Source organism: Rhinoraja longicauda, chromosome 27 (genome assembly GCF_053455715.1).
Source record: "Rhinoraja longicauda isolate Sanriku21f chromosome 27, sRhiLon1.1, whole genome shotgun sequence".
In the NCBI taxonomy this organism is placed as follows: domain Eukaryota; kingdom Metazoa; phylum Chordata; class Chondrichthyes; order Rajiformes; family Arhynchobatidae; genus Rhinoraja; species Rhinoraja longicauda.
In genome coordinates, this window is record NC_135979.1 from 5,261,857 (window position 1) to 5,406,035 (window position 144,179).

The 144,179-nt window shown below is 40.8% G+C and overlaps 5 protein-coding genes and 1 non-coding gene across 11 annotated transcripts; all 6 read right to left on the minus strand.

Moving 5' to 3' along the window:
- Window positions 1-1,641: 1,641 nt before the first annotated feature.
- stx12 (syntaxin 12) lies at window positions 1,642-20,833 on the minus strand. Of its 3 annotated transcripts, none has more exons than XM_078423089.1 (10): window positions 20,737-20,833; window positions 18,279-18,471; window positions 15,802-15,871; window positions 13,270-13,363; window positions 10,930-11,067; window positions 8,806-8,858; window positions 7,431-7,536; window positions 7,160-7,232; window positions 5,772-5,854; window positions 1,642-5,146 (listed from the first exon to the last, which is right to left on the minus strand). In XM_078423089.1, exons 2-10 carry the CDS (start codon window positions 18,388-18,390, stop codon window positions 5,054-5,056), a joined length of 822 nt encoding a protein of 273 aa, XP_078279215.1. In that variant the 5' UTR covers window positions 18,391-18,471; window positions 20,737-20,833; the 3' UTR covers window positions 1,642-5,053. The 3 variants fall into 3 exon arrangements, with proteins under 3 accessions (XP_078279215.1, XP_078279216.1, XP_078279217.1); XM_078423090.1 differs by lacking the exon at window positions 20,737-20,833 and adding an exon at window positions 20,596-20,730; XM_078423091.1 differs by lacking the exon at window positions 20,737-20,833 and adding an exon at window positions 19,586-19,610.
- A 1,775-nt stretch (window positions 20,834-22,608) lies between these two features.
- Window positions 22,609-42,020, minus strand: LOC144606808 (tRNA selenocysteine 1-associated protein 1-like). Of its 3 annotated transcripts, XM_078423189.1 has the most exons (10): window positions 41,806-42,020; window positions 39,805-39,902; window positions 39,408-39,507; window positions 37,589-37,644; window positions 35,449-35,580; window positions 34,102-34,221; window positions 33,101-33,266; window positions 31,386-31,419; window positions 28,278-28,444; window positions 23,927-24,061 (listed from the first exon to the last, which is right to left on the minus strand). In XM_078423189.1, the coding sequence occupies exons 1-9, from the start codon at window positions 41,830-41,832 to the stop codon at window positions 28,308-28,310; spliced, it is 870 nt and encodes a 289-aa protein (XP_078279315.1). In that variant the 5' UTR covers window positions 41,833-42,020; the 3' UTR covers window positions 23,927-24,061; window positions 28,278-28,307. The 3 variants fall into 3 exon arrangements, with proteins under 3 accessions (XP_078279314.1, XP_078279313.1, XP_078279315.1); XM_078423188.1 differs by lacking the exon at window positions 28,278-28,444 and having other exon boundaries at window positions 22,609-24,061; window positions 37,589-37,641; XM_078423187.1 differs by lacking the exon at window positions 28,278-28,444 and having other exon boundaries at window positions 22,609-24,061.
- Window positions 42,021-46,191: 4,171 nt separating this feature from the next.
- Window positions 46,192-69,037, minus strand: LOC144606826 (nuclear inhibitor of protein phosphatase 1-like). The gene is made up of 7 exons (XM_078423228.1): window positions 68,923-69,037; window positions 57,164-57,224; window positions 54,216-54,369; window positions 53,040-53,257; window positions 52,211-52,355; window positions 51,110-51,174; window positions 46,192-50,068 (listed from the first exon to the last, which is right to left on the minus strand). Exons 1-7 carry the CDS (start codon window positions 68,964-68,966, stop codon window positions 49,709-49,711), a joined length of 1,047 nt encoding a protein of 348 aa, XP_078279354.1. The 5' UTR covers window positions 68,967-69,037; the 3' UTR covers window positions 46,192-49,708.
- Window positions 56,104-56,257, minus strand: LOC144606974 (small Cajal body-specific RNA 1). Its single transcript, XR_013549036.1, has one exon.
- A 3,669-nt stretch (window positions 69,038-72,706) lies between the features above and the next one.
- On the minus strand, window positions 72,707-96,478 carry matn1 (matrilin 1). The gene is made up of 8 exons (XM_078422969.1): window positions 96,376-96,478; window positions 90,408-90,751; window positions 85,797-86,019; window positions 83,904-84,026; window positions 82,234-82,638; window positions 79,938-80,087; window positions 76,008-76,094; window positions 72,707-72,759 (listed from the first exon to the last, which is right to left on the minus strand). Exons 1-8 carry the CDS (start codon window positions 96,476-96,478, stop codon window positions 72,707-72,709), a joined length of 1,488 nt encoding a protein of 495 aa, XP_078279095.1.
- Window positions 96,479-102,913: 6,435 nt separating this feature from the next.
- Window positions 102,914-118,251, minus strand: LOC144606733 (lysosomal-associated transmembrane protein 4A-like). Of its 2 annotated transcripts, XM_078423064.1 has the most exons (8): window positions 118,046-118,251; window positions 113,440-113,548; window positions 112,489-112,565; window positions 110,281-110,412; window positions 108,002-108,097; window positions 104,452-104,550; window positions 103,400-103,464; window positions 102,914-103,039 (listed from the first exon to the last, which is right to left on the minus strand). In XM_078423064.1, coding segments are annotated over exons 1-8 (675 nt in total). In that variant the 5' UTR covers window positions 118,142-118,251; the 3' UTR covers window positions 102,914-103,038. The 2 variants fall into 2 exon arrangements, with proteins under 2 accessions (XP_078279190.1, XP_078279191.1); XM_078423065.1 differs by lacking the exon at window positions 108,002-108,097.
- Between the last annotated feature and the right edge of the window lie 25,928 nt (window positions 118,252-144,179).

Genomic DNA, 144,179 nt, shown 5'->3' on the forward strand with positions numbered 1-144,179 from the left:
AAACAGAAGCAAATTGACTAAACGGCCTGTAATAGATTGCAACAGATGATGATGATGCAAAGCATTGACAACACAGAGGGCAAAGGGAAGAAAAATGGCACATTAAATAAATTGTGACTAAATGTCAGAAAGCTGATCCAGTTATTGCTTGAATAGGGGAAAGAGTTGAGTAGATGATTGCTGGTTGTCAGTTGAGTACTAGCTTGCAGTATTTATTCACAAAATGCTGGAGTAACTCAGCAGGTCAGGCAGCATCTCAGGAGAGAAGGAATGGGTGACGTTTCGGGTCGACCCGAAACGTCATCCATTCCTTCTCTCCTGAGATGCTGCCTGACCTGCTGAGTTATTCCAGCATTTTGTGAATAAATACCTTCGATTTGTACCAGCATCTGCAGTTATTTTCTTACACTAGCTTGCAGTAAATCACACTGGGCTTTACACAATCGCTGTTTCATTTAGCTTCAGATCAACAATGATCAATTCACTGTTTTAATAAAATTATAATAATAGGCAGGTTACTCATCCCAAATCTAGTATCTGGCATACAGCACATTGGAGAATCCTCTTTTCCTGTTTCTCACCTCCCTCCCTGTTTGGGGGAAGTGGGAGCCCTCAGTCTGAGGACCAAGGAACCTTTCAAGACAGTGATATACTTTCAAAGACCTAGGGAAAGAATGGTGTTGCTTGGAGTTTAAGTGTTGTGAAGAGCATTTTCTAATGTCATTGCAACCACCTCTCCTCTTAGTTTAGTTTAGAGATACAGCGAGGAAACAGACCCTTTAGCCCACCGAGTCCACTCCGGCCAGCAATCCCCGCACATTACCACAATCCTACACACCAGGGACCATTTACGTTTATACCAAGCCAATTAACCTACAAACCTGTACATCTTTGGAGTGTTGGAGGAAACCGGAGATCTCAGAGAAAACGCATGCAGGTCACGGGGCGAACGTACAAACTCCGTACAGACAGCACCCATAGTCAGGATCAAACCCGGGTCTCCGGCGCTGTAAGCGCTGCAAGGCAGCAACTCTACTGCTGTGCCACCTTGCCGCCCTGTAAATCTGAATCCTTTCCTTTTAGATTATTTTTGGTTAAAATATTCCCAAAATTAATATTTGCTCCTTCGCCAGACCAATCTCATCAAATATGTTGTAAGCCCTGCTGGGTAGGGAGCAGAAGAGCTCTTTGTATCCGCACAGCTGTCCAGTTGCCTGTGAGGGAACTTCAGGGCAAATTCATTCATTATGGGAATTTACATTTCTCATACACAGCTGCAGGCACTGATGCACTGATTAAGGGGGGGGGGGGGGGGGGGGGGTGGAAAGCTAGCTTCATTGCTTGCCAGGACTTAACATATGATCGTCATCACTTGAAATCAGTCTAGTACAGGACTCAGTGGGCTGTGGCACCAAACCCCAACAAGAGACTACAACTTAGTTTGACATGTGCCAAAGTATCTTCAAGTTTATGCTTCAGACTGGAAAACAACACAGGTATTTGTACACCATTATTGGCACCGTCATCAATCAGATGGACGACGGTCTGTGGCAATAATTCAAACCAGACTTCCATTACAGTTTAGAGGAACACTGTACTTTATCTGACACACAAATCAAACAAAAAAAGGCATTGCTCCAATTGATGCATCGATATAATGCAATTAATGTATTAAGTACAAACCAAACTAATCAGATTCACAATTTAACATTTCAAAATGCAGAATTTGCTTTCTGCCAGCCTTCAAGCAGTTATGGGACTATTGTACTTATTTCCTCTCTTAAGTTAAAGGTGTTGCCCTGAACTCCCAAAATACATCATTGTGGCCCTTGCACTCCTTTCCTTTTTTAATCTTCACTCTCTTTGCAGCTTAATACTATATTCAAAACTCTGGTTATTTCTCTTTATACTCCCTGTTGTATTTATGCATAGTCCGATTGTATTTCTGCATGGTATGATTTGACTGTATACCACAGAAAGTATTTCACTGCATCACAGTACATACGACAATAATAGATCAATGCCAACATTAAGACAGTTGTTAAAGTAGGAGCACATTTTCCCCACTGCAACTATCATGGATTGTTGTTCCTGCAATGTTAATCTGGTAGAAAATGTCTTTCCAGCATCACATTAAAGGGGCAATTGCTCCTGTGTAGTAATGTTGCTTAGGTAGATGACAGTGCCCATTCTCAAAGGAAATGCAAACAAAGCTGATGTCAGAAAATCCTTAAAGCCAAATTTGATCAGCTTTACAGAGCAGAATCATTTATAATCTATACCATTACATTTGTTGATTTCAGCTCAGTTACATCTGAAGTTACATCAAAATGATGACTACCAAATCACAAGTTTGTGGGAAGCAGAGAAATGTACAAACAGCAAACTGTGTTCTTGAAATTTTCATCTGGAGCAAATGCAACTTTTAGATGAACCCAGGTGGCCCAAACATCAGGTTAGCTGAACAACTCTTTATTATATACGTCATCAGTCTGAAGAAAGGTCTCGACCCGAAACGTCACCCATTCCTTCTCTCCTGAGATGCTGCCTGACCTGCTGAGTTACTCCAGCATTTTGTGAATAAATACCTTCGATTTGTACCAGCATCTGCAGTTATTTTCCTACACAACTCTTTATTATTGTGTACAGTTTTGGTCTCCTAATCTGAGGAAAGACATTCTAGCCTTAGAGGGAGTACAGAGAAGGTTCACCAGATTGATCCCTGGGATGGCAGGACTTTCATATGAAGAAAGACTGGATAGACTAGGCTTATACTCGCTGGAATTTAGAAGACTGAGGGGGGATCTTATTGAAACATATAAAATTCTTAAGGGGTTGGAGAGGCTAGATGCGGGAAGATTGTTCCCGATGTTGGGGAAGTCCAGAACCAGGGGTCACAGATTAAGGATAAGGGGGAAGTCTTTTAGGACCGAGATGAGAAAACATTTCTTCACACAGAGAGTGGTGAGTCTGTGGAATTCTCTGCCACAGAAGGTAGTTGAGGCCAGTTCATTGGCTATATTTAAGAGGGAGTTAGATGAGTCCTTATGGCTAAAGGGATCAGGGGGTATGGAGAGAAGGCAGGTACAGGTTACTGAGCTGGATGATCAGCCATGATCATATTGAATGGCGGTGCAGGCTCGAAGGGCCGAATGGCCTACTCCTGCACCTATTTTCTATGTTTTTTCTATGTTTCTATTATAGGGAGGTGAATGACTGGTCTGATCGAAGTCAATCTGCCACGGACTTGTAAATACTCAGCCAGAGTTTCATTATCAGGTTTAGTCAATGGCAAAGCTAAAATCAAAAGTGCCATTCAACAGCACAGTATCTGTGGTATAAATGCACCTTTATTCTCAAACTTATAATTTTCAAATATACAGGAGGCGACAAAAATCAAGTAAGGGTAAATATATTCAGCAAACATTAAAATCAAAATACCTTTTCATAAAGTATAATGTAATATAAAGTACATTTAGGTGGAATTAGTCATACTCAATTCTGTAAAAACAATGGGGTACAAAATACATTTAAGGATATGTTCAATCTGAAAATTTGTTGAGAAAAGCACTATAAATTTGGATAACCTTACTACTATAAACATTTTGTTTTGAATAATGACAAATGTGCATGATTAAATAAAATGAATCTTTCTAAAATCACACCTGGTTTCAAATTGAACTTTAAATTTTTCCTTATTCTTTTCTCAAGGTGCATGGCCCTTCCCACTTATCCTTCTGCTAATGAACAGGATGGTACAATAGCGGCCAATATTCCTTCACTCTCAACAAACCTCAGTGAATTTTCTTGCCTCGTTCTCACAGCAGGTCCAACTTCAGCTAAGAACGATAAAAAAAACCCAAGCAAGAATGCTGGGAGGAGTTTGCGCTCAACATTACTCTACCAATTTTCACAGCACCATTCTAGCCCACATTATATAGTACTATGAAGTATTTCGCCCGCCAAATGACTGCATTCCCAGCTGATCAGAAAGCTGTGATGACCAATGTGCTCCAATATACTGATGGGAAGGAAAAGTACTTGGAAACAAGGAGGTTTTTTTTAAAAGTAGTTACAGTTCTGGCAAGTGATATAAACACTTACTGCTTTTTCAATAAAGGGGAAAGGAACTTGAAGGCAGGGTCAATTCCTCATTCCGATGCAGCAACTATACAATTGCTGCTATCACTGCATCACGATAATTGGAAGCAGGTCATTATATTTTCTAGTGATTCACTTTCAGTGTGAAATTGTAACGATATAGAACGATATAGAACTGTTCAACCATGCACAGGAGGCACAATTAGACCTTCTCTTTGACCTCGGAATGCTATGTCCGTATAAAAACTGGAGCGTAAAAGTGACCAAGAAATTTGGAAATCAAGATGACATTACTAGACAGAAGATTTGCCACGGTTGTATTAAGAAACTAAGAAAAAAAATCACATTATCCACCCGAAAGCAACAAGTTGACTACAATAAAATTTGCCTTGTTTCACATTACTCATCCCGTAAACTATTGCTGTGTGCTATTAACATTGTGTGTCTCCAAACCACCAAGTGGGAGGGTTTCACTGTGGCAGGATCTGAAGTGTGTTATATTCCATTGTTGAAAATCTTTGCTTTCACAAAATTGGGACAACGTTTAAACAAATTACAGTGATAGTTGACTAGTTGGACAGTGGCAGTAGTTTCTTGACTTGCGAGGATCATTGCCACACTAGGCTCCCCAAAGTGTAAAAGCTGGCCAAGCGATAGTGAAAATCTGCATGCTATTACAAAATCTATTTGATAACGCAATGCAATTATTCTGATAAAACTTGAGACAATTTCATATAATTTACAGTGCATATACAGAAAGGTGAAATCTTACTTGCTTTACATAAATTAATAAATAACCAATTTTTTGGTGCTTAGTTACAATCCACAAAATTCTCTGTATTCGCCAAATTAGACCTTTACAGTATAGAGAAAATTGCCCACTGAAATCAGTTGCTGTACAGTTCCAATTTTTCTCATGTAGAGAAGCAAAAGTATTTTGACAGGAAGTTTGTTATTTGTTCGCCCACCAGATGACAAGGCCCAATATCACACCGACAACGGCAAGAATTGCAATCAGAATGCATATTTTCTTGCGGGACTTTTTCTGAAAATACAAAATAAAGATTGAATCAATTTTACATCAACTTCAGTCATTTGGTAACTTTACCGTTGGAAAATGATAATTCTTCTGTGCACAACACGCATTCCTATACTATACTGTGATTTTATACAAAATATATAGTGTTCACATCCAAGTAATTCTGAATTTCGCAAATAAAACATTCATCGTTTTTCTACCATAGGAAGGAGGCAGCCCCCTTGAAAGAAATGGAATCATTAGGATCTTATGGATTTTTGCCCATTTGGAAATGGAACAAATGACTTCATAAACCGCATGCATGAAAAACAGGAATGAATAAAACAAGCAAATATAACTGAAAAGCAAATGAGTATCAATACATCAAAGTAAAAATATGCTATGCAGTAGCTGGTCAGTTAAATTAACATCCGCTATAAATGATATAAAAAGATTGACAATTATTTTGAACAATAAACTAAAAATACTATTTCTGTTGAGGACAGAAATTTAGAGCTCCACTGAGGCCCAATGGGATTTCAGTAAGATTTGATACACATTCTGCTATAATGTTTGGGTTCAAGCTAAGCAATTCCATGCTGGCATATCTCTCTGCTTTATCCCGGTTCAATTGAGGACAGTACAATCATACCTGATAATAAGATGCCCTCTGTAACTGGTGAGTTCCCTGCTCAACATGTACTTCTGCACTTTCCACATTTGCTTCAATGCTATCTGCAGGAAACAAAACACAAAAGCATCAGACCCAAAGATTTAGACGCCTATCACAAAGCAAACCTTTTAAACTGAGGGGAACAAAACAGGATCTCTGATAATAGGCCCAGAATAGAAATAATAGCTATTTCAAAAATATCTATTTATCAAAGTGGATCAAGATTTGCTTTAATACACTTTTTTGGGTGTACGGACACCACTGGCAAGGCCAGAATTTATTGCCCATCTCAATGTCTGCTTGAAGTGGTTGGCATTAGTGGTGACGTCTCGCCTTCTTGAAACCTCAAGATGGTTTACCTCCAATTCACCCGCTGCCTTTGATCATTTTTGGTGGTGGAGATTGAGGACAGGCACAAAATGCTAGAGTAACACAGCGGGACAGGGAGCCATTCCTTCGATCCAGAGATGCCGCCTGTCCCACTGGGTTACTCCAGGATTTTGTGTCTCTCCTTGGTGTAAACCAGCATCTGCAGTTCCTTCCTACACATTTCGGTAGTGATAGTGGGCTTGGGAAGATGCAGTGCACGTTGTGAACGAAACACACACTACAGTCATCACCACTGGTAGATGGAACAAATATTTAGGGCGAGGTGCTAATCAAACTATCTGCATTTTCTTGAAGCAATACTCATTCAGGTAAGTAGAAAATATTCCATCACTCTCCATACTTATGCCTTGTAGATGATAGAAAACTGAATCATCTTCAGCAGGGATATCAAACTTTCAATCTGCTTTTGTAGGCACAGAGATTATGCGGCTGACCTAGTCGAGTTTCTGGTCAGTAGCAACACTGAGGAAGTTGATAGTGAGAGAGTTGAAGGCATTGCCATTAATTGAGGCAATGCATTCTGTGGGTTCAGGTGTGTCTAATTAGGCTAGGTCATTTACCATGAATGGTAGAGGAATCGGGAGATGTGAGAAACAGAAGGGAGTGTGATGTACAAATGCAAAGATCCCTGAAGGTGACAGAAACGTGGGCAGCATATGGGGTGTCTGTTTTCATTGCTGATATATAAAGTACAAGAACAGAGGGGTGTGTGTATGTGTGTGCAATTACATGCATGGGAGCCAAAGGATGGTTTATGCTAAAAATGGCAATTCATTACATTTGTACACAAAATAACGATCTTTTAGGTTTGAGACACAAGACAAACCATTGCAAACCAAAGTCAGTTTTACTCTGCATTTCATAGTGCTGTAGCTGACTGGACTCTTGTGGCACTCAAGAGATTTCTATCTTTCAGCCCAACTTAATTGTATGATCACAAACGTTGAACAAAAGAATTAATGGAAGGTAGCACTTGCCAATCATATCTCCTTGATCATGGATCATTATTGCCAAGTCTTTAAAAATCTGGTTGACATCCAAGATGTTAGCCTAGATAAGAGAAGAGTTTAAAAGTGCTGTTAATGAAAAGTGCAGTAGAAAATCTGCACAATTCACAAAGTAATAGGTTAGCAATATTGTAATTATGGTTTCTGTTCAGCATAATTTAACAACATTTCCATTGGTCAGTATTAAACACAAAATATTTATATTAAAAAAACAAACTTATAAAACAAATGAAAAACTAACCTCAAGTTTCTGGATTGCAGTTTCTCGATCCTTAATCAACTCCAGGTCTTCTTCTGTAATTGCCACATCTTGAGATTGAGCTTGCATCCGATTCCAATCTTCATTACTAAAAAGTCAAATTCCTTCAACATGACTTTCAATATTGGTCCGATCTATACGCCCATTCAAACATTACCAGGTGATTTATTTATTCACTAAATGCTGGAGTAACTCAGCAGGTCAGGCAGCATCTCGGGAGAGAAGGAATGGGTGACGTTTCGGGTCGAGACCCTTCTTCAGACCCGAAACGTCACCCATTCCTTCTCTCCCGAGATGCTGCCTGACCTGCTGAGTTACTCCAGCATTTTGTGAATAAATCAATTTGTACCAGCATCTGCAGTTATTTTCTTATACCAGGTGATTTATATTTGCTGAGTTACATCTAATTTTTTGTAGCTTGAAGACAATTCATGTCCCCAGCATCTAACCCCAACTGGCTGTTTTACACTTTAGAAAAAGTATCCCTACAACAGTTAAGAATTGTTAAAGAATCCCAGCATCAAAAGACTGCTACAAATCACTGCACTCGTTGAATACACCCAAGCAAATACAGCAAGAAGTATTTTTGCAGTATACCCAAATAGGCAGAGAACGCCCTGAGATTCAGCAAGACCAGTTTATTTTTTACCTCAGTGCCACTTTCCTGCACTCATCCCATATCTTTGATTGCCTTAATATTCAGAAATCTATTAATATGAATGTACTCAGCAAAGCCTCCATAATCCAAAGATTAACTACCCTCTGGTGAATAAATTTCTTCTGATCCATCCTGCAAGACTATCCCCTTATAATGAGACCATGGTCCCCTGGTTCTAGGTAAACCAACTCGGGAAGAACATCACCCTGCATCTATCCTGTCAACATTTTATTAAACGCAAGAATAGTGGCCGTCAACCAACACGATGAACCTTTATTGCATTCCCTTAATCGCATGTATACACTTAGGTAGAGAGGCCTGATCTAAACATTATATTCCATCATGTCCCATATAAATGGAGGACAAACAGTTCTTCATTTTTGTGCCTATACCACACGGCTCAACTCTTCCAAAGGGCCAGCATCTTAGAACATTCAATTCCCAACACCTAATCACTATACAACTGTCTTTGTAATGGTTGTTAGATTGTACCCATTTATTTCTGTGCACTATTCATTCATTTTTCTACATATGGACGCTTTGTGCAAAGAAAACATTCAATTGTGCTTTGGACTATTTGTCCTTAATCCACGAGACGGATTTGTAACTGACTCAAAAAGTGAAAGAATAATCTTCCACTTCAGTCTCCCAAATAATTCAAACCAAGGACACTTCCTGATCAAAGGTTTATGTTCTTACCTTTCAAATGATACAAGTTGTTCTTCTTTGTGTTCATCATCACTGAAACCACTCTGGAAACAAAACAATTCTTTCTCAGGTAAATGTGATGATGGAAGAGTCAGGATAAAGAGACAAGGAACCTACACTCAGGACATGACTAAAGATGACCAACGTACAAGTTGGAAGTCTGATACAATACCTCACTGCAGAAAAATACGCAGTAACAGAAAGCGCTATCTGAATAAGTGAAGTATACATTTTGCAAATGAAAAAAGTTATAGATGATGAATATTAAAAAAAAGTCAAGTATCATCCATGGGGAGAGAAAGAGTTAATATTTCAAGTCAAGGATTGTTCAGTTAAAATGAACAAAAACCAAGCATGTTTTAAGTTGCAGCGGAGGGATCAGGTGCAGAGAAGAATGCGAGACAAGCCACACGCCAGAATGGTGACGAGGTTACTATTTTATCCTGACATCTTTGACCTGCACCCTATCTCCAAGTATGTCCACATCTTAAAATGCACTTGTATTTCCTTAGCTTTGGGAATTTTTATTATTTGTAAGAACTTACTTTTATTGACCATATTGTACACTTGTAATTTTGCAATACAAATTACTGCCACATGCACATATTCTGACCTTCTACAAACACCCGCCAAACTAAAAATAAAAATACTCATTTAGAATGTCCAAAAGCGATTGAACACAGAGCTTTAGGTTACTGATATATATTTGACTACCAAATGATAATAGGTACAAATCAATTCACAGATTGGCCTGGGAAAATTATTATTTTTTAAACTTCCACAATCCCCAGAGACTCAGATCAGAAAAAGAATTTCCATCCTGAATTTACAAAAAGTTTAGGCTGGATATAAATGGTTCACCACGGCACAGGATATTAATATTCTACACATGCAAAAGGTAGGAAGGACAGTGAGAGGAGAGGGAGAAGAAAAACAAGCCATTACTGATCGCTCTCCCAAAGCCACCAACAGCTCAAAAATAACCACTTGATCACTAGGAAAATTTTCAGTTAATTGGGCACATAATGAAAGCAAGCAGTTAGAACAGAAAACTCTTTCATGTCAATTCCTGCAAAAGATTCTACACTTCTATTAAAATTATAACTTCATCGTCAACCTATTTACATAGCCTTGTTTGGACACAAACTTTCTAGAAAGGTTTAAATTACAAGATTAGGGAGCAGCAATACCAATACATGTAATTTTAAGGTGCGGCCCATTTGCACTGTGTGTGCCTCTGATTTTGACTGCTCCTCCATTGGTATCCCAGGCCCCAGGTTTGCTGCAATTAACTTCCAATGCAGCTTCACCACTTGTGGCCTTAAAACCTAGTGATTTTACAAGTCTTTTCCCATTTCAAAAAACCTCCTCGTCGCTTTAATGTTTCATGGCAAACTGTTGCAAAATTTATGCAACCTACCTTGGAAAGCACACACAAATGCAAATTATAGAGATTTTCCCTATTTGAACAGAGCTTGCAATTATCCAATAATTTAATTTTATTTACTCATTTCCCAGGATCTGAAAGGCCAGCATTTATCGTGAATCCCTAGTTTCTGGTTCACTAGGCCATTTATAAATGAATTACATTGGTGAGTCTGGAGTCACATAAACATCAGACAAGTACGCCAGGCTTGTTTCCCGAAGGACTTTAGTGAATGGGACTTTATAGCAATCCAGCAGTTTTCTGATCATCATTACTAATGATAAATTTTGAGCCACCCAGTAACTGTTACACTGGAACCATGTCCCACATTTGGGCGGCACAGTGGTAGAGTTGCTACCTTACAGGGCCACAGACACAGATTCGGTGCTTTCTGTACACAGTTTGTACGTTCTCCCTGTGACTGTGTGGGTTTGCTCCGGGGCCTCTGGCTTCCTCCCACATTGCCAAGGACGTACAGGTTTGTAGGTTAATTGGGGTTGGTAACATTCTAAATTGTCCCCAGCATGTAGTGTTAGTGTATGGGGTGATTGCTGGTCAGCGTGGGCTCAGTGGGCAAAGGGCCTGTTTCTGTGCTGAATCTCTAAAGTCTACAGTGATTACAGATGTAGTACTGCAACCATTGCAGCAGTGTATTGAGGTAGACTTTGAGGTGTGTTTTTTCTACTTACTGAGAGGCGTGATGCTGCTCTTGCCCTGGCTACAGATTCTTTCTCTTTTTCTGCGGCTTGCCGCTGTGCTGCTTGGAAGTTGTTCAAAGCCGCAGAAAAGTCATTCATGAGACGCTCCTTCTGTATTCTCTGCTGACGCTGAAATTGTGAAAGAAAAACTGTTTGGAATTTTTAATTTGCAAGACATTTTACATTAAGACCAAGCCTTGAAACAGTAGGAAATTAAAGATACTTATATCTTATTAATTCTACCTATGACTATTTCAAAGACAGGTTACTTCAGATAGAAGACAATGCAATTAACAGAAAAAAACAATCCTTGATATTTCAGATTAGATCATTTTTGGCATAGTTACAATGCCCATTGTAATCACTGTCACAGCTGTTCCAAGGCAGCGCAGTCCACGAACAATGACCAAGCCATAGGCAGATCAGACATACGCCACCATGAATCCACATTTAAATGATCAAATACAAACAGAAAAGCCTACAATCCATTTTTTTAAAATAATGAGTTTTAATTTCAATAATGTACCTAGTTTTGTCATTGAGACAAAATCTGTTTCAAACTTCTGTGTACTAACTTATGAAACATTCAAAGTTAAAAAAAACTATTTACCTTTTCCCATACAAGCTGGCAAAAAAAGGAAAGAGGTAGACACCAAATGCTGGAGTAACTCAGCGGGACAGGCAGCATCTCTGGAAAGAAGGAATGGGTGACGTTTCGGGACGAGACCCTTCTTCTGAAGAAGGGTCTCGACCTGAAACGTCACCCATTCCTTCTCTCTAGAGATGCAGCCTATCCCGCTGAATTACTCCAGCATTTGGTGTCTACCTCTTTCCTTTTTTTGCCAGCTTGTATGGGAAAAGGTAAATAGTTTTTTTTAACTTTGAATGTTTCATAAGTTAGTACACAGAAGTTTGAAACAGATTTTGTCTCAACGTCTACCTTCGATTTAAACCATATCTGCAGTCCTTTCCTACAAAAAAGGAAAAAGGTTGTGGTAGATCTCTCACCTGCGGCTGGCATAACACCAAGGTCCCACATATGAAGTGTATCTGACTCTCAGCAGGATCTAGCTTACTATTAAAGTCTTAAATCATCCTGTACCTCCCATGTGGAATATGGGCTTATTTAATCGACAATCTACATGCAGCAATTGATTTTGTAAATGTTTTTACCCGTACCACCAGTTGCTTTCATGGCAAACCCTGTCCGTAAGCTCAGTTTCGAACTAATCTTGGAATTTGAGTTTTCCCCACCACATACTCTCCCAGTTTGAAAAGACTCGAGTGCTCAAAGGATCCTTAAAATTATGAATCATTTGGAGAGAACGTGGATATTCCATAACCAGGTCCATGAATTCAGGATAGCTATGAATAAATCCACTAGGAAACTGAAAAATGTGCTTACTGTATATCAAAGAATGATTGGGAGTGGAGATTCAGATGCCTTCAAAGTAGATAAGATGTGTGTAGATGAAACATGATAGAAATGAACAGAAAAACAAATTGAAGATTGGGAGAAGATAGATGGAATTGGAAAAGTGTTTTACAAAAAGAGGGGAAAGCTGAGAAACTGAGCCGGTGACATCTGCCGTAAATTCCATTTAATTCTGCGGGGAGTTGGAGTTTTACACGCACAGATTGAGTAAGGCACAAAAACCTGAAGGATTAATCATCTTATACAAAACACTGCTTTGCTCAAATAGGTGGGCGAAAGGATAATAAGATGTCAAAATTCTACGAAGTAGTTCGACAGGACTACCAGTCTAACTACATTGGAACTAACTCTTGAATTGTATACAAGAGACTTCCTAAGGTCATAAATTTTCAGAGCAGAATTAGGCAATTCGGCCCATCAAGTCCAATCCGCCATCCAATCATGGGTAATCGATCATTCCCTCTCAACCCCATTCTCCTGCCATCTCCCCATAACCCCTGACACCCGTACCAATCAAGAATCTGTCGATCTCCGTCTTAAAAGATTTTAAAACACCATTAGGATACAAGGTACTATTTTATGCTATGCGCCTAAACATAAATTAAAAAAATGTACAGAAATAATAAACCTATGCTAAAATCCATTGGGCCAAGAAGTTATATTGAGTGTATAATCAAATGAACATTTAATTACAGATTCAATATGACTTTCCAATTCGTCATTGCCCCTTACACACATTTCCCTGGCCTAGTAATGAACAATTAAGCACAGAAGCTGCATCAATATCGCTCCAGTTATGTTGTGGACCAGAGCTACTAGAGCATAATTTCCTTGTTAAGTCCGGATTCAAATTAAGGTCCTAGGTGAGGTAGCGCATCTTTTGTACAAACACTCACCTGCTCAGTATACGCTAAAGGTAGGGATCCAAGCTCCTTAAGGCGTTTATTGGTTTCCTTCGCTACCTGGTTTGTATAATGCTGCAGCTGCTGCCTGCAAACATGGATTAAACAAAATATCTCATGGAAATCAAATAATTTTCAGGTAGCATAAGAAAATAACTGCAGATGCTGGTACAAATCGATTTATTCACAAAATGCTGGAGTAACTCAGCAGGTCAGGCAGCATCTCGGGAGAGAAGGAATGGGTGACGTTTCGGGTCGAGACCCTTCTTCAGACTGAAGAAGGGTCTCGACCCGAAACGTCACCTATTCCTTCTCTCCCGAGATGCTGCCTGACCTGCTGAGTTACTCCAGCATTTTGTGAATAAATAATTTTCAGGTTTGCCTATATTTTGGAAGCAATTTGTTTCCCTTAAAATGGGACCCACATTTGATAAATATGTACTGCAATAAAACAATAATAGCTCAGACAAGTTTCACAGCATTGATAAAGGTGTTATCCATCTGTTGAATTATTCTTATACAGGAATTGAATCGAATGAACACAGTATAGAGGCTGAAGAAGGGTCTCGACCCGAAACGTCACCCATTCCTTCTCTCCCGAGATGCTGCCTGACCTGCTGAGTTACTCCAGCATTTTGTGAATAAATCAATTTGTACCAGCATCTGCAGTTATTTTCTTATACAGTATAGAACACATCACCTTTACTAACAACGATCTCCTTAAATTGTCTTGTCCCCTTACAATGCAGCAACACAATAAACCTCTGTCCTAGGTTTTCTAACCAAAATTATTAATGTTTTCTCTTCTATATTCAATCAATCTGCCATGCACGTCTAATCCATAACAATGGCTGTCTCACAATTACATCCTGGATACAAATATATTCTAAACAAAAAAAAAACGAATGATATCCTATGCCTGAACACAATGCATTCATTCCTCTTCTGATTTTAGCAATTGATATCATGGCACATCTCCTTTAAAACATTTCCATCATTGACCAGCCTTTACTTAGTTCGACTTTAGTTTATGTTTAGTTTAGAGATGCAGTGCAGAAACAAGCCCTTCGGCCCACCGAGTCCACGCCAACCAGCGATCCCCGCATATTAACACTATCCTACACACACTAGGGACAATTTTTACATTTACCACGCCAATTTACCTACATACTTGTACGTCTTTGGAGTGTGGGAGGGAACCGAAGATCTCGGAGAAAACCCACGCGGTCACGGGGAGAACGTACCAACTCTGTACAAACAGCACCTGTAGACAGGATCGAACCCGGGTTTGCAGCGCTGCAAGGCAGCAACTCTACCGCTGAGCCACCATGCCGTCTCGTCTCGTCTCGTCTCTCCAGTCACGACTTCTCCTGATCTCAAGCTTTCAAGAATCTATATTGGGTGATATCCTCTCTCGGTAATGCAAACGAGTACTCATCTAATGTTATTTCCCACAGACAAATCCAGCATTCACACTATGCCAGTGACTGCTAATTTGACATCCAACTTTGAAGTGAATGTAATTCTCTCCAGCTAAACATGGAAAAGCCAATAATCTTAAGTTACTAAAATGTCTATTGCTCCCTATTCTTTCCAATTGCTTTCAGTTAAATCTAACTGTTTTGTACTGCAGCAGTGTACTCAATCTGGTGTTCAAACTGTATCCACTTTATCAAAGCAACCTCTAATTACAACATTTGTCAGCCACCACCCAGTAAGACTTATAAAGAACCAATGTTAATCAAAGCTATCCAAACATTGAATGTTTGCACAAAACTTGGTTTAACTTGGCAAAGATTTTCAACATTCTAAAGTTCTCATTTGGCAAAAAGACCACCCAATAGACATCAGACGACTAAGATATCCAAAACCCGAGAACACCACCTGTGTGAGATTATAATTCAATTGAAATGGAGTTTTACCCCAAGCAGGGAAGGTCTATGAATAAGAGTTATGTACTAACATTGTTTTATTAACCACCCTCCCCCCCCCCCCACATCAGTTTAGTCTGGATTTTACTTCTTACTAAAAGCAATAGAAAAAGTTCCAAAGCTATTTTTTCATACTTTTGACATAAAACCACAAATGCACCATCCAAAATATTTTTTTAAATTGTAAATTTACCATCTAAAGACCAACAAGTAGAAACATTTTACAGATTAACCAACTGCACCAGACATAGCCAAACATATCACAGCAAACATGGCGACCAAGCAAGCAAATCCTTAATTTTGTCAGTTTAAAACCAAAATCTTATGGCTCAACAAATGGACATTTAAACTATGAATGTTACTCCAGTTAATGGATGTATGGGATAGCAATTTTTCTGAATTAAAGATCCAGAATGCATTATCTTATCTGCAAATGATAGATTACTAACACAAGTTTAGTCAGGAGTACAGCAGGAATGTGAGATTCCAACATCCACTCAGCTGCACAATTTCTATCATGGATCTGTAAAATATTGTACCAGTTAATGGTATCATATGCTACTTCATTATCTCGTACAGATAGAAACATACTTACAGTCTGTCCTGAAGTTCACTTGTATCTTGTTGTGTTCCGAGTTGTTGTACCAACGTATTTATCTGTGCAGCTGTCGGAAACACATAAATAACATTTATCTTGCGTTTCAATGTGATTAGAGCACGTCCGAACAGGCAAGTACATGTTTAAACCATTGCCCGATTGCAGTAACAGGGAAAATGAAACATAACCAGTTACTGCTAATCAAAAAAGCCCTTTATGAAAAGAACTTTGGTATCTTTATCAAAATGCCATGTAGAGGTTATTGGCAGCATTCCGGTCCATTCTAAATTTAATCTCCTGCAGGATTTAACTATGTTCCAAGGTGGAATAAGCTGCATACTAAAACAGTGTACTGATCTCACTATTCCGCATTTACAAACACAATTTTAAAACTCTTACTCATTTATGTATAGACATACAAATTTTCAAGTCAAAACAGAACTTTAGCAACTTATGGACAACTGGATGAACAAAGATGGGAAGCCACTCACTAGGGCTTAATACTGGCAACGATCATTTGAGCTGAAAAGCCCATTTCTGTGCTCTGAATCCTTTCAGGTATAATGCAGTACGAGGACAAGGCTGCAGATTGATCAAGACTGAGAAATATAACAGCATACATAAGTTTTGGAAGAAATTAACAAAATTGGAAGGGTATGGGCAGGCATGACAAAGAATGGCAAAATCAAAAATTGCTGAAGTTTTACACCTCCAAATTGGAGCTACAGTGGAAGGCAGACTTTTACATCTAAAAGTCACAAGTGCAGCTTTAATCTAACGCAATTTGCAATAAAAGCTCATGGAACGCAGTGCAGGTTTTATTAATCAGTGCAACACAAAATCAATTGCAGAGGAAAGGCAATGCAATTTTATTAGACTAGTATTTGAGAACAAAGGTGTAAAAAGCAGTTTAAACTGGACGAATCTGGGTAGACCACCAAAATTCTAGAGTTTAAGCGAGGCAATCACATTAAAACAAGTATTAGAAGGGCACAGATATTCGCCTAGATGGGAAGCTTAGATTTAGAACAATCTCTGAAAAAAGTCATCCCTGTTAGATTGAATACGAAACAATTCTTCATAGGAGGGTATATCAATTCTTAAATACTTTTTCTCCTCCTAAGATAGTGAAATTAGGCAACTGGCCGCCCTGTCTCGACCATCCAAACCCACTATAACAGTGGCCAATTTTTAATACTGTGCTGTATCATCATAATTAACATGCAACTGATTTATCTTTGAAGGTTGGGACAGATGATGAATTTGATCTGTAATCATTTATTTGACCAGCATGTCACAGGTGTGAAAATGTTACTGCGTTCGTGAGTTGGGAGGTCATGTTGCAGTAATACAAGACATTGGTGAAACTGCATTTAGAGTATTGTGTTCGGTTCTGGGCACCATGTTATAGGAGAGATGTTGTCAAGCTGGAAAGGGTGCAGAGACGATTTACGAGGATGTTGCCAGGACTCGAGGGCCTGAGTTGTAGGGAGAGGTTAAGCAGGCTAGGACTCTATTCATTGGAGTGCAAAAGGATGAGGGGCGATATTATAGAGGTGTACAAAATCATGAGCGTAATAGAATAGAGATTGGATAGACGCACAGAGTCTCTTGCTCAGAGTAGGGGAATCAAGAACCAAAGGACATAGGTTTAAGATGAGGGATTAGATTTAATAGGAACCTGAGGGGCAACATTTTCCACAGAGTGGGTTGTGGGTGTATGGAACGAGTTGCCAGAGGAGTTAGTTAGCATTGCAACGTTTAAGAAATATTTGGACATGGATAGGACAGGTTTAGTAGGATATGGGCCGAACGCATGCAGGTGGGATTAGTGTAGAAGAAACATGTTGGTCGGATTGGGGAAGGTGGGCCTAAGGGCCTGTTTCCACACTGTATGACTATGAGGAAACAGCAGAAACCAATGTGAGCAAATCAATCATGATCATCTTGAAGATTCGGGCGACAATGAAGTTTCAAAAGGCAATAAAAAGATTGAAAGTTTTGGAAAGCAAGATTGAAGTCCCTCAGCAGAAGAAAAATAAGAGAAAACTAAATGCCAGAGTTCAGAGTTGTCAGCATCTTTATCTGAATTGAATGTGGTATCCATTTTAATACGTGCAGCCTAACATTTGGCAAAGCCGACTGAACTTGAAAACTGCTGACAGTTCTGATATATGACATCGCAGACCAGTTTTGCTTCACCCTCCAGGGTTTGGATTGTATAATGAACATGCAATCGAGGTTTGCTATCATTCAAAGTCAACAAAAAAAACTAGCAACCTCATCCACTTTAAAACAAGTTCTAACTAAAACTGCTCCTTAATAGGCTTAGTGTTGATGTTGTTTCCTTTCATGGCACACAAACGCATCTAATTGCAAACTTAGACAATTAGTGAAATAAGCCAAGCAATTTTTCCTCAAGTTTAAGGTTTCAGCACAACTTTTTCCAGATTGTAGAAAACGCCAATACTTACTATTCTGTGTAATTTTCTGGATGTTGACACTGCATGTTTGAATGAGGGTATTGAAGTCCTGTGGCTGTGAGTGGTAGCTAAAGCGATTGTCCTCAATTCTTCCGTACGACATGGCTGCACGAGAGATCGACACAGACCCAGCACAGAGTGATCAGGTGTATGTGCCCCCTTCAAAATTTATTCAAGAGGAAAACTGGAGAAAAAGGAAGCAGAACTTGAGATGCAAACATTTCAAGTTAAAGTATTTTGCAAGGCGACAGAATTAACTGCAAAGCGCACCAAATCATATATTTCTGCTCTCTCTCTGAACTTAAAAGTATTTTTTGATCGATAATAGTATTAGTATTAAATTGAGTGTGCCAATAAATGTAATGAGATTGCTTAGGACATGAAGTGGTTATTTGGTCCACTGTTCCATCCCAAATGACCAAAGTGGGACTTCCTTAGCAAAGATAAAGGAATTTTTCAGCGGGGTATCACCAGTCTTGGTCTGCAGGTCAGCTAGTGCAATAGAGAAACTGTGGCCACCATTCCAAACAGTGTTCATAAATAAGTAATGAACTCTTTGGTCGAACCCTTAATGCTGGTTTCTCTGATAACTGTAAATCAAAACAGCAAGCCAACTTGAAATCGTACAGATCCTAATGTGGCAATGACATCACTGTGTTCAGTCAGCAGTTTTGTAAAGGAAAAGAGGTCATCTAACCTTACTGTAAAGACTAAACATTTCATAGGAATGCAAGACTCAATATTGAATTCTCCAACTTTGGATAACATTCATTGTTTTTAATCAGATCTGGCCATTTTTCTACCTGCTATTCCTCGTCCTTTTTCATTTGTATCTTCTGGCCTATTGAGCATGTCCCAGTAGGTCAGACTATGCAAAAACAATATCACCTAGACTACGCAATCTTATCACATCTCAAACATGTACAGAAATGTAACTGCCCATTTAATGACGTCTTTGTTTTAGCTAGACATTTCCTTGCCCCCTCCCACTTATTGCCCCCGACCACTGTCTGCTACCTGGACTAACTTATTTTCTCTCTTTCTCAGTTTGACCCAAAATGTTCATTGTTTTTCTTTCCACAGATGCTGCCTGACCTGCTAGAGACCCCCCCCCCCACCCGGGCATTGTTAGTTACTTCAACACACTCGCACAAGACCTCCAATTCCATATGCTCCAACTTTGTTCACCCGTCTTAAGATCTAAAAGAGCCAATATTTAAATAGGAAAGTCCTCGTCTCATTTATAAATGATTTATGAAAGGTTCCAACCCAAAACATTACCGACCCACATTCTCCACCTTGCATCTTTTATCTGTAAAACCAGCTTCTGCAGTTCTGAAAAGGTCGACTCAAAATATCACCCATTCCTTCTCTTCAGAGATGCTGCCTGTCACGCTGACTTCCTCCAGCATTTTGTGTCTGTCCGCAGTTCCTTGTATCTCTATCGTTATGTAAAAGTACACAAAGTATTGGAGTAACTTAGCAGGTCAGGCCGCATCTCAGGAGAACATAATATAAATATTCTGGAGAACATATATAACTGCTTCCATGGCCACACCCCAAATTATCCCTGCAGCCTACATTTTTGCAGGTCAAACATTTTCATTTTTCAATATCAGTTTACAGCACATCCCCTACCCACCCCCCTTCCCCTCCCTGTTGTCCTTCAGTTTGTTGCTGCGTGATTCAGCACTGTTCCATCTTGTAGATTCACCCTCCAGTTGATGGTGTCACGGTGTTATTTCCTTTCTGTGCAGCACACATTACACAAGGGGTGCTGTGCAAAGACAGCAGCAGGCACTGTGACAGTGTTCCCTCTTTTTCCCTCCCACTCTCTCTCCTTACCTTTTTCCTTTCTCCCTCCCTCTCCCCTCGTCTTTTTCCTCTTTCTCCCTCCCACTTTCTCCCTCTTTTTCACTCCCACTCTCTCTCCCTCCTTTCCCTCCCACTCTCTCTCCCCCCTTTCACCCTCTCCCCCTTTCACTCCCACTCTCCCCTTTCACCTCCCTCTCTCCCCCCTTTTCCCTCCCTCTCTTTCCCCCTCCCCTTTTCCCTCCTCCCTCTTTCCCCTCCCTTCCCTCCTTGCCTTTCCTAGCTGCCAAATGCTGCGCCCTCGGCCACACTGCGCATGCGCCCCTCCACCCAGCCCAACGCGCCATTATTTGGCAGGCGACAACACTTCTGAAGGGTCTCGACCCGAAACGTCGCCCATTCTTTCCCTCCTCCGCAGACGCTGCCTGCCTGTCCCGCTGAGTTCCCCCCCCGGCATTTTGTGTCTGTGTTCGGTGTAAGCCAGCACCTGCAGTACCTGCCTACACACATTCCGCCGCCCCTGAGAGGAGAAGCTGCCCACCGCCGCATGACAACTCCCTCAGTCAACCCCCTCCGACGGTCTACACCCCTCCCGCCCGGGCCGCAGCCTCGCCGGCTTCATTGAACGCCCTCATACCGGGGCTGGGTCTCTCGGAGCCGCCGCCGCCGCCGTCGTTCGGGTCACGTGATGGCGATCGCGTCACCGGCGTGGCCCCGCCCCGCTGCGACGCGATGACGTCGCCTACCCGTCAATCAAACAGTGGCTGCGGACGGTCCAGAGAAATAGAAAGAAGAGGAGAGAAGGAAATAAAGAGAGAGAGAGAAACACATTTTTTTTGCTCTATTATAACCCTCAAGTGCTTTAGTGAAAATATTATTTTGAAATAAATTTGCACCCTCTTCCTAACCATATCCTATCCATATCATTAAAAGAGCTTGCAATTTATTTCTGTTAAAATGAGAATGTAATAAAGCTTACAGCTTAACTGTCTGAGATCCGTGTATAGAGCCATCGTTCTATTTATTTTAGGATTATTCTCTTCACAGTCCAATTTTCTGGATTATTTTTTAGGGTTTGGTTGGTTTGGAGAAGTGTGATTCGGGCACTTTGTCTTTTTTAGCCTATTTTATCTAAAACATTATTTTATTGTTCATAACATTGCTCATCCTTTTCGCTGCTACTTCAGAATAAGCCTTCCACCAAAGGCTAATGCAAGGGAGGTAAATACACTACCTAGAGAGGAAACATATGGCTATTGAACAAGAGAAACGTAAGCAACCTCTCGAGGATACAGCAAACATTACAAAGATATAAGTGCAAGGGTTTAGAAAGGAAAATATTGGTAATGTAGCAATTTAAGTCAAACACAAAATACTTTGTTATCATATGTAATCGTGGTTCAGTCTCTTCCAGAATACGGTTTTCGGCTGCAACGAATCGTTCGATCAGCTGAGAAGGTTGTAGGCTGCAACCTTCCCCCTATTGACGAACTGTACACTGCAAGGGCCAGGAAGTGAGCGGGCAAGATCATTTCTGACCCATCTCACCCTGGCCACAAACTCTTTGAAGCACTTCCCTCTGGAAGATGACTCCTGACTGTCAAAGCCGCCACAGCCAGACTAGAAAACAGCTTTTTTCCCGCGAGTAGTAGCCCTACTGAATAACCAAACGTCTGTGGCCTCTTTTTGCTCTGGTATTTTATTTCATTCACATGTTTAAATTATAATGTTTTATTCTTAATGTTTTAATGTTTCATGCTTTATTCTTAATGTTTACTGTATGTTCGTGTTGTTACTTGCGAGCAGAGTACCAAGGCACATTCCTTATATGTGTACATACTTGGCCAATAAACTTACTCAATTCAATTCAATTCAGTTTTGTATTTTACGAGTCTAAACTGAGAGCATCATTATAAATTGGAAGGAACTTATAAAGGGTAGGAAGGGGAAGACGTGACTAGTGGTGGGATCACATTGAAGGTGGCACAAATGTCGGAGAATGATGTGTTGGGTGCAGAGGCCAATGGGGTGAAAGGCAAGGACCATAGGAACTCTATACTTATTCTGTCTGGAGGGGAAGGGGAGCAAGAGCAGAATTACAGGACACAGAGGAAATGCAGGTGATGGATCCATCAATGACAGTAGGGGGGATACTATGTTTACTAAAGAAAAAGGATATCTGGAAGTCCTAGACTGAAAAGCTTCTTGGGAGCAGCTGCGGTGGAGACAGAGAAATTGGGAGTAGGGGTTAGCATCTTTGCAAGAGGCAGGGTTGGAGGAGGTCTTTGCAAGAGGCAGTTCCAGTTCCAACATTTGTGCTTCGGTTAATGTCCTGTGCGTTATTAATGAAAATAATGAGCTATAATAGATCCAAATGAGCTCCCTGCAGCCATTTTGCCTCATAATCAGGTTCCGTTAATTTGTGACATTCAGTTACGGAAAAGTACAGCACTCAGTCCAAAAAAAGCTCATAACCCACATAACTTTCATTTAAAAAAGATGCCTTTATTTTATTTTACAAAATAAATTTGCTTTCACGGGCTTCTGGATATCATAAAATTAGAAATTTAACAAAGGCATAACTAAGAAAATGTAAACATTAACACTTGCAAGCAGGACTTAATAGCCTTAAATAAATGCCTGTCACCTTTTCTATTAACAAATAAGTCCCCACTATATCATAGCTTTTTATAAATTTACAAACCTAGAGTCCTACTCAGTAGTGAGACTGCAACCAGGTCGTGGAAACAACGCTGGAAAAATACCCGAATGAAAAATGGTGAGATGCACAAGCAGAATTAACAAAATATTTTTCATTAATCTTACTTACACTTTTCTTTAAACTATAAATTGTAACTTTAGCTGGGGTGAACTGCAACTCTTTTCCGACAAAGATAAAGTCTGCCGCTTGCAGTTCTGAAAGCTGGAAGCAAATCTGACCCTGTGCCTTATCAAAGTGTGTAATCTCACAACCGTGCATTGGAGGTAGGTGTTGAGAAGAAATTATACCAGTACCAATGTCCTACAGTCACTTTTTAATCACAACTACCATTACGTCCTGTTTTGATAATCTTAAAATCACAAAAGAATCCTGTACTGTTCAAAGGTTCACAATGATACATCATAATGATACCTTTTTTTCAGATGGCCTAGGGAGATTTTAACACAAAAATCCCCCAGAGGATTAGAAATATCAAAATTCATGACATAAATGCACACACACAAAAATGTAGTGAATAAACCAGTACTGTATCAGGCTCTAAATGCGAATAGTAATAACATTGTAAATTCTGCATTGACAAATGCTGTACTTAAGCGAAAATACAGACATTATGCGAGGAATCTTTGTTACGGTGGGTATTTGAATTGTTTAGACTTTCAACTCATTGTGTAAAAATATAACATATGCAAAAAAAGAATCATAAGGCACTCTTTGGTGTTATGATTCATGTAATACCTATGAACCTCTACTCATGGTTATGAAAATGCCATGTAACATCTAAGGCTCACCTACTCCTATTTAAAATCATATTTTAAAACATTCCAAAACGATGAATTAAATAGTTGGACAGACCTAACGCTAACATTGTGGGAAGCAGATCCACTTTCTTAAATAAAAAATCTTTTGAAATTATCGATTGCTTAAAACCTTGCACAAAATCAGAACAAGAGGATGCAGCATTTGTTAAGTCTGTTTTGTCACAGTATGAACCATATTAAACAAGAATTATGCCATAACCAGAAAATCATGAGAGCGATGGGATAAACACATCCCACTGATTATCTGGAATTATGTTTTTTTGTAGCAATGTTAACCTGCTAGGCCATGGCCGATGCAGGGATTTCAGATGCAACGCTGTCCAATGGCTGCCAATGGCAATTCATTAGTGCGTCGTAGAACTCCTCACTCTGTTCCATGAATTGTGCGTTAGCTTCTTCGACATCCAAGTGAGGAACTGGATCTGGAACATGACAAATGTAACAGTGGCACTTCAATATAGACGTCACACAACGGAGAAGATATTCTACAGCGCAAGTGTGAGAAACGTCATCATTCATAGCAAAGGTTGAGAGACATAAAGCTATAAAAACAGGCCTTACAGCACAACGTTAACCATCCATTTACACTAATCGCATATTAATCCTTTTTTGAATTCTCATCAATTCTCTCCTAATTCTACCACTCACCTACTCAACAGAGGTAATGTACCACAGCCAATTAACGTACCAACTACACATCATTGGAATGCAAAAGGAAACTGGTGCACCCAGAGGAAACTTGCGTGGTCACAGGGAGAGCATGCCAACATAGACAACATAGAATTGAACCTCGGTCTCTGGTGCTGTGAGGCAGCACCTCTATTGTTTTATACACCATATATAGTCAAAACATTACTTAAGTAAAAATAATTCAAATCTCGTCATACTATTTTCTTCCTCCCAGAAAAGCAAATAAATGGCAGTGAATTTACATTAAAAAGTTGGAGATCAAATTGTTAATCGTCCACAGCAGATTTAATTACTTACATCTTAATTTCTTTTAATCATTTTTTCCCTGGTTAGGAATATGGAAACAAAATAAGCCATGTAGGTACAAGGAACTGCAGATGTGGAAATTTTGCACAGAACACAAAGTTCTGGAGTAACTCAGCGGACAGGCAGCAATCTGAAAAAGGGTTCCCAACCCAAAACGTTGGCTATTCATTTTCTCCAGAGATGCTGCCTGACCCGCTGAGTTACCCCCATCATTTTGTGTTCTAAGCCATGCAGGTATTGAACCTATCTACACATTGCTAGCTGCAGTATCTCTGCCTTTTCAATCTAAAAAAAACGGCCATTTCACTTTGCTTTTCTTTTCTTTTTATGTTTTTTTGATCGAATTCCTGAAACTGCTCTTGTGAGATGGGATTAGATTTACAGAAATTAAATTTAGGTGAATCATTCTCATCGAGGAGGGAGTCCATTGGATGTGGCCAAATAAAAGGATTTGACTCCAGAGCATTCAATCACCATAACACAGCCATCAAACATAATATCTTTATATCACAAAATATTCATGAAAATTCTTATTTCTTGCAATGTGCTCTACCTGGATATATGATATTATCATTGCCCTATTAATTATTAAGCAAAGTTATTTGGTGCAATGTTAAAAAGATTTTACATCTAGATTTACAGATCTCACTCTGTCCATGGTCTTTGGTGCTGACTCTAATATGCCTTCTGAGGCTATTTTCAGCATCATATTTTGGTGCGGTGATGCATGACATCTAGAATGATTAGATGAAAGATACAGTGATGCCATTGTTGGAGAACTGGAATATATTGGACAATTTTAAATCAGACATTTTCAACATCTATTATCATCTCAAAGTTGCGGTGAGCAACAATAGTTCAGTGGACATTCTCTTTCTAATCCCTACAATTATCTCCCAATATTCTGCTCCACCCAAAACATCAGCTTTGTGCATACTGAGTATCTTGCTTCTGAATCAAAACCCATGGGTTCCAGACTATACCGGAGACACAAGCACAAATTCCAAACTGATAAGTGCAGCACTGAGGATGTATTATGTTGTCAGGTATAAAATCCTCAAAATCAAAATGAACTAACTTGTTGGGCTATGGGAAAGAGTGGCAGCATTGCCTAGTGCTTTCAAAGAGGCAGCATTGGTGCATTGGGCCAAATGGCCTCATATTTACTGTAGGGTTATGTAAAATGTGAATGTTGGGCCTGAAATAGGCCGCGGGATTTTCTCCGCCCGGCGGGGGCTTCAATGTCGGGAGCCACGACCGCCCCGACGTGGCAACTTCAACAGCCTGACCGCGGGAGAAGACGGCAGGGAAAGAGAAAAGACATTCTGGCCTTCCATCACAGTGAGAAGGTGACTGGAGGAGACTCACTGTGATGGATGTTTCTTGCTTATTTTTATTACTTATTTTTATTGGTCTTATTGTTGGACTGTGGGTAATCTTTCATTTCACTGCACATTTATGTGTATGTGACAAATAAATTGACTATTGACTACAAATTACTATATCAAATGAGGTAAAAATTGTTGTTAACAAACTGAAGTTTAAATAAAAATATGAAGGCAGTGAAGATACTGGCTTGTGTGTGATCTGAAGCAATTTTAGGTCACCTGTCTCTAAGTGCTTTTTCCTCTTGCCGTAACAAGCACATTTCTTAGCCTGAATCTATCTTCAGGCCAGGATTCAGTCTCAGATCTTGGTTCTCCCCAGCGTGCTATACTGGTGTGGAAATACATAACATGTGGGGATTGTTTAGCTAAATTCACCAATCGAGAAAGACAGATGTTTAGCAAAATTAGGCCATGATTTATTTATTTCACCAGTGGTTTGGTTTGAGGATCAGGAAAGTCCTGCATGATTTCTTTTTGGCAAAAGAAACAGGGTAGAGGACCATATTGCTGAATCCTACTGAGTACAAGCTGATGTCTTGTTAACAGAAGGTAGAGTGGTGATTCTAGGCCACACCACCTGGGTCACAGTTAATCAAATCACTGAAGATCTAGAGATTTTCTACTTCAATCCGATATAACATTAGGCTTAATGCGTTGACTAACACTGCCCTATATCTGACATTCAGAACTGTAGTTTGCTTTGACAGTATTTACTTGTAACAGAAAAACCGGAAGGAAATGGACTGGGGAAAAAAGCAAAATAAAAGATGCTTGCATCAGCAGGAATTATCAAAAAGGATCTGGAAATGGGGCTTTTAAAGGGGTAAGGAAGAAAGTCCAAATAGCGAGCTAAAAATGTAAAGAAGTGAGTTGTGCAGAGGGAGGGCTGAAGAGATTTAATAGTAGTAGGCAAAGGGAAAAAAATTGGGAAGTTTGATCCAGCACAATAAAATTAATGTTTGCTGCAAAGCTCCTGTGAGAGTCACTCATGTAGAACATGAACTAAGAATTTAGAAATAAATTGAAGCAAAATACTGTAATGTTCAAAATCTGAAATTAAAATACAAGATCCATGCAGCATGACTCTATGAGATGAAACTTTTTTTTAACCAATGCCCAAACGCCAAAGATCCTTTCTAGGTGAAATAACAATTTACTTTTTTCAATTTAGTACAAAGTATTTGATGCACATTCCACACTGGCGAAACCAAAGACAGGCTAAGGAATAACTTTGTGGAAGACTTCTGTTCAAATGGTAAGCATGGTCTTGTCACTTAAATTCTCCGTCTTGCTCAGATTCTGATTTCTTCTGATTCTGAATCCAGAGAAACTCAAGGTACAGGACCATATCTACGAACTAGGTGCATCACAGCCCCCTATTTGTTCATACAATTCTACCACTCCCGTTTGCACCTCCTCTCTACAATGCTTTGTTTCTTATCCAATTACAATCGCTTAGCCATTCACCATCATCAATTTATCACAGCTGCTTCTCACAGACCTTTCCTTTTATTCTCCCCATTTCTCAACATCATAGAACATGTATTACCTCTTGGTTTTTTCCAGTTCTATCTTGACCCTCTATTTCTGTTTTTCACCTCACAGATGTTGTCTAACACTCTGAGAATTTATCTTGAAAAGTGCAATGGGTTTCATGCTCTGAATATCTATGTTACAATGTTCTTCATTGGAGTCTCCAACAAATATGCTACTTGGAGACACAAAGGGGATGATGCTGGAAACTTGAGCAAACAAACAAACTGCCTGAGGAACTCAATGGGTCAGGCAGCATCTGTGGAGGGAAATGGACGGATGACTTTTTGGTCATGGCCCTAAATGTCGTCTGTCCATTTTACCCCAAATATGCTACATTTTTAAAGAGATGTAAATGCACCCGCTGGATTTTTCATCCTGCTTTGCAAGAGGTCAGCCAAATTATGGGTTAATTGCCAAACAAAGAATCACAGAGTACTGCATTCAAATCACGGATTGAGGAATTGAGATTTGTGCCAAGAAAGGGATCTTTTAAAAAAATGTTCACAAATTTATTTATTTTTTAACTGTTCACTCAAATCCAGGTACTGGAAAGAAAAATTGCCGATTGTGACACTATATTTTTCCAACCACTTAGCTCACTACTAAGTAGTTGCAACTTAAAAATCATAGGGAAATTGGGTCATCTGTGAACCTCCCATGGGGTCTTCAGGTGGGGCACCACTGGAAATACAGTTTTTCATCGGAGACATAGACTTACATTGTCTCGCCGAGGCAAATACAGCCCCTGTCAGCAGAACATGGAACAGCACTGGTGATTGTAGTCATGGAGAAGTCCTTGGCTCTGTCCACCCCATCCTCCTGGCTGAAGGAATATACCCGGAAAGGAGAGGCCTTGAGCAGGTAGAGGCATATTCCCATGATGCACTGAGCCAAATAAGTATAATCAGTGCATTAATGAGGCAGCAGCAGCAGTAACGATCCCTTAAACATACAGGAATTGTATTGGCCAGCATGGCAAAGGCTTTATAATTAAACTTTCAGTTTTTTTATTCTTAAATAAATTCTTAAGTAACTTCCGAGCTAAAATTTCGTACTTTTTTCACGTGTGTGTGTTCTCTTCAAACTTTTTAAACACCAATCTTGTTTTAAAAAAATAAAATAAAACTCTAACACTGTCAATCATACATACAGGACAGAAAATGGTAGTATCTCAGTCAGTCTGAGTCTGTGGTCAATTATCTAGCTTGAGCCAGAGGTATAGACAGGGTGGTAATAAACAGTCTCCCTTGTTGGAGAGATGAAAAATAAGCCAAGGTTTTCCACTTCTAATCATTATCCAGTGCCTCCTGCTGGAATGTGTGTACACAAACACCATGACTATGCTCAGCTATGATGTCTATGACTCAACAGCCTGACTGAGCCTAGGGCATGTTATGAACGGCTGCCAAAGTGAGATACCACTAGGTGGCTTTGCCTAAAGAACTGCAGTGGTGCAAAGAAAAATGTCAAACATGGAAAGAATAAAAACAAAAGCTGAAGGCATTTCTGTATACAAACTTTCAATCCCATGTGGAATAATAATTCCAGTGAAACTGTATTAAAAGGCACAGTGCAGGCTACACAACAACCCTGTAATAAACTGCTCCATTACTGATGTGTAAATGTCAATGTGTCACAAATAGTGGCACGAAATCAAAGTTAACAGGAATATAACCTTCCAACTCAATGTAAAAAAATGTATCTCAGTCAATCTGAGCCAGAGATTGACTCAATATAAAAAAAGATGTTTAATATCTGTGTAAATCAATTTTATAACAGCAGGTGCCTGAACAAATTCCAAAAATCAAACAGTCCCAATTTTCCTGCATGTCTGAATTCAGTGAATTTAAATATAATTTTAATCTCCTAAAGGAACACAAACTTTCATTTGATAATTTTCACCATATTTTCCTTAATTAGAATGAATTGGCAATGCATCCAGCAGCCAACCACCAGAAAAAAGATGACCAAACCATTGCCAAATACTGGGCCATCTATCTATGCATACGGTGTGATGTTTGTTGCAAATATGCGATCCAATTGTAACAGATTGCAATTACTATTGAAGACTATTAAAAAAAATGCTTTTTAGTTAAGTTTTGTTTAGTTTAGAAATACAGCATGGAAACAGGTCCCTTGGCCCACTGAATCTGCGCCGATCAGCGATCCCCGCACACTAACATTACTGTTTTGAACCCCTATAATTAGTGCAATTCCACAGCTTTACCATAATTAAAATTATACTTGTCAATTTTCACATAAGATCTTTCTTTCTTCAATATTGGCAGCGAGATAACCATGACAGCTTGCCTGCTGGCAAGACATCATGCAAGCTGAGAATCATGCAGTATTTGACTGGCAGAACAGTTCACTGAGGTAAGAACCAAATGGCAAGGGACACATAGTGAATTTACTAGAAAATTAAAATAATTTGCTGTTATTAGCCTGTGTTTGTGTGGTAAAATCACCAGATAACAGGAAACAAAGATGTCATGTAACCAGAAGTTGCCATAATGTCTTTTGCCTTTATGTTAATCCATTTGTAATTAAAAGTGAATCTTATTTGATTAGAAACCACCATACAAAAAACATGTTGTCATACATAATAATAAATTGATATTTTGTACGATATCAGATTAAAGTATTGGGAAACATGAGAAACTTGGAGTAAATAAAAATCATTAAATATAATACTTATAAATCAATGTGGGACTGGCAAGAAAATAGCTTCAATCTATGAGAAAGGTGAACGCCATTGACTGTAATTGGGGGGAGGAGTGTAATAATTAACTTCTTGGCACGGGAGGCAGCGAAATGGCATAATGGTGCCAGGAAATTGGGGCGGCATAGTGGTGCAGCGGTAGAGTTGCTGCCTTACAGGGCCAGAGACCTGTGTTCAATCCTGACTATGGTTTGTATGTTCTCCATGTGACCATTTGGGTTTCTTCCGAGTGTTCTCGTTTCCTCCCACACTCCAAAGACCTTCAGATTTACAGGTTAATTGGCTTTTGTAAGTTGAAAAAAAAATTATCCCCAGTATGTAGGATAGTATTAGTGTATGGAGTGATCGCTGGTCGCTGCTGACTTGGTGGGTCGAAGTGCCTTTCTCCGTGCTGTAACTCTAAAGTCTAAAATATCACTGTGTGTCATTACTCCATAACTTTCTCTAAGTTTGGCATCTTTGAAGAATATATCATTAAGGGAAAGAGATCATGCTGTTGTATAATTTTAGTGAAAATCTACTGATATCAATATCTGCATTGGAAACATATTTCGTAAAATTCTGATGGTCTGAACAAAATGATTTAAAATGTCACGTAATGTAATGGGAGTATAGAATACATTCCCAAATTAACCACAAGATGATTTTGAAACAAAATTTAAGAGGGAACTGAATAAATAAAGTTAATAAAACACTAAAAAATACAAATGAATGGCAAGAGTATGAATTGGACTGCTCTAATTGAAAAACACAGAACAGATATAAAGGGTAAAATGGGCTTCTTCTGTGATGAAGTTAGTTATTTTTTTCTAAAATAACATACTAACAGTAATGCAAGTGTAAAGAAGAAAAAAATATATATATAAGAACCAGAGACAAATAAGGTATAAAGCTTGTGAGGTTTTTACTGCTCTATCTGCAGTTCCTTGTTTCAAAATGTGAGGTTTTTCTATTGATTGCTGTTGCCCAACAAGTTTGATTTTTTAAATCTACTAGACTATAATAACTTTACAATTTATGATAAGAAAACATACATCAATTAAAAATATCACAAGGTTTTGATTCCAACTATATTGGACACAGAGGAAAAATTGTTCACCTTACCTTCCAGAGCATCATCTCCAACTTCTTCGTAATTCTGTAAACAACAGGCATTTGATTTCAAATTCACATATCTAACATCTGATGCCCTCTATATCCCAACACATTTCTGCTTATTTTGTCTGTTCGCCAACTTCCCGCACAAACTCTTTTGAAAGGATCCCATCAATGGAATGTTGAACCATATGAATTTGTTAGTATTAATTTTACAACAAAACAACTGGATGACTGTCGACAGGGAGAGGTTGCACATACCAGACATGTGTTGCCACAAAAAATTTCAGTAAGGCTAAAATTTAGAGATCAAACTCTGTTTTACATTTAGAGGCAAAACCAAAAAAAATAAATAAGGCAGTGGGATAATGAATATCGAATAGGGTAGTGAGCACAGAAATAATGATCTAGACTAATAATCTGGAGACGAGTGTCACTCATTCCTGTAGGAAAGGAACATTGTCATCTTTACGTGGCTTTTATGACACTTTAGACCTACAAGATTGTGACTGACACAGACATGGCCAGAAAGTCACCCAAGGATAATTATGCATGAGCAATAAATGCAGGCTATGCCTACACTGAACACTGGCAGGAATTAATTTAAAACAAAAACAAAAATGAGCACATCATTATGAGCAGCAGAAAGATACGGCGGAGTCAGGTACAATTTCACCTAAACTGCAGGAAAACATGTTACCTTTCATTCATTCAACTTTAGCACTTCCTGTATACTTAGCAATACTGGTGAAATTACTTTGTTGGAACTTTATTTCTCCTAACAAAAATGCATTAGAAAATGCATAATGAAAGACAGGCAATAATAAGTAATTCAAGAGAGAGTTGGATGTAGCTCTTTGAGCTAACGGAACCAAGGGATATGGGGTGAAGGCAGGAATGGGGTACTGATTCTGGATGATCAGCCACAATCATATTGAATGGCGGTGCTGGCTCGAGGAGCCGAATGGCACATATTTTTTATGTTTCTAATTAAGAATATTTAAATGTGCCCCCCATTTAACAGACTAAACAACAAAAAAACCTTGGGGGGGGGGGGGGGGGACGAAGGGGGACGATACCTATTTCTCTTGATAATTGATGTTTAATCAAGGTATTCACAAGCATGGTATTCCGTAGCTCACATCTGATATAAGATATAAAACACATGCTAAATTGATGCAGGAATAGACCAAATGTTTCCTTGAATCTACTCTGTCAACAAATAAATTAGCTGATTTGATTGGCCAATATTCCATTTACCTTCCTAATAAAATGTTGCACTGTATGCTAATTTGTTTCTTTACTTGTGCTCCCAGATCTCCGTGAACACTAGCATTCTTTGTAATACCCCCTAAATAATATTCTGCTTTTCTATTCTTCCGAACTATTTGACGTTTTGTCCTTTCGTTTAACTCGTTGCATGGCCTACAAATTGTTCAATAACTTCCAAATTGAACATTCAAATCGAGCAAATATAACTTTAATTTATACTCTATAGCTGCCTTCTTCCACAATGTTTATATTGATAGGAGATTGATAGATAACAAGGATAAAATCAACCTACAGCAATAAAGATAAACAAAAGAAAATTAAGTAGAGGGCTTACATGAATGGCAACAAAATATTCTGTATAAGAGATGTTCAACGATTAAATATTTAGATCAATATAACATATAGTGGGGCTGGAGATGGTGGTCTGGTTCTCAAACTTTCCATTACTTTACCTGCATGGTACTGGGTGTATAACCATATTGTTGGTAGCTGTAGCTATAACTGCCAGTGTACTGATCATATCCCCAGTGAGTATAGTAATTCTGGTATGGCTGGTAATACTGGCTGTAGTTGTAGGTATATGTCTGGCTGTAGTCTGGTGGCTTCACTACACGATTTCTGAAATGTAATTTAAAAGGCATTTTATTTGTCACATTATGGCAAAAAGATACATGGTAGTGTATACTAAGTAACTGAGATCTGTCCAGTTTAAAATTATTGTTAAAATTATTGTATGTTCTAGATAACAAAAATAAGGATATAAATGCAATTAAACATAGACATAACAGCGAAACAGTTAGTTTGAGCTCAATCCTGATTATAATTATTGCCTCTAGAACTTGGATATGATTTTGCTAATTAAATGTAATAATGTTTTTTCATACAAAGGGTGGTGGGTGTATGGAACAAGCTGCCAGAGGAGGTAGTTGAGGCTGGGACTATTCCAACGTTGAAGAAACAGTTGGACAAGTACATGGATAGAACAGGTTTGGAGGGATATCAACCAAACGCAGACAGGTGGGATTAGTGCAGCTGGGACATGTTGGTCGGTGAGGGCAAGTTGGGCCGAAGGGCCTGTTTCCACGTTGTATTACTCTATGACAATGTGCAATTTTTTTGGCGAAATGGACTCTTCTACAGAACCTCAACTCTTATCACAAACCAAACAAATGTTCTGGCTATATGCATGTTAGCATTAAAGCACATATCCTAAAGTATTCTTCTCAGATTGTCACTATTCCACTAAAACTGGTCATTGCAGGCAAGATCTTCTGCGATACTGATATATTTGAGTGGCACAATGGCATTAATTTACCACAGAGCTTTCTACAATGATTTAACTAGATGTAGACACTGCTACATTGCCAAACGTTTCTAAAGGACTATATTAAATTCAATAGTGTGGATCAGAAAGTGCAACGCCCAACCTTTGTGGTTCTCCAATGTTGCTTACGTTTTTGGTATTGCCACACTCAGCCGTAAAGCTTTTCCTCCGATGCCAATGGCACCTTGACACTCGGCAAGCGCTCGCTTCTGTTCCACTTCATCCGAGAACTTCACAAAGCCATAACCTCTATAAAAAAAGGAAGAAAATCTGTTGTTTTATCTCAAACCTGATTACTTTGCAATGGGTGGTCTGGGCATGGTAATTTTGGGATTGGATGACTGTGGGGCCTCTGATATTGTATGATACAAGCCAAAGCATTGTATTTGATAATAAACAGCATCTTGCCCTCATTATAAAGGACTCTGGTTGAAATGAATTGGGGACTTGAGCACATGGGCAAAGGGGCAGGAGCAAATCGGGGAAAAGAGAAAATAGCACAGAGGGGTGGATGACACAGAGGGTATCAGTAGGCCAAATGCGGATCTGAGGTATGGTTGAGCAGATTATTACGTTAGGCGTGTCTTGCAGAGGTAGTTTGGGGTTAAGTGCATTAAGGGAACATTAAAGAAGCCAACTATCTGGAAGAAGATGCACATGTGAATCTAGCAATAGACAAGGTGAAATGAAGCTCTTTAACCAAGGATAAAGCATTCCGCAATCCCCCAGTTAAGGCTTGTTTCAATGTTCTCTCACACCTAATAGACATAGCAAAACTTTGTGTAAGTGATGAACATTTGACATCACTGTGCACACCCAGCAGTTCCATGCAAGAAATGTCACATCTTCAACAATTTCAGCTCATGGTCACAAATTTCCAATTAGCCCACTAAACATAAATACTTGGATGTCCATATGTTAAATCCACGTTGAATTACATACAAACTAATCCTGCTCTTCATTTAAAATTGTTACATTTTATGCAGAACTCTATACAGAATTACTGAAAGTCTGAATTGAACCTGGGTAACTATTTAGTTTAGTCTAATGTCACGTGTACCGAGGTACAGTGAAAAGCTTTTTGTTATGTGCTATCCAGTTAGTGGAAAGACTATACCTAATTACAATCAAGCCGTCCACTGTGTATTGATAGAAGATAAAGGGAATAACGTTTAGTGCAAACTGGAGCTGCAGCAGTACCGTGTTGCCCTTGGTTCCAGTTGATTAATATGGTCATTGGGTAGTGGTTACTGTTATAAACTGTATGCACCAATTTATAACCTGCCAGTGGCACCCAATGCATTGTTCTGCTCCATTCATACATTGCATAGATCATTAAAAATATTTGGCTTTGAGAAATTGCAAGAAAGGTTATTGACCAATATGGCAACTTCTAGAATATGGGTGGTATAAAGAGAAACTCGAATACATAGAACATTGAATTTATTTCTAATAAAATCTGAAACTATTACGTACTTGGAGTTTCCCAGATTATCCAATACCACTTTTCCGCCTCTACATGAGGGATATTTTTCAACAAAAAACTCGTAAAGCATTCCATCATCCACTTCTGCGGTTAAATCTCCAACAAACAATGAGTATTCAGGACTAGAGAAAATACATGAAAAATATTAATCCCCAAGCATTAAAGTTTAAAAAATTGAAAACATGCATTAATGCATCTGTCGTGAATATCACTTCAAATGTATTAAACTAAGGAGAAATACTGCTTAATTTTCAGCAATGGCTATATAAATGTTAAAATGTGCATGGACACTATCAATAAATCCTATACATCTTGTTTCCTTAGCAACTTAAATTGTTTCACAGCATGTTTTAATTTAATGAGTTTTAAAATATTTAGGCACTGGTTTTATTACTTTGGTCAAGGGAAATAGATGTAGAAATTACATTTTACTGAAATTTGTCACTGCTGGATAAAATTATCATCTCTTTACACTGGACCAAGAGTATGAATACTATTCGACCTTTCTGAGACGTTAATAACTACTTACATGTATACAGGTAAAGGTTCTTTACAGGCACTTTACAGGAATCTAATCAAACAAAAATTCACACCAAGCCACAGCAGAATGCTCATGGTGTTAGTTAAACGTGTAGGAAAGAACTACAGATGCTGGTTTAAATCGAAGGAAGCAACAAAATGCTGGAGTAACTCAGCAGGACAGGCAGCATCTCCGGAGAGAAGGAATGGGTGACTTTTCGGGTCGAGACCCTTCTTCAGACTGATGTCCGATGTTTCGGGTCGAGAACCTTCTTCAGACTAATGTCCAACAGGGGTTAGTTAAATTTCTGGTCAAATAAATAAAGAGAACCTTAAAGAAGATGGAGAGGGAAATGTGAATGTTTATGGATGAAATTCACAAAGGCTCAGGCCAAGTAACTGAAGACATGACTACTTAGGGTAAGATAAAGGCAGATCCTGAAGGGTAGGTCAGAATTAGAGGAAAGCAGAGAATACTGGGTCTGGAGGAGCTAACAAAGAAAATCAGATACATCTCCTCAGGTGATGGATGAGTGAAACATGATTCTGATTAGTATATGCATCACAGTGTTATGAAAGAGCAGGTGATGGATACGATATTGACCAGAACATCCAGAAGAACTTGACCAAAAGGACTACTTCTGCAGTCAAGAAAGATGTGAGAGGAAGGTTTCAAAAGCAGCTGGGCTGATGCATGATAGAGATGAAGAGATGAGGCAGTATTTATGCTGGTGAGAATAAGTGGTCAGAAATTCAGTTCAATCAAATCGGCTGCAAAAATATTTTTTGATGTCTGGTTAAGCCCAGGGCAACTACCAGGACAAATGATTTGATAGTGAGAGAACATTTTCCTTGGCTTTGATTCAAACTGTGAAAACTGCCATCCTGAAGTTAAGGAGGAATAGACAACACATTGAGGTGAATGCACAAAACACTGCCGATGCTGGAATCTGGAGCAAAAATCAAGTACAGGAGGAACTAAGCAGATTACGCACCATCTGTGGAGAGATATGGTGTTTCATGTCGGGACCTTCTATCGAGATGGATGTCAGGCAGAGAGTCTATAATGTCCTCTGACTGAAATATGCACAGACTTTAATGAGTAAGGATTTTTGAAGTTATGATGACAGTGTGGGGATCCAGGAGGATCAGCCTTTGCACTTGTCCAAGAGGTACAAGGTTCTTGCACCTTCGTGGCTCAGAGCAGAAACACCAGAAAGGATGAACAAATTGACAATACTGTTGTGCAGGAGGTCATTAAAGTTGTGTAAGTGAAAGAGTACGTAATGGTATTGAGCGGCAGTAATGTTAAGGGAAAGTATGTGTCTCAAAGGCTGTGTTGACTTCCTAGTGCCAAGGTTAAGGACAACTGCTCAGAATGAGCTCTCTGAGTTCGAGAAAGCGGTAGATCCCAAAAGTGTGACCCACACAGTCTAATTAGCCATGATGAAGAGGGAAATGCTGCTGAAGAAATATGGGAAGCTAGAGTTTGAATTAAAATCAGAATCACCAAGGTAATAATCTTTAAATTACTCACAGAGACTCACGAAATGAACAATTAAATGAATGAATTAATATATAAGCAATTATAAATGTTCAGTAATAAATTACCTGTTATCTGGCTGTTTTCCATAAGTGGCATAGTTAAGCTTAAATCTTCTGGGCTGCTAGCAACAATAAACAATGTTATCTGTGGTAATGTAGTTTGATTTTAATTAACATGTATCGGAAAACTGAGGATTAGAAGTGGTTAATATTGCAAGTAAAGCATCAGAAGGTTATCCAATAATAAACTAATATAGTAAAACTCAAAACAAATTTTTTCAGAAATCTAGATGATTTGACACCTAGCTTATGCATTGGTCCAAAATGTAAACTGAGGGTCCAGATTGCAAGCAAAGTGCATGGCCACAACTGAGAGTCTGGAGCAGGGAGCAGGGGGCAGGTACAGGGACAGGATCTGGACTGGAGAACTGTAGAGCCAGGAATAGGGTATGGAACACCAAAAGTGTGGTTATGTTTTTAGCCGGAGCTGAGGTCGGAATGCTGGTCATTTTCCCAACTTCTGTTAAACTCAGTGTTTCACTGGTAAATTTATTTTAACACTTTGTAATGTGTTAAAACAGTGAAATATAGCTGGCTTTGGGTGGTAGAAGGAAGACCATCCAATAGTCAGGCACCACAAAAGTTTCAAGGGTAATGGATTATCAGAGTTTTACTTGAGATATTTATTGTAATTTTTTTAGTCTCTAGCATCACATAATTCCCTGCGTGTGCCCTCACACATCCTTATATCTATGCTCACACTCCTCATTTTAGACCTTGGATCCACTTCCTCTTCATTTCAGCATATGCTGAATCCTCCTCAAATCTTTGCCTCCCCTACTTTCAAGAGATTTAATTTCTTCACATTCTTTAGAGCCCTTTCCCTCATTATCTTGCTGGCAATATTTTCCTTGTGTGTATCATATTTATTTAGACCTTGTAATTATAAAGTGCTTCAGTATGCAAGGACTGTTATATAAATTCCATCTACAAAACTTTGATTTTTCAGAGGTACAATGTGGCATTGAAATCTCATTAATCATTACATTTATTTGCAAATTTGTCCATTAATTGCCTAGTCATGCATTAAAAGAACACAGCAGTGCACTAGAATTGCAGTATTATTTTCATAGAGACAGCATGGAAACAATCCATTTGGCCCAATAAATCCACGTCAATTGTAAACTACACATTAACATTAACCCTACACTAATCCCAATATTAAAATATACCCATCAACTCCTCCAGATTCTACCACTCAACTACATACTGGGGACATTTTACAGTGGCTAATTAACCTCCCAAAACAAAGACAAAAAATGCTGGAAATACTCAGGAGATCAAGCCACATCTGTGGGAAGCGATAATGTTTCAGCTCAGACATCCTTTGTCACAACCTTTTCATGTCTGTTTTAGATTTCCAGCATCTACAGTTTTTTTTAAACATTTTCAATTTATGTATCAACCTGTATATCTTTGCAATGTGGGGGAAATATTGTGGAAAAGCTACATGGTCAGAAGGAGAACTACAAACTCCACATTGGCAGATCCTGGAGTCAGACTGAATCCATGTCTGGCGTTGTGAGGCAGCAGCTCCACCAGCTGTGCTATATGTCATATTGTTTGGGCAGTATTTGTGTGACGGGAACCCCTGGTATCACAAATGTTACTATCAGTTAGTTAAACTGTTCAAATTAAACACATCAGTTGAATAGAAAAATATTCTCTAGTTATTAAAATACTGAATTGGCAGAACATAAATTTAGACGGTGCCAATACATATTACCAAATTGAGGTACAAACTAACGTGACATTGCCATATTACACACACCAGTATTATTGAATATATTTGTTCATTTATTAGCATCATGACCAAAATACTTACAGGTGATGCACCTGGAAGTTTTTTCCCATTGATTTTAAGCAGGCATCGTTCTGCAGTAGCCTGGTCTGTGAACTCCACAAAACAATAACCTGCGGGTGTCCTGGATGTAAAAGAATAGCTACAAGTTCACCTGATCGCCATGAAGGCCTGAACAATTGCGGTTACTCAATTATCACAGATTTTATCAACTATTAACGTGATTACATAAAAATGGAATAAATAATGCACTATTAAAGAGGAACTAAATATTATGTAATTACCAATTTAAAATCTGTTATTTTTCACACCATGCAATAAGAAAGAAAGAATTTCTACTGATATAATGCATTTTTAAATTGTCATATGATGATAACATTTTAACAAATAATTTTTTCACAAATAGAACTATTATTCTTACCCAGTCACTCGGTTACGAATAATTTTTACGCTCATTACTGTTTCACCCATTGTGGCAAATGCCCTTGAGATGAAATTTTCATCCATATAATTTTCCAACTGTAAAAAAAACCAGAGAATTAGGCCACTATGTTATTTCAACGTGTAACAAATTATTAAGAACTAAATTTACATTTAGTCGTTTCAATTTCAGAAATTATTTGTTGAAACTGACAATTATTCCAGATAGAAATATTAAGGGATGCGGCTAGATTTTGACTAAAGAATGATCTGCAGTCTGAAGAATGGTGGTTCCGAAACATCGCCTATCCATGACTTCCAAAGATGCCGCCAGACCCGCTGAGTTACTCCAGCACTTCGTGTTTTACTTGAGCTTTTTTTTTTACATGTTGTCCTTTTAAATGTTTCCAGTCAATATTCTAGAACAAAACTATCCTTTAAAAAAGAAAATACTTTAATTAGTGAGGGATTCTTCTAATGCCAAAATCCAATGAACTTTTTCCACTTATTGCTCCCTTGGGCAACACATGATTTTGCATTTAGGTAAAAATTGCCATTCTACGATTAGGTCACATTTGAGAGGTCACAAGGAATTACTGAACAAAGAATGTTCTTTCTGGAATTCTGATAGAAGTAGATAAAATTATGAGAAGCATAGATCGGATGGAGTCAGAACCATTTTCCCAGAATGGAAATAATTGAGGGCATGGATTTAAGGTGAGACGGGCAGAGTTTAAAGGAGATGTGTAAGGGAAATTATTTTTACATAGGGTGATGGGTACCTGGAATGTTCTGCCAGGGGTTGTAGTAGCGGCAGGTAAGATAATGGCATTTAAGAGACCTTTGGTAGGCAGAAAATGAAACGATATGGATTATGTGCAGGCAGATAAGAGTTGGTCTTGGCATCATGTTCGGCACGGGCATTGTGAGACGAAGGGCCTGTTCCTGTGTTGTACCATTCTGTTCTAACTCCAGGTACGGTAATCTTGGGCAAAACAGTGCGGGAGTAACTCAGCGGATCAGACAGTATCAGTGGAGTACAAAGATAGCGGAGTGAGGGGGTATGGGGAGAAGGCAGGAACGGGGTACTGATTGAGAGTGATCAGCCATGATCGCATTGAATGGCGGTGCTGGCTCGAAGGGCTGAATGGCCTACTCCTGCACCTATTGTCTATTGTCTATTGTCTAAGATAAGCGACGTTTCATGTGGGGACCCTTCTTCGGTTTAGGTTTATTATTGTCACGTGTACCGCGGTACAATGAAAAGCTTTGTTTTGCATGCTGTCTAATCGAATCAGATAATACTATGCAGAAATGCAATGAAGACAAACTTTAGTACAATAGGTAGAACAAAGGGGGGGGGGGACACAGGACTAATGGGAATTTGTGAAGAGAATGGAAGTCCTTCCTTCCAGAAACGCTGCCTAGCCAACTAAGTTACTCCAGCATTTTGTGTTTGATAAATAGGAATGGTGATACATAACACTGGAAAATCGTATAATCAAAGTCCCAAATCCAGCAGTTTATCATAGTTTGGGTTCAGGACAGATGAGTGGGTATGCTGAGCTACTGTTACTGTTAGGATGGGGCCAGACCTAGTGGGAGAGTCTAGGACTAGGGGGTCATAGCCTCAGAATTAAGCGGCGTTTCTTTAGGAAGGAGATGAGGAGGAATTTCTTTAGGTGATGAATCTGTGGAATTCTCTGTGGAGGACAGGTTAGTGGATATTTTTAAGGAAGAGATAGACAGATTCTTGATTAGTCCGGGTGTCAGGGGTTGTGGGGAGAAGGCAGGAGAGTGGGGTTAGGAGGGAGAGATAGATCAGCCATGATTGTATGGCGGAGTAGACTTGATGGGCCGAATGGCCTAATTCTGCTCCTATCCTTGTGACCTGCCGGCGGCCCCCGACTGACAGCGACAGCTGCCCCCCAGGGCCAAGCCAAGCCCAGCCCCTGCCCTGGCAACGCTCGGCCTCCCTGGCTTCGCCTCACACTCCACTCACATCGCCCATCCACAGGCTGCGCGACATCTTCCTCGCCCCCCGCGCTCTTCTCCTTCACAATCTACTCTCCCGGGGCGACCGAACACACCCCTCCTCTCCTCTCCTCACTCAGCCCCCGCGGGACGGACGGACAGGCGGGCGGACGGACGGGTGACAGGCGGCCTCCTCTCGATCTTCCGCCTGAGCGGCGATCAGCGACGCTCTCCGCCCGCCTCCCTCCGCCCCCCTCTCCTCAACCCAGCCCCGCCCCGCTCCGCAGCGCCACCCGCAGTAGCGGAGGACCCGCCCGGCCAAGGCTGCCGTGGTGGGGACCAGGGAGCGACTGCGCTGGAGACAAGGGGAACTGCAGATGCTGGGGTCTTGAGCAAAACACTAAGTGGTGGAGTAACTGGTAGAAATAAGGAACTGTAGTTGCTGGTTTACAAAAAAAAGACACAAAGTGCTGGAATAACTGGTAGAAACAAGAAACTGCAGATGCTGGTTTACAAAACAAGACACAAAGTGCTGGAGTAACTGTTAGAAACAAGGAACTGCAGATGCTGCTGTCTTGAGCAAAACACAACGTATTTCGTAAATGGTGGAAACAAGGAACTGCAGATGCCGGTTTACAAAAAAGACACAAAGTGCTGGAGTAACTGATAGAAACGGGAAACTGCAGAAGCTGGAGAATCTGGTGGGACTGACCCAAGAAGCCTGGAAACAGAGTTGGGAGCCACATGAGACAAAAGTGGGTGACAAAGACAAGAACTAACGACACATGACTATTGTAACAAGTCCAAGTGAGAACATACCCAAAATTCAGCAGACACCAGAGGAGAAATATTGAAAGGACACGGAAATCACTAATCAACAAGAGGACATTTTCTTCAAAGCAATGTTGATGAATGTTTGTGACTGTATTGCTCTTGCCAATGGAATTTCACAGTATTTAGTATTTGCTCCCTTAGTTTCTGTTGTATATAAACATAGCACAAAAAGTAAGGAAATTTGTGTTTGGTAGATTATTTCTTTGTTGTAACAATGCTTCTTGGCAATAAATCTTATACCGTTGGAAAGCCTGTTTATTTCCCTTTTAAATGGTGCCACATTTGTAAGGAACATGCATTTGTGGGATGAGCAGCAGAGCTGAGTATATGGGTTGCGCCCATGGAAAATTTGACAAATCTTCTCTGCCAATGCCAAACAGCTTATTCTGCTGTTGCTATTGACTCTTGTTTTGAGCTTCTGGTACCCCCAGGTGCTGACAATCAGGTGCCTGATTGGCACCTGATTGGCAGCATCTGTGAGCATGGGCCCTGCTACAGTGGTCAGTAGGTGTCTGCTCCAAGAATCGGCATGCCACGTTTGACTGATCTGGATAGGGCCCTTGCGATAGGGCAACTTCAAGCTGGTGTTCCGCAAAATCAAGTTGTGGCATTATTTGGAGTGAGCCCTAGTACCATCTCCAAAGTGAAGGCCAAGTTCCATATAACGGGGGATGTCAGAGACAGGCCGCAAAGTGGGCGTCCCAAGAAGACGACACCTGAAGAAGACCGTTTCCTCACCCTGTCAGCACTTAGGAACCGTAGGCTGTCTTCTACAGATTTGCAGTCAAGGTTTGCAGGACGATATGGCCGACGGCTCTCTGCCCAGACAATTCGGAACAGACTGCACGCAGCCGATCTCCGGTCTCATAGGGCTGCCAGGAGGCCTGCCATGACTGCCCTTCACCGTCAGGCCTGTTTGCGCTGGTGTCGGCAACATGTGCACTGGAACCTGAACATGTGGAGGAACATTATGTTCAGCGATGAGTCCAGATTCTGCCTACGGCAGTTGGATCATAGGGTCAAAGTGTGGAGAAGACGCGGAGAACGCTATGCTGATTGCTGCACCGATAGAGTAACATCTTTTGGTGGAGGCAGTGTGATGGTGTGGGGCGGCATCTCCCTCACGGGAAAAACGAGGCTTGTCATCATTGGAGGCAATCTCAATGCAGAGATATCGAGATGAGATTCTGCAACCAGTGGCAATCTCATATCTCCACAGTCTGGGACCGAACTCTATCCTCCAAGATGACAATGCTCGCCCCCACAGAGCAGGGTTTCTCAGAGACTACCTCCAGAATTTGGGAGTGGAGAGGATGGAATGGCCTGCCAGCAGTCCTGACCTCAACCCCATTGAACACTTGTGGGATCAGCTTGGGCGTGCTGTTCGTGCCAGTGACCAACACAACCACGTTGGCTGACTTGCGACAAATGCTGGTTGAAGAATGGGATGCCATCCCACAACAGTGTGTGACCAGGCTGGTGACCAGCATGAGGAGGAGGTGCCAGGCTGTTGTGGCTGTGTATGGTTCTTCCAGACGCTACTGAGGCTCCTGTTTATTAAATTAATAAATTGTTAAATTGCCAATATGTCTTGTTTCTTCAGACTTTAATCATCCAATCCACCAAACACCGAACAAGTCAATGGCAGAATAAGCTGTTTGGCATTGGCAGAGATTTGGCAGATTTTTCATGGGCGCAACCCACATACTCAGCTCTGCTGCTCATCCCACAAATACATGTTCCTTACAAATGTGGCACCATTTAAAAGGGAACTAAACAGGCTTTCCAACGGTATAAGATTTATTGCCAAGCAGCATTGTTACAACAAATAAATAATCTACCAAACACAAATTTCCTTACTTTTTGTGCTGTTTTTATATATATTTCTGTTGTGGACAAGATAAAAGTTTGCAGATAATACAATAATAATACATTTTTATTTTTTAAATTTTTTTACAATGACTGGTTGGCAATCAATGGGGAAGAAAGTTTTGGACTGCAGATATAGACATTTTAGTCAGTTTGACAGAAATGTAGCAAATTAATGTAATTCAAAGAAATTAAGAATTACTACGAGGTATAAGGCAAGGGAATCCACTATTAATGGGAATATATTGAGGAACAGAGGACGGAATGTATCCCTTCTGATTGTTAAATGTATTTTAAAAAGATACGTGGGATACTTTATTTTATTAGCCAAGGTACACAATAAAGAGCTATGTTTTATTAAAACTGCATAAAGTACTAGTTAGACTACAGCTTAAGCACCTTAAAAAATTCTGATCACTTTATATAAGAAAAATAGGATTGCACCAGAGAGGGGGTCTAGATTTTATAAGAAGTTGCCAGCACTCAAAAGTTCGGCTTTGATGCAAGGTTGAGTAGGCGAGCGTTGTTTTATTTGAAACAGAGTAAAGGGAGATTTAATTATTGCCATAGACAGAAAATAGAAAAGACACATTTCCTTTACCTGATCAAAAACCAAGGAGCAAGAACCAAGTCATCAGTGGAAGGGTTAGATGAGAATTAAAGAAAATGTTTCTCCCCTACAGGTGAAAAGGGCTACAGCCCAGTTGCTGAAAAGAGGTGAAATACTCATATTTAAAAATGTACTTGAATGTATATTTGAAGAATCTTGATCTAAAGATTCTTGTCCATTGTTGGAAGGTGGGATTTGGCTAAATAGCTGTTTATAATGGCCTCCTTTGTGGCATAAATTGTCCACGATTCTAAGATAAGTTTTTGACTTTTGCAAGTTTAATTTTATTCTGGAGTGTGGACCTCTCAAGAGCAACGATCAATGGTGCATTGACCAAGCATGCAGTTGATCATGAATGCTCCTATATATGATCAGGTTGATGCCAAAATTTTGGAAAGGGTTGTTTCTGGATCATCGGTTGACCATCAAGTTGGAGTTGTGCAATCTTTTTTGATGTGGCCAAGTGTGGCTGGCAAGAGCCAATCTCTGGATTGTTATTCCAGACACCTGGTTTATGAGAAAAGACACTGAGTCCGAGAGTAATTCAGCAGGTCAAGCAGCATCTCTGGAGAACAGGGATCTCAGCATCGCGACCCAAAATGTTAACTATCCATGTTCTCCAGAGATGCTGGATGACCCGCTGAGTTACTCCAGCACTACTTTATTTTTTTGTAAACCAGCATTTGCAAGTGTATCACTTGGCTTATGAATATTGGTAGTTATAGCCACAGTACCACGACCAAATTTCTTAAGACGCCGTTGAAGAATTCCAAAAATATATGGAGCTTGTCATAAATCAGAACAAAAGTTAGATTATATAAAAATAATTTAAATTAATTTAATATTTGAACCAAATTTGAAACTTGTATCACAAAACACCTGCTGCCGTACATTTTACTCACATGAATCAGGAAGAAATTGATCAACTGCATTATGATGTTTCTTGTGAAAGTGGGGGAAGGGAGAGAACACTGTCAGTCATTCGTAAATTATAATTAGTTATTAAATGACATCTGTGTTCTAGGACGTAAATAATTTGCAATCAATTTTAAACTATCACAATTTAAAGTTTTTAATAGAAAGATTTTCAGATTAAACTTACTTTGGAAATACCAGGCAGCCGATTCAGATGACCAGAACAACTTGCCTATTGTGCAAAGTACAACGTACATTCATAAATTCAAGCTGATAAACTCAAAACCAATACAAATAACTACCTTTTTGAGCCTCACTCTGAGCATGCATTTGAAGGTACTCAAGTTTCCTTCTGGCTGTGGTACAAAACAAACTTATTACAAATTCACATGGATGTAAATTAATGAGAAAACAACTGAAATTGGTTTACACTAAACATAACGCATTCTTACACATTTAAAGGCTCTGCTGTAAACAAAGCTCCCAAGGAAACGATAATACCTCGATGTATCCTTTCAAATGATATGAAAAAAGAATCAATACATATGAAAGTTATGAAACAAGGAATAATTTTTAGTATCTGTATCCATCCATTGAATGTTGCAAGTTGTACAAACCTTTGTTCACAAAAAACGATGATGTAAGATGCCCTTTTACAGCTTTGACAAAAAAATACACAGCACTTTTTAGCTACAGTACAAAATAAGCAATGATGATACAGGTTAATGTTGTGCTTTATTCATTTGGTTTTATTTTGCTTTAATACCACATTCCAACAAAAACATTAAAGCCCTCCACTCTTCCTTCAGGTCTGCAGAAGGATCATTGACCCGCAATGTCAACTGGTTTCTCTTTCCACAAATGTTGCTCGACTGGCTGTGTTCTTTCAACATTTCTGTTTTTGTTTCCTCCAAATTCCATTCCTAGATTTAAAATTTAAATGTACGGGGCAGTTTCTCGTTACAATCAATCTGGACTTGCAACCTTTGGATAATGTCCTGTGGCTTCTTCTCCTCATAAGGCCACACCTACTCAAAGCAGAGAAACTGAAACAAAGGTTGGCATATTTCACTTTAGCCCAGTTTCAAAAACATCCAGTGCTGAACCCCAAGTACATCATCAGTGGAGGATAGATCATGAGAAGTGTGTAAAGTGGAGGTAGATACATTTTTCAAACATCAGGCATTGAGGGCACAAAGGAAATGAGGCCCGAGGTAGATCATCCAGTCATATTAAATGGCAGGCCAGGTTTGAGGGGCCAGGCAGCTTACTCCTGGTATCTATTTCTTTATGTATACTTTGCATATAATTCCAGGAAATGCATATCCTTCAAAAAGCAGCAAAGTTCCACAAAGGTGTTTTTCCTCATTCTTTTATCCTCAGCTAGCAACGTCTTACCCTCCCGCTGTGCTTAAGTGAATAACACATACATTGAAATAAATTAACAGAATTTCAAATATCAAGCAATGGGGCAGAAGGTGAAAAGAGTAGATATGAAACCAAAATATAATTGTTCTACATTCCAGGATTTCAGAAATTCATATTTTTACCCATCCTATAAATACTTTGGTTTTCCTGAGGTTGCTAATTGTTTACATTTTTCCTATTTTTCATAATGCAGAATTTATCTTTTAATAAAAGTATGATTGAAAATCTCAAGTACAACAGCGCATTTCTTTTTTTTGTCTCCACAATAAGTTTAGTCCATAAGTCCATAGTTCAAAGTTTCTCCATCAATAAGAATCGCTTGTCACACCTCAGAGAATTCCCCTCCTAAAAGATATAAAGTATAAATTCATTGCCGTGTACTTGCAGTGCACTCTTTCTAAATCACAATGTCCTAAATATTGAGACTGAACAGTTCAATGACTCACAAGTTTTGATGTGAATTTCAACCAGACTGGGTAAGTTATAATTAAATCTAAAACTAAAAGTAATTTAGTATATTAATTTGTTGACAATTCACAAAATGAAACGGCATTTCAGACAACAATTGTTATATTGACCTATCTTTTCCCCAACTAATGTAGACAAGCCTAATGCATAAATATTAGTAATTAATTTATATAGCTGCAGTTTCTTATATGCACAAAGATTAATTTCTACAATGGTGGTCAGATTTGAGGAATTATTGAAAATTAAAACCAATTTTATCATAAAAACGAGTAGTACCATTTAATTAATGTGAAATATCAGACAAATAATTCCTGGTTGTTTTGTATATAGCAAATCATCAGAAAATGACTGATCATTTAACTCAACCACCTGAGTTAATAGGTTTGCACTTCTATTTTAGTAAATGTTTAATTTAATTAAAGTTAGTAAAGAAACTTGCAGTTATGTAGCAAGGGTAACAAACCCAACTAAGGTTAGCCACATCCAATGGTACAACTCTCAAGTAATGTCACTGCTGTGATGTAGGAGCCAATTTGGCAATAGTAAGCTCCAAACAGCAATGAATTAGGAGACTAGATCATGTTTAATGGATAAATCCCAGCAACATGATATAAATGACAAGCTCTTTGTGGAATAATGCAGAGGGATCTTTTGTAACTTCCCAAGGAGCGAGGTCTTGGTTTAATGTCTAATTGGAAAGACTGGATTTCCAGCAATGCATGTACCATGGTAGCATTAGCTTAGATTGATTGATATTTGGACATAACCTGAATTTTTTTTCAACCTCTTGATCCAAGGTTATTTAAAAGTAAATTTGAAAAATGGAAATAAAATAAGCACACACCTACAGCCATACATAAAATTAACAATACCCTAAAGTTAATCCAATATTCCTCAACTGAAAAGGCACAGTGGTGACACCTTAGATATTTAAAATATAAAGAGCTGTGAGTAATACATATTCAGTACACACCAATATAGTTAATTTTGGCAGAGGAGGTTTTTCAAAAAAAATTGAGTAGTTTTAATTTCATGACTGATTACTTCAGAATAAAACACAAGTGTCCACAATGGCCCCACTTCACAAAAATCAGACAATAAAGCCCCTAAAACATTGCCTCTCTTTCGAAAGAATTTTTCTTTAAATGACATTCCAGAAATTAAATGTCTAACATTTTGCAACTAGCAAACATCACTCCCAAACACAATCATACATGATTAAATGAGCAAAAACTGGAAATGTGTAAAAACAGTTATGAACTACTAAGTAACCAACCAGAGTAAATCATAAAAAAGGAAAATAATGTGATGTGGCATAACATATTGCAAATTGACATCTACATTCGTAGCATAAATTTGCTATCCAAGTGTTGCATTTTCCATTAGCCGTCTCATTAGCTATGAAGTTGTAGTTTAAGTGTATTTAATCAATGCCCCAATTATACAGTCTGCAGGTAATATTAGTTGTCCACTTTTTCTACTAAACCTAGAACACAAAATAAAAACATTGTGAAGCCCCTCACCCATTATCTTATTCTAGACATGGAAACAAAGCAAACACAGCAGAAAAGGAGTTTATGTGACTTTAGTCTAACAAAATGGCAATGCCAATTGTACTTTACACTGAAATACAGGTTAGAAGTAAAAAGCAGTAACAGTATATGTTGGAAAGGCTGAACCTAATACACAACTGTACAAACATCTGTACAAAGCTCATAAAAATTTTAGGCATATTAACAGAATTAAAAGAAAGCCCCTCTTGGTCCTTAAATCCTAGGTGACTTTATTATAAAAAAGGAACAGATGATCAAATAAGCAGTGATGGAGTAGGCTTCTTGCCAGGCCAGGCTTCCTTGGCATATTTCTTTTTCTTCGGTTCATTAACAGATTCTGCATTGAACACGCCTGGATTGGAAACGGGGTTTATAGTCACGGTTGCCGGAACCACAGCCGGTGCCAAGTCTACTTCGGGAGCAGGATTTGGGAATGGCATAGGCAGTCCTCCTATCATAGCGGTTCCCATTGTATTGCCATGTAGCTGAGAAGCAGAATCACCACTAGTTGGAGGGAGGCCACCATATAAACCAGCATTGAACGGGAAATTCTGCATACGCCTAGCAACTCCATCCTCCAGACCCAGTGAACTGGGGCTTTCCGTCTTCTTTTTCTGCAATTTTCAAAAGAAAGCACAATTAATCTTTGGAAGCAATATTTTTGTCATTATTAACCAACAGGATTTCTTTGAATAAAATCGTGAGGGGAATAGATGATGTGAATGCCTTTTACCCAGAGTAGAGGTATCAAGAATCAGGGAACATAGGTTTAAGGTGAGAGGGACAAGATTTAATAGGCAACTTTTTCGTATGGGTGGTTATATGGGTAGTTGAGGCAGGTACTATAACAGCATTTGAAATACCCTTGGATAGGTACATGGAAATGACAGCTTTAGAGGAATATGGGCCAAATGCAGGCAAATTAGACCAGCTTAGATGGGGCATCTTGGTCGACATGGATGAGTTGGCCCCAATGACCTATTTTCATGCTGTATGACTATGTCTTTTCATAACACTGCGGAAATCATGATATATAAAGGCTAACAACACATATAAGAAGAAAAACATTAACTTTAAGTTAATAAAAAGGAACTGCAGATGCTGGTTTATACCAAAACTAGACACAAAAAGCTGGAGTAACTCAGCGGGTCTGGCAGCTTCTCTGAAGAAAATGAATAGGTGTCATTTTGGGTCGGTAGCCTTCTTCAGACTTCATAACTTTGTTATGGTGCTACTTGAAGAGCAACCAGATTAGTAACAATAACGATTTATTCACAAAATGCTGGAGTAACTCAGCAGGTCAGGCAGCATCTCGGGAGAGAAGGAATGGGTGACGTTTCGGGTCGAGACCCTTCTTCAGACCTTCTTCTTAGTAACAATAACTTTTGGTACCTTAAGGAACCACTATTTATGGCCTTGGAAAATTACAAGTATTTTAAGATTAGTTATAAAAACTAAAAATATTGGCTGCTCTACAAAAAACAAAATATTTCATAATTATAGTTATTACGTAAAATTCAAAAGTAAATTTGAAGACTACTGATCTATAAGCTCAATATAATGAGTACTGATCTGAAACAATGAATACATTATAAAATAAAATTACACATTTTATTGCCTAGTAAATTTATGACAAAACAGGCAATGACATTTACCTTGAGTGGAACCACAGCTGTTTGAACCATATTTCTGAAGCGACCAACTGAAGGATCGATATCCTCTGCAGAAGGGATGAGGAAAAGAAAGAAATATTAGTTCATGCTCATAAATTTTTTTTAATGCACAAGTTCAGGCTCATCTTAAAGGGGTTTCACAAACAATTTTATGCTAAAGTCACAAAAGTGCCAGTTAGTCTACAAAAGCATGGAAAATGACAGATTAGCATGGTTCTGACAACGTGTACGTTTCAGAACAACAGTAGACTAGGGTGGAAAAACTCCCTGATTATTTTCAAACACCACCACAGAGCTTAAACATCTACCCATACAGACACTGCAGACAATATTCCAGATAACATTGACTGAAATCTTGCTGTTTTAAGGAGAGCAAAATTGTGACCATTACTTGTCATTATAGCATGAATCAGATAGCAATCTTGAAATTACTGTTTCCTTGGAGTTTCCGATGGGTTTCTTGGAACGGAGCCCCAAGAGGAATACCTGTATAACCCCTCTTGAAATAAAAGCAAGCATTGAGTTTGCTTTCTTTACTACTGATTTGACTTGCAGATTAACTTTTTGGGAATCCTGCACCAGCCCTCCCAAGTCCCTTTGCCCCTCCGATTTCTGGATTCTCTCCCCATTTAGAAAATAGTCTACACCTTTGTTCCTACTACCAAAATGCATGACTCCACACTTTGCTATGCTATATTCCATCTGCCACTTCTCTGCCTACGATCCCAACCTGTCCAAGTCCTTCTGCAGAGTCCTTGCTTTCTCCACGCTACCTGCTCCTCCACCTATTTTCGTATCATTCGCAAACTTGGCCACAAAGCCTTCAATCCCCTTGTCCAAATCATGAAGAGTAGCGGCCCCAGCACCGACCCCCTGCAGAACTCCATTCTTCGAAAGAAGAATATTCTTCTTCTTACTAGTTCAGACAGGCATTTGGATACACCTGCACAGTAATGTCATGCTCGAGGTAATCCATCAGCTCACTATTTGCATCGCAGTCCAAGCTTTGACCTTTTGCGACATATTTCCAATGTGCACATTGCTGCAAGAGACAGAAAAGCAGAAAGCTAAAGATGGCCATACCTGGATTTATTATCTCTTCATCATCACTGAACGACACCCTGCAGCTCTTTCTTTTACGTTTCGGCCTCTGCATTTCCAAATTTCCATCTTCAATCGTCAGTGTTGATATTCTTTTGTTATGGGCTGTATTAAATTCTGTTAGATTCTAAGCAATAAACAAAAATTCAGTAACATAAATTCGAATTTCGGGATACATTCCTAAGAGTTACATAACCAATAAATTAAACTGAAACATTGCTTCAGTCTCAAATGGACTGCTAAATGTGTTTCAATCAAACTCATGTGAAATGTAGAAGCAGTAATGTAATGGATAAGCTAACAACAAAATATATTTTATAGATCCAACAGAAGCAGATAGATGAAACTCTGACAATTACATGACATTTGCTAGTTTGAAATTATCGCAAATTAAATTGTAAGTCTTCATTATGTTAACAGAGTATTACATCACCTTATTAAGTCATATTCACCTCGTGTGTATAACAATTTTCCCTTTGTATCCCAGTACATAATAATAATAAACCAATATCATGAAATAACTTTACAACCAATTCAACTAGAATCCATTGTTGCCATAGAATATCATAATCTTTAAGAAACAATTGGACAGGTACACGGATAGGACAGGTTTGGAGAGATATGGTCCAAATGTAGGCAGATGGGACTAGTGTAGATGGGACATTTTGGTCGGTGTGGCAAGTTGGGCCAAAGGACCTGTTTCCACGCTGTATGACTCTAACTACATAAATTCAAATTGATTTACTTTCTTTAACTAGTCAATACGGCTCAGCAGAAAAGAAAACAGATTTTTAATTAAATCACGACTCACATCAAGTTCTGTTTCCTCTTCGGGCAAACCCAACAAACCCTTCAGTTCATCATCTTCTGCAGCATTTTCATCACCCTTTATTGTAGAGGGCATTGTCTGTGGTTTTTCTCGTAATGTGTAAGCTCGTGTTGAGGCTCCAAATGATAGCGTGGAGTCTATGGGAACTTGCTGTGGTTTGTGTCCCTCTAAACGAAGGTGTCCCAAGTACGTTCCATGAGCTGCAACATGAAGTACATATCCAAACCTATTAATTTCTGGATGTGGAAATAAATTTAATTGATCAAATCCAAATTAGTTTAAATCAGCATTCTGCAGTATATTTTTGTTAGACAAGTATGGAAGACCTGAAAGGAAATGGGAAGAGATAAAGATGAGAGACAATTCTTTGTAAACTGACAGGGTTTCAAAGATAAAACTCTCAATGAATGCAGTAATTTGTTCGCACTATTTATCCCGCAAAATTTGTCACTGTATCCCTAGTTACACAACTATATTTTCCAAATATATCACACGAAACATCAGGTAGAAAAAAAATGCCAGGATTTATTCTTCTACAAATGTGGAACAATGCATTCTATTAAGATTACAACATTTCATACACAAGGCTTCAATGCAGATATTACTGATGTCACATGATTTTTGGGATCAACCATTGGTTTAACTGTTCTAACACAGGTGCTCCTCAGCTTATGATGGGGTTCCGTTCCGAGAAACCCATCAGAAACCGAAAATATTGTAAGTCGAAATGCATTTAATACACGTGATCACATGGCCGGAAGCGAACTGCGGCTCGCTGCCGTTTGCACCATCGCAAAGTCGAAATATCGCAAGTCGAAGCTGGGGAGCACCTGTATAGACAAAGGCTAGCACTGTAGGATGTTGGATTATCTCATTTTCAAAAAGTTAATTCAACTGATCCAAGAATATACATTCTTGCCAGTCTAAAGATGGGTCTCGACCCGAAACGTCACCCATTCCTTCTCTCCCGAGATGCTGCCTGACCTGCTGAGTTACTCCAGCATTTTGTGAATAAAAACCTTCAAGAATATACATTACTCAAATTCATCTTTATGCTATAATTTAATATCACTTCTAAATTGGAAAATCTAGAGTTCCTTAAAGATGACCACTACAAATGTTTCCCAAATAATACTTGTCAAATATAATAGCACTTACTGCTATTCAGGTCTATGATGAAAACTCTCTTCAAATGTTTGTGATAGACTAATGCAGCGTGGATTCTTGAACATGACTGGTGATCAATGGTAAAATCACATATGTCAGGGTTCCTTCCAAAGAGGTAGTATTTCTTCTCATCAATGATGAGTTTCTGCAGGAAAGGAAGCAATGCATGTTAAAATTGCATTTTAAGAAGAAATGGTAAAAATCAGTTCATTATTTGTTACGGTTCCAAATAAGACTATTACAGGCAAAAAGTCATGAAAGGTTAGCAAGCAAAGCTGTTCTCGACTTGACATACACTTCACACGCAAGTGACAGCAGTTGCACAGCTGCTAATATCCTCTAGGCCTCGTGCCCTGGCTGTTTGGCGAGGCACATCAGGCCATAAGCACCAACTAGGCTGCAAATGGAGGAAACCAAGCTCCTGCTGCAGACCTGGTAACTTCTGGGGTCAAAAACCCTCTCTAAGACATTCCAAAATACTTGGAAGAAAATTATAGTTAAAATTACTAAATGCATTGAATACTATGTGTGAATTAGAAATACCAGTATTAATAAAAACAATTATTTTTAAACTACGCACCTCTTCAGTGAAAGTCAGTAATCCAATTCAGATGCATAAACTATGACTGGTGTGAAGCTGAGAGGCCAGATGGAAAGTACATCTGGTCCCTCAGCTCAGTACATTGTTGAATCCCCACTGAATTGCCGGGTCGAGAACTGGTGCGAGATGTGACACGTGCCATCATCTCACCTCCCTGGGTTCTGCACTTCTCTACTGAATTACATGCTGAAACAGGCGCTGTAGCTAGTCAGTGATTCTCTTAAAAACTGCCAGCTAGTCATCAGCATTTAATTATGTCAATTTAACCCTTGGAATATATTTTATAATTTCACATTTATGATATTTTTATGATATTTGCTGGGAGACAAACAACTCTTACATGAGCTTTTAAAAATAGATGGATAAAAAAACTCAGGGTTGATCACCAGATAAGGATAGGCTGCGAGACGAGAGTTGTTATGTTCAACTGAATAGATTGCAGAATGGTAGAGGCTCATGAAAACAGATCCCATCAAAGCTTTTTTATACCTGTACCTCTTTTTCTTACTAAATCTAATCTCCCCTTATAATCCTTTTGTACCAAACAAATATTATAGCTATATGAAGCTATAGAAGTAGATACAATTACGACTTTCAAAAGACTTGTGGACAGATATACTGTATGAATGGGTAGAGTTTAGAGGGACATTGAGCAAATGCAACAAATGGGTGCAGCCTAAAATGCCAACTTGGTTGGCAACCTGGGCCAAAGGACCTGTTTCTGTGCTGACAACTTTGTGGCTCTAAAGCACTCTATTCCACATTATTTGCTTTTTCTCTATCCTTAAATGTCATTAAGGTAACAAAACCATTGGTTCCAATATTCATCCATGTCCCTATTGACAATAGACAATAGACAATAGGTGCAGGAGTAGGCCATTCAGCCCTTCGAGCCGGCACCGCCATTCAATGCGATCATGGCTGATCACTCTCAATCAGTATCCCGTTCCTGCCTTCTCCCCATACCCCCTCACTCCGCTATCCTTAAGAGCTCTATCCAGCTCTCTCTTGAAAGCATCCAACGAACTGGCCTCCACTGCCTTCTGAGGCAGAGAATTCCACACCTTCACCACTCTCTGACTGAAAAAGTTCTTCCTCATCTCCGTTCTAAATGGCCTACCCCTTATTCTTAAACTGTGGCCCCTTGTTCTATTACCAATTTTTATTTTCAGTAACTTATTGGATGAAAAATTTGAGCTGTTCCAAAATAAAGACAACACAAGACAATCTTAAATGTTCTGAACAATTAATGTGAAATTACAAACTAGATTTAAAAAGAAATGTGCCTCTGAGTTATAACTCATGGTGTTTCTCCATGCGCCGAGCTAATATACTCCAGGCTTACTTTGATTTAGCACCATTTGGACCCAACAATCATGGTTTGTCTCAGGTAGAGCTGTGACATTGATAGCTAGGTTAGTATCTGGTGCACTATTTTTAAAATAAATATAATATAAATATAATATTTTCATACAGATCCAGATACACACAAAACATTTCCTGAGGAGTAAAATAGAGCAGATGACTTGATAATAACTATCACTGTTTCTCTTTCAAAGGCTATCCCCAAAGAATTTTCCTGGGCAGTCATAGGAGAATGTGAAACTACAGGGTGGCACGTTGACGTAGCGGTAGAGTTGCTGCCTTACAGCTCCACAGACCCGAATGCGACCCTGACTACGGATGCTGGGTTTTCTCTGGGAGTTCTGGTTCCTCCCACACTCCAAAGACGTACAAGTTGTAGGTTAATTGGCTTTTGTATAATTGTCCCTGGTGTGTAGGATAGTGCTCGTATACGGGGATCACTGGTCGACATGGACTCGGTGGGCAGAAGGGCCTGTTTCCACGCTATATCTCCAAACTAAACTAAACTAATACAGACTGATATATTAGTAAAGCCAAGTCAAGATGAGATGGATTTCAAGATAGTGCTTAAATAGCACTTTAGAAGTAAAGAAACCTCCAGGGAGACTGTCAAGGCATAGGCACTCATTGCGCGGTACAAGGAGAACTCAAGAGGCTGAAGGCAATGGTGAGTATATCATGGTGCAATCTCAGAAGCGAGTAGGATTTTAAATTTCAACTGCATTATCAATATTAGCTTACAATAAAAATGGTAACTATGAATGTCAAAATTTAATTGCCATTTTTTACTCAACCAGTAATTTTCTACCGTAAAACAGCTTCGCAAATTACAGTTCAGACCAGACACAAATAAGATGCATTCAATATTTTAGGCACAGCCTTGAGCAGGCATTTTCATCATCAAGATAATTGCCGGGGCATTTGTATTTAGGAATTATGAAGAAAAAAACCAGTGAATTAAATAACTGTTCACCTCTACGAGCTTATCTCCTTTTACAACGTCCAAGTGAAGTCCTGGCGGAGGCTTGCCTCCCCTGAAATGTAAAACAAAATGTTGGGTTACAACACATTGTCCAAAATCTATAAAATATTGAAAACATTTCAAGACTGCAAGCGAAACTTCATAATAGAAGACTTGCTCTAACTTCATAATTTATAACGAGTTTGGTTAAGAGGGTCACTACTGTGCAGCAACTATGTGAAAAAAAGCATTAAACACATCACATAGTAGAATTAGCCAGTGATGTTGAAGCTAAATCTGATCTACTAACTTAAAGCTATTTTGTTTCCTTGATACAAACTAGAGGTTTCAAACCTTGAAACTTAACAGTTCTTGCATCCTTTGTAGCACTAATCAAAATTTGTTCCACTTAAAACCCTCATCCATAAACAATCTTTAATGACTATATGAAATCCAAAATAAATAACAGCCAGTGCATTGCATTTAACACTTGTGGAAGGGAGGAGTAGAGTAGTTCTAGCCCAATAACGAGATTAGTGGAGGCAACAATTGGTTGACAAGGAGATGCATCACTTAAAATGTCTACCTTCTTGAACACTGTCATAATTATAATACCCAAGATCTTTTAGGATGCTCTCTTCTTGATGAGACAAGGTCCCAAATTCTCATCACAAGCACTTCTCCGTCATTTTTTGTATTTCAACAATTCCTTGCTTTGCAGCAAATGGTTGGCCTTTCCAACAGTTGTTGTGCTATGGCTAGGCCAAAGCTGCGATGGATACTGGTCTGTGGAATGGTTGCAAACAATTGCATCAAAGATCAGGTCTTGATCGGTAAAGTCTTTGAGGTACTTCTTTGAGTGAGCATTAACTGCCTCACTATCCTTGAGTTTTTCTGTACTTGGCTGTTAGTGGGGTAGGTTATTGGGTGTTTGAGGTATAAATGGCCTCGAAAGCACTGAAGAATCCACGCTTGCCATGGTTGTCAGCTTTTGTGTGCTATTTTCACTCATGCAGGTGGTGTGTTTCTCATCTTGCATTGTGATGTTACCCCAGCCCAGGAATGGCTTGCATTGTGATTTATTGGCTTCGAGTTATTCTCAGCAAACCAGTTTTGCTATTTTCTGCTAGACAAACAATATCCTCTCTCAAATGTCAATTATGATGGACCTTAGGGCAGACCAGGCATTAAAGATGCTGTAAGTTGAGAGTTGCCAGGTTGGCGAAAATGTGTTGACTGAGTACGGCCAAAAGCATGCATGTTGAGGATATGTATACTTATGCTATTATTAAAACATTTTGCTGTTTTACATTGAAATGTTTGCATATGAATGTTATATGCATAGCAGCAATTAAAGTTGGTTTCAATTATATTTCTGAAGCTTTGTCATGTTTTTGTCTTTCAATATTAATCCCCTTTGGCAGTTTCTGTTACCATTTTTTAGGGAGCTGTTGATGGAAATGAAGAACAAAGTTGGCACTAGGTATTTCTTATTGTAGACTCTGGCACAGTACACAAACAGGCCCTTCGCCCCACCACATCCACACTAACTCGTTTGCCAATTTACATTTATCCCATTTACCCACTTTTGGTCCATGTCAGTCTATCCCTTCCCTATTCAAATATTCCTTCCTAATTACAACAATTTCTACCACCTCTTCTGGCACAGATCAACCATTCTTGAATAAACTCTTTCCCCTCAGATCCCTTTTAAAATTTCTTCCTCTCACCTTAAAACGATGCTTTGTTGCTTTAATATGGGGAAAAAGATTCTATTTATCTTATGTCTCTTATAATTTTTATAAACCTCTCTCAGGTCACCCTCAGCTTCCTTTGAACCAGGGAAAACCAAGTCCAGCCTATCCAATCTCGTCACATACCAATCAAGAAAACATCCTCGTGAATCTCCTCTGCATTCTTTTTACAGAGCAATCACTCTTGTACAGATTGTACAGGCATCTTTATGAAACCTTCCTCCCTCTTGGCATAGACGAACAGATGCCAGTACCATGGTCAAAAAATTGCCATGATGCATTGTGTTTGTCTCTCTGACAAAACAAACATGGAAAAGATTATGCCTTAAGCTCTTCATTAGGGGAATTGCTCAGACTCTTACAGCACAGAATCAGATCCTATGGCCTTCTGAATCCATGCCAATCGTTCTACTGCACTATTCCCATTTACCCACATTTGGTCTGCAGCCTTTTACAGCTTGGTGATTCAAGTACTTGTCCAGATGCTTCTTAAATGTCCTGAAATGTCCCAGCCTCTTTAGACAGTGCAATCTCGACTCCAACTTTCAGGGAAATCAAATCTAGCCTATCTGGTCTCTCTTTTTTTACCAAGATGCTCCAATCTATGCTACATCTTGGTGAATCTCCTCTGTAGCTTTTACAGAACAATCACTTCCTTCCTTTAGCATGGCAACCAGAACTGCACACAATACTCTTGATGAAGCCTCACCAATGTTTTCTGATGTTGTCACATGATGCCCCAGCTCTTACTAGACCATGCCTGATGAAGGCAAACGTCCTTTATTGCTCCTTCATCACTTTATCCACTTGTGCGACCACTCTAAAGAGTCTATAGACGTGTACCCAAAGTTTTACCATTTACAGTGAACGACCTACCCTTGCACGCCCTCTCACAATGCATCACCTAGCAATAGCCAGGACTAAATTCCATCTAAGCAATTCAATGTTATAAACATGTTCTGCCCAAATTACATTTAATCAGAAGTACTAGAAATGTAGCCAGGTGACTAATTAAAAATGACAGCCTTACGACAGACAAAATATATATTCATAAACTGGCAGCTTGTTACCAGAGATACTGATTTAATCAGGCAGCAAACCATCTATATACTAAAACACTTGTTTGTTTGTTTGTTCCTGAACTACAGCCAAAACGGTACACGATAGCACGACAATTTTAGGCCCACCTTACTCACCATCATCCCTTTGGTGCTAATGGAAGAAGTTTCATTGAAATCTGTGTTATATTTTTAGTTATTCACATTTTAAAGTTTAAATCTATCTCCTAGGGAGGGAGGGGGGTAGGGAGGGAGATGAGGGGGGGGGGGTTGACGAGGATGGAGTGGGAGGAGGGAGTGGTGGGAGGGGGTGCTGGGGGAGGAGGGGAGGGGGTGCTGCACCAATGCAGGACAGGTTTGGGCCCACTTGGTCTAGTTTTGTATTAAAAATTGCAAGATTAGCAAGATCAATTCTGTACTAAAATTTTACGGAATAACATGGTAAACATGAAAATTCCACAATGTCTACATGAATTTAGAGAAATACACAGCACCATAATTACAGATTCAAGCTATCATTACCATCTTTGGTAAAATGCTTTGCAAGGTGGTTAGAGTAAATTTAAGACCACGAGAAAACAGGGGGAAAGCAATAATCAGCTTTAGAGTTTATAAAAGATGAAAATAAAACACTGAGGAAAGCAAATAAACAAAATATTACTTTTGATGCATAACCAGCTAAAGAAATGGAGTGACTAAAGAAATGGTCAAAGGAGAAAGCAAGAGGATGGGTTTTTGGTAGATTGAGAGAGACATGGAAGAAAGGCTTGAATTCGTATAGCAACTTTCACAATTTTAGGTAATTCTGGAGAATGTTTACTGCGGATAAAAGTACATTTTAAACACACAATGGAAACAAAGTTACTGGAGTAGGACGTAGACAGATTCTTGATTCAGAAAGTCGTTAATCCTGCAGATTTATTTTGAAGTGTTGTGGAAGGATATGTGGGTGGAGAAGCTGGGTTTTGCAATAGAAAGAATATGTCTTTGAAAATATAGGATGTCTGGGATTTTATAGGATTTCAGGATTGGGGTGAATAGAACTGCAGGAAGAGCAGAGTTTACAACAGGGATGAAGAAAATGGCTTGAACATTCTCAATATTTAACTGGCAAATTTTGCAGCTCGTCCAATCACACTAATGCTGACCATATTTTTTTGGAAAACATAGCCGAGAAATAAATTGAAAATATGGAAGCAAAGCAGACTATTGAAAAGGTTTTCAGAAATTTGTCATGTTTAATATTGGGACAAGAGAAGTCATTGCAGGAAATGTTTAGCTACCAATGCAACAAACTTTCCGCTGGACAACAAAAGTTACAGGATTTTTTGACAAGACACTTCAGTGAAACTCCAATAATCCACAGGCTGACAATTTGATTCTGCATCTACCTGGCTAACTGGTGACGTTTCCCACAACCTCCTGAAATCTACTAGGATTCTGTTTCCCCTGCTCATCTGAAACACTCTGGGGCAATGGTGCCCATGCACCCTTTAACTTAGTAGGTTAATGGGCAAGTTTATTCTAACACTGTGTAACATCTTAAAATAAAGTAAACTTAAAGTGTGTTGAGAATAAGTTCCAATAGTCTGTCAAATCTGGCTGCATGGCACCAATGTAATGAGCATGCAGGATGAGCAGAGTTTTACTGCACTTGAAAAATGTTAATATAATCTAAATAATCAAGGATAATTTTTTTAATTTATTTACAAGCGGTATGAGTACTTTCAATAATGTATCAATCACAGAATTGTGGAGGTTGTTTAGAAATCTGTATTTATATTCTGTTTTGGCAGCTACAGTCTGCTACATGCAAAAGTCTGCTTTTCCTAGGGATAGAGGTGCTATTGCACCAGATTCGACTCGCAACTAACTTGTTTATTCACATATCTATCAACCACATTGGAACATTCTGCTTCTGTTTATAATATCAAGTATGCCATTTCTTTTTTTTTTTTGTAGGTGAACACTTGTTTCCATAATGATTCCAAAATTTATCTTTAAGAACTCCATGAGGAAAGCACTATTCAAATTTGAGCTGGAAATCTGAACATGCATCCCAATCTAGTCAAAATAGTCAGGATCTCAAAAAAACCTGTTTGGCAATTTTGCAAGTTTCCACCTGCAGTAAAATAGTAGGCAGGTCCAGAGATTCACTTTGCCATAGATCAAACAATTACATAATACACAATGTTGCTAATTTCAACATACACCAACACTTTTCACTTGTAAAACCCAATCCTATAATTCTGAAGATGGGTCTCGACCCAAAACGTCACACATTCCTTCTCTCTAGAGATGTTGCCTGTCCTACTGAGTTACTCCAGCTTTTTGTGTCTATCTTCCCTATAATTCAGTCACTAGATATGCAAGCAAAAAGATTTTTAGCAAAAACGTACAGACAAAAAGTGCTGGAGTAACTCAGCGGGTCAGGTAGCATCTCAAGAGAACATGGATAGGTGGCGCTTCAGATCAGGACCCTCTTTGTACAGATTGAGGGGTGAGGATGGGAAGAAAGCTGAAAGAGGCAGGACAAAGCTTGGCAGGTAATGAGTGGACACAGGCAAAGGGGCTTGATAGGCAGATGGTTAGAACAAAGGCTAGAGATAAAAGCATAAAGGGCGAGACAGGATTGAAGAGTTGTGCACAAAGCCAGAAAGTGGGGGACCAGGTGGGGCACGATGATGGAGGGGGGATGTGGGGGGAGGTGGGGGGAGGGAGAGGGTTGTTAAGAGTTTACCTACAATTGGAGAATTCAATGTTCATACCGTTGGGGTGTAAGCTATGAGGTGCTGTTCCTCCTTTATTTTGATTTTAAAACAAACTTCTTGGTGTGGCCTCTCTCTGGCAATGGTGGAGTCCAGGACAGAAAAGTCAGTATGAAAATGGAAGTTAAAATAGTTAGCAATCAGGAGATCCTATGGGCCCTGGTGGACCAAGTGTAAGTGTACAGCGAAACAGTCACCGAGTCTATGCTTGGTCTTGCCAATGTACAAATTCAGTTTGAATGAAGTTTTGCAAAAAATTCACATTTACAACAAGAAGGGCAGGCAGTTTGTTTTAAAATCAAAATAATCTCACTAATTCTTTTGAGGAAAATAAATAATAGACAGTATGATCTCCCAATGATTAAAAAACAATGTTTTTGGCCTGCAATCAACTCTGGAACCAATTGTGAGCAGAACAATTCAGGCATGTGAGTGAGGTAAAAAAAAAAGAGGAAAAGAGCCGAGCACTTGCGTAAGGCGTACAATGGGGGTAAAAAAAAAGGGAAAATATTTGAAAATGTACACACAAAATTACCAGTTTCAAGCCTCTTTTAGTGCATTTCAAAGTAAAAACAGACATTACAAAATAATGTGAATGTCACTGTACACTAAGAAAATTTTGAAGTAAATTCGCACATTAATTGATAATCAGCCCAAAAAGGTGGTAATTGGCTTTTCTGCTGTTTTATATTTTAACCACGTCTTAATTAATTTAGTTATATAATCTTGCACTTAAATTTAATATTTACTCCTTACAGTTCCACCACTGATATTCTGGCACTCTTGGTTCCAGAGCGTTGCTGGTTTATCCAGCATGCCAAGGAAGTCAGCTATGGGGATAGATTTGCTGGCTCCAGCTGGGCTGGAGTTCCAGAGCCCCGGCCACAGGTTACAAATTCAACCCACTGGTCGGCTGTGGAAATCCCGATGAGGTCGAGATTGGCTGCCTTGCCCAGCCTAGGGGCCACATTTTCGGGGAGACTTCCAGGGCGCGGGGGATTTCTCGCAGATCCCCTAGCGACCACTAGCGGAACCCTAGTGTTCATTACAAGTCTATTCATCGTTTCCCCCCCTTTTTTTCGATCCGATTTCTACGTTTATTTGGCAAAGTGAAAAACGCGGAAATCATGCAAAAAGCGTGGAAAATGCATTTTTAAAACGCGGAAATCAGCGGAAACGTGGAAAATTCACATGCCTGACAATTTGTCTACTCCCCACAGATGATTTGCAAACTTTCCCTTTCAATCATATTCAATTCTTCTGAGTGCCCTTTACATATTGATTTATTCACAAAATGCTGGAGTAACTCAGCATCTCGGGAGAGAAGGAATGGGTGACGTTTCGGGTCGAGACCCTTCTTCAGACTGACATATTGTTATGTACATACAATATGTATTACATATTGTTGTGTACATTAGAACTTAGAAGAAAATTTGGAAACAATCCATAAACCTTGCTAGATCTAAAAAGTTCTAGAATTTTCATTCATCATGCAATTTCTTAACATTACAATTTTTTTGCATCCAATATCTAGGGACCAGCTAAGAGAAAAAAATAATACAAAGAATTGATTTTTCCATGACATCCATTGATTTATTCACATTTATTCAAGGTTAGCAGATCTGCTTCTTTAGTTCTGATGCTTATCAGTAACAATGAGTGAACAATTCAGTGAACAGATAAAACGCACACCACACAGGCTGTTATACAAAAGGCACAACACATAACGGAGGTGCTGGTAGTGCAGCTGTTGCACAGCATTGGGGACCTGGATTCAATCCTGACCTCCAGTGCAGTATGTGTGGAGTTTGCACGCTCGGCTTGCAACAGTGCAAATTTCTCTTCGATGCACTGATTCACTCCCACATCCCAAAGGCAAGTTGGGAGGCTGGCTAATTGATTACTACGAATTCCCCCTCCTGTAGATGGCTGATGAGAAAATCAGGGCAAAGGAGGGGGAAGGGGTGATGTTAATGTGTAGTCGAGAGAGATAAAATTACAGGAAAATAAGTGGAAGAATGTGATTGCTCTAAGAGCTGGCATAGAAGTGATCACATGGAATATGAAAAAAACATCTTAAATTTGAAGAGTAGCAAGTTGTCTACTGCTTGAGATTTTACTATTACCAGTCATTATAAAAAAACAATTATAAATGCTCATTCTGCAGTTGTTCAAATTTATGAAACCTTTTTTTACATTTCTTTAGAACAATGTCACAATTTGCAACATTGCATCTAAATAGATTATATAATGGCACGGTGGGCAGCACGGTAGAGTTGCTGCCTTACAGCGCCGGAGACCCGGGTTCGATCCCGACTATGGGTGCTGTCTGTACGGAGTTTCTACGTTCTCCCCGTGACCGCCTGTTTTTTTTTCGAGATCTTCACTTTCCTCCCACACTCCAATGACGCACAGGTATGTAGGTTAATTGGCATGGTGTATTTGTAAAACAAATTGTCCCTAGTGTGTGTAGGATAGTGTTAATGTGCAGGGATTGCTGGTCGGCGCGGACTCAGTGGCCCTGTTTCCGCGCTGTATCTCTAAACTAAACTACAAACACTATTTTATTTCCAAAATAATTTTCAAATGTGATTTCTAGTTTTACACCAGTTTTCCAAAGGTGTATACTCACAAATGCATCCCATAGGCCATCCATCAGAAATACTGATTTGTCTTTCCCCTTTCCAGATTCAAGGCAGTTTCTTCCCAGCTATTTTCAGGCTACTGAACCGTTCTCTCACCAGTTAGAATGCAGTTCTGACCTCCCCTCTACCTCATTGGAGACCTTTGAACTATCTTTAACCGGACTTTATCTTGCACTAAATGTTGTACTTTTTAATCTGCGCTCGATTATAATCACATATAGCGTTTTCTTTGACTGGATAGCATGCAACAAAATGCATTTCACTGTATCACGTGACAATAATAAACTAAGCAGCTTTATAGATTAGTCGACCAAGTGGACCTGTTGGGCCCAAACCTTTCCAGCATTGGTGCAGCACCCTGTCCTCCCCTCTCTCCTCAACTCCCCCCCCCCTTTTGTCTATTGTCCCTTCTCCCCCCTTCCCCCTCCCCTCCTTTTAAACTTAAAAATGTGAATAACTTAAAAAATATAACACAAATTTCAATAAAACTACTTGCATTATCACTAAAGTGACAATGGTGAGTAAGGTGGGCCTAAAGTATCAGATAATACTCTACATAAATACAATCAAGCCAAACTCATGTCCAAGAGTTAGGGGAAAGGGAGAGATACAGAGAGCAGAATATAATTTTCAGCATTATAGCACAACAGTTCCAGAGACAAAGTCCAATGTCTGCAAAGGGGTAAAGGAGAATTGGACTGTGCCATAGCTTATGGAAGGGACATTGAGAACTCTAATTAACAAAAAGGATGCTGTCTCTGAGTCTGGGTTCCAGCTTCCATATCTTCTGCCTGACTGGAGCAGGGAGCAGAAGGATTTACGGATGTGGGAGAGGTCTTTGATTGTTTTGGTAATGTCTGCAAACTTTAGATAGCAAAGTCATACATAACCAGGGCATATGTAAAAAGAGGAAAGGGCACATGGGATGGCAGTTTAAGATGGCAGGGAGTTGCTGATTGGGGGGGAGGAGGGGCTGGGGAGAAAGGGGTTGAGAAGGCCGGGAGTTGGCATGAGGAGGGAACGATGGAGTTGGGCCTGAGAGGGGGCTGGGATAAGATGGGTTTGAGAGGGCACGGAGTTGGCATGAAGATGGGAGAACGGAGTTGAGCACGAGGGGGAAGTTAGGGAGTTGTTGATTGGTGAGGTGGGGCTGGAGATAAGATGGGAGACTGGGAATAAGATGGAGAGGGGGGTGGGGATAAGATGGAGGAAGAAGGGCTGTAGGAGGGGATAGGATGGGGAGTGGAGGGGGGCTCGGGTTAAGATGGGAAGGAGGGGAGTGAAGAGGGGCTGGGGTTTAGATGGGGAGTGGAGGGGGATTAAGTTGGGGTGGGGGGGGTTGAGTTGGGGAGTGGAGGGGGGTTGAGTTGGGGAGGGGGGTTGAGTTGGGGAGTGGAGGGGGGTTGAGTTGGGGGGTTGAGTTGGGGAGTGGAGGGGGGGTTGAGTAGGGGAGTGGAGGGGGGGTTGAGTAGGGGAGTGGAGGGGGGGTTGAGTTGGGGAGTGGAGGGGGGGTTGAGTAGTGGAGGGGGGGGTTGAGTTGGGGAGTGGAGGGGGGGGTTGAGTTGGGGAGTGGAGGGGGGGTTGAGTTGGGGAGTGGAGGGGGGGTTGAGTTGGGGAGTGGAGGGGGGGTTGAGTTGGGGAGTGGGGGGGGGGTTGAGTTGGGGAGTGGGGGGGGTTTGAGTTGGGGAGTGGAGGGGGGGTTGAGTTGGGGAGTGGAGGGGGGGTTGAGTTGGGGAGTGGAGGGGGGGTTGAGTTGGGGAGTGGAGGGGGGGTTGCGTTGGGGAGTGGAGGGGGGTTGCGTTGGGGAGTGGAGGGGGGGTTGAGTTGGGGAGTGGAGGGGGGGTTGAGTTGGGGAGTGGAGGGGGGTTGAGTTGGGGAGTGGAGGGGGGGTTGAGTTGGGGAGTGGAGGGGGGGTTGAGTTGGGGAGTGGAGGGGGGGTTGAGTTGGGGAGTGGAGGGGGGGTTGAGTTGGGGAGTGGAGGGGGGGTTGAGTTGGGGAGTGGAGGGGTGTTGAGTTGGGGAGTGGAGGGGGTGTTGAGTTGGGGAGTGGAGGGGGTGTTGAGTTGGGGAGTGGAGGGGGTGTTGAGTTGGGGAGTGGAGGGGGTGTTGAGTTGGGGAGTGGAGGGGGTGTTGAGTTGGGGAGTGGAGGGGGTGTTGAGTTGGGGAGTGGAGGGGGTGTTGAGTTGGGGAGTGGGGGGTGTTGAGTTGGGGAGTGGAGGATGTTGAGTTGGGGAGTGGAGGGGATTAAGTTGGGGAGTAGCGGGGGGAGTAGAGGGGGGGAGCTGGGGTTAAGATGGGGAGAGGGCTGGGGGTAAGATGGGGAGAGGAGGGGCTGGGGGTAAGATGGGGAGAGGAGGGGCTGGGGGTAAGATGGGGAGGAGGGGCTGGGGGTAAGATGGGGAGAGGAGGGGCTGGGGGTAAGATGGAGGGAGAGGAGGGGCTGGGGGTAAGATGGAGGGAGAGGAGGGGCTGGGGGTAAGATGGAGGGAGAGGAGGGGCTGGGGGTAAGATGGAGGGAGAGGAGGGGCTGGGGGTAAGATGGAGGGAGAGGAGGGGCTGGGGGTAAGATGGAGGGAGAGGAGGGGCTGGGGTAAGATGGAGGGAGAGGAGGGGCTGGGGGTAAGATGGAGGGAGAGGAGGTACTGGGGGTAAGATGGAGGGAGAGGAGGGGCTGGGGTAAGATGGAGGGAGAAGAGGATTGTGGATAAGATGGGGAGGGGCTGGGGGGGGGAGATGGGGGCTGGGGGGGGGGAGATGGGGGCTGGGGGGGGGGGGGGAGATGGGGGCTGGGGGGGGGGGGAGATGGGGGCTGGGGGGGGGGGGGGAGATGGGGGCTGGGGGGGGGGGGGGGAGATGGGGGCTGGGGGGGGGGGGAGATGGGGGCTGGGGGGGGGAGATGGGGAGATGGGGGGGGGGGGGAGATGGGGGCTGGGGGGGGGGAGATGGGGGCTGGGGGGGGGGAGATGGGGGCTGGGGGGGGGAGATGGGGGCTGGGGGGGGGGAGAGGGGAGATGGGGGCTGGGGGGGGGGAGATGGGGGCTGGGGGGGGGGAGATGGGGGCTGGGGGGGGGGAGATGGGGGCTGGGGGGGGGGAGATGGGGGCTGGGGGGGGGGAGATGGGGGCTGGGGGGGAGATGGGGGCTGGGGCAAGATGGGGGCTGGAGAGAGGTGGTAGCGGTAAGATGGAGGGAGGCAGGGAGCGGGATTATGAATGGGAGGTACTGGATATAATATGAGGTGGGGGGGGGGCGATGGGGGTAAAATACGAGGAGGACCTGGGGATAAAATGAATGGAGGGAGGGAGGGAGGGAGGGGGACTGGGTTTGAGATGGGGGGGGGGGGCTGGAGGTAAGACGAGGTGGGGTATAAGATGGAGGGGGAGGGGGGACGCCGGGCAGCCACACTGCGGCTGGGCCGGGCCTGATCGTGTAGGCCGCACGCTCCACCTTACCCCCCTCTCCCTCCACCGTCAGGATGCCCCGTGTAGGGGGAGGGGGGGAAGCCTCGCCCCTCGCCCCTGCCTCGGGCCGCCGCGCCACGGACTCACCATGTGGGGCAATCGAACGCGGGTTTGATGGGGACGGTCTGCATCGGGCTGGCATGGAGAGCGCGGCCGCGGCGTCCGGCTGCTCGCTAACGCGGCGGGAAGGGCGGTGTGGTACCAATGCGCATGCGCGCGCGGGGCCCGTTGGGAGATGTAGTCCCTATAATCTGAAGATCAGAAGAGATAGGAGCAGAACCAGGCCGTTCGGCCCATCAAGTCTACTCCACCATACAATCATGGCTGATCTATCTCTCACTCTCCTAACCCCATTCTCCTGCCTTCTCCCCTTAACCTCTGATAACCATACTAATCAAGGATCTATCTCTGCCTTACATAGTGTAAGAAAATAACTGCAGATGCTGGTACAAATCGAAGGTACTTATTCACAAAATGCTGGAGTAACTCAGCAGGTGAGGCAGCATCTCAGGAGAGAAGGAATGGGTGATGTTTCGGGTCGAGATCCTTCTTCAGACTTTTCTTCTTCCTCTGCATTAAATATATCCACTGACTTTGCCTCCACAGCCTTCTGTGGCAATGAATTCCACAGATTCACCACCAGTCTGAAGAAGGATCTCAACCCTTCCTTTATCATCATTACTTTTTTGTCTGTTTCATTCATTGTTCTTTGTCTCTCGTCATCATCTTTACATCATCGTCTATATCTCTCGTTCACCTTTTCCCTAACTAGTCTGAAGAAGGGTCTCGACCCAAAACGTCACCCATTCATAGAAACATAGAAAATAGGTGCAGGATGGGGTCTTTTGGCCCTTCGAGCCAGCACCACCATTCATTGTGATCATGGCTGATCATCTACAATCAGTAACCTGTGCCTGCCTTCTCCCCATATCCCTTGAATCCACTAGTCTCTAGAGCTCTATCTAACTCTCTTTTTAAATCATACAGTGAACTGGCCTCCACTGCCTTCTGTGGCAGAGAATTCCACAATTTCACAGCTCTCTGGGTGAAAAAGTTTCTTCTCACCTCAGTTTTAAATGGCCTCCCCTTTATTCTTAATCTGTGTCCCCTGGTTCTGGATGTCCCCTGGTTCCTTCTCTCCGGAGATGCTGCCTGTCCCGCCAAGTTACTCCAGCATTTTGTGTCTATCTTTGACTAGAAACATCATCTATTCCTTCTTTCCAGAGATGCCGCCTAACCTGCTAAATGTCTTTCTTCAGTGTAAACCAGCATCTGCAGTTCCTTTCTATACGTTCCCTTCCATTCATTGGTTGAGCACCAGAGAATGTGAAGAGTGTTTCATTGTCATGTGTCCCAGATAGAACAATGAAATTCTTGCAGCAGCACAACAGAATATGTAAACATAGTACTCCGTAAAGAATGTAGTAAACGAGAAAATAATCCATACAATAAACATTATATCCATATGATAAACATGGATAGGACAGGATTAGACGGATATGGGCCAAATGCAGGTACATGGGTAGGAAGGAACTGCAGATGCTGGTTTACTCCAAAGATACACACAAAGTGCTGGAGTAACTCAGCGGGACGGGCAGCATCTCTGGAGAGAAGGAATGGGTGACTTTTCCGGTCGAGACCCTTCTTCTGGGAGTCAGAGGAGAGGGAGATGCAGAGATAATTAAGAGGAAGGTGTGAAAACGAGATATCAAAGGGGATGTATATCAAAGAAAATGTAGAATAGATCGTTGCTAGCTCGGAGGTGCTCATATTTCGATTGGGCAGCTTACACCCCAGCGGTATGACTTCTCTAACTTCAATTAACTGTTGCTTTCCCTCTCCATCCCTGAAGAAGGGCCTCAACCCGAAATGTCACCCATTCCTTCTCTCTAGAGGTGCTGCCTGTCCCGCTCCAGGTTTTTGTGTCTATCCTCCCCCTTCCTCATTCCACAAACAGTCCGACTGTCCCCCTGATTACATTTTATCTCTATATGCTTTGTTGTCACCTTCTCCTCACTAGCAATGTTTATGAAGTTTACAAAGTTCATCCTCGATTATGCTGGCGGCCTTTGCTGAAGGAGCATGGAAGTGTCGATGGAGCCAATGAAAGGGAGGTCGGTTTGTGTGATGGTCTGGGCTGCGTCCCCAATTTTCTGCAATTTCTTGCAGTCTTGGGTGGAGCTGTTCCCAACCCGTGCTGTGATGCATCCCAATCAAATATTTTCTACTTCTGTAGCAGTTGATGAGAGTTGTTCATCAACATTGTGCTTCATTCTGACAATCTGACAATGATGTTCTGGGAACCTTCCAAATGGAGATTTGGATTTGGGATATTTAATAACTATTCAGCTGAACCATTGAGTTCTGGTCTCTCTCTTTGCTCCACCATGCAGTGGGTCTTGCCTTTGTTTCACTCTGCGGTGCCCCTTCCCTTTATCTCCATCTAGGCTCGAGTGTCATTGTGTTCTGCCTTTCCATTTTCAATATCCATGCTACCGGCTCACCTCTCCTAGGCCTTCACCTATCACTTGTTCTACCCTGCACTCCTGGTGGTCTTTACCTTTTAAACAACCCACCTGAGAGTGATTTTCTCTTCTGCAGTCATGGCTTTTCCTTTTCCTATGTTATGCACGACTGTTTTTAACTACTCCACTGTGGTGCCCCTCATCCCTTTCTGTGTCTCTGTTAAGGGGCCTTGCCTATCCCTTCATCTTCTTTCCTTAGGCCTTGAGGTCAAGCTTTCAGTGTGAAGGATAATCAAGTGAGATGTGGAGTCCAACAATCTCACTGAAATAAATTATATAAAAGAAGAGACCATCGCGCAAAAGTTTGAATGTTTTTGGGCCACTTTTATTCTCCTGTTATTTCCTGACACAATACGGTTTTACCAAAGTGACAAAACAGAACATCCAAACAAAACTCTTAAGGATCCATAATATCTTTTCTTTTTAAATATACATATTTAAATATCCGAATTTAAAAAAGACACACAAGATATTTTTAGCTAGAATTATGTCTTTGGTCACGAGCACCGAGAAGAATGCACCTATTATTATCCTGCCTGTTGCAATCTGCTCTAATATTCAGATCTATTAAAAGTAATAGATCCTGTGATCAGGAAGGGCATGCAACAGGCAGGAGAAACTATACTCTTGGCCATGCACAAATTTTAACCATTTCTGTTTCTTGGTTTTGCCCAAAGATGTCAGAGATATAACATATTTCTACTGTCCCCTGCTATTACAACTGAACAATTATGATAGTTTACTTCTGTATTTCATTGCCACAGGCAAATAGAACTAGCTCAGTTAGAAAACTTGGTCAGCCTGGACGAGTTGTGCTGAAGTGCCTTGTTTCCGTGCTGTGTGACTCAATGGCTCTATGTAGTACTTAGCTGGTCAAATTTCAGAATATATGCTCTTTATTATAAAGGACGAGGTTACCGAGTTCTTAGAAGCACATGATAAAATGTATTATGATTCATAATTTTTTTTACTAGAGGACAAAATATAAAAGCTTGGAATTAAATATGGTTGTATTGTATGGCAATGTTAGTATCAAACAAGAAAATTACAATATAAATACAATGAAATTATGACTAAGTTTCATATTTGGTGTCTTCCTTTTTTAATATACAAAATATATTGCTAAAAATGTCAATGTTTCTGGCATATTTCACAGTGCTTTGTCCAAATGAAAATGACTGCACTTATTCTTATAAGGTTCCTTTATAAGGAGAAGGTAACTAGACTAGACATTTTAAAATTAAAGCTTTTTTTTAGTAATTCAGATACTCTTGTATATTACATAAGCATGTTTTCAGTACATTTGATGATGTTAACAGTTGTCAGGAAAAGTGCAGTTGAATCTTTTAGACACGAAGTTTGTTCTCAAGAGCTGCCAGTTTTTTTGCAAAGGTACCTAGTATAGAAATTTGTTAAGGACCATATCGCATGAAAGTCAAAGTATTCAACCACTGTGCTCGATTCAGAAGTGGCTTCAAGTTTTAAATGAATTAAATGACTAAATTGAAAATCTGTAAGTATATTTAAATGCAAGTCAACTTTGAAGTCAGTAGTTGGACTGCACCTCCCCAACTTTACCAGCTCTTCAGCCTATACCAGAGAAACCCCTTCAGTCCCATCAGCTCGATGGCGCATCTTAATATTGCAACATACTTTACGGTTTGATTGTAAGTAATATCGATTCAAATTGTTATGCAGATATGTAGCACTGTAATGGGAAATGAAATATATCTGAGCGATTGTAAATGAAGAAGAAATGAAGGAAGCTGGAAATCCGAAATAAAAACAAATGTAATTTTTGGCTCAGCTTTTCTCTCTTCATTGGTACAGCCTGACCTTATGAAAATGGTTTGCTCCCCTGCTATTCGCAGCACATTACACAGACAGAAAAATGTAATCACACTCAGTGCACCTTTAACCCATTTGACCTGTTCTCACTCAATCAAATATATTCCCATTGTCCTTAGTCATTCTTCCCTTCTCCCTTCCACCTTCTCTGGTTTAGTTTATTGTCATGTGTACCGAGGTACAGTGAAAAGCTTTTGTTGCGTGCTAACCAGTCAGTGGAAAACAATAGACACACACAAAATGCTGGAGAACTCAGCGGGACAGGCAGCATCTCTGGAGAGAAGGAATGGGTGATGTTCCGGGTCGAGACCCTTCTTCAGACCCAAAGTGTCACCCATTCCTTCTCTCCAGAGATGCTGCCTGTCCCGCTGAGTTACTCCAGCATTTTGTGTCTATCTTCAGTTTAAATCAGCACCTGCAGTTCCTTCCTACACAGGGGAAAACAATACATGAGGGAATGATACTATATTAATTAAACTATGTTTATAATCCCTCTTTCCCAGTTCTGACTAAGGATCTTCACCCTGAAACATTTATTATGTTTCTCTTTACATAGACACTGCCCAAACTGCTGAGTGTTTCTAGCATTTTTTTAAACTACAGTCCAATTATCTATTTCTTAAACCGTTCTATATCAGAACATGCTATGTGGTCTTGGCTTCTCATGGACATGTAAAGGCATCAGCTTCACACACATATTCCGTTGGTTAAAGAGATAAGGAACATTATTTATTGATAGATTGAAGAGATTGGGCTTGCTCTCATCAGAACAAGGGAATCTGACAAGTGATTTTGTTTAAGATAGACACAAAGTGCTGGAGTAACTCAGCGGGTCAGGCAGCATCTCTGGAGAAAAAGGATGGGTGATGTTTCGGGTTGGGACCCCTCCAGACTGAAGGAAGGAGGTGGGTGGGTGGGTGGGTGGGGGGGGGGGGGGAGGCATAGGGAAGATCTGGGGGTGAGAATAGACCTGACTAATCAGGGCCAGCCACAAATGACCTCAGGCAGGGTGGTGCCTGGTAGGTCCATTGATGGCTCGGGAAGATGTGATCCCAAGAGGGATACAATGTGGAGAACTGTGGAACTGGTAAAACAACAAGGAAGGAGGGAGGGGAGGGGAGGGGGATTGTAAGTAGAAGTTACTTAAAATTGGAGAATTCAATGTTCATGGAAAAGTTAAGAACGCGAGGAAACAGATTTACGATGATCAGCATGAGAAAAAAAGCTTTTCCACTCAGTAAGCTGATGTGATCTGGAATTTTTGTTTTATTCTTTCATGACCTGTGGGAATCACTGACTGGACCAACATTCATTCCCCCATCCCGATTTGCCTATAAACTAAGCGGGGGTTTCTGGGCCATTTCCTAAGGTGGTTAAAGTCACACAGAGTAACATATATCTCAGGCTGGATTCCTTGCTGAAGGACATTTGGGAATGTGCGGTCTGACAGGACAGCGGAAAGGAGTTCAAACACAACTTCTAAAGGAGTTTTGAAAAGTACTCGAGGAAAGTAAACTTATCAGGCTATGAGTAAAGAGATTGAGGCCAACGAGAACCCAGCAAAGGTTTCCTCTGCTTTAGTGATTCTCTGATTTTAATAAATATGCTGGAACGTTGGAGATCCTCAGGTGGGGAATGCAGTTGAGTTGGCGGTAAGCTGCATTTATTCTCAACACTGGTGCAAAGAAGTTAATAGAATTGTTTCAAGCTTTTTTTAAGTACCAACATAACATTCTCATTTTGGTGCCTTTGTTTTGTGCCTCCATAGGTTTTATACAGAAGAGACATTTGTAATACCTGCGGATGCAATCACACTTGTATTTTTGATTATATGGACTTGCCATTTGATATAAGTTAATGGACTCTAATGTTAAGATAACGGTCCCTTGATATCCTACGTAAACTCTCTTAAAGGCTTCAGTTATTAAGGCAGCTTCCCAACCGAAGGACCTGAAGACCACTCATGGATGCCTTGTGGCCAGTAGCTCCATCTAAAATGGCCTCGCTGTTAAACTCTGAGGGCTGTGCCAAAAACATACTCTTGCAGGTTTCCTGAACTCACCTCCGGGGTTCAAATCCCAGAATATATCACTGGATAATCCTATGACGATCCTTGTACAGATAATAGTTTAGATTAGTTGACAGACAAAGCTTGGAAACAGGCCCTTTGGCCCATCGATCACCTGTTCACACTAGTTCTATGCCATCCCACTTTTGCATCCACACAGTGCATCTACTTAGGGCCAATTTACCTACAAACCCACACATCTTTGGGATGTGGGTGAAAACTGGAGCACCCGGAAGAAACCCACACAGTCACAGGGTGAACGTGCAAACTCCTCACAGACAGCGTCCGAGGTCAGATTCAAACCTGAGTCTCTGGCCCTGTGAGGCAGCAGCTCTACCAGCTTGCCACTCTGGTTCCTTCAATTGAGATTTATTGAATTACTTAATTTTACTTAATTACTTTATTAAATTATTTTAAATTGCTGACCTCCCCTCGTGGGGTTTGAACCCAGGTCTCTGGACCAATGGTTCAGATGATCGGCTACTGTTCCAGCAACTTACCCACCACCCTACCATATCCCAATGTCGTCTCATTCATGGCTTTCGTTGTTCATTCACTGTTATCAAATGTAGGATGATCACAAACAGTAAGAGCCAAATTGCAATCAAAGTTCCAAAATCAACCCTGCATACATTGCACATAATTTTTCCTCATTAAGGTTAAACTAAATTTGAGATAATTTTATATGAGTATATATTTATGATAAACTGCACATGAGAATAAAAGGATATGTTTGGACGTCAGTGTTTTAATTATCTTCTCGACCTTTGTTTGGAATTCCACTAGTGACTCGCAGGCACATGGGTCTTTAGGTGCAGCTGAAAACAAAAACAAGACAGATGACGGGACATTACCAATGTTCTTCAATTTCTCCGTGAACCAAGGTTGCAGGTTACAGTATCGATATTTATTGGTAAGTAAACTGTTGCAAATACTGGAAACGGCATTCATTGTCATTCACAGAGTGGGGATTTGTTGAGTGAACATTACTTCAATCTAAAACTACTCCACAGATCAGGCAGCTCCTGTGGAGACGGACACAAAGGTAATGTTTTAGGTCAATAACCGCTTATCAGAAACTATTCTGTTGCAAGGTCATTGCCATTAACTATTTTATATTCTTCACAGATGCTGCCTGACCAGATGAGTATCTCCAGTGTTTTTTATATTTATTTCAGATTTTCTGAATCTGTAGGGGTTTTTTTGTGCTTCCTAGATACTTAGACATAAATTTACATCATGCATTTCTCATTCATTCCTTCCACTGACTTACTTTACATCTTTTGACATGTTATTTGTGACACACTGGGTCAGTGGTTCAGTGGCTTTGTTGAAGATCTAGCATAGATCCAGCATCACAGTGGCATTGATTACCAGCTCCCCAGCGTTAATTATCAGCTGGCATCAAGGCCAGGTACTCCCTGGTACCTGGCATCTGGTAACACTCATGGCATTGATATGGGCAAGTTGCAAATTTAATTGAATGTTTCTTATAAATTAATCTCTAAATATTTCACAGGGTAAAATAAGATTGATACTTTAAAGGAGAATCCGAAATCCGATAGAAAATTTTCACAATTTTTTTTGTTAATTTCAAACGTTCGGAATTTTGAGATTTTAGTTTAGTTTAGTTTAGTTTAGAGATACAGCAGGGAAGCAGGCCCTTCGGCCCTCCGGGTCCATGCTGACCAGTGACCTCCGTACTCTAAGCACTGTCCTATACACTAGGGGAGAACGTACAAACTCCGTACAGGCAGCACCCGTAGTCAGGATCGAACCTGGGTCTCATTCTGAAGAGGTATGCTCAATTTTCTGCGGTAACTTCAAAGCTTTGGAGGGGTGGGAGTCACCATTTTGCTAAATTACACACTTAATCCCTGGTCCATATCAATATTTATATTACGCACCTGCAGGAAAGGAATGAATAAAATAATGTCACGCGGCTGATATTCAATACATGTAAGTACTCTGCAAGGACGTGTGTTTATTCTGCCAGAATATTTATGTAATTATGTATCGTATGCAAATAATTATTTTATAATTTTAAATTTACTTCTGGTGGAAAAATAAACACAAATCCCCAACAGATCTACCAATTTTTTGGTTTCCAATGGGATTTATTTTTAACTGTTTACCTGGATAGCAGAGTTATTTGTATTTTATCTAAAGCCCCACTTATTCCCCCAGAAGGAACTGTGATGACAAGGTAATTACTGAAAACTAGATGAGTTGGGAGGAGTTGGCTGCGCCTAACGGCTGCGGCTCTCTGGCAGTCTGTTGTCTTTTTTTCTTTTTTTTTGTTTGTGTCGGTGTTGGGATGGTTTTTGTTTCTGTTTTTGGCTGTGTATGTGTGGTGGGGGTGTGTGGTGGGGGTGTGTGGTGGGGGTGTGGGGTGGGGTGGGGGGGTGGGGCGGGGGGAAACCTTTATTTTATTAGGTCTCTTCCCCGGGGCGCGGCTCGGCTGCGGGCCTTAACATTGCCGGCGCAGCTCGGCTGCGGGACGTTTCAGTGCCCGGTGCGGCTCGGCTGCGGGCCTTAACATTGCCGGCGCAGCTCGGCTGCGGGACGTTTCAGTGCCCGGTGCGGCTCGGCTGCGGGCCTTAACATTGCCGGCGCAGCTCGGCCGCGGGACGTTTCAGTGCCCGGTGCGGCTCGGCCGCTGGACTTAACATCGCCCGGTGCGGCCGCGGGACGTTTCAGTGCCCGGTGCGGCTCGGCCGCGGGACGTTTCAGTGCCCGGTGCGGCTCGGCTGCGGGACGTTTCAGTGCCCGGTGCGGCTCGGCCGCTGGACTTAACATCGCCCGGTGTGGCCGCGGGACGTTTCAGCGCCCGGTGTGGCCGCGGGACGTTTCAGTGCCCGGTGTGGCCGCGGGACGTTTCAGTGCCCGGTGCAGCTCGGCCGCGGGACGTTTCAATGCCCGGTGCGGCTTGGCCGCTGGACTTAACATCGCCCGGTGTGGCCGCGGGACGTTTCAGTGCCCGGTGCGGCTTGGCCGCTGGACTTAACATCGTCAGCGCTGTTCGGCCGCGGGACGTTTCAGTGCCCGGTGCGGCTCGGCCGTTGGACTTAACATCGCCCGGTGTGGCCGCGGGACGTTTCGGTGCCCGGGGCGGCTCGGCCGGGGGGCCTTCCATCCCCTTGCGGGGGCTGTGCATGTCGTTTGCCTCGGTAGGGGTCGAGCTGCCTGTCCGTGGGTGCGGGGGGAAGAGAGGGGAAGTTTTGTTGCCTCCATCACAGTGAGGGGGTGTTTGGAGTCACTGTGATGGATGTTTGTGTTGGGGTCGGGTGTCCTGTGTTCTTTTCTTTTTGCTGTATTTTGTGTGACTGCTGAAATTTCGCTCGGTGTTGTGCCGAGTGACAATAAAGTGTTGTTATGTTATGAAGAAAATTTTGAAAATGCAGATTACATTCGTAAAAATATGAGTAAAAAATGATTGCTTCAGAGGTGCTTAGAGTTGATTTTGCAACTCCTTTCATTGTTCACAATTGATTTTTTCTGTACCAGAAGATTGATGTCCCTCATTATACAGACACAACATAAGCTAAACATCTGTTGTAGATATGATTCTTCAAACCAATTGAAGTTCTTTTTTTGCAATGATGGTATTATATTCCTTTGAGTACTGTAGTTCATACTTTTCTTTGATGTTAGGAGTTGGGTTAATGGATATAACAGAAATATGTACATATATATTGTCCCTTTCACATCCTCAAAAGACTTTCATCTAAGTAGTGTCCCACAAACGGCAGAGTGATCATGGTCAGCTAATCTGGTTCAGTTTAGAGTAACAGCACGGAAACAGGCCCTGCAACACACTGAGTCCATACCCGCCAGCGATCCCCGCACACTAACACTATTCTACACATTAGGGACAATTTTACATTTATACCAAACCAATTAACCTACAAACCTGTACATCTTTGGAGCATGGGAGGAAACCGAAGATCTCGGAGAAAACCCACACGGTCATGGGGAGAACGTAAAACTCCGTACAGACAGCACCCGTCATCGGGATCGAACCCGGGTCTTCGATGCCGTAAGTGCTGTAAGGCAGCAACCCTACCACTGTGCCACCCGACATAATGACGACATTATGCTCACTAGTGTTCAATAAGGGATAAATATTGGTCAGGAAACTGGGAAGAACTACCACACTCTTCACTGAAATAGTGATGGTTTATTTTATGTCCATTAGAAGAGAACGACGGAGGAGTTTGATTCGCATTTCATCTAAAAGACAAAATCCTAAATGGCAGGCAAAGTCGTAACTACTCGACGACAATCTTTCCAATTCAAAAGTTTTTATATATGTGAATATTCGATGTCTCAGATAAACATTACAAAATTCCATTCCTTTTTGAAATTAACCAAAACATTATTCGTTTGCGATATTTCAGTTTTCCCTTCAATCTCAGGATTAAGTTTAATTGAGTATTATGTTTACATATCTGTTGTGCTGCTGCTGCTAGTAAGAATTATTGTTCTGTTTCGGGACGTATGACTATAAAACACTCTTAGAAATCTAATATTATGCAGAATGATGAGAGCATTTCACATTTGCTCTGCTTCCCAGTCTGAAAAGTTTTTAAAAACCTCTAGATTTACACAAACAGAAACAAGAGACCACATTTTGAAAAATGAGGAAAAAAAATCCTTACCACATATTTTGACCTGTAATTTGTCTGCAATTTGGTTCATTGTTTTGAAGTCTGCGGTATAATGATAATGATCCTTCACTGGATCTGAAGCAATTATCCGTAATTCTTCCTCAAGTGCATTCCCGACTCCTATCGCAAACATCTTAATTCCTGAAAACAGTTAAGGATGAATTACAGATTGCATTTTGAAAACCTTCCAAGAGATCGCTGCTAAGAGCCTAGGGGTGAAAATATCAGCAATGCTGTACTGTTCATGTTGTTATAAGAGTTTGGCATCATTGTGTCACTTATCATCAATAACTAAAAGACTGAACTCAAAACGACCATGTAACATGGAGAAAAATCAATGCTCTGGTGTCATCCAATAACTAAATGGGTAATCGTGCTGAGAAGTCTGTACTGCATGCTGCAGTCCAATCCTTAATTAGAACCATGAGGCCACAGTTTAGCTGATGTGGGAAATGGAAAACAAGCTTTGGGATTGCTCTGCTGAAGTTGGGGCTGGGTAACATTTTTTGGGAGGGAATGAAAGGTCTATGTGTGTACTGTTATCAGGCAACTGAATCATCCTACCACAACCAGGATGCAGTGCTGAACTTCTACCTACTCATTGGTGACCCTCGCACTATCCTTGATTGGACTTTACAGGCTTTAACGCGCACTAAATGTTATTCCCTTAGCATGTATCTGTCCACTGTAAATTGCTCGATTGTAATCATGTATTGTTTTTCTGCTGACTGCATAGCATACAACAAAAGCTTTTCACTGTACCTCGGTACACGTGACAATTAACTCAACTGAACTGAACTGTGAGGATTCCATCTTCGACAATGTATGCTGCAGACATGTGTTATTATGTGCAACAATACCACGGATGTGTTACATCTTGACGATTTCAAAAACTATTGATTTAGGAGCACCACTGCAGCAGCATAAAGGTGTATTCTTGTGCATTTTGATTTGTTTGAAACAACATTTTGCAGCCATTTACCATCTGTAAGTAAACAAGCTTCAGTCCCACAGTTAACACTCTCAACCTATTAGCTGCAGAGTTATGTTAAGTCATTTATGCACTGAAATGTTTGAGTTCAGTTTACCATGAGGCAAATTTGCACAGTGGGAATTAGGTTACTTTAAGGAGCTTTTTTCCCCTGGGCAGTTATTAACTTCACCCGACTGTAGGGAGAAGCTGATTGCAGGCATGGAAGAGAAAGTGTGTTGCTTTCATACGGTTTATGACATTGAGCTCAACTGGAACATTTACAGTAGGTTAGGAGTAGGCCATCATTCAATATATTGATTGTAAATAAACATTAGCTGAAGGGGCTTTAATAAAACAAGGGGAAAGTGTTATCACTGTTTCCTTACAGAATAGGGAATTGAGGGATATGGATTATGTGCAGGTAGATAAGAGTTGGTATCGTTTAGTTTAGAGATACAGCATGGAAACAGGCCTTTCGGCCCACCGAGTCCATATCGACCTTCGATCATCTGTTCACACTAATTCTATTATCCTGCTTTCTCTTCCACTCTCTACACACTGGGGGCAGTTTACAGAGGCTGATTAACCTACAACCTTGGGATGTGGGAAGAAATGGAGCACCGGGGAGAAACCCATGCATTCCCAGGGAGAACGTGCAAACTCCAGACAGACAGCGCCTGAGGTCAGGATCAAACCTGTGTCTCTGGTGCTGTGTGGCAGCAACTCTACCAGCTGCGCCACCGTAGTGCCCTGGCATCATATTCAGCACAGACATTGTGGGCCAAAGGTAGGGTTGCCAACTTCCTCACTCCCAAGTACGGGACAAGGTGACGTCACTGCCCCGTGCCCCACGTGACCGCACCCAGCCAGCGGCCACGTGCTCCCTCTCCACCAATGGCGGCCGCCATTGGTGGAGCGGGAGCACGTGGCCGCTGGCTGGGTGAGGTCACGTGGAGCACTGGGCGGTGACATCACCCTTTGTCCCTTATTTGGGAGTGAGGATGTTGGCAACCCTACTAATACGGGACAAGGGCGGTCCCATACGAGACAAACTAATTTAGCCCTAAATGTGGGATGTCTCGGCTAATACGGGACAGTTGGCAACCCTAGCCAAAGGGCCCATTCCTGGCCTGTACTGTTCTATGTTCTATGTTCTAGTATAAATTTTACAGTGCAGAAGGAATATGTCTCTGCCAGATCTTTGGCAAATCTATCCAATTAGTCCCATTTCTCCGCTCACTCCCCTTAGTCATGCAATTTCCTCCCCTGCCAAGCACGTGGGATGTATGACCAAGAGCGTTTTGTTAGCATCACCTTGATTTTTGATCTTTTCGGCAAAAGTATTAATGTAATCTTGAGAGCGTCCATCAGTGAAGACAATTCCGACTTTTGGGATGTTGTCCCTTGCTCCCAGGGACGGGAGAAACACCTTCTCGGCCAGATGTTGCAGAGCGAGGCCTGTCATTGTTCCTCTCTCCATGTACTCCATTTTCTTGACGGCAGCCTTGATGCTTTGCTTTGTTTTGAACTTGTTGAGGGGGAATTCTGTCCTGACCGTGCTCGAGTACTGGACAAGGGCCACCCGTGCGTTCCGGTCACCAATATCTAAGGAGTCGACGATCTGGTTGATGAATTTTTTTACCAGCTCAAAGTTTTCAGGTCTCACACTCTTTGACCCATCGATAACAAAACCTAAATCAACAGCTCCTGAACTGCAAGCTGTGAGGAAAATTAAAAAAGCAAGAATTAATAAATAAATAAATAAATAAATAGACAATAGACAATAGACAATAGGTGCAGGAGGAGGCCATTCAGCCCTTCAAGCCAGCACCGCCATTCAATGTGATCATGGCTGATCATTCTCAATCAGTACCCCGTTCCTGCCTTCTCCACATACCCCCTCACTCCGCTATCCTTAAGAGCTCTATCTAGCTCTCTCTAGAATGATTATGAGAAACAGAAAAATAAATCCATTGCTGTAATTAACTGCATGTGTTTGATCTTATTTTCCTCGCATGTGTTTGATCTTATTTGTTTAGAGTTTACATTTACCTTGTGTCGTTCACATTCCCAGGACTGAGGCTAACAGGCAGCGATACAAGTCCCAGCTGAGCGGAATAATCCACTCTTGAAACACCCAGTTTTTCTTTGTAAAGGCAAGAATCAAGAATAACATTTTAAAATTAACAAGAGTCCTGTGGCCAGTCGTGGTAGCCCAATCTACAATGCTCAGTTTACAAAAGGAAAGGAATCCCTTGTGTGTTTCTGTTCATCTCTTGTGGTGTTTACACCAGGAGTATCACAAATCATAGGATTTTCTCACCCTGGTCATTCCTTCTTCTCCCTGCTCCCATCAGGCAGGATATACAGAAGCTTGAAACCGAGCACCACCAGACTCGAGAACAGTTCCTTCTCATAAGATCATAAGACATAGGAGCAAAATTAAGCCATTCGGCCCATCGGGTATGCTCCACCATTCGATGGCGGATGATCTATTTTTCCCTCTCAATCCCATTCTGCTGCCTCCACCCCACAATCTTTGTCACCCGCACTAAACAGGAACCCTATCAATCTCCGCTTTAAAAGTACTCAATGACTTGTCCTCTGCAGCCGTCTGTGGCAATGAATTCCACAGATTCACCACCCTCTGGGGTTTCTGGACAGAGGCAAGGGAGACTTTTGAGGAAAAGTGAATTCAGAGAGGGATGGTTCAGTCTTGGAAAATGTGTAGATAATGTAAACTGAGCACAGCAAGGAGAACATCCTTTACTTTAAATAAGGTAGTCATTGGACACATTTTTGCACAGAGGGCTATTCCATCATGAACTGTGCAGTCATCTTGGATTTTGTATGCTCGTGTAGTTCATGAGTTCATGCAGACTAATGGATAGTTTTGTGCATTATGTAACTGATGTAAGCAGGAGAACAGGCGAGCTGATGTACAACGTTGTAACAAAAATATTCTACGCCTAATCAAGACTTACTCCCGCATGTTTTTCCGTCTGGGTTGAGTGTGAATCCTTCATTGCAGGCACACTTGTAAGAGCCAGGAACACTCACGCACACCTGCTCACAGTCGTGATCCCCGCTTGCACACAGATCCACCACTGAAACACAAAGTTCAAACCAGTTCAAATATCTTCGGGGAAGAATAAGCAATTTTCCAAATGCAAATTTGGCCAAAGAGAATTTCAAAAAGAAAAATTTGACATTCGGCAAAAGATCCAGACACTGCGCGTAGGAAGGAACTGCAGATGCTGGTTTACACTGAAGATACACACAAAATGCTGGAGAAGCTCAGCGGGACAGGCAGCACCTCTGCAGAAAATGAACAGGTGATGTTTTGGCAATCGTGGAAACAGGTTCTTTGGCCCACCGAGTCCACGCCGACCAACAATCATCGATCGCCTGTACACTGGTTCAATAGACAATAGACGCAGGAGGAGGCCATTCGGCCCTTCGAGCCAGCACCACCATTCAATGTGATCATGGCTGATCATTCTCAATTAGTACCCTGTTCCTGCCTTCTCCCCATACCCCCTGACTCCGCTATCCTTAAGAGCTCTATCTAGCTCTCTCTTGAATGCATTCAGAGAATTGGCCTCCACTGCCTTCTGAGGCAGAGAATTCCACAGATTCACAACTCTCTGACTGAAAAAGTTTTTCCTCATCTCCGTTCTAAATGGTTCAATGTTATCCCACTCGCACGTCCACTCCCTGCACATGAGAGGCAGTTTACAGAGGGCCAATTAACCTACAAACCTGCACATCTTTGGAATGTGACAGGAAACCAGAGCACCCTGGGGAAATCTACACAGTCACAGGGAGACCTTGCAAACTCTGCACAGACAGCTCCCGAGATCAGAATGGAACCCGGGTCCCCGGCGCTGTGAGGCAACAACTCTAGCGCTGCGCTACTGTGCTGCCCAAACTCCCTGCAAGCACAGTTGGATAACTAACTGTGTGAGGAGATACATTCAGCTGCAGTGTTTAATGGATGTAAAAGGCCAATGAAGTTTGGCATTTCATTGGGTAATATTCCATTAAATCCATATTTCATGATTTTTAAGTCATATAGTTGGTTTACAGTCTCTTGCTATATGTGCCAAAGTGTATAAAAGTGAAGGAAATTGAAGGCCACAAAATCAAAACAGATTAACTTATTGATCTGAATGTATAATAGTTCTTGGAGTCTAAATCCAAGTTATGTTGCGGCGAATTGCAGAATAGCCTGTAGTATTGTGTATGCCTTCTTCATGGGATAAATTCCACTTAAGATGGATACAAAGTGCTGGAGTAACTCATTGGGTCAAGCAGTACCTCTGGATAAAGTGGATTGGTGACACTTCGAGTCGGGAACCTTCTTCAGACCTACTACTACTAAATTCTACCTAGTTCCTTTCAATAATACATATATATTTTAAATATACAAATTATTTTTTATATATGTCTGAAAAGTATAGAGTTTAAGATTGGTATTTATTCACAAAATGCTGGAGTAACTCAGCAGGTCAGGCAGCATCTCAGGAGAGAAGGCATGGGTGACGTTTCGGGTTGAGACCCTTCTTCAGACTGATGTCAGGGGGGCGGGACAAAGGAAGGATATAGGTGGAGACAGGAAGATAGAGGGAGAACTGGGAAGGGGGAGGGGAAGAGAGGGACAGAGGAACTATCTAAAGTTGGAGAAGTCAATGTTCATACCGCTGGGCTGCAAGAGTTTAAGATTGGCATCATACAAGTGCTGTACCAACACCTGCTGACAATTATGACCCTGTCTTGCAACGTTACAAGCATGAGGGCGAGGCAGGCTCTGATCTGCTGTCCTACTTTGCTAACATATTTCCGTATATTTCCATATTCTTTGCTGTTTTACTCACCACATAAAGCTTCCTTAAATTTTTTGGAAAGTTTTTCTATGGCACTGTAGCTCTCCACGTAGTCCAGGTGCTCTTCCAGAGGCTCGCTGGCGATCTCGCGTAGGGAGTTCATCTCTGCCCTGCCCACACCGATGGCGAAGATCTCAATGCCTTTCTGTTTGGCACGGGTGGCAGCATCTTGCACGCGGTCCTGGGGTCGGCCGTCGGTCACAATGATGGCTACCTACGGGCAGAATGGGCACAAAGTATGATTAGTACTGGTGTCAGGGGTTATGGAGAGAAGGCAGGAGACTGGGGTTAGGAGCGAGAGATAAGTCAGCCATGATTGAATGGCGGGCCAAATGGCCTAATTCTGCTCCTATCACTTATGAAAGTTGGTTACTCTCTTGCATTAGTCACCAATAATGGAACTGAGTTCATGGGTGATTTCATAAGTTCACAAGTCATAGGAGCAGAATTCGGCCATTCGGCCCATGGAGAATACTCCACCATTCAATCATGGTTGATCTATCTTTCCCTCTAACCCCATTCTCCTGCCGCCTTCTCCCCGTAACCTTTGACACTCTTCCCAAACAAATACCTGCCAATATCCGCTTTAGAAATACCCAATGACTTAGCCTCCATCGCCGTCTGTGGCAAAGAACTCCACAGATTCACCCCCCACACCTCATTTCTAAATGTACTTATCCCACCATATCACTCATTATGGAATAAAGTAAAACTGGAAAGATGGTCACGCTATCAAATGTTACATTATCAAAGAAAGTTACATTATCAAAGCATAATAATGTTTATGGTGTAACTTTAGTCCATGCTTTTCTAAATAGGATAAAACTTGCATTGGTAATGGATATGGATCCTGGGCAGAGATGCACAGAGAACATTCAGGCTGAATGTATCAGATGTTCCATACTTCCAGCACCATTACATTCCTCTGTTGGAGATCTTATGATGAATTTATTTTTGAAGCATGCTGAATTAATTTATTTTCACAATATGAAAGTGTGGAAACCAGATTAGAAACTCAGTAACCATATATTGGTAGAAATTAATTATTACAAAGTCGTTTTTATAATGAGATTTTCTATAGTGCGAGATTTCTTAGGAATGCAACCATTGTGTTATAGCAGGACTACCTGTATTGACTTTACCAATACCTCTCAGTAATGATGTGTTTCCAACAGCTTCTGGTGATACACAATTTTAGAGTTGAATTTGAAATTTTCGCATCAAAAAAAGGTTCCGAAGAAAGACTGTTGATCTGAAAGCTCAATGCCATTTCTCTCTCCAAAGGTACTGTCTGACCTGTTGAGTATTGCTTGTATTTTCTCCCTTTAGTTTCGTTTAGTTTTGAGATACAGCACGGAAACAGGCCCATCAGCCCACTGAGTCTTTGCCGACCAGCAATCACCTTGTACAGCAGCATTATCCTACACACTGGGGACAATTTACAATTTTTACCAAAGAAAGCCAATAAACCTAAAAAACATGTACATCTTGGAGAGTGGGAGGAATCCGGAGTACCGGGGGAAAACTCACGCAGTCAGGGGGAAAACGTACAAACTCCGTTCAGACAGCACCCGTAGTCAGGATTGAACTCGGATCTCTGTGCTGTAAGGCAGCAACTCCACCGCTGCACGCTTACACCATTCAGTTTAGTTCAGAAAGATTGAATGTAACTCGTCCACAGGGATTGGGCTGTAGGAAGACCAATCCCTTAAAGGCATGCATGTTGTTTTCATAAACTAGTTTCCCTGGGTCAGGAAGTATTTCCTTACAAAGTGGTCCAGCGGTGGTAGAGTTTTCACTAATGTTAGAATATTCTACTGCATTATTACTCATTTTCAGCAGTGGAATTCCATTCAAGGTTGGAGAGTAAATTGAGGTTCTAGCGCATCAAGATGTGGAGTTTATGAGTTGTTATTTATCTCTAAATGAATGTCTTATTTCAAAAATGCTTCTGTTTATTTCTCTAGCAGCCAAAGTTTGCCAGCAGCTGACCTGGTCTAAGGAATTTTGTCGGCATTTTTCCCAGGCAAAAACCCGATGAACCTGTGATAGTTCTCCCAATATTATCTTTCTCTCAGTAGTCTCTCCATAGTGCACCGCACATATCCAGGTTCAGTTGGTGAAGTGTGGGACCGAGCAAAAAAATGTGGTTCAGTGTGGAACTGGAGACGCTGGTTTACAACTGGCTTACAAGAGAGATGCTAAATGCTAGAGTAACTCAACAGGACCGGCAGCATCGCTGGAGAGAAGGAATGGGTGACGTTTTGGGTTGAGACTCTTCTTCAGACTTGACGTTTCGGGTTGAGACTCCTCTTCAGCCTGAAGAAGGGTTTCGACCTGAAACGTTACCCATTCCTTTTATCCTAAATGTTTGTGCAAGAGTACCTTGCCATTCTGCCATTTACTGTTGTCTATCCAAATGGACCATTAAAGGTTACATTAATCTGTAGGAAGAAACTACAGATGCTGGTTTACACCGAAGATAGGCACAAAATGCTGAAGTAACTCAACGGGACAGGCAGCTCCCTCTCCCCTGACTCTCAGTTTCAAGAAGAGTCTTGACCCGAAACGTCATGCATTCCTTCTCTCCAGAGATGCTGCCTGTCCCGCTGAGTTACTCCAGCATTTTGTGTCTATCAAAGGTTACATTAACATCCTTCATGCTGGAATCCAGTTGTTGCTTATTGTGGTCTGATTGGTTTAATTATTTTAAAAAAATAATGTTTTCTTAAAGCATTAATCCTTCTGTAACTGTAACTTCATTCAATATTGTGTAGACATACCGTCAAACAATTTCACACAGCAGTTGCATTATGCTGTACTCAGACAGATCCCCTCCAGAACTACGACAGGAGTCTCTTTGACGACTGTATAATATTTTCAGCTAGGTTTTTACCATTTGAAAGAGACGCCTTTTTTAAAGCTTGATTACGGGCAAACAAGAACCAGAATTCTTAGAAAATATTGCTTAAACGAACTCCATGACACAATGACACAATGACATAAGGTTATGAAAAATCTGACAGTGTTACAGAATGATGCGGAGAATTTAAATTTCCAGTAAAATTTAATCCATGAGTTCTAATGAAAAGCCAGCAACCTGAACTGTTAATTCAGTTTATTTTATCAAAGGTGCTGGCTAACGAACTGTGTGTTTTAAGCACTTTCTTATTTTATTACAGAATTTAAGCATCAGCAGTAATTTTCTTTCTGTTAAGAAAACAAACATCCTAATTGAAACCAACGAATATTTGACTTCACATTTTTTTATCACTTGGTTAGCGTAGTAAGTTTAAAGTTCCCTAAGTCCAGACGTGGACAGAAGATGTTTCGGATCGGGACCGTTCTTCAGACAGATGGAGTGGAGGGGAGGGAGAGGGGGAAAAATGAAAATGAGAGGTATGGGTGGGGTGAGAGGTAAGAGGTAAGCCTGGCAAGTGATGGGTGGATACACATGAAGTTGGAGGTTTGTGGGGGGGGGGGGGGGGGGGGAGGGATCAACAGATGGGTAGAGATGGTGACAAAGGTGAGAAGTGAAAAGGAGACAAAATGGTGTCAGATAAGGAAAGGAGTGAAATATAAAGCTGGAGAGAGAACATTTGATGTAAGGGGACACTGGGGAGGTGAGGTCAATGTTTGTGTTGTTGGGTTCTTCCACACAAACAGGAAGAACAACACCTCCTATTTAGCTTGGGTACCTTCAAATCCAACAGAATGGGAATATCATGAGTTCCTGTTTTTAAATTTTGCCAGGAACAGGCTTGGAGCAGGATGACCTCACTGAATCAATACATCAGTTATGATTTGACTGAGTGGGTCAAATAGCTTATTAGTTCTTAATGTTCTTTCATTCATTTTAGTTGATTGAAATTGTGTGTTTTTTATATACCATTTCACTTGAACATTTGAACCACTTCAAATGATCAATGGATTCATGGATTTATCACAGGTGATTTTTCAGCTGAATGTTCATTAGTATTAACTAAATAGTGAGCATCAACTCTGTTATCTTGCGCTCAGCATGGTTACTGTCCAAGTAGCAGAAACGGTGGAGAAGACACCAGGCCTTTCGATGAAAATGTAAGTTGTCCCTGGAAGAATGAAAGCCTATTGCTGAAGCTTAACACTTCTAGAAGGTCATAAGTGATAGGAGTAGAATTTGGCCATTCGGCCCATCAAGTCTACTCTGCCATTCAATCATGGCAGGAGAGATAGATCAGCCATGATTGAAAGGCGGAGTAGACTTGATGGGCCAAATGGCCTAATTCTACTCCTATTCCTTCTGACCTTATGACCATTCTGAAGAAGGGTCTTGACCTAAAACATCACCCATTCCTTCTCTCCAGAGATGCTACCTGTCCCGCTGAGTTACTCCAGCTTTTTGTGTCCATCTTCGACCTTATGGCCGATCTATCTCTCCCTCCTAACCCCATTCTCCTGCCTTCTCCCCATCAACCTCTGACGCCCATACTCATCAAGAAGCTATCTGTCTCTGCCTTAAAAATATCCACTGACTATTACAGAAACCATACAGACCTGGTGTAAAATCAGACTAAATGGATAGTCCCTCTGGTTCTATTATTACAAGGTTGTGATAGTTACCTTGCTGGCAACGTTGGATTTCACCCGTGCTCCGCTGGCCTCATTGAACGCGACGTTGGTTGCGAAATGCATGGCCAAGCCAGTCATGGTGCCGGTGGAAAGTGGCTCGATCTGAGAGACCGCTCGCAGGACGGCCGCCTTGTTGCGGTGTGCATTGAGGGTGAATTCGTGTTTGACTCTGCTGGCGTAGTTGACCACTCCAACCCGGGTGGCATTTGGGCTGATGTTAAGGGATTCGATTACCTGGGACACAAACACTTTCACCTGTTCAAATTCAGAAGGGCGGACACTCCGGGAGCTGTCAATGATGAAGACAAGATCAGTGGCTTTTGTTCGGCAAAGACCTGCATGAAAGGGAAAGAAATAAAGGAAAACATGAAGGAGGGCAGAAATGTAGGTGACAACAAATTGAGGGATAGGTGCAAACCCCCCCCCCCCCCCCCCCCCCCCCCAGCTTTCAGCTGAATGAGAGTGCCAACTTTGCAGCATTTGTTAAGAGTTCTGCTTTATCGCCAGTGGTATTGTGCATTTTTGTTTCAAATTAGCTTTTTGTCCTTAAATCCATCCAACGTTTCATGTTTAATTCACACAATAGCTCGGGGAAATTACCAGTATAATGTATCAGCAAAACTGCAAGGATTTGGAAATTATAAGTGAGCAATACCATGTTCTTTGTGTTTCGACTATAATGTAGGATTTACAACAGAGCAGGGTGAAGATAATTTACTGGCATAAATCTTCAAGGTGTATTCCTGCAGTGAAGAAGCAAAAGGACCACTCAAGTCAAGTCAAGTTTATTGTCATAAGCACAAGTATGGAAAGGTACAGGTACAATGTAAATATTTCTTTATCACAGCATTATCACAGGTTTGTAGATGGCCAATATACAGAAGCAGAAATTATAAATTACACTTACATTCTACAAGTCTGTGAAAAAAAAATACTGAAAAAAAACATTAATGCAAAAGACAATTAGAAAACAAGTCCATGGTATTGCCAGAGATGGTCCGTGGTGTTCCGTTGTCAGGGTATGATTAGTGGTGTGTCGGTTGGTTCAAGTACTTGATGGTTGGAGGAAAGTAGTTGTACGCGAACCTTGTGTTGTGGGTCCTCAGGCTGCTGTATTTCCTGCCTCACTGGAGCAGCATGAAGAGGGTGAGTAGCAGATGACGGAGATCTTTGATGATGGATGCAGCACTCCGTGGAGCTGCTCTCCATGGTGGGGAGGGATGGATTGGGCTGAGTCCACTACTCTCTGCAGCCTCTTCCATTCCTGTGCATTGGACTTGCCACATCAGGCCATGATGCATCTCGTTAGTATATATGTATCCAGAAATTTGTTAAGAGTATTCAACGACATGCATCTCTGTGTTGGGCCCAGGATAGGTCACCCTAGATGTTAACGCCTGGAAATTAGCAGCTGCTAACTCACTCCACTGTTTTCCCCTTTCTGAAGTAAATGAAAACTTATTTTTGCTGACATTTAGCGAGAGCAGCATATTCTTGTGGCATCTCCCAATCACTCATAGAGTCATAAAAAGTTATACAGCACAGAAACAGGCCCTTCAGCCCGACTTGTCCATGCTGCCCCATCCAAGCTGGTCCCATTTGCCCGTGCCTGGCCCATATCCTCCAAACCTTTCCCGTGCACCTACCTGTCCACTCTTGGCAACATTAGTGGTATTCTGATAATTTAAAGTGTTGTACTTGCTTCTGGCATGGCATTGATGCACAATTACTCAACCATTGCACTCTACAAGGATTAGTTGGTTCCATTGACTTTAGCTGCAATTCTTATATATTATCACTAAAGATACTTTATTTTTATTGTGTGATGCCAAAGTCAAAACTATGTCAGTTGTCACACGATGGATTTATAGATAACAGGATTCCCTGTTCCTTATTCCTGGCACTTCCTATTTTTTTACCTTTCTGTATTTTAAACTGTAAAATCAATTTTAATCTGAAACTAATCTGAAAACATAGCACATTATTTGTGGAAATAATGCAAGTGATTTTCCAAAAACTATTGGAGAACTGGGAGAAGACTATTGTCTGATTATAAAATATGTGTAGACAATAACATGTAGTTAAGGAATTAAAACTAAAACTATGAAATAACTCTGGAAACTGAAAAGATATACATCTTATTCACAATGCCAGTGCAGATTTGGATAATGTGTTATTACTGGGCCAATATTCTGAACGTAATGTTGGAGTATTGCCTAAATATTTTGTGAGCATCTGTAATTTTGTTTTTAAGTTTTGGTCATTAGCTGTTCACATCTGGGCTGAAACCACCAAGGAAAATAACGCAGCCACCAGTGACCCTCTTCTCGTCAAGCATTCACAAGAAGCACTTGAAACTATTAGAAATAAGTAGCTGGGCATTCAGTATGTAACTAGTGACGTAGTGCTGGACTTTTGCATCGCATCTTAAGAATAAAGCAGTAACCCCCTGTGATAGGGTTGGGCGGCACAGTGGTGCATCAGGCAGAGCTACTGCCCCATAGTTTCAGAGAACCTAAGTTCAATCCTACCCTCTGGCATTGTCTGTTCAGTTCAGTTTAGTTTATTGTCACGCGTACTGAGGTACAGTGAAAAGTGTTTGTTGAGTGCTATTTGCATGTCCCACTTTTGATTGTATGGGTTTCCTAGGGACGTTCCAGTTTCCTTCCACATCATAAGTAAATAAGGTTTGGTAAGTTAATGAAGCATTATAAAATGCCCCTAATAAATTCTGAGGGGAGTTGATGATAATGTTGGGGAGTGTAAGAAAATAACTGCAGATGCTGGTACAAATCGAAGGTATTTATTTCACAAAATGCTGGAGTAACTCAGCAGGTCAGGCAGCATCTCAGGAGAGAAGGAATGGGTGACGTTTCGGCAAGACCCTTCTTCAGACTGATGTCAGGTGGGAGGGACAAAGGAAGGATATAGGAAGATAGAGGGAGAAGGGGGAGGGGAAGAGAGAGACAGTCTGAAGAAGGGTCTCGACCCAAAACATCACCCATTCCTTCTCTCCTGAGATGCTGCCTGACCTGCTGAGTTACTCCAGCATTTTGTGAAAAAAATAATGTTGGGGAGAATAGATTTACAGGAAAAATGAGTGAGAAACTTGGATTGATCCATGTGCTGGTGTAAAGTTGATTGCCTGAAATATGGAAAGAGCAGAAAGAATCACAGTTAAGATTGATGGAACAAGCTGGCCTTTGTAATTCAAGCAACAGTTAAATAATTATGCACCAATACTGTGGCAGAAGCATGGGTGATGCGGTAACTTACCAGAACAGCATTAATGCTGCCAAGAGTGGGTTTTTCTTTGCATTTACACTGTAGAAATATAAAAGAGAATACCAGTAAAATGCCTTAACCCTGCTCAGAGAATAATCTGTGATCTCACTGGCACCCTCAGAATGAGTACAGATTTTGATTTAATGTGGAACTTTCTGTACCGAGTGACACACTAGCCATTCTGTTCACTCTCTATGACACTGGGGACTTTTGGTTTGTTTTCAATAAATTGAACAGAGCAGGGTGGATGAAAACGACATTGAAATATGTAGGCGGATTTAGACTTCAAACAGGCTTGATTTCTCGCAGAGTGCAGGTACAGTGCAAACCCTTTCAGATGACTTTCCATAAGATATAGTTTCCACTTGAGTTACATACATATTTGTTGGCAATTGTTAGAAATTGACCATCTGAATATGGGCAACGCAACAAAAAGTATAACGATGGAGGAGAAGGCCATTTGACCCAATGTGTCCATGCTGGCTCCCAAGGAAGCAAAGGGGGTAATTATTTCCAAATATCTGCCTCTGCCTAATGCTTCAATCTTGGACAAATTCACAATTTCACCATTCTTCAGAATTTACCAAAATAAATCAATGTCTGGAACTTGTACTTATGTTCATATCACTTATTTATGAATGGTACAACTGCTGTTTTTTAACACAGATTTTTTTTCATTGAAAATTCCCACCTCCTCAGCCTGAATGCTTTATTGAGATGCAGTAGCGCTATGGGGCCCCTCTCTCCATGGGCCATTCTCGGAATTGGAACAGCTGACGATTATTAGGACAGGGCTGGAGCCAATGCCACCCAATCCCTCTCACTATCAATGTACCTTCCAGGAGGGGTCACTGCAGTTATTTTCTCCAATGGACACTGTGGCTAAATGAAGTATTCCGACCAGCTATGCAGAATTGGGTAAGTCAGCAGTAGTCTGAACTGAACCCACTGTGTCTCAGCTACATTGTAGTAATATTACTTTTAACAACCACAAAGATAATAACAGCATTTAAAAAGTTAGGCTTTACTTTTCAACAGATAGCATCGTCTTTGCAATCTATTTCAAAATCCGACAATCATGCACATTGAATTCCATAGAGACGGTTGAACAAAGTAGGGTGACCAGTTCCCAACAGAAGTGAGGCTGCTTTCAATGAGTACTCTTGGAAGGGTCAAGTTCAACTTTTCACTTCCAATCCCATCAACTGTAAATCATTTATCATTGTGACATAATAATCTGTTGCTTGCAGGCTGGGGTGAAACACGAAGAACCATGGAAAACATCGACAATGATCAATCATTTGGCAAAGTGATAGGTACCAGGTAGGTTAAAGCACAGATGGATTGTGATGGGTGTTCACAACATTCAGATGACACAATCACACACAAGTACATAATGAAATGTGGAACATTGAAGATGTTAGCAGCTGAAACATAATATTCATTTTATTGTCTGTATATATACAAGGCAACTACGATAATGCTAGCACATGCTGCAACAAGACCAATCCCCATTTAATAGTCTATCTAACCAACAAAGTGATGGAAATGCAGAGATATTTTCCATTGATAGTTTCCCCCCTCAAACTCATTGTACAGCATCAAAATGGTTATAAGAAGATAACTGCAGATGCTGGTACAAATCGAAGGTATTTATTCACAAAATGCTGGAGTAACTCAGCAGGTCAGGCAGCATCTCGGGAGAGAAGGAATGGGTGACGTTTCAGGTCGAGACCCTTCTTCAAATAAATGGTTATTTTGAGGATGCTCCTGAAACGTCACTATCTGTGCTCTTCAGAGATGCTGCCTGACCCACTGAGTTAATCCAGTACATTGTGCCTTTTCTTGTAAACCGGCATCTGCAGTTCCTTGTATCAATATGAAATTTCCCTGGTTTCATACCTGGTCAATGTCATATTTGGATAGCAGTGTTGGTGGCTCTTTGGTTACAATGCATCTGGGATTTTTTAACGTTGCAATGTTGATGTTTACAATGTTTAATGCATGTCCTACACAAGTGTTTTCTGCAAATGATTTATTATTATCAAAAAGACTGTAAAAAATTAGCTCTAATTTCTTAGCACTAACCTAGTCCAGTTGATACACCGTTAACATTATTTTTGGTTTGACTTGTTAGAATGGTTGCCTCCCTGGTCATTTGGGTTTAAATGCCAAATACAACGAACCTTGAAGGAGTTGCTAAAGTCTCGGTGTTTCTTCAGCAAGTAACAATGTAACACTGGGATTTCCAATTATAACTAATAAATATAATCTGCAGGAGGAATAATCTTAAAATCTCAAACAAAATATAACATGAACAGTCAATATTGTTCATAATTTTAGAATAATATTGAAATGATATTACGATTGGTGCTATTTTACTCAGTATTGATTTGGATGCAAACAACACTTCAAAACAGGTGAAAATCCTTAAGTACATGTTGGAAAAAAATGCATTAACATGGTCATTTGAGCAGGAGGTATCTAAAGAGTAAGAGACTGATGGAACTTATACTTCATCTACTTTATGGGCGAGAGAGTTCTAAATTATAAGTTGATGAAACATGTTTATTCTACTTTATGGGCGAGAGGGTTCTAAAGTATAAGAAACTGATTTAAAAAAAAGTCGAATAACTATTGTTCTTCATCATAGTATATAAATGTATCTTCTTACCGGCTGGAGTCTGTGGACCTGGTTTTACTTTAGGCTTAGGCACCCCATTGACCTGAACGAGGAGTAAGGCAGATAGGAGCAGTCCAGTGCAAAGTCCCATCATCTTGTCCAGCGAGCTGTTGAGGGAGAGCAGGCTGCAGTGTGGCAGGGAGCGCCACCGACTCCAGGTATTAACCCTCTACCCCTTGCAGAGGCTGCAACGCAGCCGGACACGTGTGAAAGACATAAAAAGAGTTCCAGGAAACGCGTTACTTGAAACACAACTCTTTGATGCAAACCCGGTCCCCTGGGCTGCCGCGGTTTATAGACAGAGGAGGGGAGGAGGGTTGATCGAGTCAGGAAGACGGGCAGACTTAAAGCACGCGAGAACCGCGGGTTGATGGTCAGGAGAATATTGGACTGGCTGAGTTTACATCACCCCGTCTGTCATTTGAGGCCGTAACTGTCATTCGAGAGAAATTATTTTGTTAAGGATTTGTAAACGCGTTTGATTTCTGAAGGTTTTTGTTTATTGTTACGCGCTTCTCTCAACAGAGCAGATATTTAGAGTTGACACAACCGTATCTCAGTCAACCGTGCAAGGATCTGACCACACGGCGGCAACTCCACCTCTCACCGCCGCGAAGATTAAACCGGCCACTGTTCTCAGAATGACACATTGAAGCTTTTTCTCAATTTTTTTTGCAGGTTTTATTCTCATTAAATATGCCCACTAATCCCACCCTGCACCTCCCGAGCAAGTAGAACAGTAATGCATTCAAGAGAGAGCTAGATAGAGCTCGTAAGGATAGCGGAGTCAGGGGGTATGGGGAGAAGGCAGGAACGGGGTACTGATTGAGAATGATCAGCCATGATCACATTGAATGGCGGTGCTGGCTCGAAGGGCCGAATGGCCTCCCCCTGCACCTATTGTCTATTGTCTAAGAAGATAACTGCAGATGCTGGTACAAATCGAAGGTATTTATTCACAAAATGCTGGAGTAACTCAGTGGGACAGGCAGCATCTCGGGAGAGAAGGAGTGGGTGACGTTTCGGGTCGAGACCCTTCTTCAGACTGGTGTAGTCTATTGTCTATTGTCTAACCTACACGAGGGTTGATACGGTTGAATGACTGAATGTTTAGGAAGGAATTACAGGTCGAGATGCTCGTTTAAACACAAAAAAAGCTGGAGTAACTCAGCGGGTCAGGCAGCATCTCTGGAGAGAAGGAATGCGTGACGTTTCGGATCGGAGACTCAGAAGGGTCTGAGACTTCTTCAGACTGAAGAAGGGTCTCGACCCGAAACGTCGCCCGTTTCTGCTCTCCAGAAATGCTGCCTGTCCCGCTGAGTTACTCCAGCTTTTTTTGTGTTTAAACGAGCTGTTTTTGGTGTCTTTCTTCTGAATGATTGAATATTTTGGGTTTTGGTTGACTTTTGAGCTAAACATCAGTGAGCCGGCAACTTTTCAACACTGCCCTGTTAGCGCTGCCGATTCAACCAGCCCGGGTTTCCCTGAGGACTTCTTGTTTCTCAGAATCGCGGAGCTCAGAAGCGATGTTGCTTTTGTTTCGGCATCTTTCACTTTCCACCCCATCTCTCCATTGCGGCACAGACCACCAGAAGAAGGGTCTCGACCCGAAATGTCACCCATTCCATCTGTCTAGAGATGCTGTCTGTCCCGCTGAGTTACTCCAGCTTTTTGTGTCTATCTTCGGTTTAGACCAGCATCTGCAGTTCTTTCTTCCACACTTCACAACCCATTCCGGGAACCTCACCCTTTGCTATGCAGTCTCCCCGCCATTCATAAATCATATTCCATTTTTTTAAATCTTCTCGCCACATCCACATTTCGCCCAGATTAGGTTAACCCAAATGATGTGGCTGCACTCCAGATCTTATGAGATTCTTATGAGATGTTCTCTTGATGTGTCGGAGTAAAGCGAATGAAAGGGATTGACAACAGAATTTACCGAAGGTAGACCCAAAATGTTGGAGTAACTCAGCGGGACAGGCAGCATCTCTGGAGAGAAGGAATGGGTGACGTTTCGGGTAGAGACCCTTCTTCAAAGGAGTTTTCCTTTGATACATTTACTTTATTCACTCCAGGTCCACATTCTCAAGGAGCCGAAACGTTTTATCGTTTATGGCCGTTAGTTTTTGGACCCCACCTGCTTTTGCCGAAACATTAAATCCTTGCATGACTTTGAGGGCACTCTGCTATCGCTCGGCTTTCCGCCCCTTCCAGTAGCTAAAAACGCTGGGTTCCAAGACCCTGCGAAAACTACTTGCGTCTTCTCCTATGTTTCTATATCCATTTTGTTGCATGAAGATGTAACGGTTGTAACTTGTAGCTGTATTCGGACTCTAAATGTGGTGGTCAACATCTTGAAATATTTGACCCTTCTATCTTCCTTCCTTCCCCACCCCACACACACAATTTTTGGAACACTTGCAAATGCAATTTCAACAAATATTCCGTGAAATCTTACAAACCCCCAAGGCAAACAGCACACTGCCTTATACCAAACAGTAGGGGACTACTGCTGATTATCGCAGGAACAAATTCCGACTTTGTAAATATTTACTTACTCTGGTACTTTTCCAAAAATTCAATTTACAACAGATCTTCATCTATGCAAAATGGGCTGCGTGAAAAATGGTTTCTTAAATGGCATGCTTTAAGGTCTGGAGGAGAGTGGTTTAAGTGCAGGTGCCTGAATTTCCTGTGTTTGCAGATGTATGATTGATCAAAAGATCTAAACAGAGCTTCACGTTTCAAACAACTGCACCTTCTATTGCGGAAAGTTGATTCGGTAGCTGAATGCAAAGAGATGGCAGCTTTTGATAGCAGAGAGTGATACCTCACAGAAACTGGCCCTTCAATCCAACTTGTCCATGCTGACCAAGATGCCCCATCTAAGCTATGCTTGCCTGTATTTGACTCATATCTTTTTAAAGGGCGGCACAGTGGCACAGCTGGTAGAGCTGCTTCCTCAATAGTGCCAGAGACCTGGGTTTGATCCTGACCTCGGGTGCTCCAGCTTCCTTTCACATCCCTAAAACGTGCCTGGTTGTAGGTTAATTGGCATCTGAAAATTGTCCCCAGTGTGTCAGTATTGATGAGAAAATGGGATAAGATAGAACTAGTGTGAACGGGTGATCGATGATGGTCAGCCACAGGGGCTGTTTCCATGCTGTATTTCTAAAACTAAAAAACTAAACCTTTCCTACCCAGGTTTCTGTACAAATGTTTTTATTGTACTTGCCTCAACTATTTCCTTGAGTAGATTGATCCGTATAGTCAGTGCCTTGATTGGAAAGGTCACCTGTCAACTTCCTATTAAATCTTTCTCTTCTCACCTAAAACCTTTGCCCTCTAGTTCTTGATTCCCCTCCCCTGGAAAAACTGCATCAACCTCATGATTTTATACACATCTGCAAGACTCCCCTCAGCCTTCTGGGCTGCAAGAAAATAAAATTGCGAGCTTGCCCAACCTCTCCCTATAGCTCATACATAAGGGAGACAAGGATACCAGCATGGGGTGCAGTTACATTGCAGTGACAGAGCTGCTACACGAGTCATCCTGATGTCTGAAAACATTCAGATAAGTACTCTAACAGCTCCTGCCAGCAGACTAGCTCATCCCATCTCACCCTTAAATTTAGTACAATTCCAGACCATGTCAAATCCCTGATACTCTAACTTGGGTTACCATAACGTATAACAGCTCTTTGTTGACTGCATGAGGTTATTGGTTGGAACATAACGAGGTCTTAGCACTACGCACATCCAATAAACCAGGCAAATGAAAAGTATCCAGATGGCTGGATACATTAAATTTCAAAAGGCAATATGCAAGTTGGCAGCAAGGAAAACCCAAGAACAAACACGTTTCTCAGTTTGGTTCTGAATGCATGAACCAAATCATTAATCATCAAGCAAAGCAAACGTGATGGTAACCTTATATTTTCTAATTTAATTGTAATCTTTCCCCTCTTTTAGCAGGTTGCACATCTCTTTATTGTCAAACATACTGCTGGTGGATTTATGTAATCACTATGGTACCTATTTTATTTAAAACCTGTGCCAATTTTGACAAATGTCAAGTATAATCAATAAACAATGACACAGCTACATCATCACATATACAGGAGGAGCTGCACATATCAAAAACCCTAAAAAGACAAAAATGATTTTGAACAGAAATTAGGGGAATTAAATCACCGTTTAAAACCTGGTGTAATTTAGAGTGGAATTTGTTCCACAGATATGTGAATGCAACCAAACCAGACATTCATAACCAATGTAACCGTAAAAGGTATTTAAAATATTAAAGGGTCTTGGACTATCAATAACAGCATTTTCTTACAGAAATTTGTGACAGAGGCTAAACAGCCTCAGACAATGCCATGCAACTTAAGTAGTTTTATTTTCAGTAGCCTAACACAGGAATAACATAAAATAGACACAAAATGCTGGAAAGTCTCTCAGTCTGAAGTAGAGTCTCGACCTGAAACGTCACCTATTCCTTTTCTCCAGTGATGTTGTCTGACCCGCTGAGTTACTCCAGCATTTTGTGTCTATCTTCAGTTTATACCAGCATCTGAAGTTCCTTCCTAAACAGGAATAATATAAATGGGCAGATCGTGTTTTTTGTACATACAGCTTTTTCATCAACTACAAGCTACAGGTTTCCAACATTATGTAGTTTTGCACAACTCAAAATAATCTGTATTGCTTGTATAATTTATTTAAATAAGCTCACTTTACAGAAGAACCAGCTAAAATGAATGATTTGTTGCTGATTGCACTAAATGCGAGGTCAACTGTAATTGCCACAGTTCAGCCATACCATATAGTACCACAGATTTCAAAATTGTATAGAAAGCTACAAATATACACATAAAGATTATATTCTATTTGTACAATTTTACAGTCAAATTTAAAAGGGCACATTTACATCTTGCCACTTCAATGCTCCCCTATCTTTTCTCAAGTTGGGCATTTTGAACAATTAAAAAATAATAATCAAGCCGATGTTCCTTTTAAATGGTCCATTCCACTGATAAACAAGGAACTTTATAAATAGACCGAACTACTTCACTTAAAGCACATATTATGGAAAGGGAAAATTATGGGTAATAAACAGAAAATAATAAAATACTTAAGCTATGGATTCCCAGTTTTAAAACTAAATTTACAGTCAAAAAATTGTGATAATTATTGAAAGCATGTAGTGGCAAAAATCAAATATGTTTGAAGATGTTATTTAAGCTTTCATTCTAACTAATTAGCAGAAAGACATCTAGATATCTTTCTCAGATGGTCATCATGGATCATGGAATAGCACAAATATTTGGTAGCCAATTGTGATTTCAGTCATTCAAACATGAGCAACTTTATTATTTTGAATAAAGGATTACAATGTTTAAGTTCTGCTTTTTCTGTCAACTAGCTGATGGACATCTGCTTACTAAGTACTGCAAACAAGGAGCTCACTTGACAAATGGGTTCTGTTGTGTTGTAGCACAATCGGTGGACTGATTGAGACTAGACAAAAATCCACTGAAGCTTCAAACTTCTACAATCAAAATCTGGTACATGCAAACATGCCACCCTTTCTGTCTGTGACATGTGACAGTACTGGAGGCAGACAAATCAGCTTGTGCCATAAATTATGATTCAGGTGCTTCTCCAGTATTCCAAAAATTGCATATTAGTCCATGAGAAAATGATTGTTTAAAAATCTTAATAATTGTTGAATTAGGCTGTAATGATTGTTTTAGTCAACTGCAACATCCAAGCAGCGAGGAAATAATTCCTGAGTTGTGGCCATCATCTGATGACTATCAGAAGTATACTTTGGTGTCAGTAAATATCGTAAATAAAAAGTAATAGATAAAGAAAAACACAATGGGAAATGGATCTTTCTCAGCTCAAAAGGAACCACTAGAGGATTAAAAAGCATTGTTTTAGTACATGAAGAGGGAGAAAAATGGAAATGTGTGGTTATTATCTGCTTACAATTCATTCCTGAAGACCTGTTGATGACATTTCTAAAAGGTCTGGAATTCATGGGATGGAAATATAGTAAATATTGTGCGCCACATCTGCTGATTATTCCCAGCATTTTGTAATTTTAATTCAGAATTTGCCGGCTGCTGTTTGGTTTGATGGTCTTAAACTATCTGGAAAACACCTGCGGCACCCAGGAATGGATATTTATGACCCAAAACTTATAGTGTGAGTAGTCGGCTTTAACCTTTAGCATTAAATGTGCCAATTTACAGACGCACGTGTGGTTTCTAATAGCTGTCAATATCGGAATTATGTATTTAACAAATACGACGGCCAATAACCATAAGCATTCAAAATGTCCTCACTTGTGTAGGTTTTGAGATTATAATATACAACACAAAATTCTCAAAGATCACACAGAACAATTATAAAACCCATTATACCCAAATAAAAAACTGTTTTTCAAGCTCAGGATTTTACCTAGTACAATACTGCACGCTAACATTTTTCACAGGTTCCGAACATACAAATATTCACGTCAGCTAACTGTTAAATACATTGTTGTGCAGGAAGATGGAGACTTCTTCATTGGCAATTCTTCCAGTGTTTTATTTACAACCTTCTCATTTAATGGCAACTTGATAATATGTGCTGGTGGCCAGGTCTGAATGAGAAATACATTTCATTACACACTGATAATAGTGAATAAAGTTAAAATGAATGAGAAAATACATCAACTGAGGCAAATGCACAAAATAACAGACATTTCCAAAAGGTTCATATAGCCAACATATCAAAACAAATGATGATTGAATTTGTAAGCATGATTATGGATTGGTTTAACTGAACCATGAAGCAAATTCATTTCAAATGACACAAAGGAAACGGTTGGACACAATACATCAAATCTGTTAATATGCAACAATTGTATATCTATCCCCAAATCGTTTACAATAACTTGTTTAAAAAAATGTCTATAGATGATTTAGATAATTTATAACTGCCTAAACTGTACTATACTCACTATTGAGTTTTCGGTTTAGGTGCTGGTGTAACTGGTGTAACTGGTGTAACTGGTGTAACTGGTTCCTATTTGAAAAACACAGAAACAAGAAAAAAAAAGTTATATATTCAAGACTGAAACTATATACTTGACCAAGGAAAGTCAATTCTGATGTCCAACAAATACAGATTAAGTTAAAAATAAACAGGCATTATTTATCTTCATACGTTCCCATGAAATTCCAACATCTTTTAGCAAATGAAATCAGTATCATGCTACAGAATTGTAATAAAGGTCAAATACAATATAATTGAAAATCTGTGAACACAATATGAGCAGTTCCCATCTGATTTATTATTTGTTGGGTCACCTAACCTTCGCTGGGCCACATGCCGTTAAAGGGTTGTGGGAAGGAGTAAGGTGAAGAGACGCTGCCGACACATGCTTTAATGCAACTTGAAATTGTACATACATGAAATCTAATTAAAACGAACAGGATGCTTGAGTAACACATTTCACATGGATAGATCATTCAGTTGTGATGGCATCCAATCTACCTCACTGTTTTAGTTTCCAAGGGGAAGATTTGAGAAAATAATTACCTAAACTTTCCATTGGAAATTTATACATGATTAGTATAAACTTCATCAGTTTAACCTGTTCAGTACTGCCTTCAACCACTGAAGGTCACCTCACCTTCTGTCTCCTTTCTCTGTTCGTTTACTTATTTACTTATTTATCTATTTATTCATTTCCCTATGTTCTCTAAATCCCTGTAAAGCGTCTTTGAGTATATGAAAAGCGCTATATAAATGTAATGCATTATTATTATTATTATTATTATGTGTATTACCAGAAATTCTTACCGATGTCATAATACCCATCAGTATAACATTACAATCAGCAGAGGTTCAGAGATAACATGTCAACGTGGTTCATGGGCAAAATCTCCATATACTTGGCTTCTAATATAAACAGTTAAAATCTCTGTATTGACCATAGCCGAAGGAAGGAAGGAAGGCAGCATATTTAACGTATGTCTATTTCCTGCTCATTGATCAAGTTAAACGAACCCGATTACGAAGATCAAGGAGAGTGTCCACCAAGCTGCTCTGCTGTTCCAAATCCTTAATAAACTTGTAGCATTTCCACACAGCACGGATGAGGAAGCACTAGATTCAAAAATCAGAAGATGATTTGAGTGTCAATACTTACATCAGCAATGTTTGTACACATACATGGATATCAAATAGGATTCACGCTATGATGTAAAAAATAGTTTTATCATTATAATTGAAATTGCCTGGCAATAAATAAAAATACAAGGTTTGGGAGGCAGCAACATATTAAATTCCTTTTAAGTTGTCATTGGTTAGTTTACACTGAACTTTGTAGAGGCAAAATTACAATCAGTACAATTCAAGTAACTTTTGTGTAGTTTGTGTAGTAACATATAATGTTACCTTACATTTTATATCTCCTCCCATTTTTCCGTTCTTCTTAGATGTTGTAAATATAGAGCAAATTATAGTTTGAGGAAAGAATTATTTCCAAAACTATATGTATTTCTTAGTGGAAACTATATAACATGCCAATTACCCCTCATGCTTTTACTTGATTTACTGAAGTAATCAAGATACCAAAAATTAAAGTGCAATTATCACTGCACAGAATTAGTGGAACGTCAATCTGAACTAGAATTTACATATCAGTGGAGAGACTATTTTAGCTTCCAACTATGACAAAAGCAAATACTTGAGAAAGGAAAAGGGGAAGAACTGTCAAGGTCTTTAGCCAGGAAGCCAGGAAGTACAAACTTCTAAAAGTCAAGGATAAGAATGAAACAGGTACCAAACCAGGCTTCCATTTTAAAAGCAATGGGTGCATTTCTAAATGTACCACAGTGGGGCAGCACAGTTGTGCAGCTGCTGGATGGAGCTACTACTGCACAGCTTTAATGACGCAGGTTCAAATCTTACCTCTGCTGTTGTGGGCAAATTGAATGCTCTTTCTATGGCCATGTCTTTTCTGGAAGGTGCCCTAATTTCCTACCACATCCCAAAGACATGCAAGTTGGTAGCTTTATTGGTCACTGAAAATTGAGCCCATTGAGCAGAGCAGTAGAATCTCGAGAGGGTTGATGGCAACATAGGCAGAATAGGTTACAGGGAAAATTAGTGAGGGAATGTGTTTGCTCTGCAAGCTGGCACAAACCCGCAGCCAAAATGGCCTCCTTCAATAATGTATGCAATTATCAAAACATTTGAAATATTCAGAATATTAATGTACTCAGATAAATTATTAACTCCCAAGAGGGACAGAACGGACCAGATGTTCAAGTAATTGAACAACCATTAATTTGCCATTGCAATTCAAATTTAGACCAAAGATTTCACTTAAGATCTTCAGCATTGAAGGAGGGCAGTCAGTCGTTCCACTATATCTTGAGTGCATCTCCTTATTCCAATTACCTCTTCCTCAATCTTCTATTTTACAATTAAAACAGCACATTCACTTGTAGTTTCAAGTGTGTTCTAGAATTATGCTAGGAATGAAAAGGTTGTAGAGTACAGCTGTTACAGCAGGATTGCATCCGAGAAAAAACATCCGCATTGCGGATTTTCCACACTGCAAACCCTTGACAAAAATTGTAGTTTCTTTAAAATTGTGTTCATTTAGCTATTTGTTCTCACATATCGAACATCAGCGTAAATTTTTATTCACTATCTGAAATGTTTGGTCATGATTTGTGAAAATATTCACAAGGGCAAATTTCTGTTACCCAACTGCCTTGACAACGGGTAGCACTATAGTTGCAAAGGAAAGCATCCTCTCCATCACTCCTCACCTTCAAATAAACAGAGAAGTGAAACGTGAATCAGTTATTCACAAAAAAAGGGACAAAGAAAAAATTGTGAACTAAGGCAGTTATCCTGTCATCAGAAGCAGGGAAAATGCTCATATCTGTTATTTTAGAAGTGGTAACAGGGCACTTGGAAACTAACAACAGGACTGAGCAGAGTCAACATGTATTTATGAAAGGGAAATAATGCTTCAGAAATGTTATTGTTTTTAGTTCTAATCGCAGAATGATAAGGGAGTATGTGGAAACGGTATATTGAGACTTTCAATGGGCTTTTGCAAAAGAAGTCATTAAACAAAATTAAACATGTTATTGGGTCCAAGAGGTCTGAAAAATGCACAGAAAACAGTAGGAGCAAGTGGATTATATTCTATATGGGAAGCTGCAATTAGTGGGATGCTGCAGTGCACAATCTGTCTCATTAAATTGTATGGGAGAGGGGGAGACGGAAATTAAGAGCAACATATTCAAATTTGCTAATGATACAAAGCTGGGTGGTGGAGTGGGTTGTGAGGTGGAGACAAAAAAGGACTTCAGGGAGATCCAGACAGAATAAGTGAATGGGCAGGAGTGGCTGTTAGAATCTACTGTAGAAAATCAGAGATCATTCACTTCAGTAGAAAAAAAAGAACGACAGAATATATTTTAAATGGTGAGATCCTGAAAATGTTGATGTTCCAATGGACAATTGGTGTCAGTGTACAAAAATCACTCACAAGTAGCATGGAGGTACGCCATGCAATTCGAAACATTGGTCTTTATTGCAAGATGATTTGAGTACAAGAGTAATAATGTACAGCTGCAATTATACAGGACCGTGGATATGACCAGGCCTGAACTATTGTGTACAGGTTTGATGTTCCTATCCAAGGATGGATATACATATGATAGAGGGAATACAATATATATTTTTAAATCACCAGATTGATTCCTGGGATGGGTATGCAGTGTTCTAGTTGAGAAGAAAGTGTAATCTTATTGAAATGTACAAAATTCTTGCAGGGTTGACGCAAGGATGATGTTTTCCCTCACTGGGACAATTGGTTCTAGCAGACATTCTGGCAAAATAAGGGCCAGACCATTAAGGGTCGACAGGGAAAAAGAGAACAGGCTGCAGATATTGAAATCTGGAGCAAAAAAACCCCAACTGCTGTTGGAACAGCAGGTCAGACAGCATCTGTGCAGCAGGGGATTGGAGTTTACTATGTTTTGGGTCAAGACCCTGCATCAAGACTGAGAGGGGGAAAATTGCATTACATGGAGGATCATCAATTGTTGGAATTTTTGGCCCCAGAGGAGTGTGGTGGTTCAGTCACTGAGCATTGTCAAGGCAGAGATTGATCGATTTTTGATATTAAGAAATAAGGGAAAGAAGGGGTTATTGCAAGAAAATAACATGAATGCAAACAGATCAACAAATGGATAGACTTGAGGAGACTCAAGAAAGGGAAGCAGGAGTAGGCTAAAAAGCTTTGTGTAGCCAAGTGGCTCTTTAGTTTATATTCAGATGGAGAATACATACTTGTAACAGATACAGAAGGAGGCTATTCAGCTATTGTATCCGTTTATCCGAGGAAACTACACCACATCCACTTTAACATTGGCAATATTCAGCAACTTCTATAGGGACACCAGATACACGTATTGTGCAGTGAGCTATTAAAACAACATGGTGATCATCCCTAAAACATTTGTTAAACACTGTTATATTTTATGACAGCAACATAAATTTGATATTCAGCAACATTTGGATTTCTTACCTTCAAAAGCATAACTGTTATGAACATAAGTGAAAATATAATCATTGCTTTTCTGCTGCCTGGGCCAGAAACAGCTTCTCTTTCTGGGAAATAAAACTTAGCACAAAAAATATGATTTACTTGAAAATGCAACCCATACATACATAGCACAAGTTCTTCATGCCAATTCTCCTTTGAATGTTAAAAAAGTTAAAAAGTAACAGTTTGGTGGTTACTAATTATAAGCACTGTAACTCAGTGAAAATCAAATCAAACCCAGACGAATGGGATGAATATCCCGTCTGTGCACCAGCTCCAACGAATCCATGTGATCAAACAAACATGTGGGCTACTTCCAAGTAAAAAAAAACTTTAATTCCACCTGGGCAACCAAATTGTACAATTGCAGAAAAGTTGCGGTAAGCATCTCTTCAAAAAGTTAGTAAATTAACAAATATATCAGGGTTGTCAAGAAATGTCTTGAGATTAGAATCTCTGCATTACGTCGCAATGACAGAACAACATGACCAATCCTAAAATCCAGAAACAAGGAACTGCAGATGCTGGTTTATGACACAAAGCACTGGGGTAAACTCAGGAGCTCTGGAGAAAAAGGATGGGTGACGTTTCGGTTCTGAAGGAAAGTCCCGACCCAAAACGTCACCTATTCCTTTTCTTCAGAGATGCTGCCTGACCCGCTGAGTTACTCCAGCACTTTTGTCTGCCTAAAATCTAGAAGGTGAGAATACATATTGATCAGGAAATCTAAAAAAACAGCATTTATGTGGCACTTTTTCAGGTAGTAAAACATTCCAATAACTTACATGAGAAGGTTGTACAAATGAAAATTAACATTAGCATCAAAAATGGATCAGCAGGAACAACTAAAAGCAGGCATGTTTTAAGGAGCATATCACAGAGTGAGGTGGAGAACAGACAGATTTAGGGAGAGAATTTCACTGTGTAGGTCACAGGTGACTGAAGGCACCACTGATGAGGATGAGAAAACCCCCCACAAATGGCCAAGTTGGAGAAAGTTCTGAGAAGACTGCAGGGCTGCATGAAATTATTAAAATTGGAGAGAAAAGCTTTGTGTGATCTGAACGAGAGGTACTAAATCAATGCGTCAGTGTAGATAGATAGGATTCTAATGTGGATTAGGATATGAATGATGCAAATTTATTTCTGGACTGGAGGGATATAAGAGCGGATGAGAGTTGTAGCAATACATCACTTCAGGTGCAGTTGAGCTGAGTGTTACTACATACATGGAAATAGACATTGTGTGATAGAGGATAATGTGATAGGAACTTAATTCAAGACCAAATTGGTCAAGCTGTCTGGGTCAGCTTGTGACAGTGGACCGAGAGCAGTCAGATTCTCTCAAGAGGAAGGATTATGGTTCCGCATGGGAAAAGTTCATCTGATTCAGTTTTCTTGTTTAAATAAAATAAATTACTACTTACTGCACTTTAGTTGAAGTAATTTGAAAAGTTGCCTGTTAACTCTTCAGTTTAGTTTCACTTCCATGAGAAGTTTGTTAATTATGTTGGACAGGTCATGTTGTTGGCCTACCCCATACCAGACATCCAAAAAATATATACCATTCCCAGTTCTGCCACCTGAACACCAGGAAGGCTGAACAAAAGATATAGTAACTATATCCTGCATGCTTCCGTCCATCTGAAGATGACACATCCAGGTGCCACTCTTCAATCTACCATATCATCACCTTCTCCATCCTTCAGTGCTCCTGTCTTTTGTTCAGCCTTCCTGGTGTTCAGGTGGCAGAACTGGGAATGGTATATATTATAGTTGAATAATCGGTGACAGCCAAGGATAGATTTTGGGGATTCCTGATTTTGCTGGTGGTTTAAGAGGAGCCCCTGGCAAATATTCTTCTCTCATGAGTTAGAACTAGAAGACAACATTACCACTCAGTTGAATGACAAGGATGTTTTGTAAAAGGTTGAAACAGTCAATTGTGCTGGAAGCTATAAAAATGGATGTGAAATGATTGTGCACTAGAAGGACACTATTTGTAAGTTTTAGTACTGAAGCAAGCTGGAAACATAAATTGCAGGGAACATGCCAGGGAACAAGTGACATGATGGGACGCAAGGAAGGACAGGGAAAATGGTATGCTATTTTACAAGAGTGTGATACCAAAACATTTGAGGGGATGAATACCCAAGGCAATGGAACACCATTTACAGCAATTTATTAAACACAAGCTGGAGAGGAACAAAAGAGCAATCATTTTCAATTCCAAGTCCAAAGCAAGCAAGTTAGGTACTTACCACGTTTTGAACATAATACTTGACATGTATGCGTTCTGGTAATTCAATGTAGATGCCAAGTACTTCTATGCAATAGATGATGAAGTCCACTACCATGTAAATTATAAATGGAATCAGAAAATACGTATAGTACTAGATCAGAAAATAAACATGGAAAAATAAATCAATAGCCATATTAAGTTCCCCATGTCAATGGGGCTGGTTAAACTGGACAACTATGAAATAATTACTCATGCAAAATATGTTACTTATGCTTCAATTGCCAGAAGAATTCATTCAAAATTTACCAAATCAGTGCAAGATTTCAAAGCATTTCATATGGATGTCCCAGAAGTAAAAAATAAGTTTTACACTGGAGATATTTCCTACCCACAAACCAGCCATATTCAAATCAACACGAGGTGTATCGATTAATTGCAGACACTTGCACGCCTTACTGAATGCTTCTTTTAAAAAAGATAACATTTTAAGAAAGGGTCTGTTACCATCATTTAAAAAGCTTTCAAAAGTTAATTAAAAAAATGATTATTTGATATATCTGTTTATAATTAGAGTCAAACAGAAGGCAGACTCAATTCTAACGCCATGTATATAGTTTGGATCAATTTACCCCCTTTTGCCTCCTGCTTCTTTTCACAACCTGAAAGGAGTTTTGCCATAGGACAGCTATAAGGTGATTGGCTGACAGTTGACTCCTTTGGTCGGCAGATACAGGCCCAAGGAATTCTGTGAGGTGATAAAGTATGCCAAGGAGCATAACTCAACATTGAATCCAAGTGCTTTGTCTCTATCGCAAAAATCATCATATCCCATTGAATGCCAGTTATTTAAATGGTGATTATTCCAATTAATGTGGAGGAAAGAACTGCAGATGCTGGTTTAAATCGAAGGTAGACACAAAATGCTGGAGTAACTCAGCGGGACAGGCAGCATCTCTGAAGCGAAGGAATGGGAGACTGAAGGGTCTGTCCCGCTGAGTTACTCCAGCTTTTTGTGTCTCCCTTATTCCAACTAATTTTTCCTTTACATTCTAAAATCACAATAAAAATCCTTTGCTTTTCACATAAGTCTTTCATGTTGTCATGACATCCCAAAACTAACCAAATTGTTCTGAAGTGTAATTACCACTGTAACATAGGAAATATGCTTGATAATTTGCATGATTCAAGGACCACATATATCGTTGTCTGGACAGTCCCCTTTCATGGTATTAATGAAAGGATAGTTAGCCAACTCTGCAACTTGTTGAATTGTGACATTGACCCTTTTATAACCATGAATGGTTTACATCATGCCACACTCAAGGGACAAAGGCTTATGTGTAAAGAATGTAATCTTATACCAGTCATCAGCCCAAATCCAAGCATGTCCTCAACAGCTTTATAATGGAAATCTGCATTAAACGATGATTCTGTGACAATGTAAGCACCTCCAATACTGAAAGTTGTGGGTTAAAGAATGAACACAAAACTCTAACTGCAATTCTGATATTCCAAAAGCAGTGCTGATAGCCCAATATACATTGTGAATATGTCATCAACCAAGGCCATATCTGACTCGTCAGTAATTTATCTCACTTAGAAGGAAGGATCCCAGAAGATGACCATCCATGGTTAATAAAGGAGATCAAGGAAAATACTAAATCAAAGACTAGGCTATGGAAGGGGATTGTCCAGACATTTATATTTGTGGGCCTTGAGTGGCAATTGCTTGTAGTAGATTGGAGAGCAGGGAATTTTACATGAAGAACCAGCAAGAGATACAAATTTACACCGGCTGGTCCGACATTCATCGGGACTTCCGTGGGCAACTTGTTAACTAGTGCCTGGGCTGCCTATGCAAGAATTGCAAGTTTTGCTATTCAATTAATTTATGTAATATTTGTTTTATTTAAGTTTCTAAGAGATAATTAGTGGGTCAGAGGTGTATTATATCATTATTACGTGACCACTGTTAGTCCGGCAAAACAGTCAATAGTTCTGGCATGGTTCTGGAATCAAGGGTGCCGGAAAATTAGTGATGAACCTGTGCATGTGGAGATGTTCCTACGAGTGCACAGCATCCTCATACTGGCTACCAATTTTACAAGTTTGCTCTAATACCATTTTTGTATTGTGTATAAAAAGGAAGGCGGCTTTGCACAATTTAAACAGATGCTTACTTCAGATATATTCTTGCTAAATTACTATACAACTGTCAGCTTCTTACCTTAATAATTCCATAAACTGCTAAGCCACTGACAGCAGTCAGGAAAATGTCAAAAATAAGAGATGTAAAAGTGTTCACTGAAAGACATAGTACATTTTTAAACATTAATAGGAAATGTCTGTGAATAATGTCAGCATACTGTTACAATTAATCATCAAATCAAATCGAACATTGCCTTAGGAGTGTGTTAAGCACTATACATAGATTTTACTTAGAGTCCGTAGAATTGCATTTTAATTGAATTAGTTAACATAATAGAATAATTAGCCAAAATTTTAATAATGCCAATTCAACTGAAATTGGACGCGAAAGAAAATTACTGTGCATTTATATAGCACCTTATTGCAAGCTCAATGTGGTCTTAAATGCTTTACAGCTAATGAAGTGCGTTCATTCTTTGATAGCAACCTTTTAGGAATGCTAATTAGGGGCAAATATTGTTCTGTACACTGAATATGTGCTATTCATGAAAATAGTGGTAAAGAACATTTTGCAGCACTTGAGGGGACAGATGAGATTTCAGTGCAAGATGCCATTCAAAAGCCATCTGACAGCAAAACACTCTTGGTACTGCACTGGAATGTCAGCCTGGATGATGTGTGCACTGATCTACAAACCTATAACTTTGACAGAGTCAAAAACACTCAAATTCCAGGCTATTTTATTGTGCATTTTACAACAAGGAGACTTTTGAACATGCTTATGAAGGCCAAAAAAAAGATTTAAGTTGTCAACATGACAGATGTGAACGGAATAAGCATTTAGGATAAATGGGTCAATAAACCTTCATTTGATTTAACAACAGCTGCCAAATCAAGTCACCTTAGCAAGTTTTTTTTCACCAAATGATTTATAAATTTAGAATAAATAGATTGTTGTGAATAACATTGAAGATGTTCTAATCTAAACTGTATTAAAAATCAGGACTAAGCACTCAAAGTATTTACCTACCTCCCTGAAAAAAGCCTTCAAAATGAATACCGACAACAGAAACATCTACTTTTGAATCTGGCCTGAATAATCTCACCAGTTCAAATCCAGCCATTACTGTCCAGATAACCTATCAGAATACAAATGATTTTGCTATTATCTAATGTGTACATCAACAGCAGTCAATCAACGTTCACAAAAGTGGACATGTGTCCATTCAATAACATTTTTTTTCTTAAAACCACAAAGTGTGGAGAGGAACTTCTGCAATGAGTTATCAAACATCTACTCAAATAAAAGATGAGCAGATGAATTTTCAGTTGTCTTACAAAGAGAATATATTCTTTCCAACTGCCGTAACACACAAGGCAGGAATATTTTTCAATGTATAAGAAAAATCCATTAAGTAACACTGCAATATTTTATTTTGCATGCATGCATCTTAGATTCATCATATGACAAAAGAGTAATAAAATATGGATCAAAGTCTAAGTTGATAACATCTCATGTTATTCAAATTGCAGATGTGTGATATGCAAGACACAAGCAGCGAAATGTCACACAAGATCACAGAAAGAACCAGTTAATAATAGACATATTTAATATTATTTGAGTGACACTATCAGACCAGGACGCAGCAGAACTAATCTGTTTGTCCATTGTACAAAAGGGCCTTTTATATCTGCTTGAGAGCATAAACATACATTAAAGCAAGTCAAATACAAGTCAAGTTAATAATGCATCCTTGGATGTTATACTTAGAGAAAATCCTCTCAAATTTGAAAGGCAAACAAGCAAGCTCTAAGAGGATACGAAATAGAGCCATATGAACATTGAAAACTAACCAGCACTTCTTTCAGGATTCATCAATGTATTTTTCTCTCAAGTACATGCCAAGGTCCCATTTAAAGATCAGTAGGAATTTTAAAACTGTGGTCAATAGTTAGTGAGCGTGCCGGTAAAGCTGCTGCAATGACATTGTTCCTGTTCATATAACAAATAAACATCCTGACTCTGGAAGTATGATCATTCCGAAAATACTTCCTGCTCTCGGACATTATATACGTGCTCTACAACCTTATCATTCTAAAACCTAACTGGATTGTATTCAGTCCCTTTAACATTTTTAAAAGCTTCAATTGCATGTATTTGTTTTCACTCTATACTCTTATTAGGTAATACTCCAATGATTAGGACCATATTAAATGATTCAAGTTATTCTCCTGTGTATCATCTCCATAGCATTGATCAACTTCAACATGTGAAAGGAACCAAACAGATGGCATTCCAAAGATAGCCACTGTTGCTATTGCACTGTTGCTAAGTGTTGGAATAACTCAGTGGGTTAGGCAGCACCTCTGGAGAAAAAGGATAGGTGACATTTCGGGTCGGGACCCTTCTTCAGACTGAAAGGGAGGGGTTAGGAGGGGTTGAGCTGCTGGCGAGGTTGAACAGGACCAATCTGGGCCAGCAACAAATGCCCTCAGGCCTGATGTGGTGCCCTGGTAGGCCAATTGTTGGCTCGGAAAAGCGTGAAGAGGGATACAATGTGGTGAATTGTGGAACTGGTTAAATGACTAGGGTGGAGGAAGGGGCCAAGGGGGGAGGGGAGCGCATTCCGATTGCAAAAACACTAATGCACTAAAGCATTAAGCAGTCCAAATATATGCCTCAAGTTGTGCTTGTTTAGTCATGGTCATAAAACCTAAAATTGTATTTCCTTTTTCAGCTGATGGATAAAGTTCTCTTTTAAATACTACTTTCTGCACCAGGTGACTTTGAACATTACATATATGCCTTGGGAGTTTCTCAGCCATGTTCACAACTGAACTTGAACACAATGCCCACCAGGGTTATTACCCAATAGATCTAAATTGGTCAGCACCTTGTTTTCATTCAAATTACCACCATCTACGAATTTAGGAGGGGTTTATTTTTCTTCTCAAAGATATAAACAGAAAAACTATATACAGGGAGGCGGTGGAAGATTTACAATCCAAGTACATATCTGAATGCTGAAAATGTTCAGCAGGCCATTCAGCAGCATCAGTTGACAAACAAAGGTACTGATTTCAGTCAGTGACTTTTCAAGTTCCCCAATCTTAAAACTAAATAATAATAGACAATAGGTGCAGGAGGAGGCCATTTGGCCCTTCGAGCCAGCACCGCCATTCAATGTGATCATGGCTGATCATTCTCAATCAGTACCCCGTTCCTGCCTTCTCCCCATACCCCCTGACTCCGCTATCCTTAAGAGCTCTAATTAATGACCCCATGGAATTCAGCAGATAATTGAAACCATTAGAATTGTGATTATTTGGATTAATCCACCTCCTAATTATGTATGTCAGTAAAACTGAAGTGATGTAACCATTCCTCTGAAAATGGGTTAATGGTCATTGAGAATTAGAGATTTATCTCAAATCAGCTATTTTGTTAGTGTCCTTCCCTCTATTATAAGAGCAGAAGAGGGAATGTTTGCTGAAGAATATGTAATATTGATTTTTTTCATAGTTCTTCAGCCTATGAAGTAGTCTATGCCAGGATGCAACAGGACCTGTTAAAAGGCTGATAAACGGCAAGTAACATTCACTCTTCAATTACAAGGCAATGAAAATCTCAGAGTCTGATCTCTCTTGTGGGATTTCCCCATTAATGTGAAACTTAAAAATGGGACAAACCATAAATGTAACTGCTACAACAGCAGGTCAAAGATTGGGTATTCTGCGCACGATATCAAAATTTTCAACATAATGATTAAATTACTGGACTAACAGTCAACTCCAAATAAATGCTGGAAATAAATGATGTCCACATCCCATGGTTGAAATAATAAATCAACTTAATAAAAAGTTGTACAGCAAAATATTCTTCACTTGGCCAAATGAACACCGAAGCTGCTTGATATTATTCAAAACAGCAGTCTATCCAGCAGCCTGAACATTCATTCCCTCCATTTCCAATGCTTCATGAGACTCCAGGATGTACTATCTACCAGATGCTCTTCAGAAATCTTCCACGGTTCCTTTGTCAGCACTTTCCAAACAGCAACCTGTACCACTTAGAAGGTCAAGATCAGAAGGCATTTGGGAGCACTATCATCTGCAAGCTCATCTCCAAGTCATACACCACTCAACCTTTGGTAATATATTTTCATTCCTTTATTACTGGTTAAGATTCTCACATGTACCTTCACTGGTACCAGGTAATCAGCATCTCTAATTAGCAAATTTGATTATAGACATTTCATAGCCTTAGAATTATCCGATCAAAGTCTCAAGGCAGCAATCACACCACAAACACAATCAATGATCAGATGTAATGAAGACCATAACAGCCACTCACACATTGCGGGAAAGAATACAGATGCTCCCCACCTGATGATGCTTCAACTTACGATATTTCAACTTTGCGATGGTGCAAAAGGCAGCGACCCGTAAAGCAGAGTAAACAGTATGATTCATGAGACCCATATACACTTAACATCAAATGTAAATTCATATGAGGTATAAAATTTTCTTATATCAGAGTTTTGAATATCAAACTGAGGTTATATGGCTGTGTTATCCCATTTATTTAAAGTGTAATGAATCCATGGAATCAAGGGATATGGGGAGAAAGCAGGAACGGGGTACTGATTTGGGATGATCAGCCTTGATCATAGTGAATGGCAGTGCTGGCTCAAAGGGCCGAATGGCCTACTGCTGCCCCAATTGACTATGCTTCTATGCAATTTTATTGTTAATTCAGGTATGTTTTAGACATACCCAGGCATATTAAACAGCTAATCAACGATGTGAATCACAAACTTATATGCAATGGATTCAAGAAGCCAGCATTGTCCTAGGATTACAGGATGATGCTGGAATAATAAGCAATTTTTGGTAAATAAGTATAGTCTTCAATTGTGCTTATGTGCAAGTCTGGCACACCATCCGTATCTTCTGTACTGTAACTGAGGGTTTAATTCTGATGAGTGTTTAATTCTTGATACTAAACCAAAAAAAGAAATTGTGGTTAAAAACAAAACCTTACCCATCCCCCCCCCCCCCCCCTTCCCCCTTAATGTAAAAAAAATCCACCTGGGTTAATGTTGAAAAATAAATTAAAAAAAACTTAAAACGTTAAACTTGAAGAAATATTTCTAAACAGAAAGGTTTTAATTTTGAAGGCCAGGTTCCATCTCTAACGGTCGGAGGGGGGGGAGGGGAGAGGAGTGGGGGGGGGAGGGGGGAGAAGCTCGCGCCCGCCGACCGTTATCATCCGCCCGCCCGCCAGCGGCGGCCAGAGGAGGCACCAAATGCACAGGCCGGCCCTCCCCAAAACATCAAAACGGACGCATCTCCTCATTGCAAGTGTTCATTTCCTTTACTGTTAATTGCTTAATTTTGAAGAAAAATGCGCCGCTGCTAAATTTTTGTCAATAATTTTCGGTGGCGCCTCAAGCCATCATCGCCTCATGACCTGCCCTCTGCTCTGTCGCCCCGGGTGGGGATTCTCCTCACACACACACACACATACATACACACACACATGTGCGTCGGTTCATTATTTAGTTTTCATTTTTTCCCATTATTTTGCTTGCATTTTGGTCACTATTTTTTGTTTTCAATTTTGCCGCACTAACCGTGTAAGAAGCGGCCAGGATGATGGTGCCGGTTCGGACGTGGCAGCAGATGCACCTGTTACTGCCTTGGTAAAACGTGGGGAAAAATCGCACCATCTTCCCCGCTGACAGTGTTGGCTCCCTGTCTCTATAAACATGAACTAGTGTGTGGTTGTGGTGGTGGTGGTGGTGGTGCGAGGTACAGGTCGCTCAGGCTGGTTGTGTTGTCCGTTAAACGGCGCCCGATGGAACTTATTGCGTCGCAACTTCCTGCTTCCACCACATGACACAACAAACAAAAGATCCAAACTTTAATTCAAAGCCTTTCCCCACATAACTCCCTGTGAACCCGCACTTACAGGTTCATTTTAACTTTTTTTAACAAGCTATTGTTTGATATGTTGTCAATTTATACTTTGATATATAACACCATCTGTTTCTGGTGACGACAAGGTTTCCAATGTTATGTTTACAATTATTGGGATGCTTAATCATCGGTGGCGTTGAGGTTTCCAAAGACTCCTCACACCTCTGCAATAGTCTGTTCGAAAATTTACCATCGGGCAGACGCTACAAGGCCTTCTACGCCCGCATCTCCAGACTCAGGAACAGCTTCATCCCCAGGGCCATAGCTGCTATGAACCGGTCCTGCTGAGCCAGATGGTCACATCGCACAGTGAACCGGCACAGACCTACTTGAACTTTATACTGTTTTAAAAACTGTTTCTAATTTTGTTTCACTGGGTTGTATAAATTTATACTGATTAGCTAATTAATTTATTGCATTGTATGGAAGGCGCATTCCCAATCTCGTTGTATCCCTGTACAATGACAATAAAGATATATTGTATATTGTATATATTGTATTGTATATATTATGTGTACATTTATTTGGATGTGTAATGATGGGTGGCGATGAGGGTTCCAATGTTATTTGTACAATTATTGGGATGCTTAATGATGGGCAGCAGTATATTCTTATTAAAATATTTGATAAGAAACACCTACTCCAACCCCCTCCCCTCCATATTGTCCCCTCAAGGATTTGACAAGTCAAAATGAGTGAGGCATTGTAAATAGACCATAGCAGTATTTTGTGCCAGTAATGTACCTGCATTACATATCTGAGCACCATAAGCCAATTTGGGAACAAGGTTTTGAAGCAACTGTTCAAATTATATCACCCTGTTATATATTAGAATTGTTAGGAAATAAACCTATTCCAAAAATGTGTGTGGCAGTCATTTTGTGTTATTTTGCCAAACAGTAAATAATGAATTGTTTTAAATAGCTTTTAAAATCTTTTCTTTTTAAAGGGCAAAGATTATATTGATGTCACTTTAAATGCAAGATTCCACAAAATGCAAATTAATTGATCAGTTCATTTGGTTTGTTGGAAACCAAAAGAAAGAAAGGAAGGGGAAAAAAATGAATCGATTTTCTATTGCAAGAATGAATTGAAATAGCTACAGTATTGTTGTAGACAAATGCACCATTTGTATCTTGTACCACACCACTCATTATTCAGTGTAGAAAATGTACAGTGTACTAGGCACCTATCTTGTAAATAAACAATTTCAGCCACAGATTTGCGTCTTGAAATGAACTAAAGAAATCGAACTCTCGGAATAAATGGTAACAATTCCATATCACCAGAATGATGTCAATGTTGAATTTGACTGAAAAAAAATCAACAGTAACCTACGGTCATTGCATATACTGTGTATGTGAAATATGTCTGAAATGACAGCTCAATTCCAGACCAAAATCAATTGGATTGGCAATGATGTTGTGGAGATGCTTGAAAATTTAAGCAAAAATGTAAACAGTTTAAAGACATGAGTGATTTAGATAAGGCTCACTACATCTTTACGTGAATGTCAGAACTAAGCTGGGACCTTTACAACAGCTGCAAACTAAGTGAGCCAGCGAATAGAAGTCTGAAAAATTCAACAAACATTTGAGCCAAAATCAGATCACTGCATCCACAGCTACAAATTCCAAACCTTGAGCCAGGAGCCAGAAAAGCTTATTGATGGTTTCCTTTCAAGACCTTGAAAGGTGAGAAATAAATGCAAATTCATGGAAATTGACTCAATGGCTCTTGGACTAACTGATTCGAGTCAACATCTGCAGCAAGACAGAAAACGGGGTCTCCAGCCCCCAGACCCTTTGGGTCCATGTGAAGTGGGGTTGCCCAGGGGCTGTCTGAGTAGCGCATTATGCCCATTTCTTCCATTTTGCGGAACTCGTCTTTGGGCAGTTGGAGCTTGTTGAAGCCTGCGTGCACGTGCATGGAGTGGCGGTCCGCTGGTGGGGGTATGGTGCTTCACTCCATGCTTGGGGCTGGCCGTTGTGAACTGGGGAGTTATGACATCAGGGAAATTGGCCAAGTTCTTTGTGCACTCGTCGGAGGTCACCCAACCGAGGTGGGGCGTAGTCAATTCGGCGTGGCGCAAGGCGAACGACTCGAATGTCTCAAAATGAATGAGACATTGTCCTTTCACAGCAGGGAGCAAGCCTGGAGGAAGTCGGCGCCCATCAGCGGTTGTGAGACGTTGGCGATGGTAAAGGTCCACTTGAAGCAACAGTTGAAGTTGAACGAGATCGTGCGGACCCCGTATGTTGTGATGTTGCTGCGGTTGGTGGCGGTCAGGGGAGGCCCCTTCTTTCCGGAACGAGTGTCGGTGCCCGAGGGGGGCAAAACACTGACCTCCGCTCCCATGTCAATGAGAAAACGCCGCCCTGAATGACGATCCCAGGTGTAGAGGAGGCTATGTTTTTGGCCGGCTGCAGTTGTCACTACCAATGGCCGGCCGAAGCGTTTCCTGGATGCGTGCAAGGTGGTCGGCATTGGCGGGCCTCGGAGCCCCGCGTTTGATGGTAGTAGCACCACTTGTCGTTGCTGGTGCCACTCGTGGCCAACGTCACTGCCGCTCCTTCCGTATGACCTGCCGAGGCACCACCGTCAACTGATGGAGGGTGGCTCCACCGTTCTGTTTGGCCTGCCACAGCACGTCCGCACAGGTTGCCAGCCGTCCGGGGTCAGTGAAATCGTCATCCGTGAGGAGCAGGTGAATGTCCTCAGGCATCTGCTCAAGGTAGACCTGTTCGAAGAGGAGGCAGTTCTTGTGTCCATCCATTAAGCAAGCATTTTGTTCATGAGCACGGACGATTTGCTGTCGCCTCAGCCATCCAGGTGCAGCAGTTCTTCCGCCCTGTTGGGGTGGCTGAGATCGAAAGTGTCCTTGAGGAGCGTTCTGATCCCTTCGTATGTTGTCGGCTGGTGGCTGGTGAAGGTAATCGATCAGGCGCCCGGCGGTGTCCTAGTCCAGCGCACTGACCACGTAGTAGTACTTGGTGCCGTCGGCAGTTTTCTGGCGGATGTTTAATTGGATTTCAGCTTGTTCAAACCACACTTGGGGCTATGATTTCCAGAAGGTGGACAGTTTGAGTGAAACTGCGTTCTGCTGATCTGGGTTGTCTCCTCCAGGCATGATGAAATCCAAAAGAGGCCGTTTTGGATCATCGGGGACCCCACTGTAGAGGTTCACGTGTTGTATAAACGCTCAGTTTAATATTTAAATGATACAGCTCAATAATTGGTGCAAGAGGGCAAGGTGTGTGTATACATGTTGAAAGTGAGGTGCAGACTAGCTCTGTTGGTCACTGCACATTGCCAGCAGACCACCCAGGTTGGCGTTGATTGTTCGGCCCAGATCACGCCGGGTCCATGCGAGTGCTCGAGCTCGACGAACAACGGTTTGAGACTAAAGTGGCTCGGCCCGCCACAAAATGATTAAAAAAACTAAATTAGAACATCAACAACACAGAAATTGATAGAGAGTTTGAGCATACACCAGCTATCGGAACTATACATCTGCAGACCTCCCAACCCTTCTGAATTTGGCGGACAGTTTCCGCTTTCTTATTTCATTTCCGCCATTCCAATTTCGGCTCACATTTTTCCGCAAAACACATGCCTCGCTGCTCACCTCGCCTTGCCCCACCGCTCCCCTCGCTACACCTTGCCCCACTGCTGGCCCGGCCTCGCCGCTGGTCTCGCCTCGTCGATGGCCTGGCCTCGCCGCTGTACTGGCCTCGCCTCGCCGCTGGCCCGGCCGAGCCACTGTACTCGCCTCACCTTGCCGCTGGCCTGGCCTCGCCTCGCCCCTGTACTCGCCTCGCCTCGCCGCTGGCCCGGCCTCGCCGCTGTACTCGCCTCGCCGCTAGCCTGGCCTTGCTTCGCCGCAGGCCCGGCCTCGCCGCTGTACTCGCCTCACCGCTAGCCTGGCCTTGCTTCGCCGCAGGCCCGGCCTCGCCGCTGTACTCGCCTCACTGCTAGCCTGGCATGGCCTCGCTGCTGGCCCGGCCTCGCCGCTAACCTGGCCTTGCCTCGCCGCTGGCCCGGCCTTGCCGCTGTACTCGCCTTGCTTCGCCTTGCCGCTGGCCCGGCCTCGCCGCTCGCCTCGACTCACCTCGCCGCTGTACTCACCTCGTCTTGCCGCTAGCCTTGTCTCACCTCGCCGCTGGTCTCGCCTCACCGCTTCTCTTGCCTCGTCACTGGCCCGGCCTCGCCTTGTCGCTGGCCCGGCCTCACCTCGTCTGAAGAAGGGTCTCGACCCGAAACGTCACCCATTCCTTCTCTCCAGAGACATACAAAGATGAAGAATTGCAGATGCATTTTTTTAATTGATTGAAGGGTGGTTTGAAAGATTGTGCTGCTCATTAAGATTATTTTGCGTGTACTATGAATGTTGGTAAATTGTGCATCACAATTTCCTCACCTATTTTTCAATGTTGGAGAGTTTGGCCTCCCAAAATGATCATTTGCATATTTAACATTGATGGAGATATGTAAGGTCTACAGTATTAACTGAAGTAGGATTATTAACGGTAAAACCAACAAAAATAGGAGGTGGTAGTCATTGAACCTAAAGAGATGTGAATAAATAGTTTTTAAAAAACGAAAACACCTAACTGACTACGAAGAAAGAAAGAATTAGTGATTCAGCTGTTGCACTGTTAAAGGAATGCAAGTTCAACATAAAATATGGTATGAGCCATGGATTTCTACTGAAAAAGTCATTTGATTTACAGAACATTTTGTGGCTTTGACCTTTGAATGTCTATTGAAAAGGTAATTTGATTCACAGAACATTTTGTGGCTTTGACCTTAGAATGTCTATTACTGTGTAGCTGTTAGAATGTGAATGCAGGGCAACGTTGTCAAGTACAAGATTTCTATGCATTCTTGATGGCACTGTTGAAAGGGACCTTATGTAGCAACTAAATATTGTAAAAATGCTGACTTTATATATACCCTGGAGAGCATGATAGTACATGAAAAAGCTGGAAGAAAACCAAAGCATTTAACTATAGTATCTAGGTTAGAAACATGAAATAAAGCAACTATGTTTTTGACTGTCTAGACATCCCTTGAATGGTGTCCAAAACTAAGTGGTCAGCATATTCATACATATTATTTTTAATGTGAAATAATCCTAAAGATATTACTATTTTGCAGGAAAAACAGTAGCATTTCAAAATAAAAAGTGAAATGAATTAATGTACTCAATATGGCATCAGATATTTAATGAATATATATATATATATATATATATATATATATATATAACAAATTGGATTTTACATAAAACCAGAGCATAATTGCAATTGACATTAAATAACACACTAACTTTAGGCAAGTTTATAAAATGATGGTTAATTAAACATGATGCCTTATGCATACACATTCATATTCCTTCAACAATCAGAGATCAGTTTCAGAATGCAGATTGAATATTTCAGACCAGGGCAAGATGCAATAAATTGGTTATCTGTAATTGCAGCGATCACTCCCAAAAATTATATTGTGTTCAGTCACCACCTCATTTTTGCAGAAAAATATACTGAATGGTAGATTACAGGTTCAAAGATGTTTAATGCTGAGATTTCATCATGGATATTATAGAGGATGTTAAAAAGTGGCTTCATAGAAACATAGAAACATAGAAAATAGGTGCAGGAGTAGGTCATTCGGCCCTTCGAGCCTGCACCGCCATTCGATATGATCATGGCTGATCATCCAGCTCAGTAGCCTGTACCTGCCTTCTCTCCATACCCCCTGATCCCTTTAGCAAAAAGGGCCACATCTAACTCCCTCTTAAATATAGCCAATGAACTGGCCTCAACTACCTTCTGTGGCAGAGAATTCCACAGACTCACCACTCTCTGTGTGAAGAAATGTTTTCTCATCTCGGTCCTAAAAGACTTCCCCCTTATCCTTAAGCTGTGACCCCTGGTTCTGGACTCCCCCAACATCGGGAACAATCTTCCCGCATCTAGCCTCTCCAACCCCTTAAGAATTTTATATGTTTCTATAAGATCCCCCCTCAGTCTTCTAAATTCCAGCGAGTACAAGCCCAGTCTATCCAGTCTTTCCTCATATGTAAGTCCCGCCATCCCAGGGATCAATCTGGTGAACCTTCTCTGTACTCCCTCTAAGGCAAGAACGTCTTTCCTCAGGTTAGGAGACCAAAACTGCACACAATACTCCAGGTGCGGTCTCACCAAGGCCCTGTACAATTGTTCTTGATAAGTGAAGGGGAAACATTCTTGATCTCAGTTGTTATTCATTGCTTTAGCTGAATAGTGTGTTGATATCTCAGATGAGGATACGAATCAGTTAACCTGACTATGAACATAGTGTTTGCCATTATTAACCAACAAAGGTTTTCCACTTCAAATCAAATTTACTGTTGGGTTTCTAAAGTGATGCTTAGGAGACCACAGTTTTGACATTTTAGCAAATAATTATCGTGGCATTTATATGTAAACATATTAAATACCTCTCAAGGCAACAGTTCTAAGGTCCACTGTAGTGAGTTCCCTGAGGATCTTTTGGCAAATCACAGCAGCCTGTATGACCTTTTTCTTTGTGGCTGCATCTTTTTGGCCTATCCTTAATTTTGCTTTTACATTTATCATTGACTAGTCGTAATAATTCTGTTTCTCCCCATGTATTTGTAGCATTGTTTGGGCCAGTATCTTCACCGGCTTCTGTTTTGGCAAATTATCTGGATTAGAATGCTGATAATAGTCGGAATTTCTGTTCCATAAATTAATGCTAATATGAAGTTTGTCACAAGCACAATGGACATGCTGGGATTTATACTTATAGGAATTTGTAATGTACAATATTACTTAAATTCAAAGCACATCAGTATAGAGAGAAAATATGAAATCTGGCAAAACATGAATGTGTGCTGCACTTTTACAAGGTTATAAAACAACACATCAAATAGCAAAAGTCTTAAAACAATACATTAATCTATTTCTTTTTTGAACACAGCCATTAATCTCAGGTTGACTGATTAAAAGGTTGTGACCATTACAATTGCAGGTAAAAAGATGTTCTACATATATATTATGTGATTGATTACATTGTTGAACATATTAAATGGATATAGTAACAGGTTTTAAGTTCATTAATGTTATTATTGAGCCAGATTTTAATGCTTCTTTTATTCACAAAAGTCAGGAGAATGCAACTTTTTTTCTCAGCAATTAATACACAAGAAACTGCAGCTGAACAATGTGTAATCTCCAAGACTACACTACATGCCAAGCATTAATGACAAATAAGACATGAAATTATCCCATCTCATTGAAAGAAGTTTATTCCCATTTTACTCTGTATTGCATCTATCTACTTGGTGCTCTGTGTAGGACAGAACTGCAGATGCTGGTTTAAATCGTAGATAGATACAAAATGTTAGAGTAACTCAGCAGGACAGGCAGCATCTCTGGAGAGAAGGAATGGGTGACGTTTTGAGTCGAGACCCTTCTTCAGACTTGGTACTCTGCACTATTAAAGGAGAAATAAAGTATAGTATTTAAATCTGAATATTTATGACATATTTTTTCCTCAGATAATAACTATTAAACTATTTCATCTTAAAATTGTGTAATAACGTAAAATGGCCCAGACATAATGAAAAATACAATGAAGATGATGCCTTTAACATCAGTTAAATTTTAATTATAAAAATTGAACTGTACCACAGTAATCTCCTTGAATTTATCCAAAATTCTGAAGCAGGAATTTAGAAGTGAGTAGTTAATGTTCACAGTTTTACAAAAAACAGCATCATGTTCCTCTGGCCATGGCTGCTTCCTACCACATTGAAGATTCTGCAACAGTACCTCTATTTGCCCAATAGATTTTAGCAGACCATTGGAATGCAAGGTAGTCAAAGGGCACTCATTCATATTCTGAGCCTGAGAAGTGCATAAAACTAGCAATCAAAATAGTGAATACCTTCCACACAGTTTCAGAGATTTGCAATTTATAAAGAACATGGCCACAATTTCTATTTGTTTTTACACATTTCAAACCTAGTTCAGCTATACTATGTTCAAGTGGTATTCAAAACAGTAGATCTCTGTCTGTGCAGTACACTGAGAATATCAACAAGGGGCAGCGAACAGCAACCAGCTTAAAATTATGAAGCACCTTTTATTTTATCAGAAAATTTTGTATCTTCCTGCAACTCCATTTATGTGTCCTGTCTCCTAAAGATCCAGAAACAGAACTTAAATTACATGACCGAAAAAGGTGTTAGCTATTGATATACATCTGCCACAGAGGGCAGTGGAAGCCAAATCACTGGATGGATTTAAGAGAGAGTTAGATAGAGCTCTAGGGGCTAGTGGAATCAAGGGATATGGGGAGAAGGCAGGCACGGGGTATTGATTGGGGACGATCAGCCATCATCACAACGAATGGCGGTGCTGACTCGAAGGGCCGAATGGCCTCCTCCTGCACCTATTTTCTATGTTTCTATACGGATTAGTTTTGCAGTTTAAACTATAAACAAATTCTCTAAGTATTCATATTTTAATTACTATTGGCATAACCGAACTGAAGTGCATCTTGTAGATAACCATATTAGATCACCTCACTTATTATGCATGCTGCACATTCCACATGTGATCCAGTCTGGATCTTCATCCCTGCCTAGACTATGTAAGCTGCCTCACGCTGTCTCACAGCATACTAGATGCTAACTACGGAGACAATAGCATGTAATGTTTCCTCCGCTTGTGTTACAATAAAACTATGAGTTGTTACTCCTGTGTATGGCTTTGATTCCAACAACATGGTGTCAGAAGTGGGATGAAGATCCGGAGGCAAGGCTACAGTATTCTCCGTCCTCGATGCCAAGAGTTCTTGACCGCGCCAAAGAGATAAAGCTCAAGCTCAACCCCCTCAAGTGCAAATTCCGGGTAGGCGAGGTGAACTACGTGGGCCATGTATTCACCAGTGACAGTCTCAAACCCGACCCATCAAAGACTATTACAAACAACTGATGGAATGATCCCACGGAGCAGGATCTGACATTTTCCTTGACTTGCTCAACCTGCACAACATCTCCCGTGATCCGATACTGGGTTCACCCGCCCAACGCCTGATGTCACGTCAGACCCGGGCCACACTACCTGTTGTGAAACAGACATTGGAGCCGCAAGTTCGAACTACATCCGAGATCCATTCCAAGCTGCAACTAAAACGGGACGCTCAAAAACGATGTTACCACAAAATGAGCAGACCTCTTCCACCACTAGCTAAGGGACGGGTGGTCCGCTTGCAAACTGAAAAGAACAAGGATGAAATACGGATTTGTATCAATCCGAGGGACTTGAACACTGCTATCAAACGACCACACTACCCTATGCGCACAGTGGAAGACGTCGCAGCTAGGCAAGGCTCCGTCCTCGATGTCAAGTTCTTGACCAAGCCAAAGAGATAAACCTCAAGCTCAACCCCCTCAAGTGTAAATTCCGGGTAAGCGAGGTGAACTACGTGGGGGTTGAGCTTAACATTTTATCTCTTTGGCGCGGTCAAGAACTCTTGGCATCGAGGACGGAGAATACTGTAGCCTTGCCTAGCTGCGCTGCGATGTCTTCCACTGTGTGCATAGGGTAGCATTGGAGCCGCAAGTTCGAACTCCATCCGAGATCCATTCCAAGCTGCAACTAAAACGAACTCAACAGGATGGTGTCTCTGGGTGTGATTTCCCCTGTTGCTGAGCCATTGGACTGGGTCTCAGATTTGGTGGGCCAGCAGCAGGCTTGTGGGATCAACTAGATAAGACAGCATGGTTGGCATGGACAAGTTTTGCTGTTTCCGTGCTGTACACCTCTACGACTCTATGACTTTATAGCTTATATATATATATCATATATATATATATCATATATATCATTATATATGTACACACATCAGTCTGAGGAAGGATCTCAATCCAAAATGTCACCCATTCCTTCTCTCCAGACATGCTGCCTGACCCGCTGAGTTACTCCAGCATTTTGTGTCTACCTATATATATATATATATATAACTCACACATCTCATGACACCTGTGATATTTGTTTTCTCTGACCAGTCTACGGCCTTCAGAGTTAGGGATAAGTACCCATCTAAATTCATGACTTACATGTTATGAGGTCTTGGCGATACTCGAAAGACCATTCAGAATTTTGTAGGTATTAGTTAGATCTCCACTCATTCTTCTAACTATCATTTAGCAATGTTTGCTTAGATAAAGCTTAAATAAACAGACCATGGAATTCATTTTAATCAGGTTTAACTGGAACTGTACAGAGCCCAAATGAAAGAACATTACCCCGCTTATTCTAAAGTACTAAGTTGATGTGCATTATTGTATATTTTGATGCAATCGGGTAACTGTAGGAATTAACAGATAAATATATGTATTAATAGATTTAGTTTAGTGTTTCAGGTATGATGATGGAATATTACAAAGGCTACTTTCATCAAAAGAGCTTTGATAATTTCTTGTAATTTAATTGATAATTTACAGTATACGTTTCTATTCATGATTTTTCCAATAATGAGGCAGTCAGTGTTAACATGCAAAGTTTAGGCAACACTGTGCTTTTGGATGAATAATAACAAGTAGTATTTGTGCCAGACATTGGCCAGGCATTGACTAACTTCCCACATGGTTAGAAGTACTGTCTATCCCTGTGATCTTGGTATTTTATGGCATTACAAATATTGAATCTTTAATCAACATCCTGAGGTTCACCAAAGTAACTGGACTAAGAACTTATGTGCTGTGGCTGTATTTCTATCACTTCATTCCTCTGAGTAATCAAAGCTTTTCCTAATGTTTGATCATTTTTAAGTTAAGTTTCAATGGAATATTTCAGTGGAAACTTGCTTGTATTTGTGTTGCACTAAAGATGCTCAAGAATCTCAACAACTTGTAGAACAAAGCAGACAATATGATTCTTACCTTATCAATATAATCTTTCACTCTCTCTCATTGGACACTTTATTTCAGGTTATATACTAAACCTGCAGAAACTTGCTAATACTTCTTTGAAAGCACCTCCATAACCTACAACCCCTTCCTCATAAAAGTACAAGGTCTACAGCTCTGCCTTCATCGACCTTTTTGGTCACATCTTGAAAAATCACAATCAGAGTACCACCTCTAAATCATGCATTGACTTGACGTGGAACTGACGTAAGATCTTCGTCACTGTTTTTGTCATTTCTTCATTGTGCCATGGTGCAAACCAAAAGCTCTGCAACACTCTAGCAGTGATGAAGGTCTTAGCTACTTTATACCTGTAAAGTATTCTGAGGGATAGGATATACATGCATTCAGATAGACAAGGGCTGATTAAGGAGAGTCAGCATGCTTTTGTACGTGGGAGGTTGTCTCTCACAAATCTGGTTGAGTTTTTTGAAGATGTGACCAAAAAGGTAATTGAAGGTAGAGCTGCAGACACATACATGGATTTTAGTAAGGCATTTGACAAGGTTCCGCATGGTAGGCTGCTCTGGAAGGTTAGATCCCATGGGATTCAAGGAGAGATAGCTGAATGGATAGAAAATTGGCTTCATGGAAAGAATCAGAGGATGATGGTGGAAGGTTGCTATTCTGATTAGAGGCCTGTGACTAATGATATGCCTCAGGGTTTGGTGCTGGGCCCATTGCTGTTTTTCATCTATATCAATGATTTGGATGGGAAAGTACATGGCATGGTTAGAACTTTGCAGATGACACAAAGGTGGGTGGTATTGTAGATAGTGAAGATGGTTGTCAAAAATTGCAGCAGGATCCTGATTGGTTAGCCATGTGGGCTGAGGAATGGTTGATGGAATTTAATACAGAGAAATTTGAGTTGTTGCATTTTGGGAGCACTAACATTGGCAGAACCTATACAGTGAATGGAAGATCTCTGGCAAGTGTTGTAGAGCAGAGGGATCTAGGAGTACAGGTACATAGTTTGTTGAAAGTGGCATCACAAGTATTTTAGCACATTGGCCTCAGTCAGAACATTAAGTATGCAAGGTCATGTTGCAGTTGTATAAGATGTTGGTGAGGCCGTGTTTAGAGTATTTAGACTGTTGGGCACCATGTTATAGGAAAGATGTCATGCTGGAAAGGATGCAGAGAAGATTTATGAAGATGTTGCCAGGACTCGAAGGCCTGAGCTATACAGAGAGGTTGAACAAGCTGGGACTCTATTCCATGGAGTGCAGGCGGATGAGGGGTGAACTTATAGAGGTGTATAAAATCATGAGAGGAATAGATCGGGTATATGCACAGAATCTCTTGCCCAAAGTAGGTGAATCGAGAACCAGAGGACACCGGTTTAAGGTGAGGGGGGAAGATTTAATAAGAATCTGAGGGGTAACTTTTTCACGCAAAGGGTGGTAGGTGTATGGAACAAACTGCTGCAGGAGATAGTTGAGGCAGGTACTATCGCAATGTTTAAGAATCATTTAGACAGGTACATGGTTAGGACAGGTTTAGAGGGATATGAGCCAAGCACAGATAGGCGGGACCAGTGTAGATGGGACATGTTGGCCAGTGTCAGTAAGTTGGGCCGAAGGGACTGTTTCCATGCTGTAAGACTCTATGACTCTAAGTGGCTCCTATTTACGTTTTAATGGACAATGATTGCTGTCCTTTAATGTGAGAATATGTGAGAATTTAAAAAGTAAATTTAGTGTTTGATTTTCTTATAAACTTACAACAAAACTAACTGACTACTAGACTATTTTTAAAAGTTGGCATATCTAACAATAAATATTTAATTATAGTTTATTTAAAAAAAAGACATTTGGTCTCCATTAACCTTCACTTAAGTCTCAATAATAAATGTAAAAAGAAAATGATCAGGACTTAGCAGATGAGATGGGCCTCACGAGTTTGTGTGCTTAGTGGCACCATAACATGGAGCAGAAAATATATTTATTCTAATTTATTCCCCACAGAGCTTTAAATAACATCTACTATATTACCCATGTTCAAGTGCAATCTTTGGCATCAAGTGTTTGTAAAAAAATTTAAAGGCACAAGAATACAAAAAAAATCAAAAGATTATTATGCCATTTGTGTAAATCATGTTATAGATGTTTATGGTTATTACACTTATTTTGGCAAGATTGTAATGTTTTTGATAATTTAATTTTTGACAAGAAGTAATTATCGGAGAACAAACAGAATCTACAAAGATATATAATCTATAATTTGTAGTACTAATTTATGAGACATCCAAAGGCAACATTTAATGCTTTCCTTTGCATTCATTTAATGCTTCATTGAGAATCTGGAGGTGATATCTCTTATTGAACCACTACTCTCTATGTTCTATCAGATGGGGAATTTCCAGAGTAGGTCTCAGCCATAATACAAGATGCCAATGTATTTTCAGGTCGGGCTACTGTGTGACTTTTAAGGTGATAGTATTCCCGTGTGTATCCTGCCCTTGTATTGGGGGAGATCATTATATTGTTTACAGTGTATTATGTTTACATATTCTGTCGTGCTGCTGCAAGTAAAAATTACATTGTTCTATCAGGGACATATGACAATAAAACAGTCTTGACTCTTGATTTTACTGCATGAAATGAGATTTGAAGTGGAAAACCTGCTCACATTATAAATCTGAAATTAAAACAATGTTGCAAATTCATAGCAGGTCACGTATTATTGTGGAGAGAGAAGCAGAGTTAATATTTAAGCTTGAGGACATTTCACCAGAATGGTTTTCATCTCTACAGGTACTGCTTGATCTGCTTAGCATTTCCAGCTTTTTCTGTCATGTTTTGGATTGCAAGTAAGTTTGGTAGGATTCATGTTGTTGCTGCCCTGAATTGGAGGGGGGGGTAAATCTAGGATTGCATAGTTTAAGGATAAGGGTCAACCATTTCAGATCGTGATGGAAAAATAACTTACTTTCGTAGGTGCTATAAATCCTTAGAATTCTTTATCTGAAGCTTTTTGTCTTCTGGAAAATTCAATTGTTTTCAGACTTGGGTGGTTCAGTAAGATTTTGGAGTGCAGGAAAATGAGTTGGTGAAGCTGCTGAAAGAGATGGAGCCGATGGAGTAGTATCTTCAGAAGGGAACTACAACCTCCAAGGATCTTAAGAAAGACATCTTCCTGTCTCCACTTCAGTAAAAAACAATGGGTGAGTTACTTGCTTTCCAACAAAAACGTCCACATGATCTACTAATCCATCCCCACATGTTACAGATGTATGTGAACCCAAAAAGCATGTGGCAACTGTTTTCCAATGGCTTTAGTATTAGTGATCTACGAGTCAGACGGGCTGGAGTTGGAGATAACTACATTTTATATCATTTTGATGTTCATTAAAGCACGGGTACCATATATTCAAGGAAGAGACTTAAACCGTGGAAATTTTCCTTAGAGATGTTATGATATTGCACTAGGTTTCAGCATATCCTTTGGTATTTAGGCCTGAACCAGCCTGCATCATTCATTCGTGGATATTGCATTTTAGGCGGAATAACTGAGTTATACAGCTGTTCGGGATGAACTGGAGAAAAATCATTGCATCACTTTCCAAATCCTCTTGGTAAACATGCATTCTAAATACGTGCATGACTGATCTCATTCCTAGCATAGCCATTTCAAGGGCAGAGTGCGATGGTGCCAGATGCCTGAATGAAGCACCTTAGTGTTGGCTCCTAAACCTGATGAAGGGCCTCATGCCCCACAGTGCCAAACCCGGGGAAGTGATTTGATAATGTCATGAAGGTGGCAAAGTACTTTGGCTGTTGATGTCTCTGGCTAAGGAAATTATAATTTTAACCAATCTGTAGGTCATGACCTGGAAAGCATGTAGGTTGCATACATAACAAAACTAGGTTTCCTCATTCAATAATATGTACCTTTACAAATATATTGTGATCATGTCAGTTGTTTGCCATTATTGCTTTGGATGTTAGGTTGTCTCTAAATTGTGGTTCACAGGTTACTTAGCATCTTTAATTAATTGGCTCTCTTGAAGAAATGCAATCAATTTCTTAGTCTATAGAATGAATTCACTGATGTAGGAAGTAAAACATTTTTGATGGATAGCAGTGAATCATATGTTATCTCACAAAAGTTTTATAAAACCTTGGTTGGGCCACATTTAGAGTATTGTGTGCAGTTTTGGTGGCCCCTTACAGAAAGGATGTAGAGGCTTTGGAGAAATTGCACAAGCTGCCTGAATAAGAGGTTATTAACCATAAGGAGTGGTTGGACAAATTTGCATTATTTTCTCTGAAGTGTCAGAGGCTGAGGAGAGACCTGATAGGAGTTTATATTTTGAGAGGCATAGATAAGGTATACAGTCTGAACTTTTTTCCCAGGGTAGAAATGCCCTGGTACCAGTGGACATAGCTGTAAGGTGAGCGGGGGAAAGTTTAAAGACAATGTATGGGGCATGTTTTTTCATGAAGAGAGTGGATGTATTGCCAGCGCTGGTGGTGAAGGCTGATATGAAAGTGTCATTTAAAAGGCTTTTAGATAGGCACCTGGATATGTAGGGAAAGGGAGGATATGGATCATGTGTATGCAGAGGGGATTAGTTTTTGGCATCATGTTGGGGGCAAGCATTATGGACTGAAGGGCCTGTTCCTGTGCTATACTGTTCTATGTTCTATGTTTAAAAGTCCTCAAAATATCAGATTTTAGTAAAGTGGAAAGCTAAGTGTAACACTTAAAATAAGTCAATCTGATTATGAAGTGAATGGACTTGCTCCATATTCAACCATGACATTACCTAAAGGTAACATAATAAGACCTCAGAGGTTTTTTCCATATAAATGGCATGTAAACTTATTAATTAGTAACACAAAACATCAAACACTGCTTTCTTTTAAGAACATATTTTTGGCCTGGTTTCAGAGTATTTTCTTGGAAAGTTTTGTTTATATATTTCATGATCACTGGTTTCATACACTACTCAAAATAAAGATATTCTGCTTATATATATGTATAGAAATTACTTGGATATTTGTGGGAAGACGAAAGTATGAATAAGGGAGTGTGCAGAAGACCATTAGTAACACAGACGCTAAATTTTGGCTTATTTGAAATAATGTGGTTGCTTATCTAAACTTCTTTGAAGAGCAGCAGAGGTATGTTGCCAGTAAAAAAATATGTTAGAAAAATAGTGGTAGTTCTAAAAATGAAGATGGAAAGTGTAGGGTGTGGGTGCTGTGATTTAATAATCTATGTTTTCTGACTGAAATAGCAAATTAAAAAAAATAAAAAATTAACTACCTTGAAACTAGTAATTGATTTCTGCTAATTAATTTTCTTCTTTGTCAAATATCGATCATATAATGCAGGAAATAGATTAGGTGACTTCTTTGGTACTAAATTAATTTTGATACTAAAAGTATTTATTTATTGAGATCTTAGCAATGCACAGACTAAAATCTTCACATGGAGCAAAGTGAATACATGGATGCCACATTTCTGTTTAGGATTTGATAACTATGACCTATGGAATGATTATTAGTGCAAGTAGTTGTCTTCTGTTAAACTTTGCAGACTTCTGTTACGTTTTTATTTAGCAGTGAGGATCTCCTCATGGGTCTGCTCTGAGTGCTGTCTAGGGTAAGCACCAGCTTATGAAACCCAGGGAATATTTTCCCTTGTTTGTTGTTTGCCTTTCATGGCTACATCCAAACTGATTTGTTAGTGGGAAGGTAACTTGTAATTGGTGCCACCAGTGAACTGTAATACATATCAACACAGAACCTGCCTGAGAAACGCAGTGCGTCGAGCAGCATCTATTTAGTATCTACAGCTCGGATTTTACCGATACCAAGTTGATGAACTGACCCAAGGAACTCTGATATATAACTTGTTTGTTAACAATATTATCAATTTAAATGTAGCCTGTACTTTATTTTAATTATGGTACCAAATTAAATTGAAAAGTGATTCATGGAGTTGATGAAACCTTTCAACTACTGCTAGTTTTTTATGATCTCAAAATCTTGAGGGACACCCTGATAAAAACCTGTCAGAAAGAAAGGTTCGGAATTTAGCTTAAAGCAACTGCACGCTGTCGTGACGAAGCACAGAAACAATCAAATGCAATGGAGAAGATTTAAGACTACCAGTTCAGGACATACCATCAACTTATGAGGAGGGATGCTGGATGTTTCCAGGCTCCAGACTGAGAGGAATCAACCTAAACTAGTTTACTTCATGTGCACGAACCTCCTCTGCACACTTGGTTGAAGGAGTATGTATTGTTCTAAGCATCTCAATTGGTTTGGTATTGGACATTGTGCCAGAGTCTGCATGTATATCCAAACTGGAAGTGGGAGTAGACCACTTGTCCTCTCGAGCATACTTTGCCATTTAATACGATCGTGGCTGATCTGACTGCAGCCCCAACACAGCATTCTCATCCTTTTGTGATACCCCTAATTTTATGTTATCCCACGAGAAAACATGCTTTTCACATCCACACTGTCAAGACCACACAGTCCCTTACAGTTTAACTCAAATCATCTCTTATTCTTTTCAACTTCAGTGATACAATTGAAAATATTTTTTAAATCCTGCAAATGTTGGAAATCTGAAATACAGTAGAAGATGTTGAAAACACTCATGTTATTTTTCAGCCTCCAACCTGCAAAATGAACTCTGTTTCTTTTTCCACAGATACTGTCTCGCTTGCGGAGTGTAGATTAAGTGAACAAGTGTTAGCTTCTTCACTCTTGCAAATGTCCCCATTGTCAGGGTTGTGATTGCATTCAGTTGGCTCCAATACGCAAGTCATAATATTTGTTTGTCTAATGGTACAGGCATTTGGCTCCAAGATCCATTGTGACAAGAGACCAGCAAATAATTAATTTTATGGCAGAGGAAACACTTCAAGGTATTCTTAAAGCCTCCATGATCCTTGCACAATATCATTTGGATGTGCTTGGAACCTTCTACTCGGGTTTGCAGATGGATATGGTGGCACTGGAGTTTTAGATCTAACCTATATATCGTTGAATCACATTGTGGCCACTGCAGCGTATTTTCATGTAATAGCTTTCATTGACCGTTCACTCCTTGTGTGGCAGAGTGGCTCCTGTTCATAATTGAGTGTACAGTAAATCAGTATGGTTGAGTAATTCAATGATCGAATGGAATCCTGACTGAATGTCTTCGTTTCCAATGTTGCATGTCTCCCAAAAATAAACACTTAAATGGATTAATTCCACTCAAATTATTTTATTTATCTTTTAAATTTCTTGCTCAAACATTCAGGGAAAATCTACAAGAGTTTCTGTTACACATATACATTGAATTGGGAAAGTTGTGGAAAGAAAACATCTTTTTGCTTCACAGCAGGAAGTGAAGCTAATTCATCAAGTAAATGATATGGTTTAGTATTAAAAATACATTTTAATTATGTATGAATACTGTGCAATATGAAGATGAAGTAAAATGTAGAGGGTAAAGCAAACAAGTTCAGCAGGTAGGCCAGACAGGGGCAAGACAGGGAGTGTGGAAGATCTGATAGGATAAACAGCATTTTATTAGGAACTAGATTAAGTGGACCTGTTGGGCTTATTCCTCGTTGGGTTCCCATCATGACATGGGAAAATCGCGTTTGTTCTTTAAAATAAATGGCATTTTTTTCTTTAAAATAAAATTAATTTTATCTGGAATGTTTGCTTTTTATGGTTAAAATCCTCTCTTGGAGATCCTCGAGACTGTGCCCTCATTCAGCAGCAGCGTCAGCTCGACCTTGATGGCAGTTGCTTTGAGCAGGAAGAAGCTACTCCATGAAACTACTCATGGGACCCGGACCAATCGGGCTTCGAGTGGGAGGTCGGAGCCAATCATTCGTCCCGATGTGGGGACGCGTGCAAATCGGGCACCGAGCGGAGGTCATAGCCAATCAATGGACCCCACGTGAGGGTGAGCGGCAGGAGCATATCAGGACTTGCCAGCGACCAATCCGAGCGGGGAGCGTCAGCACTCCCTCCACGTGGGGACCAGGGCCAATTGGGCGTCGAGCGGGAGGTTGTAGCCAATCAATGGACCCCACGCGGGGGTGAGCGGCAGGAGCAATTCAGGCACGACGGCGACCAATCGGACCGGGTAGCGCTGGCGCTCCCCCCACGTGCGACCTGGAGCAGTCAGGCATCGAGTGTGTGGTCGGAGCTGAACACAAAATGACAACCCTTCCCCAACTGCGCACACGCCAGAGCTGAATACAAAATGGCACCCTCCCCCAACCACGCACGCGTGGATCCGGCGGCCATCCGTTGGGCCCAAAGGTCTCCTGCATTGGTGTAGCACCCTCCCCTCCCCCACTCTCCCCACACTCACCCACTCAATCCCCCCTCAACGCCCCCTTTCACCACCTCCTCCCCCTCACCCACCATTTCCCCTCAACCCCCCTTATCCCACCTTCACCCCCTCCATTCCACTCTTAGTGGAGTCCGGCACTCCACCCCACTCACCTACTCCATTTCCTCCCCCCCACTCACCCACTCCATCACCCCCTCCTCCCCTACTCACCCACTCCATCCCCCCTCCGCCCCACTCACCACTACCATCCCCCTCCCCCCACTCATCCATTTCATTCCCCCTCTCCCACTAACCCACTCCATCCCCCCTCCCTCCCTGCCCCACTCACCCACTCCATTCCCCCCCCTCTCCCCCCCACTCACCTATTCCATCCCCCCTCCTCCCCACTCATCCACTTCATCCCCCCTCTCCCACTAACCCATTCCATCCCCCCTCCTCCCTTCCCCCACTCACCCACTCCATCCCCCTCCCCCCCACTCACCCACTCCATCCATCCTCCCTACCCCCACTCACTCCATCCCCCCTCCCTTCCCCCACTCACCCACTCCATCCCCTCCCCCCCACTCCACACCCCTCCTCCCCTCCCCCCACTCACCCACTCCATCCACCTCTCCCCACTCACCCACTCCATCCCACTCCCCTCTCCTCCCCTACTCCCCCTCCCCTCCCCCAACTCTCCCACTCTATCCCCCCCACACAGTCCATCCCCCCTCCTTCCCACTCACCTACTCCATCCCCCCTCCCTCACCAACTCCATCCCCCCTCCCTCACCAACTCCATCTCCCCTCCCCCCCACTCACCCACTTCATTCCCCCCCACTCACCCAATCCATCTCCCCTCCCTCACCCATTCCATTCCCCCACCCCCCACCATGTGTTCCGCGATGCCCGTTGGGGGTTTTTAGTCCGGTGAATTAGATCAACGGGCCACAACTGCGCAGGCGCGGACGCATTGGGTTCCCCTTGTGATGTCATACACGGGTAATGGCGAATGGCGGGTGACAGCGAATGGCAGGCGCGGACTTGGACTTCCCATTGTGACGTCATATGCGGGTGACTGGCAAAGAGAGATAGAAAAGTGATTTTTTAAACATTAAAAAGTGATTTTGAAAGATTAAAAAGTGGATTTAAAAAAAAATTACCATTCATTTGAATCCCAGGACAATGGTGAGTAAGGTGGGCCTAAAATTGTCGCGCTATTGTGTACTGTTTTGGCTGTGTAGAGGGCATGGTACACACATAAACACATAAACATATGCACACAAACAAACCGAGTGTTTTAGTAATATAATAATAATAGATAGATAGATTATAGGGAGGAACATGGAAGCCAGTTAGTTTGGGGAAGGGAACAGTGATATTCTAGAGCATATCAACATTATGAAGGAGGAGGTGTTGGAGGTTCAGAAATGAATTAAGGGGGATAAATCCCCAGGGTATCCTGGGAGGCAAGGGACGAGGTTGCCGGGGAGGGGCAGGGGAAGTTTGTAACTTTGTCAAACCACAGGTGAAGTATCTGCAAATTTGAGGATAGTCAAACTTATGCCTTTATTTAAGAAGAGGAGCAGGGATGAGCAACTACAGACTTACGTAAGTGATAGAAAGTTATTGGAAGGGATTCTAAGAGATAAAATTCATTTGTATTGGAAAGGGATAGACTGATTAGAGATAGTTAGAATAGCTTTGTGTGTGGCAAATCATGTTTCACAAATTTGATTGAAATTTTTGATGAAATGACCATGAGGATTGATGTGGTCAGGGCAGTAGAGGTTGCCTACATGGATCTTACCAAGGCCTTAGATAAGATTTTGTATGGTGGGCTGGTCCAGAAGGTTAGAGCAGATGGGATCCAGGATGGGCTAGCAAATTGGATACAAAATTGAAAAATGATCAGCCATGATCACATTGAATGGCGGTGCTGGCTCGAAGGGCCGAATGGCCTACTCCTGCACCTATTGTCTATTGTCGATTGTCTATTAGGTGGTTGGAGTCAGAGAGTGATTGTGGAGGGTTGTTTTCAGATTGGGTGCCTGTGATCAGTGGTGTGCTGCAGGGTTTGGTGCAGGGTCCTCTGTTGTTTGTCAGATTTATTACTGATTGAATGAGAATGTAGGAGGCATGATTAGTAAGTTTGCAGATGACACGAATATTGGTGGTATAGAGAGAACTGGGATGAAGATTGTCTCATGGCACAATCGGATCTGTGGAAGTGGGCAAAGGGATGGCAGATAAAATTTAACCTAGATAATTATAAATATGCATTTTTGGAAATTAAACCAGAGCAGAGCACACACGGTGAATGGCAGGATCTGGAGATGGTTGTTGAACATTTAGACCTAGGAATACAAGTACATAGTTTCCTGAAAACGGCAACACAGGTAAATAGAGCAATGAAGAAGCCATACGGCCAATTGCCTTTATCAATCGAGGCATTGAGTGCAAGTGTTGGAATGTCACATACAGTTGTACAAATGTTTGCATAGGCCACACTTGGACTATTGTGTGGACTTCTAGTTGCCACATTACAGGGAAGATTAAGTTAGAGAGGGTGCAGAAAAGATTCACAAAGATGTTGCCTACATTGGAAAAGTTGGAGAGGCAGGGTTTGTTTTCTCTGGAGCAAAGTAGGCTGAGAGGTAACATGATAAATTTACATGAAATTTAGAGAGATGTAGATAGGATTGGTAGCAAGAGTCTGTTTCCATGGTTGAGGTAACTAAAACTAGGGAGCACAGGATAAAAGTGAGAGTGTGGAGTTTTGAAGGGGATCTGAGGGGTAAATCTTTCAAACAAAGAGCAGTCGGTATCTGGAATTAACTGTCAGAAGAGCTAGTGAAGGCAGGAACAGTCCTGTCTGAAGAAAGGTCCTGACCTGAAATGTTGACTGTCCATTTCCTCCACATATGTTGCCTAACACGCTGAGTTCCTCTAACAGTTTGTTGTTTGAAAAATATTTAAGAGGCATCTTGACATGCAATTAATGAACAAGGTAAAGAGGGATATGGAATTAATGCAGTCAAGTGGTATTCGTATAGATACCAATGGCATCAATGCAATGGGACAAATTGGTTTGGAGCCATTTTTATTGGTAATTACTTAGTTAAAAGACAGACTTCACAAGGACTTTAAAAGTACTCAATAAAAAATCTAGTATTTCTAGTTGAAGATTTTGCTGTAATTTTATTGGAAGGTAGGCCTTACCACTTGATTTTCTGTCTCCTTCTCCTTCCAATCCACCTCCAGTCCTCCCATTTTTGTTACCTTCCCTAAAGCCTCTTCTAGCCGTCATCACCTATTTAGATTTCCCTCTTCCTTCTGGTTCTAGCTACCTACTATCCACACACTTCACGCACCAGATTCCCCTCGCCATGGGTTTATTTGGTTTTCATCCACCTGCCTTTTTTTTCTTGTCTGCTTCCACCTATTAAGTATCTGCCTCTGTCTCCCAACTTCATCCCTTCCCTCTTCCCTCCTTGACTCTACTTGTCTCTCATTCCTCATCCTTTTTTGGTCCACTTATCACCTACTGGCTTTCTTCTCTTTCCAATTTCAGTCCTGATGCCGGAGCTCAACCCAAAATGTTGATAATTCTTTTCTTGCCACAGACTCGCTGAGTTCTTCCAGCAGTTTGTTTTAAGTTAAGCTACTTGTTATGTTAATTACCTACTTAAAATTTTTCCTTTGATAAATGGCCATTAGGAAAATGGGGGAGAGGGGATGTGTTATTAGGAGAATAGATTATGGGGAAAAAAGTAGTGGATGGGTTTGATGATTTGATCTGAGGGTCAACAGAGACGATGGGTTGGATTGAAATTCTTCCTTGGTGTAAGGAAAAATATAATGGTGAATTGGAATGATAGTAATTATATATATATAAATATTAAACTGGTAAGGAAGTAGGGAAATATTTCTCAAGGACCTATTTTGGAAAGCTGAAAAGTTATGTTGTAAGAGTCCGTTCAGCTGCGGAGCAGATTCGATTGTCTAAATGTCCTATGTCTTTAGAAATTATGAAAAACAGATATCACTGGTTAGATAGCAGAGATTTCATTTCAGGTCAATGGCAGCTTATTAGAACTGTTTTGATGAAGGGTCCGCAACTGTAATCAACTGTAAACTCTTGTTGGTTGAGCTGCTAACATAGCAGAGAAAAACAAAATGGAATTGAAAGGTACTTCACAGTCTCCAGGACTGCCGATGAGAACATATAAAATTGGTCCATTTGTGAAATGATATCCTTTCCAAGTTTTAGAGAGCACTATTTATCAATTGGTAGCGATTCCATCCTATGCTTGTGGAGAGGTCTTGTGTCCTTTGGCTGTAGATATAGAACTTTGTGCTTGTTTTGTGAATTGCAGCTTTACTTACCCTGTGGTCAGATTCCCTGCAAGTTCCCTCCAACATTAATGATTTGAGTGGATATGTCTGTAAGATGTGGGGACTTGGTTGCTTGTTGGTTTATTGCATCTGGCCAGTTGTTCTGGTTGGTTCCCTGCACTTAAGTGCTTATGATTTAAATCTTCGGAGGGTGACCATATATTAATAAAATTCCTTTCAAGATATTATGTGGTTTGGTCAAAGTGAGGTTTTGCTGGAATATATTCAGAATTGAAAACATTTATGTTGACAGAGTTCATTTGAAAGCAACCATCCCAGTAATATTAGGCCATACAAAAATATTCATATTTTTTTTGTTTTTCACTGTGGAAAATGTTACGGTTGCTGGAAAGTCCAATCTCTTAAGACATTTCTATTGCTTAAGATATTGAGATTTTTTTGCACTAAATTGTCAGAGTGATTATTAACTTAATAAAGATTTGTCAGGTGACTGCAGTATAAGATTTTTTCATTGATTTCAAAAAGGAATTGAGCATTTCAATAAAATATAAGGAAATATTGATCCCTAGAAATTCTACTGCATTTGACTTGGTATTACAGTCGCAGGCCACCAATGACAGCTTTTGCTTTTTGGGGGCATTTGCTGACATCTTTGTTGCTCCACAAGCTGAGCAGTTGATCACTTACCGAACCAAATTGATTAGTAGGACTAGCTAGATGTTACAATCCCTAAGGTTTGCACTACAATTGACTGGTGTTGTTCTTGGGGGTGACCACTAGGTAATGTTGCTACCATAGCAACATAGAAACTTAGAAAATAGGTGCTGGAGTAGGCCATTCGGCCCTTCGAGCCTGCACCGCCATTCAATATGATCATGGCTGATCATTCAGCTCAGTAACCTGTACCTGCCTTCTCTCCATACCCCCTGATCCTTTTAGGCGCAAGGGCCACATCTAACTCCCTCTTGAATATAGCCAATGAACTGGCCTCAACTACCTTCTGTGGCAGAGAATTCCACAGACTCACCACTCTCTGTGTGAAGAAATGTTTTCTCATCTCGGTCCTAAAAGACTTCCCCCTTATCCTTAAGCTGTGACCCCTGGTTCTGGACTTCACCAACATTTGGGAACAATCTTCCCGCATCTAGCCTCTCCAACCCCTTAAGAATTTTATATGTTTCAATAAGATCCCCCCTCAGTCTTCTAAATTCCAGCGAGTATAAGCCTAGTCTATCCAGTCTTTCTTCATATGAAAGTCCTGCCATTCCAGGGATCAATCTGGTGAACCTTCTCTGTACTCCCTCTAAGGCTAGAATGTCTTTCCTCAGATTAGGAGACCATTCAGACACATCTTCAGTTGTGTACCTCAACGTCACTGGGTGTTTCGGCCTTTTATCACAAGACACCCTCAGTCGAGGCAGGCCCACCGCAGGGTGATCAGACCTGGGTGTGTCGTCCGATATTCCTTTTGGAGGTTTGTCTAGGTGGGGTGAAGTGGGGGCTGTTGGAAACTCCCATTGAGCGGTCAACGTGTGGGTGATTTGGATGCATGGAAGGAGATGGATTCATATTTGGTATAGTGGGAGGGTTGAGGGATTTCATTTGAATACATACAGGCTCAATAATGTTAATAGAGAGCCAAATTGTGGGTAGTTGAGCGACTTGGAAAAGACTGAGATTGGAGGTTAGTAGATGGGGACTTGTTGCAGGGAGCTCATTTGGGAGAAGAAGCTTCCACTTCCAGGTGAAGCTGATCACCTCTGAAGGACACATAAGAGATTGCAAAGTTGCAGAAAATATGGCCATTCATGATAAGCAAGGACCTTTGTAGGTAAAAGAGTTATCAGATCTGCCCGGACTTTTGGGGACAAGCCTCCTGGCAACATCTTAGCTTAGTCCGTGCTGATCCAGTAACCCTGTGTGGATATATTGACATCGAAGTCTGGCTCTTTGATTAAAGTTGAGGGCAGCAGATTGGGGACTGGTGTCGTTGGTGTAGAGAGAGTGAGGCATAGAGATTTAGAGGTGAGGAGTAGTGAAGGGGCACAAGGTTTAAAATAATTCATTTCCCCGAAAGGCTTCCCAATCTGTTGCAGCACTGTGAAGGCCAGGATGTACCTTTAGAATGGAGATGAG

Bases quoted from the DNA above. Each gene is read 5' to 3' on its own strand.
- stx12 (XM_078423089.1), bottom strand. From the start codon at position 18,390: ATGTCGTACGGAAGAATTGAGGACAATCGCTTTAGCTACCACTCACAG. The intron at 13,364-15,801 runs GTAAGTATGTTT...CCATGTTTGCAG, and splicing joins AGTGAACTTCAGGACAGACT to GCAGCAGCTGCAGCATTATA. The intron at 5,147-5,771 runs GTATGATTGTAC...TTGTATTTTCAG, and splicing joins AGAGGGCATCTTATTATCAG to AAAAAGTCCCGCAAGAAAAT.
- LOC144606808 (XM_078423187.1), bottom strand. From the start codon at position 41,832: ATGTCGCGCAGCCTGTGGATGGGCGAT. The intron at 39,903-41,805 runs GTGAGTGGAGTG...TTTTTTTTACAG, and splicing joins GCAGCCTGTGGATGGGCGAT to TTGGAAAATTATATGGATGA. The intron at 33,267-34,101 runs GTAAGCAACATT...ATTACATTTCAG, and splicing joins AGTGTGGCAATACCAAAAAC to AAATCGTGTAGTGAAGCCAC.
- LOC144606826 (XM_078423228.1), bottom strand. From the start codon at position 68,966: ATGCAGACCGTCCCCATCAAACCCGCGTTCGATTGCCCCACATG. The intron at 57,225-68,922 runs GTGAGTCCGTGG...TTTACATTTCAG, and splicing joins GCGTTCGATTGCCCCACATG to GGGAGGCAAGCCTCCGCCAG. The intron at 52,356-53,039 runs GTGAGTCGTGAT...TTTATTGCTTAG, and splicing joins AAGAGGAAACAGAACTTGAT to AATCTAACAGAATTTAATAC.
- matn1 (XM_078422969.1), bottom strand. From the start codon at position 96,478: ATGATGGGACTTTGCACTGGACTGCTCCTATCTGCCTTACTCCTCGTT. The intron at 86,020-90,407 runs GTAACTATCACA...TTCTGCCCGTAG, and splicing joins AATCCAACGTTGCCAGCAAG to GTAGCCATCATTGTGACCGA. The intron at 76,095-79,937 runs GTAAGGATTTTT...TTTTGTTTTCAG, and splicing joins ATTACAGGTCAAAATATGTG to CTGCACCTAAAGACCCATGT.
- LOC144606733 (XM_078423064.1), bottom strand. From the start codon at position 118,141: ATGGTGCGATTTTTCCCCACGTTTTACCAAGGCAGTAACAGGTGCATC. The intron at 110,413-112,488 runs GTAAGAAGCTGA...TTTCTGATCTAG, and splicing joins CAGTTTATGGAATTATTAAG to TACTATACGTATTTTCTGAT. The intron at 103,465-104,451 runs GTTCGTTTAACT...TTTTTCAAATAG, and splicing joins TCCTTGATCTTCGTAATCGG to GAACCAGTTACACCAGTTAC.